The sequence below is a fragment of the Tauraco erythrolophus genome, chromosome Z, assembly GCF_009769465.1.
Source record: "Tauraco erythrolophus isolate bTauEry1 chromosome Z, bTauEry1.pri, whole genome shotgun sequence".
Classification (NCBI taxonomy): domain Eukaryota; kingdom Metazoa; phylum Chordata; class Aves; order Musophagiformes; family Musophagidae; genus Tauraco; species Tauraco erythrolophus.
In genome coordinates, this window is record NC_141496.1 from 62,012,951 (window position 1) to 62,155,028 (window position 142,078).

Below are 142,078 nucleotides of genomic sequence, written 5' to 3' on the forward strand. Positions count from 1 at the left end.
CCCCCAAGCCGCTGCAGAGGGAAAAGGAAAAACAAAGGGAGCGAGGGAAGAGAAAAGGGGAGAGGAAAAAGGGAAGGGGGAAAAAGAAAAGACGAAAAGGAGAGAGCACGCCAGAGGAAAGGGGAAAAGACGGCTCCTGGGCGGCCCCGTCCCGTGGAAGGGGCGGGCACCCCCGCCGCGGGCAGCTCCCCGCCGCCCTATAAGAGGCGCTGCGGGGCGCGGGCGCCCGACGCGGGAGCGGGGCCGGCGCCGGGGCCGGGATCGGGATCGGGGGCGCGATCGCAACGCGGAGCGGAGGTGGCGGAGCAGCGGCGCAACGCGGCTCGGCTCGGCTCGGCTCCCTCCCGTCCCCGCGGGACCGACGGCGGCTGCCGGCCGGGGAGGTAGGCGGTGGCGGCGGCGGTGGTGGGGGGCGCGCCACGGGCAGCTGTCGAGGAGGCTTCCCCGCTTGTTTCTGCTCCGCCCGGAGCAGGCGGCATAAAGCGAGAGGAGAAAAGCAAATAAGTGTGGTTTTTTTTTTTTTTTAATTATTTGTTTGTTTGTTTTGGTTTTGTTTTCCGGCGTGTTGCCGCTCGCAGTGCCCAGGCGTGGCTCGGAGGACGGCTTGCGGGGGATCGGGAAGGGGTTAATAGTGTTTTTTTTTTGTGTGTGTGCTTTTTTTTTTTTTTAATAATTGTTTTATTTAGCTTATCCTGAGCGAGGCGACTCTGACTTGGCAGCGCTCGCGTAGGGTGGCTTACCTACCGCCGCCTCTTCCAGCCCCGGTGGGTGCCAGAAGATAACGGGAGGGTTCTCATCTCCTTCGCTCTTATGAGAATCTTGTAAAGTCCTGGAGGGAAAGGAGAGGGGAGGAGAAGGCCTTGGGATGAGGGGGAGTGTAAAAATAAAGGATCGGTCCGGTCGCTTTTGTGATGGGGAGGAGGTTCAGTTGCATGCAATAAATCTTGATTCTGTGTGCCAGGCTGTTAAGTCTGGACTGCTACATCACAGCCTGTCATCAGCGTGTGAGAAAATACTGCTGCTCAGTTGTGGAGGCTGCACAACTGCCCAGATGCTTAAAATGTATCAGGAAAGATACTCCAATTACAAATTAAAAGTTCGTGTTAAGCAGCGTTTTTGCTTGTTTTAAACATAAACCAGGAGCACCTCAGCTGCTGGGCTTGGAGGCTTTAAGGTGGTACAAATAACTTACTTGGAAGAAAAAAGTTAATCTTCAGTGTGTTGGAATAGACTTTTCTGTAGCCAGAGGAATGTAAACATGGGCTTACATAGAACCATAGGATGGCATAGGCTGGAAGGGACCTTAGAGATCATATAATCCAACCTCCCTTGTAAACGTGTTAAATTGAAGGCTAAAGAGGAGCTGGACTTCTTGGAAGTTATCGATCTTCGTTAACACATTAAAATTCAGTTTGGAGATGATTTGAAAATGAGTTGATGCTTGTACAGCAGAGAGGAGTCTTGTCTTGGGGATGTTCTGTTAACAACAGATGGCCAGACTTGCTGTCGAAACGCTTGTGCAATTGAGCAGTCTCACTCCGTTTTGAAAGAGGGTCATGGTAGTAAACGTTCCGTGCAAATGCTTTTTGTGCTTGGTCCCTGTGGCACAGCTTCCCCCCCTAACGAGTGGGAATGGCGATGTATGCTGAGGCTTTCCCGTAAGGCAGGTCAGTGCGTGATTCTGTGATGCCCCTTGGGCTAAATGGGTGCTACCTGAGGCTCTGTCCCGTGTTACTGATGTAACAGATGTGAATCCTGCCCATGGGTCTTCACAATTCATTGTGCAAATGTGAATTTTACTGTATGTAGGAGTGGCATGGTACAGTCTGTCTGATGCAGTCTGGACAGATAAGGGCAGGAGTCTGATGCCTTTACTCGTGACACCTTGTTTTTTTGTGTAATTATAATTGGGTAGAGCTGATTATGATAAGAATTAGAAGTCAGCTCTTTACAAAATGTGGATTAAAGTTCAGTAGTGTGGAACATGAGAGGTGTACGGTAGAATTTAAGTGGAACTTTTTAAATTGAGAATGCCTAGCTTTAAAAAAAAAAAAAAATTGATGCTTTTATATGCTCACTGTAGATGTTCTGAGGAGATATCTGCTGGCATCTGGGTTGCAAGAGATCACAATTACTGTCATCTGAGATTAGAGAGTAATAATCAAGTAGCTAGCCCCAAGCATTCACGATAACTTTCCCCTGATAAGTTGCTGCTGAAGTACACTTAGCCATATAATAATTATGTGAAACAAACATCTTGGGTGCAGCTATATGGAAGATTCTGGCATTTTCAGGAATCATGGTAATCTTTCGGATATTGATTCCAAATTTCCTCTGAATGCAGCTGCATAGCAGTGCAAGCAGGTATGTTGAAAGTTTCTTAACGGTTTCTTCACCCAGTGAGATTGAGGCATGTTTATAAATCAGTTTGCCACAGGCAGCTGCTGGCAAACAGTTTTTGTAATGCTAAATTTGTTTTCAGAAATGTGCGTAGCAAAATGCTATTGGTGTGAGCAGAGACTTGGTCCGGCACCAGATTTGACATCTACCATCACAGTGTAGATAAGAGTGGCTCCTGGTGAAATGCTAAACTGCAGAAAATGAAATGTCATGAGTTTAAAAAGAGGTCAGTAAAATTATTTTGGCCTTTGTTCCAGGAGTAGCCCTTTTCTCTAGCGTTCCTTGTGCTGAACTTCTACCTGGCTGTGATTCAGGAATAAGCTTCAGTGACTTGAGGAAAGTGACTCTGAACGTTCTATGCAGATTCTGGTCTGGAGCATGCAATGTCTTGTATGTTAATCTAGTGTAATGTACACAATTCCGAAAGCAAATTCTCCCATGCCTTCATCTCTACAAGCCTGTCTTCTCACCAGTGAGTTCGCTCGGCAGAATTAGACCCGTGAAGGCAGAGCAGGAGGAGTATCAGTCCTGAACTCATCCATCTGTGGCCAGATGTGATCGGCTCTGCTAGTGTTTATCACATGTGTTGCACCATGCAGGCACAGTATTTCTTAGGGTGTGGTTTCTTCAGAACTTTAATCCAGAGTAATTGAAGGTTGCTTGTGCGCTAGTAATGGATCTGCTTCATTTTCCCCTGAGTGCCTCTTCTCTTTTTCTCTCCTCATCCATTTCATCGTCCTTGCTGGAGCTGGAGTTCACCAACCCAGGATGAGTAATCGAGAACGAGCTCTCTTCTTTCTGCTTTGTGATTTTTTTTCAACATCCTGTGTTCAGAGTCTTCTCATGGCTTTGAGCGCTGGTGCCAACACAAAGATGATGACAGGAGCAGAGCAGAAAGGGAACCAGACTACCAATTTGTTTAAGTAACCTTGGAGCAAGCACTCTTGGTGTTTATATAGGTCTCCTAGGCTGGGCAACACACCAAATCCTGAAATAAGTCCAGAGGCCATGGCTGACCAAACACCAGCGTGTTTCCATTAGGCTGGTTATTCTTCATGGCTCCTGCTGTGAGAGAGGCTAGAGACAGCACCTACTGTTTAGTAAAACATCTTTTATACATATGGCATATTTGCCTTGTTCATCTGAAGCAACTAGGACTCTACCCACTTTCTCCAGGTCTATCATGGTAGAAATTTGCTCTCTTTGAGATTGTCTCATAGTTACACTGGCTGAGGATTTGAATTCTGAATGCTTGAAAGTTTACTGTGTAGTTAACCAGCAGACGTGTCTGCAGTAACTAAGAATATAGATTAAAAATACCATAGTAAGATTCTACTTGTGGTGTTCAAAAGATGATCACCACGAAAAGTTCAAATATTTCATATTCTGTAGCTACATGTCTTGAATTTATATTGGTCGTAGAAAAGTCTTACAGAGTAACTCGGAAGAATTACCATGATTTGAACTACTCATGGGAATACCTTCTTCTCTATTTTTCAGTCTGTTTCACCAAAATAGGTGGCAGCTAAGCTAGTCCTGTCTTTTTCAGCATTTGTCACTGGGGAAAAAACATGTGAGCTTGCCTCAAGGACTGAAACTGAGACAGAGTAGGACGGAAAACTGTTGATGCAGCTTTCCTGACACAACAGGCTAACACTGTAGGAAAAATGGGAGCATTCAGATCCTTATTCATTAGGTTATTAGTGAAAAAGCTTGATCACAGATTACAAGAATGCACATCAGTTTGAATGGCATAAATATCCAAATACAAGCTGACCTTTTTCCTCTTCTGTTGTTTTCTGGAGGAGTGTTGCTTAGCAGAGCTCTGTCTAATGCAATAGGAGATGGGTTTGCGTTGTGCTAACTTTGTTAGGGAACAATTGGTATTACACAGAAAAAGGAGAGCAAAAGAGCCTTTCCGAGGCTGTTCTGGTTTGAGCTAGATAGCAACGTCATACTCCGGGAAAGAACAAACAATGTTGGAGCCTCTGACCACACAGTTCAGAGATCGTTCTGGAGGTCTGGTTTCCTTTTCAGCAAATGGCAGGCAGGGCTATGTGGAAGATAAGGTGGCATGAACCTGTTTACCACCCCACTTGCTTGGCTCCTGAAACGATCTACAGTTTTTCTAGCCCATTTCCAAGTGAATGATTGTTACCAGGAGCAGGAAAGCAACTGTGCAACTAATATTCATTAATGTTCTTGGTTGTTAGCTTAGTAAAAGCTAAAATTAAGCCACGCAGAGGGTCTCAGAGCAGCAGCAGTGGTGGTGGTGTAGGTGATAAGATCAGGATTAGGGACTGGAAGAACCTGGCTCCCAGCACCTGTGCCCATCTTGCAAGGACTTACCCCTGTTTCCTCTTACCTGCTTTCACCATCAGTGTAACAATGAGATGACAAAGTTTATACTCTTCATGATAGAAGAGAAAGCGTTTTTTTTTCTTACCTGCAGCAGGTAACTCATCTTTTAAATACTGTAGTCTGTGTTGCTAGTTTCAGCAGGTTCCAGGTGGGTTTAAGTCCCAGGATTTCAGATGTTGCTTCTGCTTTTCCAGGTGAATTTTGGTGCCTTCAAAAGAAGCAAACAAAAATTATCATACATGTTCTGTTGTCTGAGAGCTGTGTTTATGGGGAATATACTGATATTCTAGGGATCTATTGATGGCTTTTTTTCTCTTCCTCTTATTGTAATTATGCTCCCACAACAAGAATTTGGCTATATCTGCCAGTAAAAGCAGAGTTAAGACCAAATTTGAGTGGATTAAAAAAACCCCAAACTCTTCTCATCCAAACAAGAAAGCAGCGCCAACCTTTTTTTGAGCGCAGATGCGTGGACATTTCATTCTGGTAGCAGTACTGGAGCCAGAATTCAACATCTGCTCCTCTAAATGAAGCATTCCTTTTTAATAAACCAAATTGATCCTGCATTTGTATTTTTGTTCTACCAATAGGCAATATGCTTTTATCTAATTTCTTTGTTTTAAAGTGTTTTAGATGTTTTAATTATTCTTTATTAAATCAGACTAGCAATTCTTTCAGCTTTGTTTCCTAGCTCTCTCAAACCTATGTTTAAATATTCATCCTGAAGTGAGAAGTATAAGTTTTTCTGCTGTCTTTGGAGAGATCTGGACCCACTTCCTTCTTCTAGCAACTGATACCATCACCTGTACACCATCTGTTTTCAGATTTCTTCAGATCTTATTTTCCCCAGGTTATTTTTTTTTGTTCTTCTGATTGCCCTGTCTTCCATAGCTTCATTCCCAGTTCTTGTGACATGCTTTTCATATTCCATACCACTACATCTATCTTCCCAGTTGTATTTATATATAAAAGCAGACATAATTGCAGTCAACTGGATTGTCTGTGGGAGTATGCTTTGACTCTGGTGAAACTTTCTCAGTGAATACTATTAAGGATATCCTGAGCTCAACAAAAAAAGTATGTTTTCAATCCTATATCCATTAAAATCTTGCAAAACTTTTGTTTACGTTTCTCTCTTGCTTTTCCTTTTGGCGTTTCATGCCACTTCTTCATGTACCTGAAATGTTTTCTTTTCTGCGTCATTTGGTTGAAGTTGAGTAGACCACAGCTCTTCACCTCAGTGCTTGCTCCCTTGAAACTACTGGAGAAAACTAACGGAGCTCTGTCCTGAATCATTCTCCACCATGAGAGGTAGCTTAGGACACGAACATGTCTGTTGACTGTCATACTGACCCTAAGGATTCAAAGCTTCAGCAGTGGGGTTATGGGTTTTACAGCTGGAGCTAAGGAATACACAGTGTGTGGAACAACTGTTTCCTCTGCGGATCAGGCAAACTGGGGAAGGTTGGCACGTGCTTTCTGGCAGCACTCCCGGCTAGCTGCCCTGCGCCACACCTGCCACAGCAGGCACGTGGGCTTCCTTCTTATCATATGTGCCAATTATTTTCATCTTCTCTTACGAATAACTTTAGAGATAAGTGGTTATTGGACTCTGTATCAGTAGCCAGGATTGATCAGAAATTCATTCCTCTTTGTAGCGACACTCTCTGCTTTCAAAAGTGCGTGGACATCTGTTTATCACTTCAGTGAATTACTAGCTTCTAAATCATACAGTTAGATTGTAGCCATGTAGGAGCCAAGGTCATGTTGTGGGCCTGTCTGTTGTAGGCTTTAAAGGATCAAACTCTGCTCAAGCTGACAGTGGCTGCTAAATACTGCCTTTGCCAGCTCGTTGCTTTTTTCGAGAATGTAATTTCCTTTCATTGTGCTAGAGGCTTTTTCTTGGCTGATGATTTTCTGCATAGTTGAGGGATATTTTTTTTGTTTCATCTGCTGTTACTTATACCTGTGCCACAGATACCAGTGGAGTTGTGTAGATATCGAGCTCACCAGTCAGCTTATTCTTTATGCTGGTGAATCCCAAAGACACCACTTGCCTGTTTTCTACAGTATAAGCCATGTTGTGTTCTGCTCTGTTACTAAACACACGCATGGGTTTATGGCATGATGGTCCCAAGTGGCAAAGATCGAGAGGAAAATAACAGTAAAGTTTCTTTGGACATTACAGGGCAGGCATACACCTCAAACTGCGGTTTAATCTTGTACTGCACATAGTTTGTGTCCTTGTCTTCTCTTAAGATGAAGAGCAAGGTACAAAAGATGTAGGAGAAGATAGTCCCTTCCAAAAAAATCCCTACGAATGTAATGGCAAAGCTGCAAGGTTTGATAGCTTTGCCTAACAGAAGATACAGGCATCCCAGTGAAGCCCCAGCTGCTCTGCGGTAGGACTGTGGAACACCTATCATTTCACTCTTTTTTAAACCAGATCTGTGGCTGCTTTGTCCGAAGCATGATTCCATGACTGGGATGTGCTGTGGAAAGGGTGGCGATTGAAAGCATTTCTGGTCTAACGCATTCTGACCTCCTGGATTTCTTTTCCTAAAAGTTGGTGAGGCTGATGACTTCCATGGGGGAGCCCTGCCTTCCTTCTGCCTCTGGAGGTTGCAGCCGAGCAGAAAAGTACCTTTTGCAATGTGGAATGCTTCACCCTTTTTTTTTCAGTTGCGGAGATAACGTCCTTAAACAGGATGTGTCAGCTGAAAAAAGTAACCAAGGCTATGTAACACAGCTTTTTGCAAACTGTGTACTGATGATACGATGAGTGCTCAGAGATCAAAGCCTAATGGCATGAGTTGAGCTCAAATGTCACAATTTTTATTTTAGCAGGTTGTTCTATTATTTCTAGATTCCACTATAGAAGAACTCATTCTTCGAGAGCCAAAAAACCCCCAACTGCTAATATGGACTATGGATTTTTGGACATTGGCCGTGGTAAAGCAAGTCAGCTTTTGTGTTTGCTTTGCCAGAGAATGGACTAGATCTTGGCTTTTTTTGTTGATATGGGGAAAGCAGGGGATGTTCAGTGTAATGTTGAAACTTGAAACGCTCCATGTGTTTCACAACCTTCCAGTGGAGGCTGGATTTTTTAAAAAATAGATGACTGCATATCATCTTGAGTGTTATACTTGACATTTGAGCAATTCCTCTTGCTGAAGTGCATGTCACAGTCTCTTGCACATGCTTTTCTTTGTGTCAGTCCGGCTGCGGTGCGTGCAAGCTCAACTTCTTCCATTGCACTGGAGCTGCACTTGCTTTCACCAACGAGCCTTTTGAGCATGCTAGAAGTAATGAGAACCAATTCTTGTGGTTGTTCTGGTAGGCAAACGTTGCTCCTCTGCGACCTGGGACAGGTTTTCAAAACAGCTTGGCGTGTTGTATCATGAGGGAAGCTTATAAAACACCAGCCATTTCTGAAAATGTGGCTTTGTGTAGATGTCTAAGGAGGCACTGAGGACTTTGGGAAATGTAGTCCAATTTGTATTACGGAGGACTTTGGAAGCTGGTGCTCTACTCTTTGGGAAACTGTCCCAAATAGTTTTATTTCTGATTGTTTGGGGTGGGTCCACCTGTGGCCTGGAAATACGTATTAGGAGTTTGGCTTTGACAGAAGAGGGAAGACAGATACTCTAAAGAGTTCAGGGCCAGAGAATTCAGTGCTCATTATGTTAGTTTTGGGCCAGATCTTTCAAAATGATCTGCTCAGCTGTTCATAGTGGAGCATTCAGAAAGGCTCAGCGTGTAAGATATTGACTTTTGAAAAATCCATTTGCTCAGTCCTAGTGCTGAGGATACAAATCTTCAGAAACCCCTTGCCATTTTGCCTAAATAGTTAGGAAGCCAGATTTCTGCCCCTAACATCCTGTTGTTTCAGTTCCAACCCTTGCCAGAGCAAGGTCCAGGCTGCCTTCTCTGTGGTGTACCTAGTGCCATAGGCAGAACCTGGTATTGGGCTCGGGTTATGTCACTAATTGTTTTAATAGCAGCAGTTAAAGCAGGTTGTGAATAGGTATTTTCTTGTCAACTAGTGCTAAAAGAAGTCCTTTTCCACGGGCTGTGTCCTGTCTTCTGTGAGGTTCAGCCCCTTCGGACAACAAAGGGGAGTAATTTATTCAGTGTTCTGTAGCTGTGTGCATGCTGCCTTAAGGACGCTGTGGGTGAGTGAGATGCTGTGTGTCTCGGTTTTGTTTGGACCAGAGGTGGCAGGTCACTGGAGGGATTCCATGAGAACATTTTGTCAGCTTCCTGATGTTTTGGGATTATCCTTTAAGATTAGTTTTGCAAAACTTGACATGCTCCTTAAGGAGGGAAAATGAGTCAAACTGGTTGGGGATTATCATGAAGCTGGATCTTAAAGTGCTTCTGTCATACAAGTCATAGTTACTCAGAGGCCAGACAGATGGCCATGCTGAAAGCAATGTGCTAGTTGCTTTCAATATTAGTAAGCATCTGGAGAACAAGGCCAGAACCTGTTTACTACCAAATCTAAGGCCAAGTAGTCAGTGTGTGTGTAAAGTGATGTAAACTAGTAGAGTATCTTGCCCAGAATTGCCACCTGAATATTGTTGGCTGTGGTCCTAATTAAATTCTTGCCTGCTGACCCAGCAGCTCTCGAATCCCATTGCTAGTAACAATTAGTTGGTGTAAACCCTGTGATGTGACCTGGGTGATTTTGAAGAGGAAAGCAATTCTCGCTGAATTAATTTTTAGGTGGAATGGGAAACTTGGTGTCCGATACTCATTTGGCAAATGGGAGAGAAATGTCCCAAATGGGGGAGAGAAGTCCTCTGTGGGGAGGTTACGAAAGGTTTGCTTTTAGTGTCTATGTGATTCCACTGGTAACGATCCCATGTCCCACGCAGCAGGCTGTAGGTTCAAAGCTCACACCTCCGCTGCTGATTCTGCATTGCTTGTGGTTGCTGCAGAGTCTAGCGGTGCTTGAACCAGGAGACAGACGTGTGAGATCTGGTGCTTATATTCTCATCTCTGCGCTTGCTTTGCTTGTGGTCTCAGGTGAGTAACTAGAACACTCTCTGCTGCTGACACTTTCCATGGCACTTTTTTGTAACTTAGTTCAGGCTCTTCGGGATAAGAGATTACTTTAAAAGAGCAATACTGTTGTTCCTACAGAAATACCATTGTTTCCGTGGCAGTTTGTCCTCTTTCCTAGAGCTCCGTTAGATATGCTAAATTCTTTGACTTCTTGAAGGTTTTGGAGATGGGAACATCAGACTTGCTCCTGTGGGTTTTGCAGGCTTTGTTAAGTTGTTTTCATCACAGAATGGACATTACTTCTGATTCTTTATGCACTGGCTGTTTCTCCTGTGGATATTATCTCTAATTAGATCTGTAGCAGCAGTATAAAAAATTGATTGCATTTGTCCACGGCTGCTCTTTATCTAGCCTAATCTCAACAGAATTGGGGTTAATGCTGTTTTTTCTTTCCTCCTTTAGTCTCATTTGAAGTTGTGTAGATGCAAAGTGGTTTTCCCTTTCTGGGAATTGTGGAAGTTATGGTGAAGATGTTCTTGTGCTTTGAATGCTTCTTATGGCCTTGTACAGTCATACGTTGTACAAAGTGGATGTAGTTGTGTAAGAGTAAGTCGCTTGGTTGTAGGTACTATGCTGGAAGAAGTGAAATTTGGGGGCTCTGCAGAGAAGTGGCCAAGATGGTAAACCTTGATTTGGGAGATGTGTATTTAATTCTGGACTCTTGGCTTAATCAGCACCTCTGTTACCCAAATACCAATCCAGGCCACTAATTCTCTGATGGTTTGTCTTGTCTGAGTCAAAATGTCATTTAATGAGGCAGACACTTCTGTCCTGTCTTGGTGTTCACAGATCTCACAGGGACCCACTCTCAACTGGTGACATATGGAGCACTGGAGGACTTTGGCCTTGGATATAGGCTTCACAAAGTTAAGGTGGCTCATGATGTTGCTTGCTCCAGAAAATGCAGCCTGATGCTGCCTAAAGGAAATGAAATGTTCAGACATTTCTCAGCATTCCCAAAGAGGACTATGTTTCTGCTGAAATCTGGTGTTTGTGCTTTGGTTGCCTCTTTACTTCCAAAGTGAGTCTTGCTTGACTTGATACCTACATATGCAAAAGCTATTGGAGTAAAGCTGATGTACAACTTTTTGTCTGAGACAGAAAGTGTAGTGTGCTATACTATGTCTGCTTGTGGGAGAGGAACACCACTGGCTCTAGTAGTTCAAACCTGTGCTGTGTCCACCAGATGCGTTTTTTCTCCTCCTAGGGGTGTAATCTCTGGATACTACATTGCTGTACTCTCCGTAGTACATTGGTACTCTCCGTGGCTGCTTGGTCTGTGGAGAGCTGCCAGTGGTGGTGGCTTTTGTGATATGGAAATCTGACCTAGAGAACAGGTCAGAGGCCACTAACTGATTTCATGGAGGAACCTTCATCAACAAGTAAAAGCTTTTAGCTCTGCAGAGAAGAACTGAATTTAAGTCATCGCTGGAGACACAAAGGGTCTATAGCATATTGCCAGAATCATGAAATGTTCCAGTCTCATGTGGTTTTATAAGTTTGCTTTGTTCCTTGTCTAAATAGTGATTTCTTCTCTAGGGGAAAGGTTTTTTTGCCCCCAAAAGAAAGCAAACAGCTGCATTGTTTGCAGAAAGCTGCTTTTGAAGGCTGTTTTATGTTTACTTAGTACAGACAGCAGGCATGGGGGTGGGGAATTGATTCTCTGCCACTTGAGCTTTTTTCCTCTTTAAATCTACAGCTGTAAAAATACTTGTCTTTATATGTAAGATGGATTGGGTCTGGAGACTCTTGGTATACCAGCTAGTGGACTTTTCAACAGCCATCCTACTTCCAAGTAGTGGATGGTACTGATCTAGACAGAAAGGGTTAGTTGAAGTATATGTTTCATTGTCAGTGTTTTCAGAGGTTGCCCTATAGCCTAACTTTCTCTTAAGAGGAATTTTCTGAATTGCACACTGAAATGGAATTGCAGCCCTATAGGTCTGGAGTCCATGCAGGGTTTCTGCAGTGAGGGGACATGTCATGTGCAGAGAGTCTTCTGCAAAGGCAGACCATGGGACAAGAGTGTGGACACTGTGCTTCTGGGTGTTGTGGTTGCTGGTCTGAATGAGTAGAGAAGGTCCTGACCTGGTCTTAGAACTTTGCCAAGAGCAAAGCAGAAATCCCAGGGTGGATCAGAAGGTACGTGCAAATTGCTCTGCACCTCCTGCCTATCCTCTGATGTCTGTTGATTCTGCAGGCTGAAGAAGCTTTCTTGTAATTTTAAGGGTAACTTCTTCAACTTCTCCCTAGGAAGAGAACTCAAACTCTGTCAAAGTCTGGGGAAGTATTAGGACATCGTTATTACTTGATCCCTCTTGTGTGTCTTTTGTATGGAATTGGGAAAACACCTAACAAATAGCATGCTAAGTGTGCGCAAGTCTGAGTGACTTGTTGATAGAGCATGCAGAGACCTCTGTGTACTGGATCCCTGACATAAATGGCTTCTTAATCCTTACGTTTTCTTGGCTGGCTGGTTAACTGAATGCTTATTGATGTATCTATGTGTTGCTTAGGGCATATGCTTGGATTCAGGATGTTGTTCCAAACATGCATTGCTTGTTTCAGTTGTCAGAGAGGCTCTTGTGATGATATGTGTTTATTTGTGGTTAGGTTTCAGTTTGAGCATGTACTGGAGTTTACCAGCCACCTGCCAGGTGTCCCCTGAAGTTGTAGTCAATTTGAGTCTCCCCTGGTGTGCTCTGTGTGGTCAAAGTTGCGCAGTTGTGTTTCGTATGTTGGTGAAAAGGTGGAGAAATGCTGAAGCAGAGCTAGACAAAAGTGTATTTCTGGGTGGTGAAGAGAAGTAAGCCTGATGCCTCTACGCTTAAGATTGCCATGTATTGGTATCTGCCTCTACTGGAAAAGTTGCAGTGCTGACACAAGGAAAAGATTGGATGTCTTGCACAAAGACATCTATCTCCACAACTAAGTTATGCTATTTGTTGCAGATGAGGGAATTCTTCCTATGTTCATGGAGTAAGTGCTTTAAAAAAGCAAGAGTTTGCACTTTGAAAGGACGGTTCCAATATTGGCAGGTATAAATCCCTGTTCTCTTCCGCAGAGTTGCGGTACTTTACATCACAGAACTTATGCTATGGTGATGGATTTGTGCAGCTTTTCTTTTTCTAGACAGCAACAGGATTACTGCTTTAGATGGTTCTGGGTGAGCGTCAGGAGTGATCACTGATACCTGCGGTTGGCTCGTGACGTTTTACTTAGGTGAGACACAAAAGTCTGCAATGGAAACTAGCTGGTATTTGTGTGTTTTGGCACAGCAGTACCAAATGGCAAGCTGGGTTTCCCAGCTGTGTTGAACTTCTCAGACTAGTCTGAAGTGAAAATACAGATGGACTTCAGCTCCAGCTGAGCTGAAAGTGTTGGGTCTGTCAGTTTTCTGCATCTCTGGCTTAAAATTCTTACCTTTTGTCAACTGAAAGAACATCTGAAAGGGTGCTAACCCATTTTCCTTTGAGATTCTTAGTTTCCAGAGCATTTTCTGATGCATTAGTAATTCAAGTGGACCCAGTTAACTTGTATCAGCAGTGAACCAAATACGTCAGCCTCTGTGGATCAAAACAGGAGGCAGCTCTAGGCATCAACAAACAAACCTGTTGCCTGGTCTGTGACAGACACTGGAGCAGAATATATCTTCGAAGCTGTCACCTCAGCATGGCTAGGGGAAGAACTGGACACACTTCAGGTTCGGGTTTTGTGCTTTTGGTGAGTATTCCAGTGTTAGGCTCTGTCTTCTAGTTTAATGTAGGGACTTGACTGGTGTTGTCTACATCTGAGTCAGGTTTTCCAGTCTTCGGATACGGTCCTTACAAATCAGTGGTTTTGCTTCATTTGGAACTTGTATGCAGACAAACTGGCCTTATTTGAAGGCCAGCACATTTGCTTTGTTCCCAGTAAAGTTTAGCTGAACTCCAGAGAGCTTGGAGTCTGAGCAGTTGGCTGCAGCTGAGGAGTCCTGGCTGCATAGCTGAGACATGTTGAACGACCACATATCTGCCCTTACCTCACTACAGTTTGCTAGTGCAATGTGGACCCTACAACCTCTGCAATGCAGTCTTTCTGTGTTCTGGATCCTGCGGACTGCACTTGGGAGGGACCAATGTCTGGATTTTCACTGACATGGGTTAAACCACCTGCCCCATGATTATTAGCTCAAGCATCCCACAGACCGCTTCACATGTTGTACTGCCTCTGTGCAGGGTATTAAGGCACCGGAGTTGGTTGTATTTCCATCTACGAGAATGCCAAAGGTCTCTCTGGCTCTCCCTGGGATCCTTCCTGCACTCCTCCTGTGGAACTCTATACTCGTGGATTTTGGTTTTCAGCTGTAATTGCTGGAAAGCATTGGAAAGTAATTTGTTGCAGAGAGTGGACATTTTGTAGGGGGGAGGAATATGTAGTGGTACTCTGAACACTTCTGAAGAAAAAATCTGTTGCGCAACTACCAGTGATTGTAGAAGCTTGTGCAGTCCCTTCCTGCCCTCTACTTCTGCATGCCAAACTTGGGCCATGGCTGCAGGATTGGACTCAGGCAAAAAGGCTTATGTCATGTGCAGCATTGAAGAGCACAGCAAAGCAAATGGAGGTCTGTGACCCATAGACCAATATCCTTGCAGAAAAATGCTTGAAAAGAGCAATTCTCTTCGTGTTATGTGAAGGATTTTTGCACCACATTGGCCGCGGAGCACCCGTGCACTGTGTGAGTAGCAATCTGGGTTGCTCAGTAGGGTGAGTAAAAACGTTGTTGCCAAATCTCCTGGATCCTGAGCAGAGATGGGGCAATGGAGCAGGTATAAAGGAGGGGTGATAGTATTCCCTACTTAGTTTCTTCGCTGGGTTACATGTTAATTACAGCTTTAAATGTCTACTACAGGCATGCAGGGGAGATGCTGCAAAGTCCCTCTGTAGCAAAGCCTGTAAGCAAAGGTGTGCTTTGGGTCCATGAGCATGGGTGCACAGTCCTCAGCAGCTGGGGCTTGTCCTTTGAGATTGTCCACAAAGGGTGGGATTTTTTCCTGATGCGGATTTGCCTTCAGCTTGTCAAGTGTCTCACTCTGTGTCTGGGAGTTCGCTGTCTACCAGCCAAATGCAGCTGGAATGTGTTAGTGTACAACCAGCAGGGAGAGCTGGGCAGGAAAGGAAGGCTCTCCTGTCAGATCAGTTGAGCATCCTTATGTGAAGACGAGCACCTGCAGAGGTCATGTCAATGAATTACGGCAGTACCTAACAGAAGTTAATGAGCCCATGCTGACTGTACACTCAGCTGGCTGTGTGCTGACAGGAGGTTCAATTTGTACATTTTTATAGGCATCTGTTATTGTTCTTTCCTTCCCTGTACTGGCCTTAAGAAGCGCTGCTGTCCTATTGTGATACTGCGGTGTAATTATCTGTAGAACTTGGCGTAATGAGTTTAATTGGTTTTGTTAGTCATGTGAGGGAATTTTTTTTTTGTAACAGACCTATATTATTAGAGACAAGTTTTTTAATCTTTAAGTCATTGTAATAATGGAATTTATTTTTGAATGAGACTTAAAGGCCGTAAGTGTTCATTAACTCAAAGCTCACGTACAGAATTGCCATTTATCGTCTAGTCTTACCCCAGTACAGGACCCGTCAGAGCATTTCCTGAGGAAGTCTTATGTTCCTAGCACATTTATAGATTTGGAAACCTTTTCAATGCAGTTTGCAATCAGGCATGCAACTCTGAATCATGGGGCTAGAGTACTGGTATGTGGGCCACTAGAATCAAAACCATGTGTGTTCCCATCTTAACAGATGTTGGAGGGAATGCTTCTCTCACTGTGTGTTTGAATAGGCTGCTAGCTGTCCTGTTAACACTGAGCCTGTCAACAGAGTGCATTTGAGTACCTAAATCAGAATTAATTTGATGTCGATTAGCTAAATTCCTGTGTGGACACTTACTCAGAATGAAAGCACTCTTAATGTGAAGCGGCTTAAACTCAAAAGTAAATTAAGCTATGCCAAATTAATTATGGAAAAAAAGGCTTGACGAAGTTTAATGTACTATAAGCTCACCTTTCTATCTGAGTCTTCCTGGAAGTCTGTGTGTATCCAAGTCTATACTATGCTATTATTAATAGCCACCAAAGAGACAAATGGTTTTCTCCAACACTTTGTGCTTTCTCATACTCCTATAAGGTGCGTACTGAATGCATACAATTCCCAACAGTGTTGGAGGCCAGGTGGTTGCAAGACCTGACACTGACTCAACAGCAATTTTCCACTCACTTTATCCAAATATGAATGGCTGCAGGGTCATTCTTAGTCATTTACCTTTTCAAGGAAATGTACATTTCTCACTTGCCTGTTAAGTGCATAGCATTTTCTCTTACAAGTGGTGATGTTGCCTGGACTTCAAAACAACGGCTTTCTTAATTTGGCAGCAGGCTTTTCACCATTATAAAAGTAAATATGGAAACTTTTTTTAAAAAAAGGGTTAAATTGTATGGTTCAGTCTTATTCAGAGAGAGTCTCTAAATCAGCTTTCAAAGCCTACAATTTTTTCGCGTTTCTGGGCTGTTCTTGCTCTTGGAATTTTTGGACAGGAAGGAGGTGTATTGTTGTCCTGCGGGTATTGCATTCTTTTGTGCCTTGCAGCTCTGAGGTGAGAGACAGTGAGTCGCAATCTGAGCTTTCTGAGACCCATGAAACTTGGCTTGAGGGCACAGGATAAGAAGGCAGCGGTAGAGAGCACTTTAGGGGGCTGCAGGGTTATATGGGGTCACAGAGCGCAGCCTCTGCCTTTCTCTGTCTTGTTGCCTTTTCTGTTCTGCCTGACACAGCTTTTCTCAATTATTTTTTGTTTCTTTTTTTTTTTTTTTTTTTTTTCCTCCTAGTTAATGCCTAGCCACAACATCTCTGCTGTGTACTGCCACTGCTGCTGCACAAAGGGAGCTCCTAGGCTTTTCTGAAGGAAGATGGCTTTCTGGACACAGTTGGGACTGCTGCTGTGGAAGAACTTCACCTACAGAAGAAGACAAACTGTAAGTATTAGCCAAAGGGCTTTTTGAGGTCTAAATTGCAGCCTTGTAGCTTACTTTTCAAGCAAAATAGGGAAAAATCCTGTAACTTGATGTTTTATGTCTAGTAGTTCCTGGCAGAGCAACTGGTCTGCCTTTGGAAAGACCTGATTCAAACTGAAGAGTGGTGGACAGAAGACAGAGGGCTTGAAGATGCTGAAGACTCCTGTTCTGAACCCAAGTGTGAAAGAGTGTCGAAATACCAAAACACTCATGTCAGACCAGGCAGGCAGGGTGCCTTGTGCATACAGGATGATGTAAACTGAAAACGTGTGCTATGATCTGCTCTGCTCTGCAGAAGGGGCAAACTGCAGGGGTATGCACTTGGATCTACAAGCTTTTGAATCTGCAAGCTGCAACAGCAGCCACAAATTTCCGCCATTCCTGAATGGCAGAAGTGGTGGAGGCAATAGCAGGTATCTTCAGTCTCCTTAATTGCGGAGAGAGACTCAAGCCTGTCGTGTAACTTTACGACACAAGGTGTAGTTTAAGTGACTGGCATGAGACGTTCTCATGTCAGCATGGAGACAAATCCAGGCAACTGCTGGTTTTCTACCAAGGTGAATTCTGATTAGTTTCAGTGCTAGCCTCACTATCTATTAGCAGTGTAGGAAGATATGTGTTCAGATAGACAGTATCCTAGAAGAATTTCTCCTTGTGGTGACAAAGGCACAGGAGTGTGAATCCAGTATGGAGTTCTAAGGTTCTTCTGTCTCTACATTAACGAGACCTCACAGGGTGCTGTAATTCCTGCAGTCGGCTAAAAGCTGGAGAAAACGTGCTATTTCCCCTTCAGGGATTTAGGGGACAACTGTGTTGGGTAAAGGCACATCCTGTACAACAGGCCTGTGCAGAAGATCTGTCCTGTTAGATCTGACCTTGAGGTGGTATGAATAGAGAATGTGAAGGGAACATGAGTTACGGAGGTGGTGAGTGGAAAGTGGTCTGATAAGCTTTCTGAACCCTGTAAATGTCAGGGTCCTTGCCAGCTGGCTGGGGCTGGGTCGTTTTAGAAACTCGGAGTCACAAGGGAGGAGAGGGTATCATACTCACCACCAGAGATGGAGACAGTCCCTAAAGCCTTTGCTCAGGTGTCTGAGGCTTGTTTTCATAGGACTTGTGTCGAGTGAATTCAGAGCTGGAATTAGTCCATTCTTAAACAACACCAGACCAAGGGGGCTCATGGCATCTCTGACTTTTCCAGTATACCTCTGTGGTTACAGACCTGCCAGTGATGACAGGATTTGCCGTGATTTGCATGTTTTTGTCCTTAACGCAAGTGTCTTGATCTCCCAGGACGGGACTGCTCAGCTGAGAGGCTGTGGGCTGTGTCAGCCACAAGGAGTGAGGATGTTTCTTGGACGTATGGGCCAGCATCCTCACCTTGTGAACAGCCTCATAATTTAGAAGGATGTTGCAATGGAGCTGGGGAACTTCATCTCAAAACTGGCTACAGCTCCTAAAAAGATAGGCTGTTCTCAGCTGTTGCTCATATAAGCTAGGCTCTTAGAGCTGAAAACAGCCTCTTCCTCTCTTACCGCTAGACATCTTGCTCTTGACATCTCTCAAAGTGATTTTAGCAACTAAGTGAACTTTAGGACATTGGTAGATCCTCTGCAGCAATGCTTAAACTGGTTAAACCAGGAGGAGATTTCAGAGGAGTTGAGTTTTACACTAAGGATGACTCTTTTTTTGTCAGGGCCTTCTAAAACTAATGCATCAGGTTTGAAGGTTACTTGAAGAGGTCTAACATGATGTGTCCTGTCAAGGTAGCTGTAGGCTGGCTTGCTGGGCAGCAGAGGTGTGTTGAGATCCTTTGGTGACCCCACAAAAATGCAGTAGGCTAAGCATGTGTCAGTGAAAAAGACCTTCCTGCTTGTACTTCTGTCATGATCTTGGATCTGCTCAGCTATTTCTTGGTACTTTCTGGCAGCTTCTGTATCGGCTTCCCATCAGGTAGCCCAAAGGGCATGAGGTTACTCATAGTCTGTTCCATGCCAATGTTATTGGTCAATTCACAATGACAGCCTGAGACATTGCATGTTTTGTGGGATTTTTATATCTCTGGGTTTTTTCTCATCAATGATTCCCACTTGGGCTTTACCTGAAGATGTCAGGAGGGGAAGGCCACTTAATGGAAAATGGCAGAAAAGTAGCAGAACGTCTCACCATGCTGTTATCATGGCCGCACAGTTATCCATCTGTTTGTTTTACTGTTGGGAGACTGGTGTCTTTGAGCCAGGTGTGCTGGTGATGGCTCTCTCCTGTTTATACTTAGTGAAGATGTAGCCCAGAAATAGTGTGATCCTTACTCTTCTTCCCCCAAGAAGCGTGGGTTAGCCTTTGCCTCACACTGAACCCTCTCCTCAGCTGCTGTGAGTTTGGGCTGCGTTGCGAAAGCTGGGTTCAAAGCTCAGCCTGACGTGTGCAATTCAAGTGTTACTTTGTACTGGATAACTTCCAACAGCACTGGAGCGGGGCGAAGGAGTTTACAGGGGGAGAGAAGGCAGGAAAAATCATGTTCAGGGGTCACTGTGTGAAAAAAAAAAACCCACATTTCTCTCTCCCTGCTGTCTTGCAAATAAGGAGGCACCTCAAACTCGCATGGAGAGGCTGGTCAGCTGTTTCCTGCATTGAAACTGAACCATAAAGGTGGCGAGAGTGGTTGATGGTGCGATGGGTGATAGTTTGATTAGTTCTTGCTTAACAGATTTCCTGTTAACAGAGTGTAGATCTCAATATTTAATGGTATCCTGGATCATCAGCCAACTGGTATAAATTGGGTATGCTTCAGGGACTAGCCCCAGTGAAATTAGGAGCAGTTTGTTCTACGAGAAGTGCTGCTTCTGAATTCACCTGCCATGTGCAAATGGCATGTTCTTCCTTCAACTCCAGATGGAGCAAGGGTGGCACAGGGGGTTGGAGGTTTGAAGCTTCATTTCACTATTTACCAAGCTAGTCTAGTAGTTGCAGCATAAAAATAGATGAGGTAGACTGGCTTTTTCAGTATCTACTTAGTATGAACCTTAGTGAGACATGTCCCCTTTGGCATCTCTGTATCCTCCTCTGCAAAGGCCATAGTGGCTGAAAAGTGCTGTCACAGGAAGGTCAGGAGCAGTAGAGTAAGCAACCTACTGACCTTTAGGAGCAAAAGGAGTAGAATTCAGTTTTGTTCAGTAGCTAAAGAGGCTGGCCAGGGAGTCCAGGCTTGCTGTTGAAATGCCACTTACATGTTGAGCTTGATCCCTGTGAATTTTTCTGTGCTTCAGTTCCCTGTCTAAAAAATGCTCTGCGTTTAATAACAGGCCTTTCCTGTATTCTCGTCTGGTCTCTCTAAATATCTGGGTTCTTTATATCTTTACCTGACACTCACTGCCTATCTGTAAGTACCCTGTACTAGTGTGTGTCTACCTTTCGGAACAAATGCACATTAGAACAAAACAATAACTAGAGATGAGCTTAATCTTAATAGCTCTACTTTCCTGATACCAATATACTTTTGCACCAGTGAAATGGAAAGATTTGGCATAGTTATGCAGCAGCACAATTTCCATGCCTGATGTGTTAGGATAGAAGCTCAGTGGTTTACTGTGAGAATGGGATGCAAGTACTTCCCACTACCTCTAAAATATGAGGCAAAGAACTCAGCTCATTGCTGGGAAGATTTATTGTGAGGTTTCTTTCAGTCAACAGATGAAAAGAACTCTACAAAGAAGCCAAAAATAACCTTAAGCACATCCAGTTTAGTCGCATAACTGGCACATATCAAGGAGAAAAGCCTGTAATTCTTTGCAGATTATCCTCTGAAGCTGGAGGAACAAACTTCTTGGTCCTGGAATGCATAGGCAAAGTGAAACGAGGCAGTGCTTGCAAAACTGTCCTGGCTTGCAAGTGGATTGTACTGGAACCTCTGTTCTGTCCTGTATTTTGAATATGACATCCTAATACTTTGTCTTTATTGTTTCTAGTTCCAGCTGCTGATCGAAGTTGCCTGGCCTCTGTTTATCTTCTTCATCCTGATCTCTGTAAGACTTTCATATCCGCCCTACGAGCAGCATGAATGTAAGTACCAAACACAGCAGCTGCACCCAGAATGGTGGTTGTTTCATGGTTAGAAGGTAATAATGCATACAGCTGGCAAGACGCAAGGAGCAGGGGCAATACTTGCATGCTTCGGTCAGAAATCTTCAGGGAAGTGTTAATGGCTGCTTTCCTTCCATCGTGGGAACTGCAGTATGTTCTGGCACGTTGATGTTGCTCCAAGACTATACATTGCTGTTTTTCTTGCTGTTTCTCTGTTTTTGCGTTTATAATATATTAGCCGAGAATTTGCTATGGAAGTGTGGCAAGTCTGCAAAACCCACACAGAACGCATGTCTTATTTCTCATCCCTGATCTGTATGTGACTTAGCATAAAAAGAAAGCAGCATTCAGCTCTGTAAGAAGGCAGTCTCATTTTCAGTCTGTAATGTGGGTTAATGTATCACATTAAAGACCACAAAAGCATTTCCATTCCGTCTAACCATAGACTGTCAGCCCTGTGTTCAGCAGATTCATCAGTCATGCATTTGTTGGGGAAAACTATTCTGCTTTTCTCTTTACATCCTAAATGGGCACATTTCTGCTTTTCTTTCAAAGGAAGCTTATTCTTTTTCTGAAAATGACAATTTTTAAGCCTCCGTGTTGATTGCCATTTGATTTAGGAAGTTTATTATTTTTACTTGTTTATTAGCAACATGCTTCACCTTACTATGATTGATGACAGCCTCATACTGCAATTAGCTGACTACGGAAGAGCGCTTTGTTTATTTTTCCTTTGCCTGATTACTGCAAGGTAAAGTTAAGGGTCAGCACAACATGATTCTGGATGGCGCTCTAAAATGCTTAATTCTTAAAACAGGTGAAGAACTAGCTCTTACAGCATTTACCCTGTGTCTCTTTGCAGTGTCTGGGGGTTTTTATGCTGCTTTCTAGGCTTTCATGCTAGTGAGGATCCTTTCCAAGCTGAAGTGTTAATGTCTGCTGTTTGCCATTACACTTCAGTCACTGCTGGTCCCATGTATGGCATAACTCACTTTCTACAGTGCTTGACACGATAACTGACGCTTCCTTAAATTAAGTTTCATCCTTTTCTGCGTGTTGTTTGAATGGCCTTTCTGACTGTTACAGTGGCATTAGGAAAGATACCTGTAATATGGACACAAAGCTGAAGAGAGGCAATAATTGGTCTACTCAGCTGGTGTAACTAACTGGCAGCCTCAATGATAAGTTACCCCAGCTGTGACAGTGCTGTATTTAAACTCAAACTTAGCAAGAGCTATTTTTTCTAAAAGCTGTTTAGATTGGCCTCGTTGGTCATTAGCCTCTTTGTAAACACTTTGCTCTGGCACCCTGATGTCACAAGCAGAGTTTTGAGTCTTTCACCTACAGCCCTTTTCCTTTCCATTTATGTTGTCTGATGTTTTGTCTGCCTCCTCCCTGTGTTGTCATCAGGAATTGTAGAGTGTAAAGCATCTAGTAACTTTTAAATTCACCATTTATACTTAATTCCTCTCCATTTTTCTGAAAGCTTCTGAGAATAGGCAACTAAATTATTTAAGTCTGGATTGGTTTCGTTGAACATTCACTTATATGCTGACAGATGCGGATGTGTTGTATAGCGGAACATGTTTTGCTGAACTGTGAACAGAGATAGGGAGAAACAAACCTTGAGTTCCTGGTGAACTCTGTGGCAACCCTGTGGATGCCTTGAGGGAAACAGGATCGTTATCTGTCGCGGCAGTGCTGTATGCTGTGATGAAATGACTTGCAGGTAATGCCTGATGATACCAGTAACAGAGCTGCATGTGAGTCCTTTGTAGCCTCCAGATAGCCTCAGTATTTTAATGGTATGGCTTTTTCAACAAACAGATAAGATTTTCAGTTCTGTCTTCCTGTTTAAAGAGAAGAACCAAGGATTGGGCTGTTTGTGATCAGACTTTCCAGTCAGGATTTTTTTTATAGGAGCTTGGCCTGTTGTGAAGAACTTTTTTTCTGAAAACACAGGGGAAAATTTTGCTTGCTCTTGAGGGATAGTTACGTGGCTTTCACCAGACCAGCCAGAGAAGACATCTTAGATTGCTATTGAGCAAGACTGCTAACTTCAGTCTTGTAGAGCTTGACTTTCTTTTCTGTTCCTGTGACCTTTTAAGTTATTCAAAATGCACTTTGAGGAAAAAAAAAATCTGACAAAAAGGGACTTTAGTCTCTACTGAGAAGCTAGGTGTTTGCAGCAGTGTCACTGAAAATGGTGTGCTGTTGTACTGTTTTCTGTGTAACTCAGCTGACTTAAAACTGGCTGATGCTTGCTTTACTCTTCAAGGAACTATTGTTACATGTATGTAAAATAGTTATCATGAATTCTTGTGCTTTCTTTCTCTTTTCATATTGCTTTTAATAGTTCGAGTTCTTAGCCATGTGAAATAAAAGGCATGGAGGAGAGAGAAGGTAGCTCCTCTGAGAAGTTTTAGGAAAAGAATCTGAAAGTCTTAACATTTTTCCCTCCCCTCCTCACCCTCCAAGCCCCTCTGCCAAGACGAACAAAAAAGCAAAATGAAACAAAAGCCAGACAGCTCAGGTAAATGGCTTTTCTATTTTAAAAAAAGAACTGGGAACAAACAGTCCCCTGGGTACTGGAAACAATGAACCTTCGGTTCCGTCACCTTTCTCCTGAACAGAGTCCTTGTCTTTCTCTGGGGAGGTCTGATAAGCTCCCAGTCGTTCTTCATCCACCTACATTAACCAGCTTTGCTGTAATTCAGTAGCTTTGGCCTCTCTTCCTCCTGGGGGTTTGGTATCTCCATCACAGCTGTGGAGGTAGGGAGCTGGCCCCCTGCGTGACTGCAGGCAGCCTGCGAGGGCAGAGTGGGCATCAGAGAGGGGAGTATGCATCTCATGGTCAAAGCCTTGGGTAGCTGCTTCGAGTAGCTGCAGGAGGTACTGGGGAAGGGGAGTAGCCTTCCTCCCCACTCTCCTCCTTAGTGTGGGGGTGAGGAGGTGAATTCATTTGCAGAAGGCAACCTGATGGTATGTTTAAGTTGCAGGATTATGTGAGGGAAGCTTTTCTTCTGCCATCTTTGGAGGGTAGGTGGTTTGGAAGTGTCAGAGTGGCGCACCAGTGGAGATCTGCCATGGCTGGTTTGTTACTGGTTTAGTGCTTCACCTGAATGCAGAAAATAAACAGGATGTGAACTCCAGGCTACGTCTTAAGTAGATCTTTAATAACAAGAGTTAGACTTCAGCAAAAATGTTTGAAATATGACAGCAGGTGTCTAAATGTTTTAGGAACTCTAAAGTTTTAAGACTCCGGAAATCAAGCCAATATGGGAGAATGATGACAAACTTACCTCAGTGAAAATGCTGTAGGCACCCACCCCACAATTGCTGGCCCTTTGCTTGGTGATTACAGCACATGTAATTGAAGTGAGGCTTTGGAGTTGCCTGCTTTTGGGCATTCTTCAGCAAGAAGTACTGTATCCTCGTCAGTGTGGCCAAAAACAATGGTACAAAGGTAAGAGTAGTGAAGAGCTTCTCCTACAGACTTAACAAGGCATAGTTTTTAAGTGGAGGAGGCCAGAGCCATGTGGAGAACATAAGATGAGCTCACCTCTTCTAAATGTTGGCCATTCAGCTCTCTCGTAAGCAGTTTGGGGCAGTAACTGGCACAGGATTAGCGCTACCCTCCAAATGTAAAGCTGTGTAGCACTAACTTGTATCTCGTGTTGTCTCCTAACTCTTGTGTTTCTCTTCTAGGTCACTTCCCAAACAAAGCTATGCCTTCAGCAGGAACCTTGCCGTGGATACAGGGGATCATCTGCAATGCTAACAACCCTTGTTTCCGCTACCCAACTCCTGGGGAATCCCCCGGTATTGTTGGAAACTTCAATGCCTCCATGTGAGTCTGCCTGCCTGCTTTTTCCTCATCTCTGTTCTTGGGAAAACATATGGAAAAGGGATGTTTGGTAGTTGCCAGCTAGTTGTGTAACTCTACGCTATTGAGAGTTTTGCTGTTCCTGTTGCCACTGAAGTACAAAGCTCTCCAGTTACCAAGTTCAGAGGCACTGGTAGGTGTACAGTATCCCTGAGTCCAAGCAGCTGAAGCTCTCGGTGAATGAAAAGCTCTGCCTGGGCAAGGACTGAGTCCGTTCTCTTATCAGTTGCTGAGAATTTGGCCCATGAAAAGGCAAGGTGTAAGCTCTTTTTTTTTTTTTTTTCCAAGGACCCTTTTTTCCTGGTTAATGAACCTCTTAGATGGACGATGTAGAGTGAGAGGCAGTCGAAGAGCTGGTTTGGGGGATACTGCCTGACATTTGTGTCATTTATTACTGGCTATTGTGTTGCAGAAAGCTCAGTTTGTGGCCAACTTCCTTACACTCTGCCCTGCTTGGGCCATTCATATTGTCAGGCCAGTTAGGCTTAATGCAGAGTAAAATGTGTCTACAACCTAGAGAAGCATTTGAAAGGAGCAAAGATGTACTTAATTTATTGAGCTTCTAAGAGGAAGCAGTTTACAGGCAGCAGGAGGCCCTTTCTATCCCAGTCTTAAATAACCACTTTCAAATGCGTGGAGTTTTCCAATGTAACTTCGTGTGACCTTGCATTAGCAGCCATCTTTTATTAGGCTTCTTGCATTGTCCCAGAGTGGTCACTGAAGAAAGGGCTCATTGTACTGGAGAGGGCAGTGGCATAACTGAAAGTGACTGAACTTTGGAATTGGGATGTAAAACTGTATCTGCGGATGCTGGCTCACAGAGCTGATGACTGCTGGTCATTTTTGTGTTTTCCCGTCACCAGTGTTTCCCGCCTGTTCTCAGATGCCAAGAGGTTACTCTTGTACAGCCAACAGGACACGAGTATAAAGGATGTCCAGAGGGTCCTGGGAAAACTGCGCAAGTTGGGAAACTCCTCTGGCTCAGGTAACAACATGGTAGAAAGAGCCTCCTACGTCTGGTGTTTCTGGTCTGGTTAATTCTGCATGTATGTAAATTTTGGAGATGTACCATAATGGGAAGGTGCATGGTTATAATTTACAGCTTGTCGAGCCCTTTCCAATCCTGCTTAAGTACCTTATGCCTCTCCTGTATCAGAGCTTCTTGTGCTCTGTAGATTCTTTGGTGGAGCAGAAAGGAGATGGTCTGTAATGCCAAGAGTAGCAGCTGTTTTGGATGTGAAATTACAATTCTCAGCTCACCGAAGTCAGTTAAAATGCTGACTTTCTCAAAGGAGTCTAAGTAGTGTGTGTTTTTGGAAAGCACTAGTTATTTTGCTATTTTGTCGGTAGAGCAAGGAAAGCAGTATGGCTACAACTTAGTGCTCTACCCCTGAGCTCCGGAGGTAAGTGTGCTGTGAGGATGTGGATGAGGAAATGCTGATGTTGACATCCAGTTTACAAACTCAAAGCTGGTTTATTATCTGACAATGAAGTCTCAATTTCCCTGGTTTGTGTTGGGTTTTTTGGTTTGTTTTTTTTTTTTTTTTCCGTTTCTGTGTGACTGTTTGGTGTAGGATGTTTCATCTCTATTGTCTGGCAGGATTTTGAAAGGCAGGGTCCAAAAGAAAACGTTTTGTCCTGGGGGCTCACACAGCCCTGTTTGCCGTGAAAATGGAGAATCCTTCCATTTTTGACTTGTGCAGGAGAGTCTGGTGTGCCTTCCTGTCTCGTGCAGATGAGTAAGTGACTAGTGTGAGATCACACAGGAAGCTTGCAGCAGAGCTGGGATATGAAACCCAGTTTCAGAAAATTGGCAGATCTCTCATTGTTGCTAAGTCTCTCACATGGCAACTTGGTAGAGTCTTTTGGGATACTCCTCTCTGAAAGATTATTGCTCTTGGCTGCTGTGTTAGGGCTGCGTGCTTCTGTTGGAAATGATGGCAAGTAATGGTTTAGAAAGAAATACAGCAGGGAAATAGAGCAGGCAACACAGCTGTTGAGTGCCTTCACCTACAGCCTCTATCCAAGCACGTGGAACTCTTTGAACATGAGCGGCATTCTAGTGTTTTGTGAAAGTTGTCTGTGGTTTTACAGTTGTGTTTCTTCCTAGTTCTCCATTTATGTGGCTCAGGCAGGCTCTAAGAAGAAGAGTAACTGATCTGGTTTGATGTGAATAGTTTCATGTGTCCTAAGCACACTTTTTTTAAAGCAGAGATGGTGTTTTTGCATCCTCTCCTGTGTTGCTCTGTACATTGCTGGTCATTTTTAAATAATCTGTATTGTTAATGACAGGCTGGCAGATATGTGCTGGCTGTATGTACAGACATGAACTGTGCAAGGGATTTGTCTTGGATATATGACCCTGCTCTCTTCCCTTCAGGGCTGTGCAGCATCCTGATGTGATCAGATCTGCAGGTGTTACTGTAGTCTACTGACTTTCTTTCAGCATTAGTTGACACTTGTACTTATGTGTAAGGGACACCTTTCCTTGCTGGGCTTGTACCTGTATCACCAGGCTCCCCTCATTTTACTCTGAGAACTGGTAAGTGGCATCATCATGCTTTTACCTGAATCTGCGGCGGTTTTAAGTGGGAGAGGATGCAGAGTGAACCCTTTGTGCAGATGGACACACAATGAACACAGCCAAAATAAGCTAAGATGACTATTTCCCAAGGACAGATTTATACTGTTTTTCACAGAGCTCTTCAAACCCTTGGTTTGACTTGGTGGTCTTGTGGGAGCAAGCCCTCTTGGTCAGAATAATGGATGTTGTTGTTACTGGGTTTTACACCTTGTGTCCACAGTAGTATCTGCAAGGTAACTCTTCCAAAGAGAGTAGATACTGGTGTTTTATATTGAAACATATATTGAACATCAAAGAGGGACATTTATAAGAAAACTATGAAAGCCAGAAGCTGAAGCTCTCATTGCTGGGAAGGTTTGAGGGGGAGGAGTTATTCCAAGAAGCATTTGGCATAGGGCATATTGTACAACTTGAAAGTCAGAAGGCTCATATTTCTCTATACTATAAGGCTAGTGGACTGACTGCAGAAATAGGTTTCAGACTAGTCATCAAAGATCATGTTTCTATAATAAAATATTTCAAATGTGAAACAAGAAATCAAGCCTCTCTGTCATTAGAGTGACAGACTGCCCATTGTTGGTAGGGCTTGTAAGGAACAAAGCCTGTTTGTCCTTCTCATGATATGTTCATTTACAAAGCCTCCAGCTTTTGGGGGTCCATGCTGCCTGCTCCTTGGCTGCCTGATTCATTCTCTGAAAGCATGCATAAAACAGTGTCCTCCAATCTTACAAGTACTCGTGTGTTTATGCTTAGCAGTGCTTACATCCCAGTGCAAAAAAGGGAATGACAGGCCAGCCCTTCAGCTGCTGTTGACAGTGATGTGGTGTGAGATGCTTAAATCCTTTCCTTTCTGGGACATCTTGTCCGTTGACTCTGGGAGACCTAAGAAGACAGTAGAAGTGGATGTCAGAATGTAAGCACACCTCCAAACCTGAAAGCACTGCCTTTATATGTGTACTCCCCCAATTAGCAGGAGAGCTAATTACCTGATGAGCTAATAATTTGAAAACATTTGTAGTACTTCCTCTGTTCCAGCTCTGGCCTGGATCTGAAGCCATATGAATTAGTGGTGCAGACAGATGCAGCTTTGCAGCTCGTGTTTCCCCAGTGGGAGTGACTGTGTGCTCCCCGTTGTGTGGTGTGGGCTCTGCTGGAGTTTCTTTGACTCCTTCACTCTCTCTCACACTGGTATGATGTCCTGATTCCACACATGATTCCCACTGCTGCCCGATGGCTCTGAAACAGGCTTCGGGAGGTGGCCTTTCATTACTTTCACTGGAGCTGTGACATAGGTTTTGTTCTAATGGTCGTCATGCAGAGCATGCATGTCTGTGTTTGGCTTCAGATGTTTGAATCTGATTAGAGAGCTTTTGCCAAAGTCCTTTCGCTTCAAGCTTCTTCAAAACAAACCTCATAAACTAATGTTCAAGGTGTGACTGTTAGTGTTGTCTGATGTGAAATTAGGCATGGGCTGAACCCTGGGGAAGGGAGCCTTGCTTAAGATGGCAAGGTGCTTACACAGGTGCCTGTAAGTCGGTGTCTTGGTTAAAGACAAGGCAGGACACTAAGATTTTGTTCAGGCAGTTCTATGCGCTCATGCCAACAGGCTTTGTATCTTGGTCACTTCCTGATGACATGGGAGGTAATCCCTCATAATGGGGCTGTTTGCCCAGGAGTTTGAGGAGCGGCTCCTGCTCCCTGAGCTCCAGAAAAGCGCTCTGGCAGAGATAGGGGAAGGTGTTATCAGTTGGAAACGGCCCACCCCTGCTTCATGTAGCACCTTTTCTGGCCAGGATTAAGCACTAACTGGTGGTGTGAGGGAGTTAGCATAGGCAGTTGTCATGCTGTATGGGTGCTGCTGTTCTAGGGCTGCTTTCAGGGAGCCCTGAGCGGTGAAATCTACGTGCAGGCACACACATGCCTTAACAGAATCAATTTTGCAGGCAGGTGCCAGGTGCCCTCTCCTTCCCAGCACTTGTTACATCTCTGTCCAGCAATGTCACCAAGGTCTTCAGTGCTCATGATAAGGCAGAGTGCAAATCAGAACAGAGAGTCAAGGACCTTGGTGACAGTACTTCCAAGAGCATGACATGACTGCTGGAATTGCCACCTGCAGTGGGTTTGTCTTAACTGCTTGCATGCACTAGATTTGCAACTGGTCCCAATGGCATTTTAGTAGAGGATAAAGCATTTGCAAGAAATAAGCTTTTCTCCTGTTTTGAAAGGTGGAGATACAACTTGTTGTTGGCCGAGGCACACTTCCTTTGTTTCCTTCTTCTCTCTCCAGAGCTCCCAAATGCTTTGTTCTGCAGTGCCATGGGGTAATAAATCAACAGGTAAAATTAAAGCTACCTTCTTTGGTTGTTGCTAACAGTTACGCATATAAGCCAGTCTAGCTGGTATTTACTTCATTGTTCTTAGTTTTCAGTGATCCCAAAGGGCATGTTTCTATTTTTCTTGAAACCAACCCAACTAAAGAAAAATGGAGCAATGAACTAGGCAGAGGGAAACAAACATCGCCTAAGGAATTGCATCAGATCTCAGGCTATTACTCCACATGTGCCCTGCCTTTTCCAGTTGTATTGCTCGTGGTGTAGGAGAAACATCAGCTGGGTGGCATCCTCTGCTGATGTTGCACCCTGCTGCGCAGGCAGATGTTGAGACTGAAGCACTTTGAAGCCTGTCTGGTCAGTGCTGGTAGTGCTACTTTTATTTTAACAGGTAAAGGATGATGGAGGGCCTGGGCTGAAGAGCAGCCTTGGGAGGAGAGGCTTTCTGGTGGTATGTGTCCTGCTGGATGATTATCAGAGTACTCAGGGAAACAGGATGTTGTGCATTAACTGCTAGATGATGTTAAGGTGATAGCTAACCTCCCTCCTTATGTCTTCTCCTTAACAAAAATGACTCCACTCCCTCAAGCTAAACATTCAAATTGATTCTTACACCTGCCTACCTCTCCCTAATTAAGCTGATTTCCTCCCTGACTTCACTAGGGAAGGATCCTAGCAGAAACCAGCCAGGCTAGAATGAAGACTAACAAACCATAAATCCAGGTGGCCTTCACTCCCGGAAACACCTGCAGACACCAGCTGCGGCAGGGTAGCATTCCTGCCGTTGCATGGTTGCATATAAATAAACTGGGTTCTCTGATACTCTGTTCTATAGGGACATGCAGGTCCATGCCTTTCCTTTAGGTCAGGGAAAATCTTGCCAAAAGGGCTGCCCTGTGGTATCGGCAGAGAGATCTTGACTCATAGGAGTGGGTAGGAAGGCTGCTTACGGGTTATTTTGTGCTAGCCCTTGGCAGAACTCACCAGGGCAAACTTGGCTGCTGCTGCCTCCCAGCCCAAAGCATCCAGCCAGGGAGGGAGCCCAGGACTGCATGGGAACCAGTGTGATTCAGCTTTGGTCAGATGCGGTCTGTCAGAATGGAGTGAGTGGAACAAATTGCTGGTACTGGGTACTTGAATTGCAGAAAGGGTTTTGTAGTGTGCCATGTTGATTGAGCGGTTAGGCACAGACCTGAGTGTCCTTAGATTTTGCTTTTTTTTGGTAAGTGACCAGAAGTTGTGCAGGCAATTGTGGATCTTCTGAAAAATCCTTTCCAAAACATTCTTGGAAGGGCACTTTAAGTCCCTCGTTACAGGTAGTGGACAAAGTCTGTATGAATCAAATAGGTCTGTTATTTTTTGTCCTAAACTGAGACTGAGGGGCTGATAGTCAAGAGAAAGACAAAGATAGAGAAGTCTCTCTATGACAGTGTGGGTCCCAAGTTGTGTGTTGGGCAGTTAGCTGTGCAGCTTTTGTTAGAGAGGTGGCATGATATTTACTGAATTACACATTTGCACTGTTGCAGCTTTCAATAGTTTACTTTCCTTAGCATTTTGAAGCCAAAGATGATATTAAAGTAATAAAATTATGTTTATAGAAGTTTAGGCACAGCAGCATTAAATCTGTTACCAGGAAAATCATACTTGTGTCCCATGAGGCTAAGAACTTTCAGAGGTTTCTTTTTCTGTAACAGCATTGTTATTACATTACTTTGCTTAGAGGTTGAGATAGGTGAACAGATACAGCATAACATGCATTGCTGTCTTCTGGTTCTGCAGAACTGGGCTTTGGTGCCTGGTTTTGGTCTGAACCTCCCTTCTGCTGAGATGCTTTTGAAGTGAGAGGTTTAGAGTTATGTCAGCTTGGATTCAAGGTGAGTATGGATGTGAGAGGGAAAGATTGAAATCTCTTTGAAAGTGGAATTCAAAAAAAGCTCGTGCAGTGTTACGTTGAATCTGGCCTTGCTGTAGTGTCGGCACTGTACTAGGTGACAAGAGCTTGAGAAAATAATTTCTGAGAATCCTATCACAGAAGATCATGAACCCGGTTAACACATGAGGAGAATCACAAGTATGTCAGCGTTGGTCTACATTGGTGAAGGGCCACACTGGCAATTCGATTAAGATCAGCTAACCTGATGGTGCCAGCTAATGGTTTGACAGCATGCGGGGAGGCCAGCACTGCCCATATCTACAATTAGCAACACAGCTATTCCAACAGATAATCAAATCACTGTACCTTAAAGGCACCATCTTTATCTTGCTGTTAACTTGTCTAGATAAAGACACAGTGATAAAGAAAACAAGCATCGCTTACTGTGTGTGTCACAGTATAACTAATATTGGTATGTGCTGCACAAGCAGGACAGTGTGAAAAAGTTCCAGGTGCTTTCTTTAGTCTCTTGACACTCTTCAGCCTGATCTGTCAATACTGACTTTTATTTTGAACCAGAAAATAAAATACAGAGTGTTAAGTAAACAATTACACCTTTCACACTATTGTCTCCTTTTTGTATGCAGCCTTATCAGTACAGGCTAGTACCAGCATTAACTTGCTGAAAACTTACGCTCAGTGTTAACTTCAATTTGCACTTATTTTCTATGTTTTCCACTCTGACACGATTTCTGGATTTGTTCTTGGTGACTTCTAATCTGAGAGTCTCAATAAATTGCCTGATTTGTGGAAGATTGCATTTGGTTTATTTAAGCTACAGTCTGAGATCGTTTGAGAGAGCAAGACAGAGACTTTTCACAGCGTGGTGTTAGTCCTCTAGGAAATTGGCACCACTGTCATCTGGTGAAAAGTTCATCTCTCTTGGGGGATTTCTGTGGGGCTGAGCTCTCATGAGTGGCTGTTGTGAAATTGCCACAGTTGGAGAAAGCCCCTGTCCACTTCTGTGTCCGAATTGGTGCTGAAGCCAGAGTGCCTAAGTTGGATATGACCTCCCATATCTCTCAAGTTAATATTCACCTTTGGAGCCTTCTCTAGTAAGAATACATTTTGTCTTCAGTGTGGATTAGAAACACTTATTACCTAATTTTTACAACATTCCTGGGATCTAAATAAATAAAGAGATGCTAAGGAACTGGAGCCCTCATTCTGAAACACAGTAGGTTGTGGCAGTTTTCAATGTAATCAGGATGCAAAAAAAAGTGATGGCTTTGAAATATTGTTGATGTTGAATCAAAGTTAATTTTTACCCAAGCAAGAGGATAGAACACCACTTGACCAAATTTTTTGAAAATCCATGAGACTTCAGTTTTTGTAGGCAGCCTTTTTCATGGGAAGTAGATACTGTTCTCTTTAAATATTTTTTGTTGTTGTTTAAATCAAACAACATATTCTGTCTCCTGTTGCTAAATTTCTTTGCAGCTTCAACAACCTGAAGAATTCTTCACTTCCAACGTTAGGATTTTTCTTAGCATTGCTGTGTTTTATCAGGTAGCAATTGTCTTGTTTGTGTCTTGATTGTGTCTTGTTTGAGATGTTTTTAGTTCAGGTTACAGGTTTTGTGCTTGTGTCATGCTTTGCATATGTTTTGTTTCCAAATTCTGGAAAAATTATTTTTAAATTTTATTTCTCTTTTTAATTTTTAAATTTTATTTCTCTTCCTTTGGACTTGAGTCTCAAAAGCGAAACCAAACTACTATTCGTAAGGACAGCTTTCCAACGGCCAACTAAATTGAAACACAGGGAGAAACAATGGGAGGTTGAAATAATTTAGATGTAGATATGTTTTCAGCGTAAGTAGAGAGTGTTTCTGCTTAAGCTGATTGGGATATAATGGTTAGCTTATCCCTGTCAATCTTTAGCACTTTTTGCTACTCTTGGATTAGTTTGACCCATTGTTCTGGAGGTGGCTTCTGCTGTTGTGTGCTAGATAAGGAACATTAAAATTTGGCAATAAATCCAGAGGCGTCAGGTCTTCCTGAATGTAGGGGAAGTAAGAGCCACTATGATCTGTGGGCTGCAGACTTGATACTGTGTTAAACTTTAAACGTCGTCTAAGTTAAGTTCCTCACATCTGCAAGAAGTGAGAGGAGGGGAGCTGTGGCAGGGTGAGACTTCACACCCAAGGGAGGGGTGGATTTTTCTCTTCTCAACAGCGTTTTTATGCAAGGCTAAACAAATATAAGTACAAGACAGGGTGCTTTGATCCTGGGCAGCTCTGCCTGTCGTTTTGCTTCAGGTTCATCATCACCCATGCTGTTTTCATAGGGGAAGCCTTTCAAACAGGGTGGCTGGTACTGTCATAAGTTTCAAGCAGTGTGATACCTGATCTAGTTGAGAGGCATCTCTGCCCATGACAGGGAGGTTGGATTAGATGATCTCTAAGGTCTCTTCCAGCCTATGCCATTCTGTGATTCTATGATACTGCTGGAGTGGCTCTGCCTGTTTTGTGGCTTTAAAATGGTTCTGTTATAGGCTTCTTCTGTTTACATTTGAACCGGCAGTCTCCCAGATGCTTATTCATGTGGCCGGCTCATGAAAACTCTTTTGTTGTTAGTAATGGTCATTTGATTAAAATGTCCAGTCCCACTTTTTCCTGTGCCTTGAGTTTCCACTGAATTTAAGGTCACTTGCTCAAGTACAAAGAATTCTGGACGGGGTCCTCCTTGGTCACAGTTCATACTTTCAACTTCTGCTTAGCTCCATTCTTTTTAATAGCATAAGGTCATTCCTTGTGTGCTTACATTAGTGTTTGCCATTGGAATGGTGGTATGTGGCTGGATGTCACCATGGTGTTTGGTTTCTAGTCTGTCTATTGATTTTTTTTTTTAAATGTATTTTACTGTGGCTGAGTTGATGTTTTGAAACGTCTAAAATCTGCCTGCTACTTAGACCAAAATGTTCCTAGTGCAGCCAAAATCCAGTCTTAACAGCAAACCTTTACTTTCTGCCTCAAGCACTTCTCTTTCTCTGAGCTGGATTTGACCTTTAAGACCTTTTCCATAGCCTGTACCAGCCCTAAATGTATTCTATATACCAGTCCTGAAAATAATTTTGTTATAATAATGAAGTATTCTATCTGATCAGATCTGAGGTCCATCATCTCTGTGGCTGACGAGCCAATTCAAAGGCTGAGAAATTTGCACTTTGTCCATATTTTGTGAAAATTAGCAGGAGAATTTTTCAGCCACTTACACCCCATGTGATTTGGAGCTCTATTCAGGATTTGCTTCTTAAAGCAATGCAGTGAAGATACTGTGAATGTTTCCTTTAAGCCTGCTTCATTTTCTTGTATGCTGTTAGAAGCCTGAATAAATTTTATTCTGTTTCTTTTTTTTTTTTTTTTTTTTTTGTCAGCAAGCTATATTTCACAGTTGTCTGTGCTCATGACAGAATTCACCTTGCAGCTGGGGAAGATGCATGAGTATCTCTTCTGTGGTGTTACATAGGGCCTGGGTAGGTGGTTGGATGTGTCCCTTCATAGATGGAAGCTCTGCAGGCTGCATTTTCTGGCAGGACTGCTGATGACCAGCCTGGGGCTTTTGCTTCTGTGCCTTGTATATTTGCTTTCTCATGCAGAGTTGTCATGTGTGTGGTACAGGATGGGGACATGATGGCATTTGGGGCTTTTGAAGTACTACCCAAAGAGAGGTACGAGCCTTGCGTTCTGCTGGTGACTTTCCATGCAGGTTGGAGGTGATCTCTGGTTAAGTGAGTGCTCGCTTAGGTGTTATCTAATGTCTGCAGAGGCAGCAGTGTTACATGTCTGATGGATGCAGAGCAGAGAGCTGTAGCCTGCCATCAAAACAGGTCAAGCCGTGGCTGCTGAAGGAATGGCACTTGGACTTTGAGCAAATTAGGCTTGGATTTTCGCACTAGCCTATCCTGCACAACAAGCCTGCTGAATTGCTTTATTTCTTGTCAGCAAATCAGGGCATGGCTGTCCAACTTGTTCAGAGGACAGTTTTAGCTCCTGCCAGTATCAGAAGGGATACAGGCAGCTCTGAGAGCTATTCACACCACACAGGCGGAAGACTGTCTTATAGGAAAAGGAAAATTAAAACATAGTAATTGCTTTAAAAAAAGGAAAACCTTGAAAAATATTACTTTATCATTCTTTCTGGACGTGTTGTCTGATGTTAGGAATATAATGAGGGCAGATGAAAACTTGCTGCCTTGCCAAGCCCAGCACTGGCGCATCTGAAATGTTTACTTTTCATTTTGTAGATCGGGGTCATTGGCTCAGTGGGGTACAATGCTGTAACAGGTTTCAACATTAGGAGATCACTGTTTTCCCTGGGTGATCATCAGTTCACAAGTCATTCAGTCTTCAGTTCCACTGTTGAACTTGTTTGAAAGCCCGTTTTTATTTTTCTAGGAGCTAGCTTCAGACACCTTTTGTCTATAAATCACAGTGATGGGTTACAAGTGTGGAAAATCTGTTGAGGTGTTCAAGTGCACCCATCATGCATTCCTGAGGAATACTTCCCAGATACTTCATTGAAAAATTAATACGGAATTCCAGTGTACAAGGTGTTTCTGCAGCAGCACTTGGTTTGCCTGCTCTGGTCCTCTCGCCACGTGAGGGTCTGCTGAATGCTAGAGCAGGTTTCTAGCCGGAGTCCTTGTAGTGCTCACCTGCGCTATCAGTAAATGCTTTCAACTGCTGGAGCTCGAGCTTCAGCTCTCACTCTCGGCTTCAGCCCCTTCATGGGCTTATGTCTTGGAAAAACTCCTGTAGCTGGGATATGACCAATGAAGAAGTGATACCCTGGGTGAAGTTGGTCCGTGTGATCAGGGAGCCTTGCGGTCTTGTCCACCGGTTGTGGCCGGGGGCTGTGCTGGCCGGCCAGTCAGCCATGCCGTCTGGCTGGCATGGGTCTCTGCGTAACTGCCCTTGTGTGAGAGCGCTGCGGAGGTGCCACACACACACTTCCCTCGCTGTGGAAGTGTGGTTTTACCTGAGTGGGGGGTGAGGAGCTGTTATATCTGAACCCTTTGTGCAGGGAGAAGAAAATGCCTTATTTGCTCACTTGCCACTCATCCTTGCTCTGCTCCTTCTTTTAACTCGTGGAGACAGGTGCCTCTGCCTGTAACGTGCTTGGAACGCACTTGTCTGTCTTATCTCCTTCAGGCACTTGTGGAAACCAGCTGACTGTAAAGACTAATCTAAAGCTTCTCATGCTCCGTCATGTCTTGCTGTTTCATCTTGCCATGATGCCTTAATACTGCTCTTATGAAGATGATTGGGTTGCCCTATGAGCAGTGTCTGCAATGAGAAATAAAGGGTCATAATTTAACACCAGCTTCTCTGTAGCCTTGGTGCTTCGCTGTGGCAGGCTTAGTCAAAGGCTAGTAAGTCTTCCAACCGCAATGGATATACCGAGAATAACATAATTGTTTTCTGCCTTGCATGTTCCATTGGTAGGGATTGAAATCTCCTGAAGATAAGTAGTCATTTTTGTTGATGGGACACACTGCTCTGCTTTCCTTTTAGCTTCTGAATTAATTTATGGCATGAATCTCCTTCTTCCAGTTCCTTGTAGGGACTTACGGCATGTGAAGCCGGGAAGTAAACAGTAGATCCAACTGTTGTGTTGTTTTCAATGAGCTTGTTAGCTTTAAACTGGCTGAAAATCTGGTTTATTGTAGATTATGGGCATAAACCCTTTGGGCAGAAACCCCACAAACTGATGTCAGACGTGGTGAGCTTTGTACTCTATGGTGGACTGAGATAAAGTGAAATACCGCTTGTGTGCCTTTTATTTTTAGAAGGCAGTGTTCAGGATATGAAAACTCTAGCCACAATTTCCTTGGCTTTTTTTCTACCCTATTGTTTAATTTTAAAAGACTGTGCACCGTTAAGTTTCTGGAGAAAGGTATGAGCCCTCTGTGCTTCCAAGTGAAGCAAGAAAAGTTTGAGGAGAATAGTCTTGCTGTGTAACCTGTCCCCACAGGTTTTTGTCCCACTTGTCTATGGATCTTCTGTCATTGCTGGAAATGGTCACTGCTTACTGTAGGACTTGTCATGGTCATACTTGTAGTAAGATCAGCAAATTACAACTGTTTCCCAGCTGTGGTTTCTCATGCTGTTTCCTGCATGAGCCACCTTTTGAGCTTGTGAAAGTAACTAGGGATGATTTTCTAGATTGAGAACACTAAAAGCATCTGACTGTGGAGAATGTGTGGACTGTGGACACTTTCTTCACCGCACAATCAGCGCTTCAGTTTGAGAGAACCCCTATGGAGACACCACGTAGCACTGACTTGCTATTTTTTTAATAATGAACATTTTTTGTTTACCTGCTTGTTTTAACCAATAATGTAGCGAGTGTGAAGGTTCTGTTTTTCTTTGCTAATTCATGTGGATGTCTTTTGCTCCTTGAGTAGTTTGTTTGTTTTTTTTTTTTTCCTGTTGTCACAATGATTTGGTTATCAAGGAATGAATGACCAGCCTAGCTCTGTGCTCAGGCATGAAGATGCTGGAAAAGGTTGAGCTGTCAGGAGAATGTGAATCTTAAAGATGTAAAACAGTGTGTCAGTCCTGTAGGGGATGCTCTGCAATCTGAAAATCATGAGTTTCTGGTTTCCATGCCCAGAATTCAGAGCCCGACGTCGGTTTGAACTGTGTGGAAACAGGCAGCTGTGCCTTTTGTGAAGTCAGTATCTGTGAAATGCTGCCATGTGTGATTGTCTAATCCTGAACTGTGACTTTAGAGAGGAAAGGTGGTTCTGTGGTTAAGGCACAAGACCTCCAGGTTTGGGAGCTCTTGGTTCCACTGGAGGTTTTCTTATGTGACTGTAGGGAGGACCTTCCTAGCTGCCCCATGTGTGAAATGGATTTCTCTTCTGCTTGTTTCATGCGGATGGGGACCGTCTCCTACTTTGTTGCCATATAGTGCCTGAGCTGAAGGTAGGCAGAACAAAAGCATTTCAGCCCCACTGGGCCTGCTGGAATTGGGCGTTATTTGCATGGTTTATAAGCAAAGCTTCTGTTTATGTTCTCTGCTGTTCTGCTGTTGCTCCCTTGGGGTCAGGACTGAAACCATAAAAGTAGTCTGCCATTGAGAACAAGCTACCTCAGTATTCTTTCTGCAGACGTGCATCCTACCACTAAACAGCGGAAATGGTTCACATCAGATCTGACTGTCTTTGAGCATGGTAGCTCGGTCTGACATCAAGTTCACCTCCACATTTGTGCCTGGAGCCTGTTTCAGTTGCTGGGATCTGAGGTTTCGACCAAGAGGCTGCTCCCTGTGGTGGTGATGAGGGGAGCCTGCAGGACTGTAGCTCTCCTGGTGTTCTGTTGAAAATCAGGGGGAGGGGGAAGGAGAGACTGCATGTCCATGTTGGCAAAGTTCATGGAGAGACTTCTTTCCAATGTGCTGCCTGGATGCTGCAGCTGCATTGCTTTCTGCCAGCCAGCTTGTAGTAGCTGACTGTACCAATGCTCTTGGTCAGTCTGAAGTGCAAGAGAAGATGCATGAGTTAAATCACGTTCGAGCTTGACATATTTTGCCTCGTGTTTTTTGAGCAACTTGATAGCGTGTCTGAGCTTTTATGGCAGGAAAATATTGCAGCAGTAGGCCTCTGGTTGTAAAATGTGTTCTTCTACTCCAAATGTTTGCATTATTAGGTAAGCTTGGTATTAGCCTTCAAAAGACTCGCCTGTTTCTTTTGTTTTCTATTTTTGGAGGAGATCTTTTAACTAAGGCTCTTGTGTTTCCTTAGGTCCTAGTGGGCAAGCACTCTTGGAAGAGAATGGCTGTTTTCAAGAGGAAACCTCTGTTAGCTCTTGTCCTTTTCAAGTATCCAGGGCAGGAACTTAGACTGGTTTCAGTCTTCAGTGCTTTTCTGTGGTTTCATGTGCCAAGTCATTATGCATGCCTCTGTGATTGAGGGGGATTGTGTAAGACACTGTGCCACAAGTGGTGGAAGTAGGACCAGATGGGATGGGAGAGAAAATACATTCTAAGAAAGGCTGGCCATTTGCTTTAGGCACTGCAGTGGGATCGTGGTGTTGGGATTCAGTCCCTTGGCCTTGCAGAGCTTCCATGTGTGGTCTTGGGCAGACAAAGATTATGACCAGTGAGCGTGGGTTCACGGCCAGCCAGCTGGAAGCCAAGCATTGTCCCACAAGCAGTTTTGATAACTTTACGTTCTGTTCCCTTCATGTTTTCCTCCAAATGATGATGAAAACTCCTTCAGACGTTTGTAGGAGTTGCTTTGGAAGGCAGCTTCAATTTTCAGCAAATCCTAGTGCTGAGCAAGTCTGAATATGGTCATCATGACAAAAAGGGAGGGGAGAAATGCCCTGTTAACTCTGGGCTGGTTAATTACAGCTGTGGAAGATGACAGGCTCTTTCTTACTCTCCATCATGATTATGGACAGGCCAGCAGGAATCTCAATGTAGTTCAGGTTGCTTTCCTGCAATTATCTGTAGAGTATGTCCCCGACCAAGAAAATCCTGCTTCCGTATGGCAAAAAAGTCCCAAACCAAACCCAAGAACAAAAAAGTCTAAGAAACCCAAAAGCAAAACAACAATGAGGAAACAGAAAAGTAGGAGAATTACTACTTGGCTACGTTTTTTTTTTAAAGATGTGTGGCCCTTTAAGAGGAACTTGAAAAATATTTTAAACAAGGATAGATTGAGTGAAAAAGCTTGCAAACATCTTATCTCTGTATGCCAGTGTGCCTTCTGCCAGCTACCCCTTTGTCCATCTGAGTTTCTGAACTATTGATGATCTCACCAAAGAATAAACACGCTGCAGAAGTGTTTAGGGAGTTCAGCACATTTAGGAAGTAACCAAGGAATCAGGGTGGGGGCAATTTTTCCTCCAGTTGCGGTGAAGCAGGGAGCTTAGCCTCTGCTGGAAAGAGAAGGACATTTTTATGTTACTGCAGGAGCCAGCTCTTTCCCCAGTCTTTTCCCAGGCTGGGAGAGGGGAAAGTGGTTGATTTTGGTGATAGGGTGCAGTGGGGTGTTTGCATGGCGTGGTCAAAACCAACATATTGCTGAGTGGTTCTGCTTTAGGGGAGGGAGGAGAGTGAGGGAGGAACTTTCGTCCCAGAGTAACCTCTGCGTCGCCTCAGCAGAGGGGGATGATTTACTTTTTCGCGTGGAACAAAAAGGCAACAGGGAATTTGTAACTGGATATGTAGACGAGAGAGCAATGACCGTCAGTAACCCCCACGTGCTTCGTGCTGCAAGAGCAGAGCGCGTGGCTTCCTCCATCGCCAGCTGCTCTGCCAGGCTCCAGCCTTGGGAAGCAGAAGTGGCACCCGGACCGCCAGCCTCCCTGTTTCCGCTGGTGGCACCCTGAGTGCCCAGCATGCTTTTTCCTGAGGGTTGGGGTTCCTTGAGGGTGTCACCTGCTGAGCTAAGCAAAAAATGTGAAAGAGGAGGAAAAAAATGTTCTGTTGAAGCTGTTCCCTATAGAAGCGGGAAAGTATGAACTCTTGGGGCTCCCTTGCATTTCTTTCCTATTAGAGCTCATTGTTTTCCACTGTTTGCCATGGGCTGCGACATCCTCTCTTCCTAGAGTAGAAAAAGCAGTGTGACACCTAGCTGATTGAGTTGGCTTAGCCTGGAAGTCTTCACATTGGTAAATCCCATGAAACTTGCTGTATCTGCTGTTCCTAATACAGCTACTTTCCTCATTGCTGCTTATTTAAGCATATTACAGATAGAATTGTCCCCTCTTTTAAAAAAACAAACAAACAATCAACAAAACAACCACAAACACAAAACCAAACCAACCCCAAACAGTGTGAGGGTCAGTTGCTTAAGTTCTAGGTTTGTGAGGTTTAACAATGTACATAGATTGTAATTGCCAGATGGTTCCCCTCTGCTGTGATGGAGACACACGTTTGTTTTAAAGCCAAGAACTGAAACACCAGTGGTTTCAGAAGGTGAAGAAAATGGAACTAAAAAGAATTTGCTGAAATTTGGCCGCGTGGTTGAGATCGCTTCCTAGATCTGCGTGTGATTCTGTATCATATCAGTGTGTTTGCATGTGTCAGACTTTGAAATTTATGGTAGAATATATCTGCTATTAACGTAATTAAATACAGGCTAGTAAATCAGCAGTCCACACACCAGCTCAGTCTCGTGTTCAGTAACAACACGGGGATTAAGTAAAGCTGCACCTTTGTACAAGGCTAATGCTGGAGGAGATTTCACCCCAGATGAGGGGAGCATCTTCATGTGCCTTGCTTCTTCCATGTGTGTATATGCAGATTGAGCTGAAGTAGCGATGTTAAAGGGAGTGGTTTTTAAAGGTTATTTTTTTTTTGAGATTAAGACATCATGGATTGACATCTCTGAAAGCTGCCAAGTTTCAGAGCACTTTGCCAGCAGCTCCTCTTTTCCCTTTGTCCTATGGTTTGTGTAATTCCCTTTCCCCCATTTGCAGGCTTTACTTTTCCTGTTCAGAGCTCTCACATGGGTTTCCTTTTGGCTTTGCCCTGATCACAATGTTGCTTGTTTTGTCACTTTCCAGACTTGAAACTTCGGGATTTCCTGGTTGACAACGAGACACTCTCAGGCTTCCTCCTTCATAATGTGTCCATGCCATCATCTGCAGTAGAGCAGCTACTGGATGCAGGGGTCAACCTCCAGCAGGTAAAGAGCACTTTCAACCACTAGCATAATGCTTGTCTATTGTTTGTTTAACCATAGTGCCAAGATCTACAGTGCAGGAGCCCTCTGTGCTAGGTGTTGTACAAACCCAGAGGAAAATGTAATTCCTGCTTCTCTCTTCCCCCTTGCCCTCAATTTACTGTTTTATTTGGTTGTAAGCTGTGAAAGGACTCTGAGACCCACATGCAAATGGTTTGATCTGTGTAATAAAATAGCCTACTGTCCTTCAGGTTAAATTGATTTTCTTTCCTGTGAGGTGTTTTTGTTTTTTTTTACACAAGTAAAACATTAATTAGGTTGCTAGTGCTGTTTGAACTGCTTTACTTTGATTAGAAATAAAAATGGGGTGGTGGTTTGGTCACTCAGCATGGAGTGGAGCATGGTTTCTGTGTGCTGCTCTGCCTTAGATTCCCATGCAGCCGAAGGAGACATGCTTTTCTATCTGTGGCCAGTTCTTCAAGACAGACAGGAAACTTGTACATTATGTAGTACAATAGAGTCCTGATCTCAGATGAAACTCCTGAGTGCTCCTGTGATTGCCTTCATGACATAGGCAGCGATGACAGTGAGCTGGAGCCTCTGTCTTGGCATGGCTGACTACCGTTGTTAAGCTCAGAAGGTTTTTCTGGCTAGACGGCATGAATTGGTCCACCAGCATCCTTTCTAATGCAGAAGACAGAACTGGTTGCTTCAGACTTTGAATGAAGATCTGTGGTTCTCTTAAGGCAGTGCAAAAGGAGGACTTCCATTCTGCTTCCCAACTCCAGATCGGATCTTTTCTTTGAAGTAGGGTTGATTAATAGACCTTTCTGACTTTGTTTTCCTGTACTTACACATGCTGTCTCCCTTCGCACGCATTGTCTCGTTCTTCAGCGAATTCTATCAAGCCATCTGTTCTAGTGCATTTTCATATTTAATCCTACAAGTTAATGGTAAATCCTACCAAAAAAAGTAAAGTGAAAATAACCTCTTACCCTTTTTAGGCTGCAAGTTTTGTTTTACTCAAAACTAATTTGCCTGAAATTCGTGCCAGTTTAAAACAGAATTGTGCTATGGATGGTTCTGCAAGGATAACTAGAAGGCTTCAGAAACAACAATACAGTCATTCTCCCTAAGCTGATGGAAAGTAGAAAGATTTTTCAGAGGCAAAAAAGCTAGCTCTGACCTTATGTTGTCTGACTGCCATATTATGTTGGTTATATACAGCAAAGCCAGTGGAAGGAGAAGAAAAACTTAGCTTTTATCTATGTAATGTATCTGAAGGATAGTGAAGAGGTAATCAGTCAGCTAGGTTTTGCTTTTGAATGCTTTAAGCCTTGTTCTTGTTTTTGAAATTCTTGTGCTGATTCTGCCAGGACACTGAGGGTGATGTTGTTTAATCTTAATGGAGGCTTGTACTCTGGAATGGCAGGAAGAGCTAATCTAAGCAACAGGGAAGTAAGCTGCAGAGGAGAGCAGTTGCCCACCTAATCTTTCTTTGAGCACTTCTCTAATACAGATGATAACTGTGAGTCATGTAGTCATCCTGCAGGAGGGGAGAGCTCTGCTTCTCAGAGTGGACCCCTTTGATTTTGGTGGAGATCTGACCTTGCTACTGAGCTGCACAGTGACTGCAGTATTAATAGTGGTCTCTGACTGTGTGAGTGGGTCACAGCTTCATTTACAAGGTCATACAGAAGGGCCTATTCAGAGTATGCAAACCTCTCACAGAAAATACAGCCTTCTTCTGCAGACTGTTAGTGTCCTGTGGTCGTTCAACAAGCTTAGAAGTTGGGATTTGCAAGCAGAAGTGAGGAACTGAGATCACCATTGTTCATTGGTGTTACTGTAGTGACACTGCTCCAACATGCCAAGCAGGGTCTTGCATCTGGCATACTGAATACACTGCAAATACATAAAAATGGCCACAGCCATGTCTTCATGGGCGTGTTGCTTCCTGGGGCAGAGTGGCTCCAGGTTGTGTTTCTCTCATAGTGCCTGGTGTTCTCAGAACAGTGTGGGTTTTGGAAGGAGCCTGGATCAGCAGTGGGCAGGCAGCTATCTAATCGAGTCTAGTATGCTGCCATTGTCCAGGCACGGCCAGACAGCTGTTATGTGGCTTGAGTGGCTGGAGTAGATCCTATCCCTGTAAAAAACTGCAGGGGCATGGTGAGGTCCTGGGTCAGGGCTGCAGCATGATAGCGTTGAATGGCAGCAAGGAGTAAATAGTAATGGCCAGGATATACGCTGTCTGCAACAAATCTCCCTGTTTCATACAGCAGGGACAGTCCCAGGAGAGAACAATGTGATCCGTGAGCTCAAAACAGTCACCTATGACTATGAGCCTGACATTTTGAGAGTCCTTAGGGGACTTAACCTGTCACTTAGAATATATTTACCAGTTGAAGACACCATGACTTCAGATGGCTTGACATGGTTGCAAAGAATTGGCTTGGCATGACTGGGTGTTTTAGTTTGGGGGCTAGGCAGGGCTTTTGTTCTAAGGTCACATGCTATGGACCTCACTGTGTTTGGAAAGAGCACCTTTTCTCCAAAAGAGCTTAAAATCTGAGTGAAAAGGTAGACAGAACACAGAAGGTGGTGGAAGGATTGTTCACGTTCTCTTTTTTGAGTGAGCACTGGGAGACACTGTTTTGCTCTATGCCCACCCAGGGAAGCTGCTTTAGACTGATCCCAGGTCTTCTGAGTGTCATTGCAGTGCCACAGGAATATACCCTTTTCAGCATGGCTATGATGGTGGTAGTATCTCTGGCAAAAAAAAAAAACACCCAAACTTTTTCAAAAAGCCAGCCTTCTTGATGTGAGAGCTATCCCATTTATTCAGCTGAGTGTGCAGCATGGAAATGTCCTATTTTTGACATGTAGATGCAGACTAAAGTTAAAGGTTTGCACAAGTGTGGCATTGTAAATCTCTGCCCTCTCCTATTAGTTCCATCTGCTTGTTTTCTGAACATAGTGTGCTTTTTTCCTCACAGATTGTTGATGCTGTTTGGTTTTGAAAGATCAGGAAGTTTACAAACTCACCAGCATGATTCAGGAACTGTTAAGTCTTCTGGGATGTAGATGAATTCTCTTTAGTTGTTGCTGGCAGTTGGGCAGTGCATGCTGGGTATTACAAAAGAGCAGAAAGATGAGACAAAGTGTAAAGCTGCTGTTCACTGTGCATTTACAATAAAGTTGTTCCCTCTGTCTAGCCCCAAGTCAAACAAAATATTCTTTCCCACGGAAGACTCCAGATTTTCCTTGTGTTTATCAGCTTTACGAAGTATACACCTGTTTGACACGTACCTGTTTGTTCAGCAAACCTAAATCCTGTGACTGACCTTATTGAAAGAAACTAGGCCATCAGGTCTGAAAGGGACTGGTGATAATTCGGAGATATTTTATGCATTTCTTTCATGAATAAGGTGGTTGCTTATGGATTGGGAAACATTAGCGACAAGCAAACCATCACCTTACGTAAAATGTGCCTGCGAAAGAAGACTCTAGGATCTTATCTTGTTTGTTGCAGCCAGTAAGATAATTTTTTTTTTCGCTGATACATTAACTGCCCCAAAACACTGCAAAATGTTTTTGTAGCAGTTAGTAAAGAGATACTTCAGAGCTAAGGGAGAAGGTGATCCTGGTCCAGAACAGCACAGAAAGTGTCTGGCAGATACATCTAAGGATTTGGGGACATAAGTCTTTTGCCTTTCACATACATTTGCCAGACTTGCGTCTGGTCACAAGCCTTGTTTTGTCTCTGTGGCTCAGTCCCCAGAAGGCTGAAGATTGGGCAATGGATGTACCCTTAGTTGGAGGAAATGGCTGTTGTGGAGGACAGGATCACTGCTGCTTTGTGCACGTGTGTGGAGAAGTGGAGAGAGATGTGCCTCACCCAAGCCTTCTCCCTCATGTACTCAGCAAGGAAACATGTTTTTCTTGCAGTTGTTGCGCATGGGTCAGGGCTGTTCAACTGGTAGACAAAAATGCGCTCTTAACTCTATCTGGAAGTGTTATGAATGGTTAGTTTTGTCTAGGTAGTGACTAATTGTGTGCTATGAATCTTAAATGAAGGGAGACTTACCTGCTTTCCCCACTTTTCCAGGTCATTGTGTCTGGTTACCGAATGCGACTGCAAGATCTCTGCAATAGCTCAACACTATCTGAGTTTCTTACCGTCCAAAATCAGACAGTGGCCATAGAGTCTGAAGACTTCCTTTGCACCTTGCCAAAGGAACAACTCCATGCAGCTGAGCAAGCCTTCCGTGCTAACCTGAATCCTTTGAAGCCCCTTCAGGTGAGTCCACTGGTCCCACCTATGAGAGGCTATTGTTGATGTGGTGATGTTTTCTAGGGCTTTCAGTCCAGGAACTCATCTCTGCATTTCTGGAATGAACTGTTCATTGGCAGTAAGAAAGAAAGATGGTCTTTATCACTAGACCATGAACTACATTGTGTCTTCCTGTCATTCTTACCCTTCCTGTTGCAGTGCGGTACTTGCAGAGCATAAATGTGTGTGGGCCACAGTTCTGTTTGTCAACAGGAAAATATTTATGTTCTGTGGTAAAACAGGCTCTTGGTTGCCCTTGTGTTTTTTGGTCAGGTAGTGTGTCTTGGCTGGAATAAGTCCACATGTTAGACTGGCCCATGCTGAGAGCTAAAACCATCACCCGCTGCCCTTACTGTGGGGCCACTGAGTGCAGAAGTTTCTAGTCAGTGGCAATCCAGAGTCTTTGAACAGGTTTAATTCATACAAAGAAGAGTCAAGTTTCAAAATTCCTGTTTCAAAGATTGACTAACTGAATGGGTTTTGGAGCAAGTATTCAATGAACTTCAGGAAAATACATTATTTAAGGGGCCACTGGAGACTGGAGCAAACTTAGCTGTTTGGCTGGGAAACCCCAGTGATGCTTTGTTATAGGTCTGCAATATCTGGTAAAATACAAAAGTTTGGAAGTTAGTGCTGGAAATGTTAGTAGAGGGAAGAAGGCACCACAGAACCCACTCTGTTACCCACTAAAACAAACACTCTGTTGTCTGCTGTGGAAGAAAAAAACACTTTGGCTGTGTGAGTTTCCAGATTGGAGCCTTTCAGGACTGAAAGTCATGTACCACTTACTTGGCTTTGTCCCCAGTCAAAGAGGCTCATTATCAAGTGCTGGAATCGTATTACTCTTCTGCACAGCACATAGTGGTCAGTTACTTCTCTCCACAGCTCATCTTCTGTTTTCCATGTGTCCTCCATCTGCATTTTTTCTTTCCTGCTGGAAGAGCAAGATAATAATAAGTGTTAAGAGATGAGGTAACAGCACTAAAATTGTCCCCATAACAAAGATCGGCTGTTTGAAAAGGAATGGCTATAAGCAGTTTCTTGTGTTCAGTAGATGTATATGCATGCATTTACTTTAAGTCATTCAGAAATACTAGAACGTTTGGGACTGAAGGGGATGAAAGTAGCTGGCTGTAGTACAACTCAGTATTGGTCTTCTGGGCCCTCTGGAGACCCAGTCTTGATTTTCTCATTTATGGAAGTCTCTGCAACTTAGCTGACAGAAGCGGGTACTGAATGTATCTCTGTTACATTTATATTGTTTGTTGGTGAAAGAAGGCAGTCATAAGCCACTCTGTGCCACTTGGCAACAGCAAAGTAGATTAAGACATTATGTGCAATTTTGGGGGACTTCTGAGAAGCTGGCTCATGATCTTGGCTTCAGAGGAAAAAAAGTTCGAGTCCAGAAGCCAAGCAGTTCTAAACCTGATGTGTATTGTGCACTGTCTTGCAAAGGTCCACAGTTTTCCTCAGATAAATGTCACAGGTTACCCTCTAGTTAAGCTGCTGTGATGCATCAGTGAGTGAAATAAAAACCAACTGGCTTCAATGTGGCCAAACAAAATGAATAAATTAACTCTAGGATCACTACCAACATGTTTGAAACTTAGTGTCTTTAAAGGCTAAAAAGTCCCTTGACCTGCAGTAACATCTTTGAACAAAGAGGGAACTTTCTGTTTATGAACAAAGAAGGCTTTTAGCATAGCTTATCATTAAAGGCACTGTGGATCAAATATTGGACGTGCACTGTGAAGCTAGCATGCACCGTGCCTGCTACAAAGCCTGGTAAACCAATGCTGACAATTTGCTCAGAGATTTTTTTTTTTTTTTTTTTTTTTGCTTAATCCCATTGATGTACTTTACAGCATAGCATTTCAGTAAGTAAAAGCAAGGGCCAAATCAAGTGCAGGTACAACAGCAATTCAGAGCCAGGGTTTTGGTTCATGTAATGGGACCTGGGCTCCACTGGTTTCAGCATTCTTTGATTTATGGAGAGGCAGCATCTTAATATGATTGGGTCAATGCAATTGAGGTGAAATTGGGTCCATGCGATTGGGCAGTAGAGTGGCTATAGTTTCTTGAACTATCTTAATCCAGAAGACTCAGGCCAGCACCCACCTGCCTGTTCCTGCTCCTGTGCATATCCCATTTGTTGTCCCCTCTGCAAGACAATGCAGTAAATTACATCATGGAATTGATCTGGATTAAAAGTGACTGACCTGGTTGTGTGCTTACAAAAACATTTCTGCTGAAACATGAAGGGGAGGGTGCAAGATTGAGAACCCGCTGGTCAGGGCGTGTGTGTGTGGGTTGAGACCCTGACTGCAACACCTGCATCTACCAGCTTAAAGTTTGTGTGCATTTGCAGCCTTAAGGAAACTATAAGTGTTCTGTGTAACTCACAGCATAACAGTAATCATTAGCAAATTACAGACAGAGAAAAGTTTTAAAAAGAAGATTAAAGTGCATGCATGGTGAAATGCATAAGCTCCAAATGTCACAGCAATGTTAAGGAAGGTTTTTTTTTAAAAAAGAAAGGCAGAAAATAAAGACTTTTCTTTACATACCTGTTCATCAGTTCTGTCCAGACCATCTCGAGTGTTGCCTAAAGTGTAATAGTACGGTTAAGACAAAGAAGGACTTGTAAAATTTTCCACTAGGATTTCTAGCTCTACCACTGGTTCTTTGTATGACTTCAATTTAGCCTGCTCTGTAGGATGAGAAAATAGAGCCAAGCACATAGAAGTGTGATAAGGAGGTTAAAGTGTGTCTCCTTATTCTTTCTTATGTTAAGAACCCGTTTGGGATGAGCTGTTTAGATCAAAACCCAGCAGAATATCTGGGAGTGATGACAGAGCACCAAGGCAGAGAATCAAGTTTCCTTCTTGGCTTAGTATTCACTCCACTAGAAGCAACAAGTGTTTCAGAAAGTCAAATTCCCTTTTCCAGGACCCACATCTTAGTCTTCAAGCATTCTCCAAAGCCTTTTGGCCAACAGTTAAGTACTGCGGGACATTGTACAACACGTCCTAGCTCCTTGTGGACACATCTTCTCTTCTTGAGGTTTGCCGTGCACTGGGTGTAGTCAATGAGACTGAGGCAGGAGAAGCTGGACTTGGAACAACAGTGAAACAATATCTCTAATTGCATGCACACAAGTTTCCTTTTCAGCTTTCTCTGTGTGCTAGGCCACCAGTTGTCCCATGGAAGAGCTACACAGTTTAAGAAAGGTTACAGGCACTCCTGGTTAGCAAGAGCAATGGCAGTAAGTCAGAAGTGTCCCACTGGACTGGTGGTGTGATGGATGGGGACTGTCTTATATCATAAAAATACCCATCTGTGGGACAGCTTTCTCTCTGCAAATCTCCCCCATTTTGAAAAGGGTTTTGGGGGAAGGTTAAATGACAAAGTCTATTCAAATTGATCTTGTGGGATTTCATCTCTGCGTCACTGCCTGAGAAGGACTTTGCCACACTCGTTTCCAGTGGTGTTGGTCTGTAATAAGCCATGAATGTATTGTGGCTTGTGTACTATTGTGGTCCTTGAAGAACTATGGATGAGCACATGAAAATACGATTGTTTTTTCTCCCTTCATAATATGGATGGTGTTTTGTCATGTGGTTAGCATGAACTAAGCATTGAATAATAAATGCTTTCCAGTTGAAAATTTGATTTAGAAAAGGTCTTTTAATGTAAATACATGCTCCAACTGAACTTGTGGCTTTCCTTGCTCTTTTGAGTGTTTTCGGTCAAGCATGATGATATCATGCTTTTAAGCAGCTATACTTTGGGATTTCCAGTCCCCGGAAGCCTTCCACTCCCAGGAAACAAAAGCAGAAGCTTAAAGCACATGATTTTCTGCAAAGTTCAGTGTAAAGTTTCTGCTAAGATCAGTATAAAGTTGTAATAACTATTTCAAAGCAAACATGGCAGAATGGTCTCATTAAGCAGAAACAGCTGTATGATACAGACAGTGGCTGAATTTTTTTATGACCTCCCAGCACTTCAAACACATGCATTCTCCCGCTTGTTAAAGAAACAGAGTTATCCATCCCTTCTAGCAGGAGGTGACAGGTGGATTTATCCAAGGCTTGTCTTGACCGTACAGTCAACTCTTGTCATCTCAAGTAGTAGTCTGTGTTTCAAGTCTTGTAGCATGCATGTACAAGCACACAGAGTCCGCTGAGTGCAGTCTGTACCTCAAGAGTATTATGACATTGGCTGCCCAAAAAGACAAGTCTAGATGAAAGCATGACTGACCAGTCACTAGCGCACTAATTGTGCCCGGCAGTTCTGTTCAAAACCTGCTAGAACTTTGTCTTTCCACATTGTGCCTAGAAAGGGCAGGTGATGTTTTTTCTGCATTTCACTGGAGAATGAGTCATTGCCCCCCTGCAAGATGTAGTCCAGACACCTACTAAAGACACTCTCATAGTGGGACCAATCTATTTGGAGCTGCACTGAATCTAGAGGGCTCTTATGAATGTAATTAACTACTTTACTTAATGAGCCAGTGCAAAGAATTACTTTCCAGGGAGGTTCATTACACGCTCATCTGAACAAAGAGGACTGGCCGCTTGTGACTGATATTTGTCATTGTCTCTGGAGATATGACTTAAGAGGCTCCCTGAGTGGACTTTAGGGTGCAAAGGGTGGTGGTAAAGAAAGCAAAAATCCATCCATAGCAATGGCATTGTTGCAAGTTTTGGTGAGACATTAATTTGGAGTGCTGTGAATCTGTTAGGGAAGAAGGGTCAGGGTGGTTGGGTTATCCTCGCACTTCAGGGTAAGGTTTGCAAGCTCCTTGGATCACCTAAGACTTGCCTACATGGTCAGACTGAAGTTCTGTTGAGCTCAGTGTCTCCTGAGTGCTAGTCCAGCAATGGCCCATAACAGAGGCATGTGAAAGAATGCAGGGATGGGGCAAGTATATAGTAACATTTCCTCAGTGTAATGTCCTGTTGTTCAGTAGCTTGCAACTCAGACTTTCTCAGCTGCTACCAGGATCTTGGTGTTTAATAGCACTTGGTATGCTTTTTTAAATTCAATAAATTCTCCTAAGCTTTTCTCAAACCCATATTAATTTTTAGTACCTTCAGCATTGCATAATATCTACAGAATTTCTGCATTTTGATTAAGGTGCATGTGCAGTAGCTCCTTTCATTTGTTTCAAACTGATCTTTTCACTAGAAACCCTCTAGTCCTGTACGATAAGGTGCAGTGAGCATCCTGTGTTCCTATTCTCCATCCCACTTGTAATTCTACAGCCCTCTGTCATAACCTGTATTTGTCATTTACAGGTCCCGTTGGAAGAACTGTGGTCTGTTTTTCTTCCTTTGAAGCCATTCTTACATTGACTCATACTTGTGGCCTCTTTCTGTACTTGCGTTCCTTCAGAGACGGAGGACGCAAAATTGCACATAGTACTTGAGAACTGGGATTGCGGATTTATATTAATGTTGATCTGTTTTCCACTGTAATTCTAAGATCTCCCTTTCTGAGTGGCAGTAGCTAGTTCAGAGCCATCAAAGGGTATCTTGAGGTAGAACTGTCTTCTCCCTATGTCGTTTACTTCGCAGCACTGAATTTTATCTGGCACTTGATAACAGTGTGTCAGCATGAGGCCGTTCACTAATCCTTTGCAATTGGCTTTTGGCTTTTCACTGTTCTGAACCAATTAATATCATCAGAAAACTCTTCCTCATCCACCCTGTCCCTGAATAACCTCTGAATATAGTGATCACCACAAGTCTGTGTAGAGCTTGATGAGGTATATGGAGCCGAACAAGCACGTCTGCTGTTATGCATAAACTGAGGACTTTCTGCCTTGTCTCGTTGCTGAAGTGGTAGTGCAGCTGTGTAGCTTTGATATTTGCTGACTGTATTTCTTTAAATAGCCCTTGAAGGTCTTAGCCTACGAGGAGTTAATTGCTTTTATTTTAGCCCTAATGATGTGTTTTGAATTATCCAGTCCTTAAGGACTGTGTTTAATAGAAATCTATAGAGGTTATAGAGACTTACCCTGAATTTGCAACTGGCTTTGGAGCACGCACTAGCTGCGCACTCAGAACTAAGTTAGCTGGGTCTTAAATGCACTGGCAGATCAGTGGAACAGTGCCCATTTACACAAGCTGGCACTGACCAGGTCTTATCACCCTCCAGCAAATCAACTAGAACATGTGAAAGCCTCCAGACTTTGCTTCCAGAAATCACCACAGGCAAGATGTGAAAATGAAAAGCTTTGGCCCAAAAGATGTGTAATAAAATCTAGGGGCTTGGCTGTTTCTCTGTGTCACAATGCTGTAACTTTAGCATACTTCAAGTGCTGCAACGTGTAGCTGCTAACATGAAATCTTAGGAAATTATTTTAATCTTCATTCCCTTGAAACAAGGATTGTGTCCAAATGTTTCCCATGCAAGGTAACCCAGATATGTGAACAGAAGGGACAAAGAGCCCCACAAACCAAAACCCAGGCCCACAAGTTACATGTAGAGCGACTGGAAAAAAGGAGTTGTCTTCAGTGTGACTCCCTGCCTAAAGCAAATAGTTTCTTAAAAGCTGTGCCTTCTACTTCTGGAAACCTGTCAGTCCTTCTTTTGTGATGATGGCAAGTGTCAGCTGTTTCAGGGAAGCTGGTTGTTTTAAAATATACCCTTGGTTTAGACAAAAAACATCAAGGTCTGATAGGAGGAGGACTTGAGTGGTGAAGATGATGTACGCTGCAGTAGTTCTCCATATCTGACCAGGTATCTGTGGAGTCCCACTCAAAGCTTGTGTCTACCCACTGTTTTTTTTCTCCCCTGTGTAGACTTTGCATCCCCTTCTTAGCACTGGCTGGCAGGATTTCAGGTCTGTCCACATGCTGTCCTGCAGGCTGTGCTTGCTTCATGATCTGGAGTGCAAGCCATCCTTTGCACTCTAAGTGTATGTGCATGCATTTAGCGTTTTATTGGAATGATTCTGATTATGGCATCTGCATACTGAACCTGTGAGGAAGGAAAGGGGTGTCCCCATTGCATTGTGAGGTTCTGAAGCCCAGGGTAATTTAAGCTCAAGGTTGCACAGAAAGCCAGCTCTGTCTTCCCCATCAAGCACTTTGCCATGTAAACAGTCCTTACTACTCTTCTTTACAAGAATGTTTACGAGAGTTTGATTTCTTTGTTTATGCCTTGCAGTGACTTCTAGTTTCCTTTTCACTCTTCCCGCAGAGACGAATTTCTTTCAATTCCTCCTTGAGTGATCTGTCAGAAACCGTGGAAGCTTTGCGAGAGAGCCTTGGGAAGCTTGTTAAAGAGGTAAGGATTGCCTTCATGTCAAGAGAACATACCACCGTGGTTGCTGTCCTAGCCTGCAATCGAGTACAAGAAGCACGAGTCTCCTTGGTGCAACTCAAAGTCAAATCCCTGGGTTATTTTGAAGCTTACGCCCATCATGTAGCTGTTCTCCCTGTGTCAGTAGAGGCAGCACAGACTTTGCAACCCCTTGGCACTTCAGGTTACAAGCACCATAGGAGTTTATCAGGTGTGTGGCTAAAGATTGGGTCCTCATGGGAGGTGCAGGAATTAAAATGTTTTCTGTGAGGTTTGCTTTCTCAGCAGTGGCACAGCTGTTGGGCTTGCAATATGTCTGCTGCCTAGCAGTGCCTTGCAAACTACATGTGGAAATTTATCCCCTTTCTAGTCTTTTCACTTGGTTACCAACCGTATCAGGGTTGTTACTTGGTTGTATCTACTAGTCTCTGGCTGTGGTGAGGGTATGGCACATGGAAGAGATGTTATGGCTGTTCTAATCTAAATTAGCTGTATACAGTAGCTATAGGCTACTGTTCACTCTTTGTCTAAGTAGCTTTTGGGGGCAGAGATTGTTTTCTGCTCTTTGTGGGGCGCTCAGTGCGATGGCATCACAACTCTGATTGAGAAAGGCTCTGGCAAAACACAAATAGCGATTTGCAGAGGCAAAGTGACATTATAGAGACTGTAAGTTATTTGTTTTTGCAGGTGAAATGATGGATTAAGAAAAAAGCCATGCACGCCCAGCATGAGTCAGAAGTACAAAACTGGGGGGCGGGGGGGGGGGGGGGGGGGTGGGGAGGGGGTTGAGGCAGAAAGTTATCTTAGTTGCTTTTTTTGGCTGGCTCTGACTTTGAAGTGCTGCTACTAGGCAAAAAACATTCTCTCCTTGAAGCAGAAATCACAATGATCTAAACTAAACAATTTGCTGCCTCCTCCTCTTCCCTTTCGCAAGTCTTCGTCTTTGCATCAGAGCAAGAGAGCCGTGAACGGCAGTAACCTCTGAGAGCACGCACCAGAGCGGGTCACTTCAGGTTAGCGTGAGCTCCACTCCCACGGAGGGGTGGCTGCCGGGAGCCAGCACCATGCCAGCCAACAATTCCTGGCACGTGTCCCTCCCCGAATCCCACAACCTGCCGCCGGGTCCCATTTACAGTGAAATTAAGATAATTCCAAGATCAGCTTCATTTAAGACTGCAACAGAGCTCTTGCTGCTAGCGGGGAGGCTGCCCTTCAGAGTTTGATTACAGCTGTTTCCCGTTACGTCACTTAAGCTTGCTTTTTTTTTCCTTGTCTGGGATAAAAATAATTGAAACCATGTGATACTCAGTTTGCTGATGTGGCTGAAAAGGTCCCAGGGTAACGTGCCTTTTGCTTGGCAGCTGTTTTGGGTAGGACTACCTTTTATTCTGCCCTGTTGCCGTGCAAACAAAGGCAGCTTTCTCCTCTGCCTACAGCGCGTGAGCTGCTCCAGATGGCTTGACCGAAAGTTACTTCTTATTGTCTGGCAGGCTGATTTCTGTGCGAAAAGGAGGGACTTGCTCCCTTGTTTCAAAGGGCAGCAGCTTGAGGGGGTGGAGAGAACTATTGTTTGTGCCACGTCTAGGAGCCTTTCTAGCAAGGAATCTTAATTAGAGAATGGTCTGAACAAAATACTTGTCTCTGAGTATGGGTATTGATTTGATCTGTGTCCCTGGGCTCTTTAAATCAACCTAGGAGGGCAGATTAAACACTGAGAGCATAGGCGACTATTAAGAAACAGTTAGAGAGGCAGGTCTGATGTCTGGGAGAAGAAATAGCTCAGCAACCCTTCACACATAAGATGCTGGCTTCCAGTGGTGTGAACAGAGCAGCTCTGCATGTCAGTTGTGAAGTTGCTGGTGCCAAAGATGAAGAAAAGCTCCCTGCTCAAACTGTTTTAAAATTATGTGTAAAAATGTATTTACTAACGCAACCGCTCTGCAGGATGCTGAACACCTCATACATTCAAGGGAATTGGCTCCAATTCCTGTTTGTGTACCTTTGCTCATGTTAGGTAGTTTATGGTACTTCAGCTAAAGCAGTTGACTTTTGGCTGAGGAAGATTCAGCTATTTTACCTAAGCTCCCAAAAACTCGCCAAGGTGTCCATTTGAATTGGACACTCAAACTGTTACACCTGAAACGCAGACCTCGGCCTTTTGGGTGAAAAATCATCGTATCCAAATATCCACGTGAGCATGCGTAACCAACAAAAGCTGTTGTGTGACATGTTTTTCACTTGTGTCCCATGATGGCTAGCGTCCTGTCAGTCACCCTGAACCCGTGGAGCCAGATTGAAGGGCACCAGCGCGCAGACAAAGGCAGCAGTGACTAGTGAGGAAATGAAAGAACACTTGAAGCAGTTGCTCTGGACACATGTACTGAATCCCCAGACTTTAGCTATTGTCACAGCTGTCTTCCATCATACCAATGTGTTGTGTGTTTTCAGGCAGCTAAAAATAGAGGCTCCTTGTGTACGTGACACACAGTAGCTGTTGTTTAGCATCAAGAATTTTTGTCCAGATGTTGGCATGTCCAAAGCATGCATGGTGCTACAGATGAACGCGAAGAGTCAGGTTTGCCTCCCAGTGTCAGGCCAGAGACCCTGGATGTTCTTTCCTTGGGTGAATTTGGATTGAATTGTTCCAGCACACTGCCGTGTTCTGCGTTGTTGCTGGCTGGCTTTGCCAGCTGTCCTGGACCTTGATTATATGTGTTTTATTTAAACAAGGGTGACAAAACCAATACACAGCGAGCAAAACTGGCAAATGGTCTTAGACTGACTGTTTTTGCCTCTGAAAACAGGGCAGTTGGGCCACGGCATCTAAAGTTGTTTCTGAGATGCAGCTGATGAGCAGTTACAAATAGGTGTCTCAGAAGCTCTGCTCTTTGCATTTTGCTCTTCTGGGCAGCGCAGCCAGAACATCCAAGTTTAACGGCACCTGATATTTCAGTAGCAGTCAAGAAATCAGATAAAATGCTAGAAAAGATTTAAAAATGGGATAGAGAACCAGCTGTAAGGTGTTACCACAACACTATAAAATCATGGATTGCCCTCCTGTTCTAGACGGAATATAGATCTAAGCCTTTCCTGCCCAAAAAGGGGTAGCAGAACTGGAAAAAGTTTAGAGAAAGGCAATTAGGACATTCAGAAGTGGAATGACTTTCACATAAGGATCAAGGAGTAGGCTGGGATTTGTCAGCTTGGAAAAGAATTCAGTTGGGCATACAAGAGGTCTATAGAGTTGAGTGGCCCAGAAAAGAGATAGGGATTGGATGTTCACTGTCTCTTCCAGTGTAAAGAACGTGGAGCCACATGAAGCTAACCCCAGCTAAGTTAAGGAGAGGGGAGAGGAGCGTCTTTCCAGTGATATTTTGGATGTTAAAACTCTAGAAGTTTACCGTGGAAGAAATTCATTGAGGGTTAGGAAATAGAAGTTCCCTGAGCTGAAAATAAATGGAAGCTGGAAGGTTCCTTGGGGGAAGTAGCCTACATTCTTGCACTTGCCTTATTTTTTCCTAACATCCACTTATTGTCACCAACACAGAGGTTACTGAGATAAACAGACTTCTGGTCTGTATGGTCATGCCTCTGCTGATGTCCTTACATCTCCAAATAGGGAGTCCGAGAGCAGAACTCGAGTGTAGCGTGAAACCAGTGCTCGTGGAGGGGCATTGCTTTTTCCGTTGTGGTGAGCTTGGCCCTGCCTCTGAAGTGCTTTTGTTAATGACATGTTGCGGATAGATACTTATGCCAGACAAATGAATCTGGAGGTACCCGTCGTCCAAGCCAGTTGTGTGCTGTCACCTCAAGCCTGGTGTCAGGCCGGCTGGGCAGGAGAAGACTGCTTGTTGTGGCTAGCTGCATGCACAGCTCATCCTGTGATCAGACTCCAGGCTGCAGCTGGGCTTATTTTCAAGGGTTTTCTGGGAATGCTCTTGACAGTGGGGCAGGGAGGTGCTGGGGCAGGGACAAGTGATACCGATCTAGGAGGTCAAACTGGCTGCCTGGTGTAAATCAGTGAAGGCTTACTGACCTTGGTGGAGTTGTGCCAGGTGACACTGCTGGGGCCTGCAGCTCATGCAGCTTGTGCCCCATGAGCTGCACTCTATGTTGTTCCTTACTCCCTCTTCTGAGCCAATGCACCCCACCCCACTTGGCATGAGCGGTCTCCACTGGAATGTGAGTGGTTGTGCAAGCAGGAGGAGAAGAGGCAGGGAGTGCAGGAACCACCTACAGCACTGGAGGAGAAAACTTAAGAGTAAAGAGCTTGGCAAGGGCATGTTCCTTGTGCATGCATAGAAGAGACTTCCCTCTACGTTCTCCCACTCCTCTGTGGCGGGGGGAAAGTGTGCTTTCCCTGGTCTTTCCTCTTGAATGCAACATTAACAGTATTCTCATCTCTCTAAAAACTGTATATGATTTGAAGGAGAGTGGCAAGATCTTATCCTTTTGCTAATCTTGTTCCTATCTCTGCTTCCACTCTCTTCTCCTACCTCCCCCCCTAGTTGCTAAGCATGAAGAGCTGGAGCGACATGAGGCAAGAGGTGATGTTCCTGACCAACGTGAATGCTTCAGACTCCTCTACGCAGATCTACCAGGCTGTGTCGCGCATTGTGTGCGGCCATCCTGAAGGTGGAGGGCTCAAAATTAAATCTCTCAACTGGTATGAGGATAACAATTACAAAGCGCTGTTTGGAGGCAACAGCACTGAAGACGATGTAATTAACTTCTATGATAACTCCACAAGTAAGTGTAACCCTAGCGTGGCCTAAGATCCCATCTACTTCATGCTTGTCATTGCTGGTGTTTCCCAGACTTCCACAGGTGGAAGCAGGTGATCCTGAGGGACAGCATACCTTCTGCTGTTTCAGAAAGGCATGTGTGTGCTGCTTCTGCTTGTGCCCTTAAGGCCAGCGAGAATATCAGCACGCAAGGGATTCCCAAGGGCCTCGTGTAGAGTCCACAGAAGGCTGTGCAGTGGACCTCCTTCGGGGGGAGAGGGAACAGAGTCATGTGCAGCCTTTGGAAATCTGGCCTTTTCAGGACAAATTTTGCTCATGCCATGCAGCGGGGTTGGGAGAGTAGTGCAGAACTAAAAGTGTGGCTCTTAATGCTGGAGACTACCTGGGTGCTCCATGTTTGCTGGGCAGACTATGGATGCTTGGCCTGAAAGGGTCTTTTTGTGGAGCTCTGCAGTAGAGGAGGGTTTTTGTTGTCTTGAGAAATGCTGTGCTTTCAGCTGCGGCTCCTTGAAGCTCACAAATGTGGGGCATGTGCCTTCTGCAGTTGTCACTGTGCTGTTCAGCCACTCACCCTTGCCCTCTCCTCCTCAGCACCCTACTGCAATGAGCTGATGAAGAACCTGGAATCCAGCCCGCTTTCCAGGATTATCTGGAGGGCTTTGAAACCCTTGCTGATTGGGAAGATCTTGTACACTCCAGACACACCAGCCATAAGGAGGGTCATGACTGAGGTAACTCTAGCCCTATCGTTTGATATGTGGAATGAGGTATGTCCTCTGGCCATGCAGCTTAGCTGCTTTGTGTTGAATTGGGCCAAACACAAGCCTAGAAAAAAGCACAGCCTCCCTAATCTCTTACCTCCCATGCAGTTAGTGTCGAAGGCTCAAGGAGAAAAGGCCAGGCTGAACTCTTTTTCTGGATTTGGCTGGAAGCTTTCCTGGTTGTGCCTTTTGATTATCCACAGGCTTTGTGTCTCTGATGTGGGATATGGGAGTTGGGAAGATCTTGATAAGCTTTCAGGTGTCCTCCCTCTTCTCCACTGCAGGCTTGTCCACAGATCTTTAATCATTTCCGATTGTGGTTTACCTAATGCGCTGCCTAATTCCCCAAGCTCCCTCAGCAACTCTTCTAGCACATGGGGAGAAGCTGTCTGTGTGTGCCGTTCATCTCCAAGGCAGAGTCATTCTCCACCAAGCCTTGAAAGGCAGTGCTCAGCCACAGGCATCTGTGGTCCCTGTTGTTATTTTCTTTCCAGGTGCACTTGATTTTCCCTACTCTGGTCCTTGCAGAAGCTGAGCTGCTGTATGAATATAAGTAACACTCAGTACTTTGCTTGACAGGTCAAGGCACCCTCTCAGCCTGCAGTGAATCTCTGCCAGCTTTTGGAAATAACCTTCCTCTCCTCTGCCGACAGGTGAACAGGACATTCCAGGAGCTGGGTGTGTTTCGTGACCTTGGAGGGATGTGGGAAGAGATAAGCCCGAAGATTTGGACGTTTATGGAAAGTAGTCAGGAAATGGATCTCATTCGGGTCAGTATACTGCCCTTGCCAGAACCACCACTGTCATCTTCTCCAATAAGTGATGAAATACTTATTTTAGCTGGTGCTTCAGTTCTGAGCTGGGCAGATAAATAGTATGGATGAGACTCCTTCTTGAAACGTGTTGTGATTGTACCGATCTTGCATTATGCTTGGCATTCCTTTCTTCATGTAACAACCTGCTGCAAACAGGAGCAGTGTGTGTTTGACACTGATTTCTGATCTGACTCTGTGGGATAATGGGCTATTTCTTCCACAGTGTTGCCCTAATGCAGTATGAATATCTGGTTTGGGGTATTTTTGTAAACTGGGGACCTGTGGGGTTGGTGACATGTTCAGCTCCCTGTGCTGTGCGCTTCTCCACAACAGTGCTCTCATGATAAGCAGCAAAGCGAGCAGTCATATGCCTAGATCGAAGCCTGGAAGGTGCCAGGTGGCCTTGGACCCCGTTGGGTACAGTAGGAATTGAATGGTTATCATGCTAGAGCTGAACCTAGATGCCTGGCAGTAATCTGGCACAAATCTCATAAAAACTTAATTTGCAGTTGCATGGTACGCTTAATTTAGTAATACTTAGGTGCTCATGGGAGAAGAGCAAACATCACCCTACGGCTGATCACTTCATAACGTGCCATGCATACTGGACCATGAAGAAGGAGCTGGGAGTCTTGTTCAGATTTGACATGCTTTCTGCTAAGCTGTTGGCTCCCTGAAGTGTTCTGCCAGGTGTTAGACCTGCATTACTGGGGCATTATCTGCTTAAGCAGCTCAGTTCACTGTTGCTTCTGGTGGATCTTTGTACCCCGTGCCTATGTTTTTGGAAGCATAACGATGTAAAACCGGGATCCTGCAACAGAAGCAGTTGTAGAGTAGCTTTTCCTGCTGTCTATGCAAGGCAACTGATTGGGTGTCATAATGCAGCTGTTATACAGAGACTTCCCCAGGTCTATTAAGCCTTGAAGTTCATTCCTTGTTTACCCCAATGTAATGCTGTGTTGACCTGCCCTGTTGCACTTCCCCATCAATGTGACATACTAGAGGGTCAGAGACATCATTTTCATCACTCCTGTGCCTCTGTTGGCTTTATGAAAGTTAATTCTGTAGATGTTGGCATCAGTGAGGTAAGAATCAAGGCCACCAACTGTAAATTGAACCATTTACAGGAGAGAGTGCAGACAGAAAGTCAAGATTTGGATATTGGTTTGCAGTTGTGTCCCTTGAAAAATGAATGTTACTGCATTTTTTTTTTTCAAATGAGCCCCGGGCTTTTCTGGTTTTTGTGTTTTATGCTTCTTGTTAACCCTGCTGACCCTGGTAGCTAATTCTTAATCTTCCCAGCAGTCTGGTTTCCTCCTCTGTGTTGGCACAGTAGCAGGGGTTTGTTTGTTGTCACCTGTTGCAGTACACATGAGCAGGAGTACTTCACTGTCTATGCATGGGCAGCTCCCGGGCAGCATCCCATTCAGTTTAGAGATGCAGAGTGTATCACTTGTACGGGAATAGGCTGAAACACCAAGTTGCCTGTTTGTGTCTCCTTTCAAGGGGGAGGTCAGTCCTTTGCTGTTTGTTAGCCACTGAGTCTGCCACACAGCTGGGTGACCGGTCATCGTGTCCCAACTTTCTGGGTTGTGCAATCTGTTTGGCTTATTGCTTCCTGCTGAAGGATAGGAAAGCGCTTTGCTTGGCTATCTCTGGTGCTTCCAGTTTGATGCTAATGCAGCTTGCTAGCTTCAGGGAGGACAACACGTGCCCCTGGAGTTAAAGAGCATTAAGTGTTGCCACTGAACATGATGAGGATAGGTCCCTTCCCTGCAGGCATGGTGCTTTTCCTGCCAGAGATCCTGGTGCGAACTAACCTGGGGAGACCAAATGTGAAGAGAGCGCAGCTCAGCTGAACCCTGCGTGCTTGGATTTCCCTTTCTCATGTTTTCCTTTGCCAGCTTGGCCCATTCTGTTTTCCCAGTTTGCGGTGCTGTTTTTGTAACAGTGTGACCCATTACTTTCTGGTTTGCTGGTAACAGCAAAGCATGGGGAGGATCCTCACCTCTCTGCTTCATTCTTTATTCTGACAGAAAAACCATTTCCTGTTTTTATTGGTGAGGATTTTTTACAGTTTTCTCTCTTGTGCAGGCTTTTTTTTCTCTCCCTTACTTTAGGAGTTGTAAAGGACACTTCACCTGTGTCCTTTACAACTAATTAATGCTCCCCTTCTGCCTGCCCTCGTGTTGTCGGCCCAAACGACTGGTTTCTGCTTCACTGCCAGGTGCTTCTACCTGAACTGCGCCTGGTGTTGTGCATACACATAGAGGGGCAATAACCTGTCCTCAGAAAGCAAACAGTTAAACCAAGTGGAAAAAAAAAAGCACTCTCCCAGATGGGAGAACAGAGAGGTAGGACACCATGGCTGTACAGGGCAGCTTCAGATAGCCCTGATGGCGCAATCGTAAAATACATAAGAAAAGCCACCCAGCTTCTGGTGCTGGTGTTTCTGCTCAGCACTGTGACAGCTCAGCCTTCAGCCATGCCACAGCCGCTCTCCATCCCAGCCGGGAGCAGAGGTTTGTTCCGGAGAGGTGAGCAGAGCTTGGCGACCACCATCAGCCGAATGCCTTTCTCCTGAACACACATCTCCCTCTTCCCTGTTTTCCTGGTGCAAGAGCTGGTTTGCATGTGCGGGGTGTGGAGCTGTGCATGGCTCTCTGCTGCCCTCTCCTTGGGAGAGGAGCAGCAGGACGCTGAGGAAGGCAGCCAGCCTGCAAAGCACACCCGATGGTGTATCTATACTGAGGGAGGCACATCCTGTGCAATGGAAGGGTAAGAGCAAGGACCCCACCATGCTGATCTTCTAAGTGTGGCAGAGGACCTCTCCCTGCACCTTTTTAAAAGGTGTTTTCCCTGCTGGTGCTCATTTTCATTGAATCATAGAATTGTTTAGGTTGGAAGATCTAGTCAAACCATTAACCTAACACTGTCAAGTCCACCACTAAGGCATATCCCTAAGTGCCACATCTACACATCTTTTAAATACCTCCAGGGGTGGTGACTCAACCACTTCTCCAGGCAGCCTGTTCCAATGCTTGATAACCCTTTTGGTGAAGAAACTTTTCCTAATATCCAATCTAAACCTCCCTGGTGCAGCTTGAGGCCATTTCCCCTTATCCTATCACTTGTTAGCTGAGAGAAGAGACCGACACTCACCTTGAACAATCCATATGATGGATTAAATTATCATTAGGTCACATAACTTGATGAGAGAGGAGATCTAACATTAATTCTCAACAACTGTTTCTCGTCTGAAAACAAAATATCCACAGACACTGCTGAAAGGCAAAGCTCTCTGGGACCTGAACTTGCCGGCTTCCAACTGGACAGTGGAGGACGTTGCCTATTTCCTGTCAAACCATCCGGAAGACTTTGAGACAGCAAATGACTCAAGGTATACCTGGGTGGATGCCTTCAATGAGACAGACCGGGCTATCCAGACCATCTCCCGCTTCATGGAGGTGAGATCCTGCTAGTGTGGGAAAAGAGCTGGGGGAGGGCAACAGCTTGGTCTCCAGTCCTGTGATGGGGTGTTCCTGGAAAGGGAAGATAGATGTTCCTCAGTCTATGTTCAGTAAACGACTAGGCTTTAGTAGGTCTGAGTGCGGAGCATGTTAGAAAATCATTTATTCAGGTGCCTAAATACAGATATTGGAACCTAACTGTAGGCCTTGTTCTTGAAGCTCTCACTTCAGCCATTACATGTGGTTTCCCACCCTGCTGTTACCGGATGACTGAGAGCTGCTGCTTGCTTTGGCAGCGTAGCAGCTCATGTTTCGATCTAGGGTTTTAGCTGGGGGCTGTGGTGAAGCTAGCAGCTGCTTTAAGCTGAGGAAGGCATAGTGGGTAAGGAAACTTGGTCTATTTGTTGCTTGATCATCTTGGCAGATGAGTGCAAACAGAAACAGGCGTTGGCCTGTCAGAGACCTGGTCCAAAGCCTTCAGGTCTCTCCACTGATTTTTAGAGTTTTGAATCAGACCTGGTTCATTGGTAACAGAGGAAATATGGAAACCAATGCTTGGATGGGATCCTGTAGCTTGTACTGCAATGCTACCTAACTTCTTGTCCAGAAAATATCTTTGCTGAGGTATTTCTCAGTGGTACAGGTTTGACTGACAGGTGACCACCAAGCAGGAAAAAATGACATGTCTGGAAACTTGTTGGGCTACGCTGAGCCATTGCAAAGTAGTCCAGCACTGCAGCATTTTCTTGGGCATGGCATTACCATTGCAGAGTTCTCCTCTTTTCTCCCTCCCAAACATAAACAAAGTACATCCTGGTTTGGCAACTTACCTCAGAAATGCTTTCAAATCTGTCCCTGTCTAGTGTGTCAACTTGGACAAACTGGAGCCTGTGGCCACAGAAGTCCGGCTTATAAACAAGTCCTTGGAGCTTCTGGATGAAAGGAGGTTCTGGGCTGGCATAGTCTTCACTGAAGTAGCTCCTAACAGCGTAGAGCTCCCTCAACACGTAAAATACAAGATACGCATGGACATTGATAATGTGGAGAGGACCAACAAGATCAAGGATGGGTGAGTCCTGACATCCTGCCTGATGAACAATTTCTTATGGATGATGTGGTGGTGAGGTCTAATGGAAAGGCCTTGTTCCCTTGGTTGCAGGTACTGGGATCCTGGTCCCCGTGCTGACCCCTTTGAGGACATGCGCTATGTTTGGGGAGGCTTTGCCTACCTGCAGGATGTGGTGGAACAGGCCATCATCAGGGTGCAGACAGGCACGGAGAAGAAGACAGGAGTTTATGTGCAGCAGATGCCCTATCCATGTTATGTGGATGACGTGTATGTATGCAGGCTGCTTTGAAAGCTTCTGGAAGGATTGTGGCTCAGGAGGCATGGGCTTTTGTCAGGGCATGGTTTATGTTCCTACTATCAGTGGAGGAGCAATCTCCTTAGTGTTCCTAATTCCTGAAATTAAGGCACCTGCGTGAAGGATTTAGAATATGTAATGACTTACACAGTCTTTCCCAGGAGAAGGACCGTCTGTACAGGACTTTCACATGCAGAGTACATTCCTGAGATGTGACAATATCCACAAACTTGATACAGGCAAAAATAGCACTGGGGAAAAAGTAGAGATCTGGTTGCAGGAGAGAGGAAAAAGGACAGCTGAGCGCAGTTGCCAGGAAAGGCAGGTCTTTGCACCCACTTTTCCACTGAGCAGCAGTTGCAATTCCAGCTCCCACTCTGTGCTGGTGTGCTCTAGACCCATCAGCCCCACCTCATGGTGAGACGCTGATCCTGTGTCTCTGTACATGAGCTGCGATGTGCAGTGAAGCCTTAGCCATCACCATGCTCTGCTAGCCCTTGAGCAGTACCTGAAGTTGCAGTGATGTTTCTCACCCTGTTCTCCTGGCCTGTTTCCTTTATTCTCTCAGATTTCTGCGTGTCATGAGCCGCTCCATGCCTCTTTTCATGACTCTAGCCTGGATCTACTCAGTGGCTGTGATAATTAAGGGCATTGTGTATGAGAAGGAAGCCCGACTGAAGGAGACTATGAGGATTATGGGACTTGACAATGGCATCCTTTGGCTAAGCTGGTTCATAAGCAGCCTCATCCCTCTTCTGATGAGTGCAGGCCTGCTGGTGCTTATCCTTAAGGTGAGTTGACTGATTTGGTCTATGGCAGCAGAATCTAGAGCCTTCAGAGCCTACTAAGCAGTAGTCTGCACTGGCACACAGGGGAGGAGTTAGTGAGTGCGAGTTGATGAGCAACTTTTTGCGAACAGGGTTTTGGAATAAAACAGGGCTGAATGGCTGACAACAGCAGGAGGGGCTGTAATAGATTTAGTGCTCTTGAAAAGGTGCCTCTGATCTTGCCTCACTCTGGGAAGGCTGTTGTGCAAATTGCAGCAAGCCTAGCCTCCCATGAGCCGCAGCTCTGCCGACTTGCTTGTACTAGAGTCACCTTGGAGAGTCCTTTCAAAGCCTGATGCACCTGTTGTTCTCCTTTCCAGATGGGGAACCTGCTGCCTTACAGCGACCCTAGTGTGGTGTTTGTTTTCCTCTCCATCTTCGCTGTTGTGACCATCCTGCAGTGCTTCCTCATCAGCACCGTGTTCTCCAGGGCCAACCTGGCGGCTGCCTGTGGGGGCATTGTCTATTTCACACTGTACCTGCCTTATGTGCTGTGCGTTGCCTGGCAGGACTATGTCAGCTTCTCACTGAAGATCTTTGCGGTGAGTCTTGAGGAGACTGTCCTGGGTACTGGGGCTCCACCAGTATGGCACTCAGCAGCTCTCTAGCTGGACACTGATAACAGGGTGAGAAGTGGCAATAGGAGGATAATATTCGAGCATGAGAGGCTATCAGGGCTGAGCTTGGTGAAGAGATTGACTGAACCTGCTAGGATCTGCTGGGAGGGCTTTGTTGGCTTTGGTAGTAGAAGTAATTCAGGCAGACTAAGCTGCCTGGACCTCTGTATGCTCTGATGCTGTACCACCAGATATGCAGGCTGAAGGAACCAGCTGCCTTTCCTCTATACAGCACTTCTTACCTGTCTGGAACAGGTGGCTGTTAGTGGTCTCTGCTGTCATGTAAATTGCCAAGAGCAAGGGAAAGAAAATAGGGAAACAAAGGATCTTGGTGATGGTCCAGCAGAGACTTAGACACTTAGACCTTGCTTCCTTGCCAGAGCAAAGGCTCAGTTTGCCACTCCCTCTCTGAAAATAGTCTTGCTCCGTAGACCCTTGGCTTTTCTTGTAAGGCTTCTGGACCATGTTCCTTACGGACGCGAGCTGCCCAGTTGGAGAGTAGTTGTGAAAAACTGAATGCATGTTCATGCCTCTCATTTGCAGAGCCTGCTGTCTCCAGTAGCCTTTGGCTTCGGTTGTGAGTATTTTGCACTCTTTGAGGAGCAAGGAGTTGGTGTTCAGTGGGACAACTTCTTTGAGAGCCCGTTGGAAGAAGATGGCTTTAGCATCACCACATCTGCTGTCATGATGTTGTTCGACACCTTCCTATACGGGGTCATGACCTGGTACATTGAGTCTGTCTTCCCAGGTGAGGTCTGCTTCTGAGGGAGAATCATGTCTTCACACTTTTAAATAGATCCTTTCACCCTGCTCATTTGCCAAGGTGCGAATTTGGCCTGTTTTTAAGCAGAGCTGCAGAAAGGTCATGGAGGAAAACCACAGACCAGCACCACACTGAGGTTGTTGCTGCTAATAGTGGTGACTGTTGCCCAGCACAGAGGCTGTGCTCCGTTGTGGTGATGGTGGAGCTAGTCCCAGAAGCTTTGCTGCACTTCAGCTGTTCCCTCCTCTGAAGTGCTGTAGGGGAAGAGTTTAGAGTATCAGCACCGCATGTGGATGCTTAGCACCTAGCACAGGGCTTTTAACCCTAAAGTGAAGTCTGGGAAAAGAGATGTCTCTTACCCGCAAAGTCTGGCAGCGTCTTCATCAAGTAAGATCTCTTCTTAGTCCTGTCTAACCTAGGGGCTTGCTGCGGGTGGAGTACTTCCCTTCTAGTCTTGAAAGCTGATATAAGAAAAGAGACAGATGCAGTCCGGCTCATGTAATGCTTTTCTCTTTAGGCCAGTATGGGATTCCCAGGCCCTGGTACTTTCCTTTCACAAAATCCTATTGGTTTGGCGAGAAACCACAGGACAGGCAGCACCTTCATCCTGACCAGAAGGGGTCTTCGGAAGGTAAGTGCTGAACACAGTCTTTCTTTCTGCAGTGAAGTCTTGTGGTCTGCCTTTTTGAAAGTAAAGTCCAAGGACAGCAGGACTGGCATGGCTAAGGTGAAATTGGTCATCCATTTGTTATCACAGTTAGGGTATGCTGATCAGGTGAGTGTATCCAGATGAATCCAAGGTACTTTGCCCACTTGAATGCAGTGGATACTGCAGCCTCATGTAGTTGAGAATTCCTCCCGTTTTTGCCAACCCTGGTGACACTGGAGATCTCAAAATCCCAGATGAGCCCAGTAGAGAGAAAATAGCTAAAGGACAACTTCTGTGAGAGGTTCCTGCCCCTGAGGAAGAGATGTGGTCAGTTCTTCATATAACTCATTCATCCTTGGATCTCCACAGATCTGGGGGAATGTGATGTTTGTTAGAATTCTCGCATGGTTGCTGTTAAAACCTATCGTATGTTTCTCTACTTTGCTCTGTTTTATTCTAGTCTGCAAGGAGGAGGAGCCTATGCATCTGAGCCTTGGTGTTTCCATCCAGAACCTGGTCAAGGTTTATCGTGATGGCAAGAAAGTTGCTGTAGATGGTCTCACACTGAACTTCTATGAAGGACAAATCACCTCCTTTCTAGGACATAATGGAGCAGGGAAAACCACTACTATGTAAGAAAAAAATAATGCTTTAAGACAGTGGGGGAAGCGACTGAATACTGCGGGTCCTCTCAATATGGTAGAGGTAGCTGTACAACTGCGATGTGCTAACTGGTGCAGACAAGGGTGCCCCACTGATCTCAGTGGAGCTCTGCTGATTTTACCCTGCTTGTGCAGCTGCCTCAGAAGATGCACAGATACAGGAGATTGAAACTGGAGGTAGTTGAGGTTGAAGCTGTGCTGGATGAATCTACTGGCAGCATTTTTTTAGTAATACCATTTGTGATTCTGCCTTCCCAGTGCAAGGAAACGAGTTGGGGCTGAAAGGATGAGAAGCTTTTAGAGGAAAAAATATTTCCTTCCAGCAGACTTATGTTGGTGTGCTTTGATCACTGTTAAAACCATTGGAGCTGATTTTTTTTTAATCCATTAGTGAGATGTTTCTTAGACTACTCCTGGTGTCGAAGTTCCCTAAGGCTTTCACCCGCTCTTCATACATCCATCCCAGCATGTGCAGCAGCCATTTACTAGTGGTGCAACCTGTTTATCTGTTGTGTTTGTCCTTCAGGTCCATCTTGACTGGCTTGTTCCCCCCAACCTCGGGTACAGCTTTCATCCTGGGCAAAGATATCCGCTCTGAGCTCAGCATCATCAGGCAGAATCTGGGTGTCTGCCCACAACACAATGTGCTGTTTGACTTGTGAGTAGCACCTGTGAGACACAGGGCTGGTGTTATTCAGCAGACGTTTGGGTTCTTTAGGAGACAGTAGTGTGCTTTCAGCTAGAACAGTCCTGTCTTTGTTTGTGTGCAGGTGGTGTGAGTGGTGCAAGGATGTTCTGTTTATTAACATGTTTGTACGTGCCTGTGAATTACCAGTGAGAGCCTACACTTTCATGTATTGTGTCTCTTTAAAGAAATCTACTCCATTAAACTTAACTAGGCCAAATGTTTCCCCAGTGCCAACTAATTTGGGATGTTTAGAGTACTCTGCCAAGCACCCTTAAAGGAGGATTGTTCACATTGGTGCTGAATAGCCGCACCCTGAAATCAGGCCCAGGCTAAGCACATCTAGTCTGTAGCTCCTTCCTGAAGCCTTACCCTTAGATGTTTTCCTGAGCGGACAAACATGCCTGTTGTAATGCTAATGCAAGGGATGAATCCTAGCATGGTGTTATCACCTGTGCCCTGAGCCTGCTCCTGTTCCCTAGGCTGACTGTGGAGGAGCACATCTGGTTCTACGCTCGGCTCAAAGGGCTGCCAGAAAAGAAGGTGAAAGAGGAGATGGAGCAGATGGCAATGGATGTCGGTTTGCCACACAAACTGAAAGCTAGGACAAGCAAACTCTCTGGTAGGTTCAGCTGCTTTTACGTTTCTCAGCTGCTTCCTCAGCTCCAGAAAAACTCTCTCCGTTTTCACAGAGTCTGCATCATGGACCTTGGTTAGATCCTCCAATTAAATATAGACTATCACAAAGTGAAGCACTTCAGGAGATGAGTTATTTATCAAGTACCTAATCAATGTGTCTTAGTAAAAATCTTATACTATCTTTTGCTATCTAATGGCCATAACAAGTCACTCACTTTCTCAGAGAATTTTGTAATTGTTTCCATCATGACATAGTCCAGCTGCATGTGATATGTGTTCTCCAAACACTTACTAATATGTTTGGGTTTTATGGATTTAGCTGAGAGTGGCTCAGACCATAATGTCCAAGTCTCTTGCTGTTTGTGAACCATACGTGCATTTCTTGCGTTAACTTCTGCTTCTTCAGTTGACATCCTGGAGTGTCCCTCCCCTTTGTTCAGGAGCAGCAGAATTCCCAGTATCAGTCTGTACCAGACAGTTGAGCAACTGAGGCTCCTTTGTCTCTGACTTAACTGTCACCACAGACTGCATGTTTGGCCTTGGCAAAGGAGAGCAGATGGCCACAGGTTGGCTTTAGTACTGGAGAGTGTAATATAATTCCTTGCTGCTGCCTCTGGCACACTTCCACAGGAGGGGTGTCTCTTGGGCACCTATTTCTACAGCTCAAGCTCTGGAGACCTATGCTCCAGATCCTCAAACACAGTTAGGCTTCCAGGCTGGTGACTAGCTACTTCTGATGTTGAGATAGTACGAGTCACTTAAGGAAGAAATTGCAAAGTGTGGTTTCTTGCAGTAGGAGGACAGTCAAAAGACTCCACTGAAAGAAGACCATCCAGATGAATTATCACCTGTCCTGAAGGTGATGGGACCCTGAAGACCTGAAATAGTAGCAGTGCTTGGTCTTCTCAGTATGCAATTCTGCTTTCTCTTGGAGAGCTCATTGTCCCCTGTGCTGCAGCTATTGCTGTTCCCCTCATCTCTGCATTAGCCTGATCACCTCTTTCTTCTTGTGCCTGTCAGGTGGCATGCAGAGAAAGCTCTCAGTCGCCTTAGCCTTTGTTGGTGGCTCCAAGGTTGTCATTCTGGATGAGCCCACAGCTGGGGTGGATCCTTATTCTCGCAGAGGAATATGGGAATTGCTTCTGAAGTATCGGCAAGGTATGTGGTCTTTTTCTCTACTCCTAATGAATGTGTCATGGAAAGCAAAAGAAAATAGTCTGATTCATGACTGTTCTCAAAATGGCAATGTGTTTTTGCAAATCTATTGTTGCCTGTGCTGAGGAAGGAACAAAGAGCATGCAGGACAAGGATGTTGTAATCTCTCATCTGTCCTCCTTTCTCATCCTGTTCATGTCAGAACTCATGAACAAAGTTTCTCGCTGGGTTGTGATGGCAGTTAAAGTCAGGAATTCACCCTTGGTATTCAGCAGTGTCCGGTTCTGCTTTATGCAACCAGCCTTGCTGACATGAAATTAACTGGCCTTTGGATATGACGAAGGCCTGCAGATAGTGGGGAGAATAAACCCATGACAGCAGTTGTGAACCTTCTCCGTACTGCTAAGCTCATCTAAAGGAGCCTGGTCTTGTGGCATCAACTTCCCATCCAACTTCATGGCAAGATCCAGATGATTGTGGCTTTGGCTTGGGAACACAAGTATGGTTGACTTACCAGCAATGGCTTCCCTTGCTTTTTTTCCAGGTCGTACTATCATTCTCTCCACGCACCACATGGATGAGGCAGACATTCTGGGGGACCGCATTGCCATCATTTCTCACGGCAAGCTCTGCTGTGTTGGCTCTTCTCTCTTCCTGAAGAACCAGCTGGGGACAGGCTATTATTTGACCCTGGTCAAGAAGGATGTGGATTCCTCTCTGAGCTCCTGCCGAAACAGTAGCAGCACAGTGTCCTATCTGAAAAAGGTACAGCTGACCCTTCCAGCTCATATTCATTCTTCCTTCATGAAATCTTAGGCTTATGGGAAGCAGCAGCTAAGATTTTACATGGTACAATGTCTCAAAGAGACATACCTTATTCTTTAAAAGAAGCATTATTTGCCTTTATGGGCAGCTATGCCAGATGTCTGGTTAAACTGTTTCATGGTACGTATATCTCCGTAATAGTTTATTTCAGTGCCGCTGGTCCAAAGCTGATTGGCGAGATACAGAATAGATGAAGTGCACACTTTTGTAACACTCACTTCTATAACTGTGACTTCTTGTATTTTAGCCCTTTGCAGTGGTATGTCACCATTACTTTCTGACTTTTCTCTGGAGAATCCAGCATGTTGCAGCATCTGGTTGGAGATACCTAGAGCGTAGCATCTGGTGGGCCCTTTTTTGAGTAAACAGCAGAAAACAATGATTGTCTTCTCTTTTGTGACCAGGATGACAGTGTTTCCCAGAGCAGCTCTGACGCTGGCCTTGGCAGTGACCATGAAAGTGACACACTGACAATAGGTGAGGCTTGGAAAAGAATGACATTCAGTGACAATGAGATTCAGTGTCAGTGCTGGCACTGCTCCATCTTTGACCCTCAACAACTACCTTAACCTTGTGCCCCTGTGTAGCTACATTCTTGGGACAATTATTAAATTCACAGAAGTGGTGTTTTTAAATCCGTAAATATTGGAACATTTTTCTTTAGTGAGTCATTTTGGGTTTAAGCTGTCCTGAGATTTAATAACCAAAGATTATATAGTTGCGGCCTCTTAGCAATACGTAATGTTTGCTGGTGAACTGTGCATCAATGACTTGCTGGGCTGCCAGTAGCATGTAAAAGCTCTCACAGATTCTGCAAATAAGAATAGGCAGACCTGGGTCTAAGCTTTCGTCCAATTTTGTGTTAAGTGTAAAAAGAAACCAGATTTTCAATGGAAATGAGCTGCTTTCCAGAGATGTCTGATTTTTCCCTCCTTTCCTTCTGGCACGGTTTTTCAGACTGAGCTCTTCTTTTTACATAATAAGCAGTAACAAGATGAACACCATCTTCTCCTTTCGGTTCTTCTAGATGTCTCTGCAATTTCAACTCTCATTACAAAACACGTTCCTGAGTCCAGGCTGGTGGAGGACATCGGCCATGAGTTGACCTATGTCTTGCCGTACAAGGCTGCTAAAGAGGGAGCTTTTGTGGAGCTGTTCCATGAAATTGATGACCGTCTCTCTGATCTTGGCATTTCCAGCTATGGCATCTCTGAAACCACCCTGGAGGAGGTGAGTGAGCCGAAGATTCTCTTTTGACTTAAACTGGGCAAAATGAATCATAGCAGAAATAAGAACAAGACAGAGTCTTGTCTCTTCCTGTAAACATTTATTGTGGAACAGGCAGCTTTGATTTCTCTCCAAAATGGATTGTCTTCTGCTCTGTTCAAGAGTGTGCTCATGAAAGTGTGCATTAAAAACTGAAACGTAGTACAGGCAAGTATTGACAGGTCCTTTGTACTCAGTTGCACTTTGCTGAGATATCATGTGAAAAATTGGCCTCCAGTTCGGCTTCTAATGACTGTGTAAACACCTCTGAGGTATTTTGAAAGATGCCTTGTGCTGCACTCAACTGGAAACATACATTTCAGCTCTGGAGACTGGACTTTACAGAAAAAACTTAGACGTATGCCTTTATTAGGGGTGTTTTTAGGGTTTGTTTCTTGTGGCTGTGTTCCAACTGAGAAGTCTCCCTTTCTTTTGTCACAGCAGGGTCATGTACTTTATCCCCTGTTCATGTGAAATATTTTTTTTTTTTTATATATATAATGACAAGGGAAACTGAAACAGTGGTGGTGTCACTTATTGAGGTTTCCCTCTAGGTCCTCCCACAGTTGTGAAGGCCTGGGCTGCTATCTGCAATTGGAAAATGTTTTTTTTTCTGGCTTGGGAGAGCCCATGGGACAAGCTCCACAAAGGTGCCTATTCAAGTGTGAACAGGAATGTGAGCACTGTCAAACTGAGAGGAAGATGAGATTCCCCAAATTTAGTAATTAGGTCTTTAACTTTGACAGGGGAAAGAGTTTGTGTTTGAGATGAACTGAGAACTGACATTGGAAAGGGGGAATGACTTGTGTGTGGTTACAGGCTGACTGCTGGAAGCTGGAGTAAAGCTCCAAAGTCCATGTCTTCATCACGCCAGGATTAAAACCTGTATCCTCTGTTCCTGTGCTGCATCTATCAGTCTTGTGCTCTCTCATGGCATCTCCTGAAGCAGTCTCCACAATATCACTCCTCTTCTAATTTTCACTAATGCTTACTGTTGCTTTTCAGATCTTCCTGAAGGTGGCTGATGATAGTGGTGTGGATGCAGAAACCTCAGGTGAGTGTAGTTGTCTCCTACAGTGTTGGAGGGAACGTCAAGGGGAGGTACCCTTTTGTATGGTATTTATGCTGTTTAAGCACAAGGCTGACCAAGTCTAGATATTTCAGGAGTAAAAATCTCAGTGCAGGGCTTAGCACCAGGGGAATAAAGAGTTTAGTAGATATCTCAAATGAGGAGCATTCCTGTTGTCACCAGCCTTGGGCAGGTGGATGACCTTTGTGTATGGCAGCAAATCCAGCTACACAGCAATACATGCTAAGCTGTGACAGGTTCCTGTTTCAGACTGAACTGGAACTCTGCTGTGCTAATATTTTTAATGACCTAAAATAGCTGTTCATGGCATACTTAATGCATGCTTTTATATACTGTTAACTTCTGTTGACTTAATAGTAACGTTTATTTTTTAATAGTGGAGAGTTTCTAGTGTTTGAGTGTATTGTGAATTACTTGACTGATGCTATTTTCTACTCTGAGGAATAGAAAAACTCCTGACAGGGTCAGACTGCAGTAGAGACTTTCTCTTTCTGAGAGCAGCTCACTGCACTAAATGCTTGTGCCAGCATTTCCTGATAAACTAGTGCTAGCAAATTGCACTTGGAGTCATATGCATATTAAGTGAGAATTTTCTTACAGTGAGAACAGCCTGCCATTTCCATGGCTAAACGAAAAAAAAAAAAAAAAAAAGGTGTCCAGTGCACTGGAAGAAGCTTCTAGGACAGCACACAAAATGACCCTTGCAGAATGATAGTCTTAGTTTTACTTTCTTAGTTTTACTTTTACCTGCACTGAAGTTACTCCAGATCAGCTCCTCAATTTGCAAGTAGAAGACATGTAAAATGAAAATGATATTGCTTTGTTTTTTCTGGGGCTAATTTGAGATTAACTGAAGCAGTTCAGCTAATTGTAATTACATTATTTTCAGACGGGACATTGCCAGCAAGAAGGAACAGGCGCGTGTTTGGAGACAGACAGAGCTGCCTTCGTCCGTTTACAGAAGATGATGCATTTGATCCTAATGATTCAGATGTAGATCCAGGTATTGCTGGGGCTCAATCCTGTTTTCTTCTTGTGAATACTCTTTAGTATTATAAATACTGCAGATCATAAGGCTGAGACTGTCCAAGGAGTGGTGCTTTAATTGCCTTCAGGAGTAGGGGGCAGCGCAGTATCCATAGCCTGCTCGGTCCTCCTGTCAAGGCTCAGGATGATAAGGGTGAAAGTGCATTCGTGTGAATTTCCGTTGCTGTCTCTGCTCACTGCTTGCCTTTTTTTTTTTGATGAGTGAGAGTAGCTGCTCCAGCTGTCACCCTGCGTCTCCAGCACAGAAGTGCCTGGAGAACATCTCGGTGAGCTTTTGAATGAGGGTCATTTCTTCTTGCTAGCAGAATCCAGAGAGACAGACCTTCTCAGTGGCGTGGATGGGAAAGGCTCCTATCAGATGAAGGGCTGGAAGCTCACCCAGCAGCAGTTCATGGCTCTGTTGTGGAAGAGGCTGCTTATTGCCAAAAGAAGCCGGAAGGGCTTCTTTGCACAGGTGAGAGCACCTAATGTGCAGGGTTCAGAGTTGAAGGTGGGCAGAAAACCTCAAAGGAATACAGATAACCAAAACTGTTGCTTACTGCACATCTGAGCAAAAAGGGGCTCTGCAAGTGAAAGAAGTTACGTGATAACCAAGTGATGACAGTGTCCTTGCACAGCAAGGATGCAGCTGAGGTTCAAATCCAAATTTGGCCTTGAGAGCAGGATTTGCAGGCTGGATTCTCTGCATCCCAAGTGAGTGCCCCGATGGAATGCCAGGATAGGTCTTGCATTGGTGTCTAGCAGTGCCTTAGTGTAAATAGCAAAGACTTTCCTGAGAAACTTTGAAAAAGTTTTGATCCATTAAGTGACTCGCAGGTAGCTCCTGATGCCTGTGGGAGCATTCGCTTTAAAAAGGGCTTTCTCCTTCTGTGCAATTTCAGATTGTGCTGCCAGCGGTCTTTGTGTGTATTGCTCTCATGTTCAGCCTGATTGTTCCTCCCTTTGGGAAGTATCCTAGCCTGGAATTACAGCCCTGGATGTATGATGAACAGTACACTTTTATTAGGTATGTTTCTTGTCACCTAGAAATGGTGCTAAATCCTACAATTCTGTTCTTCTCTGCAAATGTCAGTTACTGAGTTCCTTTCCAAGTTGTTTAGATGAGTTTTCTGTGCTTAGCTCAGAAACACATCTTAATAAACTCCTAGTATTTTCTTTTTGGACCTTTAAATGCCAACTGTAACTACTGGTAAGGTCATACCTATTTCTGAATGGTGCTATGACTCTAGTAATACTGGACAAAGACCAGGATTGTGTGTGTGCTCCTAGGCCAAGCATTCTTCAAAGGGAAATCACCCATATCCTTTTCCTGAGCTCTTTCACTGAGCTCTCACCCATGCTGTGATGCTGCTTTTGCTGTGTGCGTGTTATCCCACTGACCTGATAGTGTATCTACTGTACTCATAGCAACGATGCTGCAGAAGATGCAGGCACTCAGAGACTTTTGGACGCCCTTCTCAATAAGCCTGGTTTTGGGACACGCTGCATGCTGGGACACTCCATCCCGTAAGTGGAACTTCAGGCTGGGAAGAAGCCCAGCCTCAGCTTCTGGTCACCCAGTAGATTTAGCTGGCTTTAGAGAATGATAGTCATGCATGGCCAGAGCAGGATTTAGGCCAAAGAGTTGCAATTACATTCAATTTTTCTGCTCGGGACCTTTTAGAAAGTTACTAGCCCTCAGCATGGTGAGGGAGTGAGATTTGAGTGCAAGTCCTTACTGACAGAAATGGTAAAGAGACAGTAGTCCCTCTCTCAAATTACTATTTGGTCCTGAACGTGGAAAAGGACCTAGCTGTGTTGCTGTGTGTTGTTGACTGTAGCTATTCCCATTCTACAATCCTGTGTTTCTAGCTGCACTAGAAACCTAGGTTAGCACCTCCACAAACACCCGCAGAAAGAGTGGAAAGCCAGATAGCACTGATGGTGTTACCTAGCTCTGCCACTGACTTGCTGCATGGCCTTGGGTAAATCACTGAAGATCCAGGCTGTGAGTGCAGAAGGGATATACAGTCTGGGATAATGTGTCTCTAGCCTGGAGGAACTGCAGCTCATGTTCACAGGATGATGAGGAGGAGTGCAAGGGGCCCTATGTGCTGGCCAGTGGTGGAAAATAAGCTGTATCCTGCAAAACAGACAAAGGACCTCGGTTACTCCATCCACAGGGCATAGGGAGGAGGCTGCCTTAGGGAGGAATAGTATTCTGGTGCCTCAAGGGCAGAAATGTCATCCACAAAATGACTGTCTGCTATGATCTTGGAGTCATAGAATATCTCTAGTTAGAAGACACCCATAAGGATCATTGAGTCCAACTCAAGGCTCCTCTCAGGACTGCTTCAAACTAAACTGTGACTAAGAGCATTGTCCAAATGCTCCTTAAACTCTGGACACTGTCTGCTGGGAATGACTCAAATAAAGCACTCGTGCTGCAGAGAGAGTGAAAAGAGAGGAGTGTCCAGCACTACTCAGTTTGGGCTAACCTCAGTCTCTGGCACTGGAACCTGTTGCCAGAAGCTGCAGAGCCTGGTCTGTTACTCTGAGCTGTTTTTCCAGTGAGGTCAGGCTCCTTTGAAAAACAGCCTGCCTCTTCTGGGGACTGTGGTGTCTGTTATTTAAATGGCTTGTAAGCAAAGGTCATCATAGTTGGTTTAATAACTACGTTTGCCTTGCCTCTTTCCTGACACAGAGACACTCCTTGTACTGTGGGGCAGAGGGAATGGACCACCGCTTCAGTCCCAGACTCAGTCCTGGACATCTTCTCAAAAGGCAATTGGAGCATGGAGAACCCTTCCCCATCTTGTGAGTGCAGCAATGAGAAGATCAAGAAGATGCTGCCTGTGTGCCCCCCTGGTGCAGGCGGGCTGCCACCCCCACAGGTAGGAAGGAGGGAGCGCTCCGGGAGAGCGGAGCAGCTGGATGTGATTCTTGCGTGCAGCACTGCACGCAGCTTGTTTGACTCGGCATCTGCACTTTCTGATGGACGTTTGTCTGTGTTTTCCCTGGCGACGCCAGCGCGAGCAAGACACTGCTGACATCCTCCAGAATCTGACAGGCCGCAATATATCAGACTACCTAGTGAAGACCTACGTGCAGATCATTGGGAAAAGGTAGCTGTTGAACACATCCTCTCCCTTCCCTCCCCACCCAATGCTGCTTGCTGTGTGGGTAACGCTGCACAGATAGGCGAATAGGCCTGGGCAACCCAAACTCTTCGGCAGTGGGCCAATACCCACTCAGCTCCTCACACTGTCCTGATCCACAGCTCAGGTGGTGTTTCTGCTTTATTAGTGATGCTGTGGCAGCTCTGAGGGGACTGTCCTGAGCCTTGTAGGCAGAGTACGGGGAAAGTCTGGGCACCAACCCTAGGGATTACACCAAAGAGGAGTGTTGGGACGTAGGACAGATGTGAGAGGCTACAACACTCTTTTCCCTGGCCCTGTGCCTGCAGCACTTGTAGGTCTGTCTCTCCTCTTGCTCCCCGTATTATACATTGGCTTTCTTTTCTGTCTCTACAGCTTAAAGAATAAGATCTGGGTGAATGAGTTCAGGTGAGTTACTGCCTTTTCTCTAGCTTGTATGTGGTCCATTAACCCTTGAGCACTGTATTAAGCAGGACAGACCCAGCCTGCTTTGCAGTTTGTTTTATGTGACTCTTCAATGCCAAATGTTGGGGGAGCATACTTAAGGATAAAATGGAACAACCCCAGAGCACATCACTGGAGAGCATGCCTGCTTTATGCAGAGAGCAGTATTGGCTTGAAAAGATTTGCAAGACCAGCCTATTGATACTCCATCCTGGGAGATGCTCTTCTTCCAAGCAAGGGAAACAGGGAGGTGTCCTGCTTCGCCTGCACTGGCAGCAGCAGATAACTGCATTCATTAAATGGAACAGCACATTGAGCAGACATAGGACGGATATTTAACCCCAGAAACAAGGAGCAGGAGACATACGGCTAAGCAGCAGTGTAGGAAGATCAAAGTCATCCCTTCATTTAAGAGTGGAGACACTTGTCTTGGATATACTGCAGGAAGAGGAGACATCTGGGAAGGGAGGAGGAGTGGTGTTTTCTGGAGGTCAGTGAGTAGGCCTTAGCATCACATTCTATCTGAACTTTCAGGTATGGTGGCTTTTCCCTGGGAGCCAGCAGTTCCCTCATGCTTCCTCCAAGCCATGAAGTCACTGATGCCATTAAACAGGTGAAGAAAATCTTGGAGCTAGCACAGGTGAGCAGCTGTCCCCCATAAACCTAAGATGCACTAATGTCAAAATCTTGTTACTTGGGAAATGATTTGGAAGCCATAAAATGAGGAGCATGTGATTGTTCACTGCGTCCAGTGGCTTCTCCCCATTGCCTCAGAGCTGGGAGCTCCCAGGCTGGTGTCTGGAAGCAGCAGAAGACTTACGAACATGCTCAGCTGAGGCTTACACAGCCCATGTTGCTGATGCGGATTCTGCCCAACACCAGTTGAAAGCCATTGGGGATTACAGATGCCTCTGAGTGTTTTGTGGCAGGACAGGGTGGGCTGTCTCAGGAAATTAACAAGTGGTTGTCATCTCCTTCAAAACCTCAGTTGAGCCCTCCTATGCTTAATCTGCCTTGGTTCAGAAGAGAATTTGGGCCACTGCTTTCTTCTGAGACTGCCTGTGGGCTGCAGTGTCTCTGAAGGTTGCCTGTGACCTTAGTTAATACTTATTGCTGGGGAAAAAGGAGGCGTAAGGCTGACCTCTCTTACCAGTAGGACTGCAGAAAGGAAAAGAGGGAAGAAAGCTGCAGTTTCTCAGACTTCCTAGCACCTCTGGCTTGGTGCTGTAGAATGGAAAGAGAGCTGTCAGACTTGTGAAAAACATGGTGTGACCTCCACTAGACCTCCAGGACATGAATAAAGGTACTCTCAGATGGGAAGTAACTGTCTCTTTGCTGTTTACAGGGGAGTTCTGGGGATCGATTTCTCAACAGCTTGTCAAGTTTCATGAAAGGCCTGGATACCAAAAACAATGTGAAGGTAAATTAAGCAATCGTCATTGCTATGCTTGCTGTTTGAAGCTCTGGTAACTTGGAGTTGGTTTCAGTTAGCAAAGTCGCAGTAGTTTGCCTTAGACAACTGTGCAGACCAGAGCTCTCCGTGTTTGCTAGTGGAGCAAATATATTCTTGCACGGCTTTCCCCAAAATCTTTCTCTCTTGCAGTCTAGGCCTCAGGCCCAGAAGGAGTTCAGTGTGGGATCAGTGCTAGCTTCCAGCAGCCTCTTGTGGTTATTGAGCAAACTGTATGTTCTGTTCCTGAGCAAACTAGCTGGAAGGATGTGGAAAGAAACTATATGCCCTCAATAGAGGAAGAGACGTGCTGCAGGGCTCAGGAGCCTGTTGGGTAGCTGATGTACGTGGTGCCTTTCTGATGCCGGTGTGCTCTTTTGCAGGTGTGGTTCAACAACAAGGGCTGGCATGCCATTGCCTCCTTCCTGAATGTGATCAACAATGCCATCCTTCGGGCCAACCTGCAGCAGGACAAAAACCCTAGTGCTTATGGGATCACCGCCTTCAATCACCCACTCAACCTCACCAAGCAACAGCTCTCTGAAGTGGCTCTGTAAGTCCTGATGTGAACGCAGATGAGTTTTTGCTCATCAGCTGCTGATTACTGGAAACAGGCAACATGGGAGGTTTTAGCCTCTCCGGTGTACACTCAGTGACCTGTGGCATTTAGGCTCTAGTATACTGGCCTTATATTCTATGGTCTAGGCAAGTGGCAACATGTGCTGTTGAGCACTTACTGTTGAACAGCACTGCTGTGCAAGCTTTCTGTATCTTGAGTCCTTGGAAGCTGCAGGTTCTAAGAACCAGTGTAATCTTCAGACCTTCTGCCACACAGGAAATTCCTCTTAGCCATATCCAAAAAGGTGGCTTGCCATGAATATGGTCATTCTTTTGTCCCGAGGTGCTACCTTTTGACTAGGAACTATTGATAGATCCTGTTCAGTTTTGACCACTGTCTCAACCTGGGGGACACACAGTAGTGCACAGGACTTGCTGCACAGAGGCATTGGCTAGTCCACTACTACCACAACCAGAATCAGGACTTACAAACTGTCTGCAGATTCATCCTTCAAATCTTAGAGCAGTGGCAGACAACAGTCAGGTACCTCTGAACTTTAAAACAACACAAAAAAAAAAAACCAAACCCCCAGCAACCTCAAGAAATGCATTAAGTGGGAAACAAAGCGGTGGTGATAAAGAAGGCAGAAAGGAGGCTATTATGCTGAAGTTACCAACCAGTCTCCAGGTTGCACTGCTGTCCTTGACATGCCAACAGGCTGTGTATGTTCCCTTTGTTAGATGGCTGGAGAAAAACCGTGCAGTTAAGTCAGCCTGGTGTGGTCATCCTTTACTCTGCAAAACAAGGGCAGCAGAAGGAGAAACGTTTCTGCACTGCCTTGCATGAGCTGCCTTGTGTCATCTCGAAGGAGCCAGCTCTAGTCTACAAACACTTCACTTTCTTCTTTTTTTTTTTTTTTTCGCCAGGATGACCACCTCTGTGGATGTCCTAGTCTCCATCTGTGTGATCTTTGCCATGTCCTTTGTTCCTGCCAGCTTTGTGGTCTTCCTTATCCAGGAACGTGTCAGTAAGGCTAAACACATGCAGTTCATCAGTGGTGTGAAGCCTGTGATCTACTGGCTGGCCAACTTTGTCTGGGATATGGTAAGGGCTTTGTGACTGCTAACCTGTCCTTCATTCTGTGTTTGCAGGGTGTCTGTTGCACTGAAGTGCAAAGTGCAGTTGAGGGCCAGTGGGCACCACATTAGTTCAGTGAATAACAAATGTGCCTGTGACTCTTGTGTTTACTCTCTTGAGGCAGTGGCTCACCTCTGTGGGACATGGAACACTGAACAGAGGATGGGAGGGCAGTCATAAACTCAATCATCATTTATTACGTAACTTTAAAATACCTGCCCCAAAATGTTTGCTTGTGTAGCCCCTTGTTCTGCTCTGTTAAAAGGAGGTTTTTTCAACCTGTGGTATCCAGGACCTCTGAGAGCTTACTGACTACTTCTAGAGGGACCAAGAAATGTAAATTCATATGTGCTACGTTGTAGTTCACACGTGATTCTCCTAAGAGTCTGCCATTTGGAAACGGCTTTGGGAACACTGAAGAATGTTGAAAACCATTGGTTTGGAGCAGAAAGACACCTTTCACTTTTTTTGTCATCTGGAAACAAATCTAAAGCCATATTTTTCACCTTCTAGTGCAACTACATTGTTCCAGCCACACTAGTCATCATCATCTTCATCTGCTTCCAGCAGAAGTCCTATGTATCCTCCTCCAACTTGCCTGTGCTGGCTCTCCTTCTGTTTCTCTATGGGTAAGGAATTTCTCATCAGAAGGATGACTGGGAAGACTCTTAGACTTTGAAGATGCTTACTGGATGTTGCTGCCTTTCCTCTTGCCAGGTGGTCCATCACTCCTCTCATGTATCCAGCCTCCTTCGTGTTCAAAATCCCCAGTACAGCATATGTTGTGCTGACCAGTGTGAACCTCTTCATTGGCATCAATGGTAGCGTGGCCACCTTTGTCCTGGAGCTCTTCACCAACAATGTATGTTTCCCCAGAAGCTTCTCACTGTCTTAATGCTGCTGCAATCTAGTTCCATGTTGGTCCCATGTTTAGCTTTAGCATCCCGTTGTCCAGAAAGGCTAGCCCCTGGCCTGTACCCATTAGCTACTGGAGTGATTTAAACACAGGTTCTGATAGAAATGGGTTAAAGCCCACTTCAGCAATGTTTGCAGAATAAAGTGAGAAGGGACCTCCTGAGATTGTCTAGTCCAACCTCTGAGCAAGGCCAGCTAGAGCAGGTTGCTCAGGGCCATCAGGTTTTGAACACTTCCAGGGATGGAGACTCCACAGTCTCTCTGGGCAACCTCTTCTGCTCCTCAGTCACCCTTAGGGTGAGAAAAAAAACCCCAACAATTACATTGAAATAGAATTTACTCTATGTTCTTCATGAGGGGCAGTTTCTCAAACTTTTAGCTGCCATCAGTTTTGCCTCCTGTGGTAGATACCTTCTGTATTGGGAACTTAGGCACCTCGCTTCAGTTTTTCTAAAGCCAGATGCCTACTGGGGAAGGTGCAAGGTCCTCTCATGCCTGCATGCAACACAAGATGTCTTAGCAGGCCCTGTTTGACCAGCACTGGTGTGAAGACTTCCTTGTGGGAAGAGGTTGAGGAGACTGTGGGAGTTACCTGTAGATTGTACCACTGCCTGTGGGCAGAAGGGGGCAGTCCTTGATGATGGTCCCTTTTGTTACAAGGCCTGTTTTAGTTCAGTAAAAACATACACATGCTTGAAGTTTAGTGCCTGGCAGAACAGGAGCCTCTCCTCAGGCTGCTGTCTGTCCAACCTGTGGGCTAAGCCAACTGGAAGACAACAAAGGAAAAGGATTAGAGCCTCCAATATGGGATAGGGAGAGGCTACCCAGAGCCACTGAGATAACCAGTTGATGCAAGCACAACTTTCCTGTCTCTTCAACCTGTGACCTTTCTGCATATTTTCATTTGCAGACATTGCCTTTTATACTGTGAGTGTTTGGAGGAATCTCTCCTTTCGTGCAGTTTGCTTGTGTTAATAGCATCTTGAGCAACGCAACAGCACTGACTGTCCAGAGGAGCCATGGCACTGGCTCTTGGAGAGCGTATCTAATCCTTGAATTTTTGTGTAGTTGAAGTGTTGGGGTAGGGAGGGGTCAATCACAACATGAGTCACACTTAACAGGTGGTGGCTGTTTTCTGCTCAGATGGCTCACTGACACTGGATTTTCTTTTAGCAGAAGCTGAACAACATCAATGACATCCTAAAGTCTGTCTTCCTCATCTTCCCCCACTTCTGCCTGGGGAGGGGACTCATTGACATGGTGAAAAACCAGGCCATGGCTGATGCTCTGGAGAGGTTTGGTAAGTGAAATTGTGTATCACAGGGACAGTGGTGTGAACTGAACAGGGGAAAATCAAGCCTGCTCCAGAGGAGCACCCTTTGCTTCTCTGACTTTTCTGGAACGGAAAGTGCACAATTTGCAGCATAGATGTGATCAAAGCTGGCGAGTCTCCACAGCTGTAGTGGTTTTATAATAAAAGGACTGAGGTTCGAGACAAGAACAGAGGGAGCACCCACCAACCATGGTCCTGGGCAAAACAGACTCAGCTTTCTTAAAACCGAACAATTTATTAACAGTTGCTTAAAAAAAAACAAAGGGAAACAAAACTTGAGAGGATAAAGAGAAAACAAGGCCAGATCTTAAAAACGCCTCCCCACCCCTCTTTCCTTTTGTTCCCAGCTCTACCTCCCCACCCCCGGCGGCGCAGGGGGACAGGGAATGGGGGAGTGCAGGTCAGTTCATCCATGTTGTTACTGCCACTCCTTTCTTAAAGGAGGAGGAGTCCTTACACCATTTTCCCTTGCTCCAGTGGATCCCCTACTCACGAGGAAAAAATCCACAAACTTCTCCAGCATGAGTCCTACCCGCAGGACACAATCCTTCCCCATCGGATTGCTCCAGCACAGGCTTTACCACAGTCTCGGATTCCCAGGGAGTTGTGGCCACTCGCTTCAGCGTGGGTCGTCCCACGGACTCTAGATGCCTCACGACCTCATTGTGCATCCCAGGCTCCATTATTAACAGTTACTTGTCGTGCATCCCATGCTCCACGACCTCTCTAAGGCTCAGACATCTCTCCCCTGACGTGGGCTTCTCCACGGGCCGCGAGTGGGTCTCTGCTCCGCCGAGCCCATCTTGGCTGCAGGGGGGCCCCCTGCCATCTCGCCACCAGTTGCAGGGGAAACTCAGCTCTGCACAGCTCCTCCAGCTCCATCTTCACTGACCTGGTGTCTGTGTGGCCGTTTCTGTCAGATCTCAGTTCTCTCTGGGTGAACTTGGCCCCATGGGCACCCCGGGAGCGGGGCGCTCCCCGAGTTCCCCAAGCGGCTCTGCTGCTGCCATCTTGAGCGCGTGGTGCCTGCCCGACCCAGGCAGCCGCCCAGCGGGGGGCCAGGGAGCAGGGGCAGCGCCCCCTCCCCTCTCCTCGCTTCTGGGCAAAAGCACCTTTTCCTGTTCCTTTGTCCCAACGTAAATAGGGCAATTCGCAGAGGCGCCGATGATTGGCTCAACCCCGAGGGGGATGGGAGTCTGATCTGATAGCACAGGGAGCAAATCGCCTCTCCTGCCAGCAGAACCCCCTCGCCCACATTGAACTATCACAACAGCTGTCCCCTTTAGTTTGTTACAAGGACTGAAGAGACCCTGGCAGATAGGTCCCCAGAGTTTTGAGTTAAGGCCATTAAATAAAAATGCATAAAGCCAACTGTATGGAGAGGATCATTAGGCCAAATGTAAGGAATGGTTGAGATTCTAGAAAGCTGGGTAATCTTTTTCTGGTATGCAGATGCCAGGCTTGAGTCACAATCTTTCTGTGCTTCATCAACCTTTTGGGAAGGCGAGCCAGCTCTTCTTTGGCAGACTAAATTCTCTCGGCCCAAGTCTCAGCTTCGCTATAGTAAGAAATGTGCACATGGTCACAATTGGCCCCTTATTGGCCTGTCCCTTCCCTCCTCCCAATGGCTGCTCTCCACTTACACTGGTGCCCAACTTCATGAGTTCTGCAGGAAGAAATACTAGCTCACTCCCATTGCTCTGGAAAGATGACTGTGCTCTTCGTCTCATTTTGGCAGGAGAAAATCGTTTCGTGTCCCCTCTGTCATGGGACCTGGTGGGAAGGAACCTCTTTGCCATGGCAGTAGAGGGTGTTGTCTTCTTCCTCATCACAGTGCTCATCCAGTACAGGTTCTTCATCAAACCCAGGTAGGTTGTCTGCTCCAATCCACTGCTGCAGGAAGGTGAAGTTTTCATTGGTGTACCCAATGAAGTGGGGAGAATATTAACTGTGGAGGCTCTGTCATCTTCTGTTAAGACTTTATCATGTTGCTCTCTCCAGGCCTGTCTATGCCAAGCTGCCTCCTGTGAATGATGAAGACGAGGATGTAACCAGAGAGAGACAGAGGATAATTAGCGGAGGAGGACAGAGTGACATCTTGGAAATCAAGGAGCTAACCAAGGTGACAGAAAAGTTCTGCACTCCTAAGACTTGTTGGCACAAACCCATGCAGTTCACCAGAAGAATCATTCAAAGGAATTTAGTGGGATCAAAACAGGAGCATGTTTGGAGTGTTAAATATGTATGGCTCTAATTGCAGTTGTCTTTGATATTGTCCTTCTCATTCGTTTTCTTCTGGTTTCAGATTTACAGAATGAAGCGAAAGCCAGCAGTTGATAGGATCTGTGTTGGAATCCCCCCTGGAGAGGTAAGCTTATCTGTCAAATTTGTTGCTTTGCTATTACTGCAGTATTTAAGAGCAACAGACAGCAAAGGGTAGGGTAAGATCAGAAACAGATGATGCTCAAATTACATCAGAGGAGAATGCCTGAAAGTTGAAGCAGTTTCTGATTCTGTATCTCTCTGCTTTTGAAGAAGATACTGAACTTTCACTGTCTGGGACCAGAGACCAAACTCTAATACTGTCCAATGTTTGGCACAAATACACTGTGGTGGCACTGCACCAAGGTGACACCACAGCTCATTCGTTTTCCCAGCCTGAAGATTTATACTTAAAATGAAAGTTCAGAAGGTGGTTTTTTTTTTTTTCTGAAAATGCGCTGAAGACTCCCTCCAGTTGTCCTGGGTGTCAACTTTGCTCCTTTACATCTCGTCAGTGCTGAAAATGATGCAGCTGAATCCTGTTCTCAAGCACACTGTGCTCATCTGCTTTTTTGTATCCCCAGTGCTTTGGGCTCCTGGGAGTAAATGGTGCTGGCAAGTCATCCACTTTTAAGATGCTAACTGGTGATACAGATGTGACAGGAGGAGAAGCTTTCCTCAAAGGAAACAGGTGAAAGACCATGCACATTTCCTCTGCTTTGTGTCAAAGCAAGTCCTTTGCTGCCTTCTCCTCCAGCTTTCACAGCCTTTGTTCTACTTCCAGCAAGTCTAAACTCTGCCCTGCTTATCTGTTTTTCAACTCCTGGCATCTGTTTCAGCCCTTTGCTCAGTCTGGTAAAGTACTTCAGCAGCTTAGGAAAATTAATTTAGTCTGGTAGTCACTTCTGAATACCTGCCCTCTCATGTTTAAATGTCATATTTAAAAAAAGAAGGGAGAGGTGGGGGGAACAGGGAGAGAGAAAAAAGAATTTGGCCAAGACAGACTTACAAGACTGTGGATTTTTGTTAGTTCAGAGATTCCAAAACCACTGTTTTGCGTTCCTCCTCTTAACACCTAAAATAGCAGTGTGCAGTGGTGAAATCCTAACAAAGGGTTTTTTTTCTTTTACAGCATCTTGTCCAACATCCAAGAAGTTCATCAGAACATGGGCTACTGCCCACAGTTTGATGCTGTTAATGAACTGCTGACAGGGCGAGAGCACTTGGAGTTCTTCGCCCTCCTGAGAGGTGTGCCAGAGAAAGAAGTCTGCAAGGTAAATGAAACACCATAGGACCCACTCCTGTGACCAACTGTTCCTGCTTACATGCACCCTCCCTGCAAGACATGTGATGCCGTGATGTGAAGCTGCTGAAGATACTGTATGGTGAAATCTGCCTCCCTTTCCTTTCAGGGAAAACCAGCTGTGGTTTTTCAGTGCTGCCTAGAAAAGTGTACTGAATGAAAGGGCAGATACTTGGGGTCCTGTATTCTCATAGTGGATGCACTTCTCCACTGAATGACTTCTTTCCTTTAAGAGTTTAAGGGCTGTGGAGTTGCAGGTCATGCAGAACCTCACCTGCTGTCGAGAGTTAATGCTTCAAAGTCCCAGGGAGCAAGCACTCTATAGCTTAACAGAAGCCTCATGCTGGCTGTTACATCTTTCCAGTTGATCACGCTGCATCATTACAGTGCTGCTGTTTCAGCATTCAGGAACGGGGTTACACTAACAGTGTTTAGACAATTAGTGACAGCTGTCAGTACCATACAGCAGCCTTCTCAGTGCTGTTTCCTGGAGTTAAACAGCAGTTTTCACTGTGTCCTGGGTGCTGCAGAACAGGAACTGTTGTAGGTAGGAAGATGACGTCGGTACCCAGTGCTTTGGATGGGGCCAGATCTGGTGCCTAGGGTGCGTCCAGGTAGCTTGAATCCCTCTTTGAGAGTAGTGATGAAGGGTGTAAACTGCAAGCTTCTTTGAAGGCTGCTGATGAGTCCTTCTGTGTGATGTTCCCACCAGCCCCACATAAAAAGAGACCTGGTTCTGGGTATGATCCAAGTAGTAGCTGAATCTTTTCTGCCCAATGCTTTTTAGTCTCCAGGGCAACAATTCCTGCCTATTGACACCAGCAGTAATACTCTCAAATGACAACCAGGTTCTCCCCATCTGTCTGAAAGGCTAAGATGCACCACAGTGGGATTGCTGAGTGTCATTAGTGACCGTGTCCCTGCTGCAAGCCCACAGCAACTGGAAAGCTAGCTAAAGCCAGTGCTGCTAAAATCACTACTCTGATGGTTAACATGGCTCAGCTGATGTTGGACTCAGACTCACTGGCCAATAAGCTGCAGCCATTTGATCTTCCGGTCTCTCATGAGCAGGACTGCATATATCCTGATCTAGAGGTGAACAGAGCATTTCAAAGCCCGTGTCCATGCGACCTTAGGTCCTCGAGACGAGTGGCTTTTCTGAAAAATGTTTTTAAAGCCCAAGCTCATAAGGAACATCTCATTGTGTAGATGTTGCTGTGCTTGATTCAAGATGGTGTTGTGCTGTCTCTTGTAGGTTGGTGAGTGGGCAATTCGGAAACTAGGCCTTGTGAAATATGGAGAAAAATATGCTGGGAATTACAGTGGAGGGAACAGACGCAAGCTCTCCACAGCCATTGCCCTCATTGGAGGGCCACCTGTGGTATTCCTGGTGAGTCTGCAACCTTTGCTTATTAACATTTTCCTTGGAAAACAGAAAAATCAGGTTCAAATTAAGCTGTAGTATGCCTCCAGGCTTCTATTTCTTAAGAATCACTGGGGAAGTGGGAGTCTAGAACATGATGCCCAACTGCCAGCTGTGTAGCATCTTCACTACCTTAGTACTGCTGCAAAGATTTCTATACCTACAAAAAAATAACAGCCTTCCTGCTGAACACAAGTTAATCTTACTGTGCAGGAGAATCAGTCCTGTCTTTTTAAGAATTCAATGAAAATTGGAAATAAATATTTTAGAATTCTTTAGATTAAAACAGAGGACAAACTTTAGGATTACTAAAGTTCATAGTGCAGGAGAAAGTAGTCTAGTGCTCTAAACAAGCTAATTGACTTTAACTTGGTTTAGAACTGGGTATTTCAACATGTTATAATTGCAGAATAAGCAGTACTTCTCAGTTCTGAAAAAGATGTTTGCTAATTTAAAGTTTGGAGCATAAATTATTTTCCCCATTTTGGAAAATGAGTCAAACTTTTTTATTTTCAATGTTTCCAGTATGCATAATCAGAATGGGCAGGTCATTTCAGAGATTAGGTATTTGTCAGTAGAATGTAACAGCATAACCTGTGTCTTGTTTACACTTTGCAGGACGAGCCAACAACAGGGATGGATCCCAAAGCACGTCGTTTCTTGTGGAACTGTGCTCTGAGTGTCATCAAAGAGGGGAGATCGGTGGTGCTCACATCTCACAGGCAAGTAGAAGCTCAACTGTATCACACCCTGGCTTTTGCATCGACCAGGGCTGGATGCTAAACTCTGCTTGGCTGCTCTGCCCTTCACTGCTCCTTGTAGTACTAATGAAGTTACTTCTGCCTACAGCATGGAAGAGTGTGAAGCCTTGTGCACTCGAATGGCGATCATGGTCAATGGGCGATTCAGGTGTCTGGGCAGCGTCCAGCATCTAAAGAACAGGTAGCTATTTCCTTTTCACTTAGACCACAGAGTTGTCTGTGTTTTCAGGGAGACAGTCAGACTTAATAGCATTCCCATTGCTATTCTGACTATGGAAAGTGCTGCTGGATTTTAAGCTGCTCCTCTATTCCAAAGGCACTTAACTCCTCTGCTGGCCCTCTTGTTTACAGATTTGGAGATGGTTACACTATAGTGGTGAGAATTGCAGGGGCAAACCCAGACCTGAAGCCTGTTGAGGAGTTCTTTGGCCATGCCTTCCCTGGAAGTGTCCTGAAGGAAAAGCATCGGAATATGCTGCAGTACCAGCTTCCCTCTTCACCATCCTCCCTGGCCAAAATATTCAGTATTCTCTCCCAGAACAAAAAGAGACTCCACATAGAAGACTACTCCGTTTCTCAGACCACACTTGACCAAGTAAGTTTTTTAGTAGCCTGTCTACCAAAAGCTATTGGCACAGAGGTAGGAATAAATCTACCAATTTACTGGACCTATCTTTTAAGTGCATTTCAGCAAGGTAGAGTACTGAATCCCAGGACTAGTTCAGGAAGCCCAGAGCATAAAATGTCCTGAATTAATGAAAAGTCAGGGTGATGTGTGACATGGCCTTTTTTCTTGTAGGTATTTGTAAATTTTGCTAAGGACCAAAGCGATGACGACCACACTAAGGACCTGTCATTGCACAAAAACCAGACTGTGGTAGACATTGCAATCCTTAATTCCTTCCTGCAAGATGAGAAGGTAAAAGAAAGTTGTGTGTGAGCCAATTTCAGCAAAGAAATGAGCAGAATGCGGACTTCCTTTGCATGGGATAGGATACTCCCAAAGAAGCTAGAGGAAGAGAAACTGGACACTCTACTGATAACCATTCAATGCAATGCAATTCAATGCAATGAAAACAAAATTCCTTTACAGGGGCAGTGCCTCATGGAGTCGTCTTGTACTGTTCTCAAGTGAAAAACTTGAACTTAGCTCCTTACAGTATAACTCTGAAGCTGTGGTAAAGCACCCGCCAGATGTTGTGGGCTTTCAACCATACTGTATCTTGTCCTGCACAGTATGCTTTTACTAGGGTTTCAAAAATAGTTCATTGAGGAATCATGGCCAGTGGTTATGTATAGATATTTTAGACATGCATGTTTTGGTCTTTGAAACGTTCATGTCAGGAGTGGGAACTTCCTGGTGTTACATCCATTGCTGGCAATGAATGCACCGAGATAGTGGCAGGCAACGTCACCACTGGCATTGTCACCTTAGGTTGTGAAAACTTATCTGAACAGCTGCTTTTCCTGGACTGGTGTAGGTCAGTCGGTTACAAGTGTGAGGCCATAAAGCAGTATTGTGCAGATGGGATGGCAAGAGACAGGCCATCATATCCGTACATCTCCATCAGTAAGTGGTGATATGCAGAACTGTGAACCCTGCAAATGCACAGGATTGTCCCACCAGCATCACAACCAATAACCTACTCTAACTAGGTTTTCGTGTGGTTAAGTACCCTCCTTCTCCTTTGAGGTACTCAGCACCTGCATGAACACCTAGGAAGAGGAAGTGGGTGAGAAGCAGACCTAGGGTTTGTACCACAGCAGCAAACTCAGTAGTTGTACAAGCTGCTAATGCCAAGAGCAAATTCTAAATTGTGAGATGTCACTCAGATGTATAATATCTGCTCTTTAACCCCTGCTTTGCACCAGAAAGGTACCCATCATCTGAAGTTATTGCTTAGCACAAGCATGTTGCCATTTTTGGCTCTGCCAGATAAAACTAGAAACGAGATGTAGATTTTTTTTTTTTTTAACAGTGTTATTTATGACTTTAAATAGGTAGGTAGCATAATTAGGGATTGAAAGTGCTTTCAGTTGATCTTTGTAGCCACAGTATTTCTTTACGTTACGCCTGCAATGCTATGCTCTCATTCTATCCATTCAGCAATAGCTACATTGATGATCTGACCAAGTTCCAGACTCTAGCAATCAGCCGCTATCTGCAATTAGTGCAAGTTTTTCACCTAAAATTTTCCTGTTTGGAAACTGGTAGAGCATTAGATTAATGTGTAAGTTTCTCTTCTGTTGTGCAGTGTAGTTTCAGTGATTAGGTGATCCCTAACTGGAGAATACACCCTGATTATACATGTGACAAACTGTTTCAGTAAAAATCCCCTTGAAGAACAAGATGGTTCAAAATAGTAGTGCTACAGTTATATGTTTTTAAAGTTTTACAAAGCCAGAATATTATTAGAGGGGATACTATATAGTACGAACAGCCAAATCTGGTTCACATTGTACAACAGCCATGGGAGAGTATGCTTTCATTAATACACTTACAGGCCCCTCTGTCTTGCTTTTACATTCAGAAATAGGTTCTGTAATCGGACCCAAGTGCTGTTCCTCGGCTATTCCTGTATGTTGTGCCTCCGCCTTAAATACCCATACAGGTTCTGCACTAGTTCTTGACGCTACTCGTCCATGAATCAGTCATGGACCATTTTCTTCTGTGAATGCCCATAGCAGCCCAACAAACAGTGAGGCATGAGCCTGAAGAAGGTTGATTATGTATTCCCAGGTATACTTGGTAACACTGACCAATTCATCATTTTTAAAACACACACAGTTAAATATTTAGCACAAGTTCCCAGTCCCTGCTGTGTCCTGCCTTGGAATAAAGTAAGAGCTGACTACACGCTCTGCTGAAGTGCCTTTTTCATACTCTTTTTTTTTTTTTTTCATCTGTATGATACATTGCTAAGGGGATTAAGAAAGGAGTGTAATGGGGATTGGTATACCTCACTTAAAACATGCTTTGTTATTACCTTAATGGCATTGTCACCCTACGGGGATGAGTTCAGGGTGATGAACACACCAGACTTCCAGGTGCAGAAAAATTACTCAACAGCTGCGCTACAGCCATCGATTCTCTATAACAGGCTGCAGGTATGTTTCAGTATCATTGAAATAAGTAGCATGCATTGAAGGCTTACCACTGCTAAAAACCACTATTACAAATCAACATTAAGTCACCAAAGTGTGAAGGGCTGAAGTTTCACACTGCACCAAACTAGTGCATGTAGAACTAGAACGAGTTCTAGGAGGATTCAGATGTGGTCCTGAAAGGGCTGTGGTTTGCTCTTTGTAACTGCTTGTGTAAATGATTCATTTAGCAGGAAACAACAGTTTACATCATCATCCTCTTTCCTTAGCCCACCAAAAAGAGATTCTTGATTCCTGTTGCCCTGGGACTGTCATGTTCATACAGAGTCTGCTATCTATCTGTGACAAAATATTACAGTAAACATGCATATTAACCAAACCGTTTCACAGCTCTGGTCTGTCTTGTTTGTACCGAACAGACAGCGTAATGCAACTCTCACATGAAGATTTGTCATGGAATAAGTTCAGACAGCCACTAATTTATTCTTTTAAGTATGTGTTGGGGAAAAATCACTCTAGAGTCACATACAATATATGAACCACTCTTGATAATGAAACTGCACTGAGGTGTTAACTTATTTTCAACTTTATTACTATTAACATGTTGCATCCCTCTTTGTAGTACATTTGTATTTCAGTAAGGAGTTGTTATATTTTCCCCATGGTTAACCACCACTTTGTGCTTCTCCTTCCCTCCTGAATTCTAGTTGGTCCTTCATTCCAAGCACTTTATGCTGTCTGTAATGGGATCTATTTTTGCACTGGAATATCTGTTAACTTTGCAAAAATCTAGAGAGATTTCACAACTGAAATTTCTAAGTTAAATCCTTAAATGGACTTTTTCATTAAAAGCAAAAAAAAAAGTATATATATTTGTATTTGCTAATGACTGTTATGTGAAGTATTAAAAGGCACTCTAATTGCCTTGTATTAAGGAAAAATAAAGCTGTTATGGCACCATTCATCTTCAAAGTGTCATTTTTGCCTATGTTCTCTTGAGGAGTGCTGTTAAAAGCTTTTGTTTTGCCCAGTTTTGTTTTGTTGTGAATTTTGATGCATGATGTACACGCAAGTTCCAGTATCTGTACAAATTAGCATGGGCTGCGTGCTATTTTCAGATAAGTGAGGTGGTGCAAGATTTGGTTGGTAAATCAAAAGGTCTCCAACAAGTCCTGAAAAGTGATCAGCCTAATGGTCAAATCCAGCTGCATAGCATAACAAACTAACCTGGATGTTTAAATCCAGAGTCAGGTCCCTGCCTCAATATTTCTATTGCAGAGACGTGGCAAGTTACAACTGTTGATAACTGCTCTTCCCCTTTGCCAAGAATACCCTATACATATTTTCACTGACAGAGCAAAATGTTATGTTTGAGTAGAAAGACTCTGAAATATCCTAATCATAGGATCATTGTAGGGTCCTTGATGTTGGAAAAGACCTTGAACACCATCCAGTCTAGCATAAACCTAACACTGCCAACTCTGCCACTAAACCATGTGGCACCCCAAGTGCCGCATCTACATGTCTTTTAAATACCTTCAGGGTTGATGACTCTACCGCTTCCCCAGGCAGCCTGTTCCAATGCTCGGCACCAATTCTGAAGAAGACATTTGTCCTAATATCCAATCTAAACCTCCCCTGGCACAACTGGAGACCATTTTCTCTTGTCCTGTCACTTGTTAGTTGGGAGAAGAGACCCACACGCACCTCGCTACAACCACCTTTCAGTTAGTTGTAGAGAGTGAGGAGGTCTCCCCTAAGCCTCCTTTTCTCCAGGCTAAACAACCCCAGCTCCTTCAGCTGCTACTCATAAGACTTGTGCTCCAGATCCTTCACTAGCTTCATTGCCCTTCTTTGGATATGCTCCAGCACCCCAATGGCTTTCTTGTAGTGAGGGACTTGAAACGAAACACAGTATTTGAGGTGTGGCCACAGAGGGACGATCACTTCCTCAGTCCTCGCTTCCTGGGCCACTGCTGCAGCACTGGCGTGAGGGAGCCTCTCCACACCACCAGCTCTCCCCAGCCCACGGCAGCATGTGGAGAGCATGGCCATGGAGCTGGACAACCGCTGTCCAATATGCCTGGACAGCTGGGAGCACGCCAGCTACGTGGTGCCGTGCCTCCACCAATTCTGCTACACCTGCATCGCGCGGTGGGCTGACAGCAAGGCCGAGTGCCCCCTCTGCAAGAGGAGGGTGGACTCCATCGTGCACTCGGTGTAGACGGATGATGACCTTGAGGAGGATGTCATCACGCCACCTGCTGCTCCATCAATTGCTCCTCCTCCGATAGGAGGAGCTCCTGAACACCCAGCCAACCCCAGTCTCCATCAACCTGCAGCATTCCACCCATCAGCTGTCAGTCCACCATCTGCTGCTGCATCAATTGCCGACCACACGATACAAGGAGCTCCTGGACACTCACCCTACCACAGTCTCTGTCACACTGCAGCGTATCAGCCATCAGCTGTAATACCACCACCACGGGCTGCTGCATCAGTCACCATCCACGCGACAGGAGGAGCTCCTCGATGCCCACCCTACCCCACTCTCTGTCGCCCCAGTCTCCATCGCCCTGCAGCATACCAGCCATCAGGTGCAGGGCTGGTGCCCAGGGCTCCCGTGGCACCATTAACGTAGCAATATCAATTCCACCATTAAATCGTGTGCTTAAGTGCCATGTCTGTGTGTCTTTTAAATACCTCCAGGATGATGACTCAGCCGCTTCCCCAGGCAGCCTTTTCCAATGCTTGGCAACACTTTTGGTGAAGATATTTGTCCTAATACCCTATCTAAACCTCCGCTGATGCAACCGGAGACCATTTCCTCTTGAGCTGTCGCTTGTTAGTTAGGAGAAAAGACCCACACGCACCTCGCTACAACCACCTTTCAGGTAGTTGTAGAGAGTGAGGAGGTCTCCCCTGAGCCTTTTTTTCTCCAGGCTAAACAACCCCAGTTCCCTCTGCTGCTACTTGTAAGACTTGTACTCAAGACCCTTCAACAGCTTGGTTGCCCTTCTTTGGATACGCTTCAGCACCCCAATGGCTTTCTTGTAGTGAGTGGCCCAAAACTGAACACAGTATTTGAGGTGTGGCCTCACCAGTGCTGAGTACAGAGAGACAATCACTTCCTCAGTCCTACTGGCCACACTCTTTCAGATACAAGCCAGGATGCTATTGGCCTCCTTGGCCACCTGGGCACACTGTTGGCTCATATTCAGCCTGTTGTCGACCAACACCCCCAGGTCCTTTTCCACTGGGCAGCTTTCCAGCCACTCTTCTCTAAGCCTTGAGCGTTGCATGGGATTATTGTGACCCAAATGCAGGATCCAGCACTTAGCCTTGTCGAACCTCATACAGCTGGCCTCAGCCCATTGATCCAGCCTGTCCAGATCTCTCCGTAGAGCCTTCCTATCATCAAGCAGATCAACACTCCCATCCAACTTGGTGTTGTCTGCAAACTCACTGAGGGTATACTCAACCCCCTCAGTTCAGATTATTGATACAGAACTGGGCCCAATACTGATCCCTGAGGAATATCACTTTTGACCAGCTGCCAACTGGATTTAACTCTGTTCACCACAGATCTTTGGACCTGGTCATCCAGCCAGTTTTTTTTTACTCAGCAAAGTGTACACCCACCCAAGCCATGAGCAGCCAGTTTCTCCAGGAGAATGCTGTGGGAAATGATGTCAAAGGCTTAACTAAAGTCTAGGTAGACAACATGCACAGCCTTAGCCTCATTCACTAAGTGGGTGTCGTGGTTTAGCCCAGCCAGCAGGTAAGCCACCACAAGGTCACTCAGCCACTTCACCCCCTCAGTGAGGTGGAAAGGAGAAAAATGTAACAGAAGGCCTGAGGGTCGAGATGAGAACAAGGAGACATCACCCACCAAACATGGCCCCGGGCAAAATGTACTCAGCTTGAGGATAAAACAATTCTAATTCGTTAACAGTTCATTCAGAGAGGATAACAAGAGAAAAATCCAGATCTTAAAAACCATTCTGCCTACCCCCTCTTTTTCCCGGCTCTACCTCCTCCTCCAGTGGTGTGGGGGGACGGGGAGTGAGGGATTGCAGATCAGTTCATCACGCATTGTTTCTGCCACTCCTTTCTTAAAGGAAGAGGAAGGACTCCTTACACTCTTTTCCCCTGCTCCAATGGATCCCCTCCTCACCGGACAGTTCACAGACTTCTCCAACATGAGTCCTTCCCGCAGGATGCAATCCTTACTCATCGGATAGCTCCAGCACGGGCTTTTCCCACAGAGTCATGGCTTCTTGGGGAGCTGCCACCCACTCCGGCATGGGGTTCTTCACGGGCTTCGGATGCCTCTCTGCCTCGTTGTCAGACTCCAGCAGCTCACGGAGACCATTCTCTACAACTTCTTTCAGGCACAGGCGTCTCTGCTCCAGCGTGGGGTTCTCCAGGAACTGCAGGTGGATCTCCACCGTTAATCTCCATGGGCAGCAGGGGGGCCACCTGCCATCTCTCCACGGGCTGCAGGGCAATCTCAGCTCATGCACACTTCTTCGCGTTCCATCTTCACTGTCCTTGGTGTGTGCATAGACGTTTCTCTAAGATCTCAGCCCTCTTGATGAACCTCAGCAGTCCCGGCAAAAGGAACTTCTCCGAGTGGGTACCCCAGGAGCTCACTGTGGAGCTCTCCAAGCTGTGTCACTGCAGCCATCTCCAGTTGGGTAGAGGCAGCCCAGCGCGGGCAGCCGCCCGCCTGGGAGACCGGTGCCAGCCCCTGCCTCCCCCCACTCTTCAGTGTAGGTCCAGCCCCGGTTCTGGCTTCTTTGTCCCTGTCGTAAATAGGGCATTCGCTGAGGTGCTGATCGGCTCGGCCCGGGGCTGAGGGGGGCGGTCCTGATTGCGCCAAAGGCTGGTCTGACTGGTTTTGGAGCCAAGAAAGCTTTTTGCAGGTGCTGACAGGGGCTATTTTCACCGGCCCTCCTGTGTTGCGATAACCCATCACGTAAACCCTGCACAGCGGGTCGCCCTGTCACAGAAGGAGATCAGGCTGGTCAAGCACAATCTGCCTTTCACAAAGCCATGCTGACTGGGCCTCATCACCTGGTCGTCCTATACGTGCTGTGTGATGGCACTCAAGATGAGCTGCTACATAACCTTCCCCAGCACTGATCTCAGACTGTAGTTCCCTGGATGCTCCTTGTAGATGGGCGTCACATTTGCGAACCTCCAGTGAAATGGGACCACCCTGGTTAGCCAGGACTGCTGATAGCTGATGGGAAGTGGCTTGGTGAGCACTTCCACCAGCTTCCTCTGTACCCTTGGGTGGATATCATCTGGCCCTAGAGACTTACATATGTCTAAGTGGTGTAGCAGGTCACTAATCATTTCCCCTTGGATTATGGGGGCCTCATTCTCCCCATCTGTATCTTCCAGCTCAGGAGGCTGAGCACCCAGAGAACAACTAGTCTTCCGATTAGAGACTGAGGCAAAGAAGGTATTAAATACCTCAGCCTTTCCCTCACCCTTTGTCACTATGTTGCCCTGTCCTCGCCCGCCCCCCGCCCCCTCCTCCCCCTTCCCAATAAATGATGGAGATTGTCCTTAGCCCTGATTTTGTTGTTAATGTATTTATAGAAACATTTTTTATTGACTTTTAGAGCAGTAGCAAAATTAAGTTGGGCTTTGACCCTTCTCATTTTCTCCCTGCACAACGTCACAACATCCTTGTAGTCCTCATGAGTGGCCTGCCCCTTCTTCCAGAGATCAAACTCTTCTTTTTTTCCTGAGTTCCAGGCAAAGCTCTCTGATCAGGCAGACTGGTCTTCTTCCCTGCCAGCTCATCTTTTGGCACATGGGGACGGCCTGCTCCTGCACCTTTAGGATTTCCTTCTGGAAGAACGTCCAGCCTTCCTGGACTCTTTTGCCTTTCAGGACTGCTTCCAAAGGGACTCTGTCAACCAGGCTCCTAAACAGGCCCAAGTCTGCCCTCTGGAAGTCCAAGGTAGCAGTTCTAATAACCTACTCCTTACTTCTCCAAGAATCAAAAATTCTTATCATATCATGATTGCTGTGCCCAAAACGGCTTCTAACCATCACATCACCCACAAGTCCCTCTCTGTTCGCAAGCAAGAGGTCCAGCAGGTGCCTTCTCTTTTTGGATCCCTTACCAGCTGTGTCAGGAAGTCATCTCTCTCACCTTGCACATGCTCAAGGAACCTCCTAGACTGTTTCTTCTCTGCAACAGGCATCCGGTAAGATGAAGTCCCCTACGAGAACAAGGGCTAGCAATAGTGAGACTTATCCCAGCTTCTTATAGTTCATTTGCCTCTTCGTCCTGGTTGGGCAGTCTATAATGGACTCCCACCATGACATCTGCCTTGTTGGCCTTCCCCGATTCTTGCCCACAAAGACTCCCTAACATATAGGGTTACCCCACCACCTCTGCTTCCTTGCCTATCCCTTCTGAAGAGTTTACAGCCATCCACTGCAGCCCTCCAGTTGTGCAAGCCATTCCAACATGTTTCTGTAATGGCAACTGTTATCATAGTTTTCCTGCTCCACAACGGCTTCCAGCTTCTCCTGTTTGTTGCCCATGCTGTGCGCACTGGTGTAGATGCACTTCAGTTGAGCTATTGGTCCTGACACTTTTCTGGGGGTAGAAGCCCTAATTCCTATGTGACCATTCTCAGGCACTACCGTGGTTTCTAAGACATCAATATAACCCTTGCATCTTTACAGCCACATGCATATCCATCCCCTCCCTCCACTGAGACGGTAGACCGAAGGACCTCACTAGCACATCATCCCTCAAGCATTGGCATGCAACCCCCAGGTTTATCTCTAGCTAATATAAAATTAAAGGAAGATCACTCAAGTTAATACTATGTTGATTTTGAACAGCACTTTACAAATGAAAGCAGAATAACAGTCCAACTGCTCAAAGGAAACCTGATGTCAAAATTTTGCCTGCTACTGCCCATACTCCCACTATCAACCAATTAAGCTTCAGCCAAATTCTTGAATTTACACTCAACCAATTCTTGAAATTACACTCATCAGGAAAATTCACCTCAAGATAAGAAAGCAATTAAAATTTCCTGAGTTTTCTGGTTTGATCTAATGCCAAGCTGGTGCTCTGGGTTAAGTGCTTGGTTTATCAATCTCTTCTCAGAAAACAACAAACTTTGGAATAAAGCACACCTCTAACATCCAGAGTATTTTTTACTATAAATGCTGGTGACAAGGAAAATAGTTTTACTAAAAAAAAATACAGTTTTTAGTACACCTCTCTATTTTTTATTCCAGTAAACAATAAAACAATTTTTGCATTTCTGTGGGAAAAGTACTCTTAATTCCATCCTATTTTTCAGCTCATTTTTGTTGCTAAAAAGTTCTCCTTTGAGCTAATTGCCATAAGGCAACATTCTGAATCAACTTAGTAGTGAGAGCTTATCAGTCATTTATACCTTAAAAAGTTGATTTATAAAATATAAGACAGTGGTCTCTGAAGTAGTGCATGTTCCACCCTGAGAATCATAGGATGGTTTGGCCTAAAGACAGCTCTGTCAGAGGGAGGAGAGTACAAAGACTTTTGCATAGGAGCTGGGACCTGTTACGTACTCCTGTAACTGCAGCAGCTGGATCCCATCTACCCACCTCGGACACAAGTATAATTGTCTACAGCTGTTTTTTTAATGTTTTCCACGAGATCTTAATGCACTTTACAGAACCAATAATCATCATTAGGCAGACTGCACAAAGATACTTCAGTAGAGAAATCAATTGCTCGTTGCAGGTCAGTGATTAACCTGTGGAAAAGCCTTCTGGGTGCTCTGCCAGTTAGTGACCTTTAAATAGCAGAAGAGGGTGCTCCCTACCACTGTACACAAAAACAAGTTTGACTTCTCAGCCCACGTGCCCTCTGCGCTGCTGCTATTCACTCTAGCTTACTGGCTCTAACTGTTATCAAGACTTTTGTTGACCAAAATGCAAGACCTGAAAATGCCACACTTGGAGAATGCAGTACATCATTTCACAGTTTAAAAAGAGTAAGAGCTTGACCATAAACACTAAAAATTCATGCTTCATATAGATTTATTTGGCTTTCAACAATCTGGCAGAAAGTATTTCAAAGAACATAAGCACGTGTAGATCAGCTGAGTTTGACTACACAGTTGAACAAGAAAGGCTAATCAACTTCAGCACCTTAAACAAACATTCAAATACCTAAGGCAAAGCCTTATGTGTCTAAGGCAGAGTTTTGAGGAAGTGTTTACTCAACAAAAAAGGAAAGGGCTGAAGTGAACTATAACAAGATAGTGAATAAATGCTCGTCTTGTGGCCAAGTTCATCGGGACACACTACCTGACCAGCTTCACTGCAGAACCTCCTAGCGGCAATTCCATCCACATGGATGTTTTACATCATTACTCAGAATCAATACAAAGCATCCCAATGAGAAAGCTGATTAAAACGTAACTAGGTAACAGGTATGTAGGTGCATTACTTCTTAAACTAGTACACAACAGCCATAATGTGATAATTAGAAGAGTCACAAAAGTATTTTATGAAAATGGTACCAGCCTTGAGCTGTACCGTGGGAAAAGAGCCCTTAACTTACTAGGTTCGATAAGTGATCTAGCCATGCGGAAAGGTATTACAAACTGAGGGGTTAACATAAAAGACAGGTGAAGTGTACTTCATGCCATAAGTGATATGGCTCAAGATCTTTTTTCCTGGGGATGTTGCAAAATTACCATAAACAACTGTTTAGCAATTGCTATCAGGGTGCAAAATTTTACTGATTTACATTGCTAGTGATCAGCATTTTACATCTATTTATTGTAAACTGAAGAGCAGCTCAGTTCATGAGGGTATGACAATCCATGTGACAGCACTTGCTGATGGCACTTCCATCTTGTCTTTTCTGCCATCAGTTACATCCTTTAGAAGAAGGTCACTTCAGCGGTGAGCATTGCAGAGGAATCAGGAGCACATTTTGCTGGGACTCCAAGAATCTGGCACTCTCCCGTACTGAAATTAAATGCATATTTAATTAAGACAGTAATCCAATGAGAAATAATACTTTTCTCAGCATGCATGCGAGTTTTCTGGATCTATCATCTCTTACCAGCTGCTACCACTCTGGCGTCTTCATGGGCACGGTGCCTTCCTGCTGCCCGCTGATCTGGGCTCTCATTCCACCACAACACGTGGACTGAGAAAGTACAAATAAAGTCAGCTGAATACTGTCAAGCTGCAGCACAACATGTACTGCAAGACCTAGCTGTCTGTCTTCACCTGCTACATGCCCTGCAGTTAGCAGAAACAATTCTCCAGGCAAGTAAGTGGTGGGATGATCCTTTGCTGGGCTGCTAAAAGGTTTGACTCTTTAACATCAGACCTGAGAGTCTTTCTAAGATAGGAGCGCTTGGCTTAAGCCTATAACCCAATACAAAAAGCTGCGTTCAAGGACTGTTTACAGGACTTTGGTGATCTACACAAACATTTTCATCAAGCTGGCCAATCTTGATCCAGGACAGGGGCTTACCCCTCTCCCTCTGCCCCTTCCCATGCCAAAGTCTGTATTAGAAATTGAGTAGCACCTCTGTTAAGTAATCCATACTCTGTGTGGAAAACACCGATCAGCTTGGTGTAGCCTGTGTTGATGTGAGCATTGGTTGCAGCTTGAAATGCTTCACCCCACAATGCTGGCCCACCAGGCTTCATCTGGAAAGTAACCCATTCGTATATTCCTGGAAGAAAAGGTATAGATGACCTCAAGGAAGCAAATACAAATTAATATGCCGGTACTCAAACAGTGTGTCATGGCTAGAATGTATTTATTGCGAAACCAGCACTGCAATTCCCTCCTGTTTGGGGTCAGCAGGACATGAAACTGCCCGTTCATCCCAGCACACACAACATCCAACAGCTTCCAGGGGCTCACAGGCAAGCGGCTCGCTAAATGGAGTTACTTCAAGTGTAAACGTAAGTACCAGGACCCTGAGGAACAGGCAGCTTTACACAAGGCCCAACTTAGCAATTGTCAGTGTTGCCTGGAAATTTGGAGAGATTCAGACTACTTCACAGAAATCATACATACTCATACATGTTTGTGGGATTTGGATGGTTAATTGAACAACGGAAGGTGGCCTTTTCTAAGACTGGCAATGTTTCCTGGAATTGAAGTGGTTTATGACATTATAAACCCCTTTGACTCCTGGCAATTGGTCACAGCAAGATCTAAAGGTACAGCCAACAGACCAGAACTAGTTTAGGATCCCTGCTCTGCCACACAATCTCCCTTGTTTGTAGACAAATGGCACGATTTGCCAAAAAACTCCAGCCCTGCTACAAGACACGCTATCAGTCTCCTTTCCATTCAGGTAGTTAGTCTAGATCACAATTGCTGACACTTTAATAGAAAGCTAGATACTTGCCACACGGCAATGTATGTCTGGTCTCATTCTCCAGCAACGGGCTAGAGATAAACTAGAAGGGCAACAAAGTGTTTTAAAAGTCAGCTCTCCAGTTTTAAGAGAAAACTGGACTGCGTTCAAATTCAATGGTAACAGTATAAAATTCAGAATCACATGGAAATAAAGAACAAAGGTTACTGTGTATTTGCACAGGCTAAAGCAAGGGCTGTGTGATGTCACTCCATGCAACAAAGTCTGCAAACATTCATAAACTGGGGAATGGTCAATACTATTAATACCGCATTGGCTACAGAGAGAATTAAGATACACAAGGACAGGACGCCTACACCTAATCTGTGATTGTTACAAAGTATGCTTGACTTGCAGTATCTTTAAAAGTAGGGATTTTTCTGTTTTCTTAAAACTATTATGTGAAAGAAGCAGTGACATCAAAGCAGACTAATAACAGAGAAAAACCTCTATGAAAGAGAACCATCACTGTCTTCAGTGTCTCCAGGAAATGCCGTCTCTCTGATGGACAGACAAAGCAAGTCCAGGATGACTGCTCTGACCACTACCACAGCGTTGCCATTTTGTGTGTTCATTTAGGTGATTCACACATCTCTTTAGAACCTTAACGATCAGGGATCTAGTCAGTTATTTATGTAAGTTAATGTAAAATCCTTCTTAAAAACTTTGTCTCTCATCTGTGTTATGCCATCTTTTTTACACGGGTGTATGTACATGTACGTGTTACACAAAGGGTTATAAAACCACGTAATACCTGGTTTAAACTTTAAGCCATTTTCTGTCGTCTGCCAGCATCAGTAACTTTAACCAGCAAAAGAGAAGATAAGCTCACCCCCTTCTTTTGGAGGCTTCCCAAGCTGACACCAGGGTACCAGATAAGCAACCTCATTGTGCTGCTTTTCTACGAAGGGGAGAATCGAGTCAATGAGTTTTCCCTGCCACTCTTTGTCATTGGCCAACGCATGCCGGACTGCTGCTCTGTGGCCAAAATTATCTGTAAGAAAGGAAAAAAAAGATAAAAACTATGAAAAAATGCACTTAATGTCACATCAGACCCAATCAAACTGTGTAATTACAAGGAGGCAAGCTGCACTTACATAAGTTTGAAACTGGTATTTTTAAAAAGCGTTATTAGCTCAAAGCAGATGTGGTAAGTTTCCTTCAAATTGTGCAAAAATCTTTTGCTTTAGCTCTCAGACTTAAATGGTGTCAAGTCAAGCCACATTTTCCAAGAAAGTTTATAAAAAAGCTAAAATATGTCAAGCAATGTTGCTGTAAAGAAAGATTCGTACGCAGCATCTGCAGGGCCTACTGGATGTGGCAACAGTTAACAAGGATAAGGAGACTCAGAGAAAGCACAGTCAATAAGGATGTGAAGTGGAAAAGAAAAATCAGAAGGAATATTAGCCTACCAAGAGAAAACGAAGAAAAATATGACTTTTGGCTTATATAAAATTATATTAAAATTACAAGTGTAGAAATAATGCATGTTTGTTCAGCTACATAGAAGTTATTAAATTCCCTAGACCTAAACCTTTTCTTCTCTCTTTTTATTTTCCTTAATTAAAATCAAATCCTGATTTACTGAATTAAAGAGTGTCTGAATTTCAACTGGTTAGGCTGCAGTGGCATCTTAAGCAGTTTGTTTATGCAGACTGCTTTCAATATTGTGACAGAAAAATCCAGCATCTGAGAATGGGAAGAACCTTGAGAAATTTCAGTATCTTGGGACTAAGAGAAAAATATACTAATTATTTATAACTACTAAAAAGATATAAGCAGAGGTCTGATGAATCAAGGAGAAAGAATGTTTGGTTTCTCCTTAGTTTTGCATTTTAGAAGTTTCTCATACGTTATCAAAACCAGGGTTATTTTTTATTTTAGAGAAAGAAACAACAGACAAGGCTAAAAACTTCTGAGAAGCAAGACAATTTATTAACCATAGGTGCATGTAAACTCGTTCCTATCAACAGAAGGCTGGTCTCTTCCCTCCTCCAGGACAGAAGGGATGACTTTACTTTACTGTAAATAGGTACTGTGAACATGCTGGATTTCAACAAGCAGAGTGAGGACTTCAGAAACAAAATTCTGTCTCAGCAAACAGATATACCCTGGACTGCAGCAGATACACAAAGAAATGATACCGGCGCACCTTCTCACCTCTCCATAACCCAAGAATCAAGTTCCCTTGGGCCCCACAAAGAGCACAGCAGCACACCTAGTTTTGCACATAACTGTAGCTTTTCTTGGCTCACCAGTACCTTCCAGGTCAGCACCGACTCCAACAACATAGAAAGTTGACTATACTGCAAGAAGCCTGCCGCTACCAAGGCTGAAGCAGTAACGAAATACTTTGTGCGCTTGGGAAGTCGGAGCTGGTGGAGTGGCTTCCTACCTCAGCACAGTCCAGCTGCAGAAGGAGTTTAAGCATGCAAACTGCGTGCGCATAGTTTTAGTGGAGTGCCTGTTCCAATGAACTAAAATTTGAGAACAATTATACATAGATATAAACATACACAGGCTGCATACAGATTGTCTGCACTTACATCTCTTATCTTATTAAAGAGGTCTCAACCTTTTTTTAATTTGTTTTGAAATTTTGAAGACATTTGCAGTTGACAAACTGGCCCTAAGTGAAAAGTACTTACCACAAACAAAGCACTCGGCTGTAGTTCCCCCATTATATCTGTTTTGAGCAGAGCTCACTGTTTAAGAACAGTTGGCACTCTCTCATCCCAACATGTCAAAATTGTCCTGACAGGCTCTGCAGTATTCTTTTCAGTAATCAGTACAGGAACACTTTTTTTTTGGACACTTTCTTACAGTAAGAGCAACAAAAAAAAGCCGGGTAAGCATTCTCCTTGCCTTCTTGCCTAGGAGACAGGGAGCACAGAGAGAGCAGAGCAGGTGAAAGGGATGCTGAGCATACCGTACTTCCAAATGTGGACCACCTTATTCATTGCTCCCAGCTCCGCAGACCAGAAACCCACCAGCTCAGAGTGAGCTGTGCGAAGGTGAATATACTTGTTGATGATTTCCACAAACTCCTTCATCTTCCACGGCTTAACATCGTATGTGCGAATTTCATAGAAAATGCCATTGTTTTGTCTGGGCCCTGTAGCAAGGGATGCAAGCACCTGAGAGAAAATATTAAGAAAAAACAACTAAAACTAATTCTGAAGCCAGAAAACCTTCTTCTGTCTCATTTCTAGACTTTTTTTTTTTAAAACAGTGAGATGCTATATATGGATTTTTTTACTGAGAGCTGGGAGAGAAGGTACTTGTGACTTTTTTCTTTGGAAATAGTTCCCATGTGCATTATTTGCAGCAACTCCTTTTGGCAGTGCAACAGACTGTGACATGTCTTTTATTTGTCACACTCAGTTGTTTAATTATTAGCTCGTAACAAAGCAGGATTTTCCTTTTCTCATACTCTTTTCTCAGGAAGCCAGCAGCAGATTGCAAAAAGCCAAGGAACAAAAAGAGTCGGCTAAACACCCTAATCAAACATGAGGCTGCCGATGCCACCAAAGCAGAGGCAACATCAATATCTGCCCGTGTTACCCTTACCTGAGCAACTCACACTACTACAATCTGTTTTCTAATTACAATCTTACATCAGTATTAGAAAATTACATCTTGTTGGCAAAAGAAAGAAACATCATACAATCATAGAATGGTTAGAGTTGGAAGGGACCTCAAAGATCATCTAGTTCCAACCTCCCTGCCATGGGCAGGGACACCCTCCGCTACACCAGGTTGCCCAAAGCCTCATCCCACCTGGCCTTGAACACTTCCAGGGATGGAACAGCCACAGCTTCTCTGGGCAACCTGTTCCAGTGCCTCACCACTCTCAGAGTGAAAAATTTCTTCCTTATATCTAATCGAAATCTACTGTCTTCCAGTTTAAAGCCATTGGCCCTTCTCCTATCACTACATGTCCTAAAAAAAAGGATACTAATGCTTTGGAAAAGACTGATTCCTTCCAGCACAAGGTTGCTAAAAGTCAGCATCCTTGTTCTTCACTGTCTGCTTCCCAAAGGCTGGTCAAGAAATGTTTTTCTATTCATACAACGTGAAACCCTTCAGAAGTCCCAGAATATGCTGACTTTTGCAACTGCCTCAATAACACAGAACATGCTACTCACCTCTCAAATAAAACTACAAAAACTAAGGCCATATCAAATTTTTGGCCTTAGTTTTTGTAGTTTTATTTGAGAGGTGAGTCAATAACACAGAACATGCTACTCACCTCTCAAATAAAACTACAAAAACTAAGGCCAAATCAAATTTTTGGCCTTAGCCCATATTTGCACAGAGGTAGCTGCAGGATGGATTTTGGACATGTCTCATTGCATGAGCACCGGCAGGCGTGCGCACTGTACAGACCAAGCCACCAAATACAGATGGCCAAGACCAAAGGTCTTGTTTCCCAACGACCCTCCGGGGCATTGCACATCTAGTTTTGGTTGCCATGCGTCACAGCCTCTTTTAGCATTCACAGCTTCTAAATCCCCGCAGGACCCTGAACGAACAGCAGTCCTGCACCAGTGACCCATACGACACCGAATCCGTGCAGGAAAAGGAAAGCCTAGGCGTCTTTTGCCACCCAAGCAAATACCGGACTGCTGCTGGGCCACTTCTCCCATGCAAAGAATACGTCACCCGATGCCGAGAAGAGCCGGGGCTGACGCTTCGCACGACGCGTGCCCGTGCTTGCCAACAGGCCCGTTAACACAGACGTTGCGACAACGCCGGCGGGCAGCGCCCGCCCACCCCGGGGGCAAGAGCCACGGGCGGGGCTGCCGGGCACCGCCCGCCCCCCACCCGGCCCAAACCCCGCCCCTGCCGGCCCAAACCCCGCCCCTGCCGCACCAAACTCCGCTCCCGCCAGCTCAAACTCCGCCTCTGCCCCGGCTCAGACCCCGCCCAGCCGCACTAAACCCCGCCCCGCCGGCTCAAACCCCGCCCTGCCGCTCCAAGCCCCGCCCCCGCCCGCGCACCGAACCCCTCTCACCCCACCCACCCACCCCCCCGCCCTCCGGCCGCCCCGCGGTTCGCACCACCGGCCCCGCTCCCTGCCGCCGCCGCCCTCGGCTCCGTCCGCAGCGTCTCGGCCGTTACCTGAGGGCGGGCTCGGGCCAGGGCCAGGCGGGCGGCGGCGGCGAGAGGCCGGCGGAGGGCCCCCGGCGGCAACATGGCGCGCGACAGGCCGAGCGCAACGCCCACCGCCGCCGGCCCGCGGTTGGTCGCGCGAGAGGGCGGGCGGGCGCACGGGACGGCCGTCGGGCGGGCGGGGTGAGGCGGCGGCGGCGGCGGCGGGCCCGCCCTCCCGCGGGGCGGCCGCCGGGTGACCAGTGTGGGGCCGAGACATCGCGGTGGGCGGCGGGTGGGAGAGCCGCTGCGGGCCGCCCCGCGGCGGGGGTCAGCGGCGAGTTGGGTCGTGGCGGAGGGTGGTCGGTACCTGCTTTGCGCTCTACTGGAGTGAGGTGGATGGATAGATGGATGGGCACGCGGCTGAGGGGAAACGCTCGTTCGGCTTAACCAGGGTTCAGCGCCTGAAAGGTGGTCTCTCTGTCTCCGCCCGAGTGCCTGAATTCAGTAAAAAAGTATCGTGGTTGTTCGGGGAGGGGTGAGCCTCTTTGTACCCCGCAGGCTGCCCTGGGGCACGTCACTCGGTAAATCCCCTGCCCTACAGCATTTGCAGGATCAAACTGAAAACTGTACGGATACAAATCCTCCTCTGGTAGGGAGGCCCGTGGCTTCTTTTCAGTAGCGTTCAGTTGGGTAAATTCAAGGTTTGTGCCAAACACTGTCACCCCATTACCGCTGGATGCCTGACTGCGTATGAAGTCTTAACTACCACGCGGTTACCTAGGGATGGGATTTTGCGATGGCTGAGACTGTGTACCTTTGCAGAATTAAATATTGGCCAAAACAAATGTCAAGATAAATTTTTCACTGATGTCCGTGCATTCACTATTTTACCTGTGGGAGACAAATCAGCTCCTAGCAAAGCGTGGATTATGGAAGACAAATTAACAAGGCAATATTTTTCATGATTCCTCTTAACAGGGGCAATAGATTCCTTCCTCCGCTCTAACTAATTTGATTTCGAGGCCCTCCACATGGAATCAAGCTGAAGAGAGAAATTATGGATTCGTGCCTATGGAGGTTTCATGCTTTTTCTCACAACTATGAAGAGTTGTTCTTTTTGTTAAAAGATAAGCCCAGGAAGAAAGATTGTCTAAATTAAAATGAGATAGAAAAAGTAGTTCTAACAACCACATTAAAAAAGTGGCGCGGAAAGAATGAAGCATCTGCACTGTGTACATGTTACATGTTCATTCGCAAGTGGTATTCTGGGTTGCGTTTTTTTTGTATCAGAAGAACCAAGCATGATACCTGGTAAAGTGTTTTTTCAATAGGGCATGAATAATTCTCATAGTTTCTACAGCAGAAGCACGCATGAAGTGTGATTACTGATGCAGTTATTGCAGGTTTAAAATTGGTTTAACATGGGTCTTTTTTCACTTGTGAACAAATTGTATTTCAGCTGAAATGAGGGAATGAGAAGGCAAACTCCGAAATATTTAAGGTTCCCCTTTGTTTGTCTTATTATATGGATGAAGCAATGTTGTTCACAGCCATGTTCCACTGGAATATTCCTTCACATTTTTAAAAGCTTTTATTGTTTCAACTTTTCCTGTGTTTGCTTTCTCATCAGGAATGACCACACAAGCCAGGATTTGAATTGAGTAGTCATAAAAAGCAGGTTTTGTTCTTGCTAACCTGAATAGTCAAGACGAGGCTTTGATTTTATATTTCTTTTGTGCAGTCAGGGAATAGAAAGGATGTGATTTTCATATTTCAGCAAAACAGTTTAACACAGAGCTGAAATCTGCAACAATCAGCACTGAACAATCTGCATGGGAACTCAGTGAAGGCCTGAAGTGATTCCCTGAAACAATCCGGCACATGATTTTATACAGAAGTAAATTTGAGAAAAACTGCTTATGAGTGCAGCTAAGGAAGTGGCTAACACAAAATTAGTGAGAGGATTGTACCTCCCAACTCTTGCCTGCCATTCGCAGGTTTACCAGTACACGGACTGGTAAACAGGAGCTGTGCTTCATCATAGACATAAATTTCACAACTCACAGACGGCATTGGACATCTGGAAACAGCAATGTTGTTCTTGTAGAAGAAATAATAGCGGATAGTATCTGTTACAAATGCATTTTGATGGGAAGTTTTAATTTTGGTACTGAATTAATGAACCAGATGAAATTTTCAACTTATGTAGCTGTGACTGCCAGAGCTGCTTGAGTTGAAATGGTTTATTAAAAAATTTTGTTACTGATGGAAGCCAAAGCTCCATGGAGGCAAAATGCAAAGGGAATTTGTGTGAGTTAGTGCATTTATGTGTTGTACTCCCTGCATGCAACATTTTCACCCATTTTCATTTTCCCATGGAACCGGAAACACTTTTTATCTGATCTGTATGTGACTTGTGAATGTGGGCAAGCCCTGGATAGGATTTTTTTATTTCCTTTGTATTCTAAGTGGAGATGGTGTTAATGAAAGAAAGGTAACCATCTGTACCAAAAGACTTAATGCTTACAAGAGCAGCTTAACTTCATTTGTGATGTTTGCTTAAACCCAAAGACAGTGACTCGGAGTTTTGGAAAATGAGAAAGCACGGTACCTGCTTCTTTGCCAGCGCAGATATTCCCATTCATGAATCACAGCTCTTGGTGTCCTATTGCACGAAGGGTAAACAGGGGAATTTCCTTGTATATCTCCACAAATGCTTCAGCTTAAGTTCCCTCCACAGAAAGAAAATTTTCAAAAGCACAAGAGGGTGTAACTCAGCACCCATTTTCAGTGGCAGCAGGGTTTCTGTTACCTAGTGCAGTGCTACGGGTAGGCTTGAGAAAGGTGTGCGATCAGCTCGTTTAGTTTAAATGTAACACACAGGGTTCCCGCTGCTGCGTTTCCACAGATCTCTCATGCTGAGTGCCGTCCTTCCCCTCTCTACTTCTGCTGCTGGATGAGCAAGCAAGAAGTGGTTTCCCGGTTTGCACACAGGGCAACGTTCCTGAATGTAATGCAGCCTCTTGGTATGTTCCCAGTAGGCCAGAACATGTAAATAGTCTCTGGTTTCCATTCTCCCAGCTGTTCCATGTGGAAATCTGAATAACAGCTTATGAAACTCAGTATTTTCTTCCCTGTTTTTCCTAGCCAGTTTACATTCCTCATCTCATGAAAACAATCTGCATTGTATATAAATATTTGTCGTGCGGCACCGATGAGAATATCTACAAGAACTAGTGTCATCCCTGTGGATGGTTTGCCAGTGGTGAGAGTCACATTAGTGTTCTTTGTACCCAGGGCCTGAGGACATGCTGGAACCAGAGTCATGTTCAGGTGCCCTGCCAGGCAGTGAATGAGCATCGAGAAAGTTGGTTTCATGTTTTCACTTCGCTGGAGAAGGCTGTGGGAGAGCAACATAGTGCTTTATCTCTCTGGGAAGCAGGTCTGTGCTGTCCACTCCGGATTTATCCACTCCGCACCCGAATATACGCTGATGTTTGACATAGCCCCTGACCACACCAGGGTAGAGTCCATCAGCTGTCTTGGCCTGGCTGAGAGAATGCAGCCTTTCAGAGCTGCACAGCAAGAAGATAAAGGGCAGAGCAGGTGCTTCTGGCTATCTGGAAGAGAATTAGAGAGCTGCTTCATACTGCTCGATTTTTAAAAACATTTAGGTCTGGTGTTTGATGTCATGATGCCTTGTGTCATTGTTTATATCAGCGCTAGGACAACATAAATTTCACTGAATCAAAACATTCTCCACTTATCGTGCAAGTTGCTATAGCACAAACTGGGTAACAGGCCACTATGTCTGTTTGAATTAAATTTAAAAGAAAACATTGAGATGTGTTCCTTGGTTTTTTTTTAGAAGACAGGTTTCTTGGAAGCTTGGTGAATGGATTTTTTCTTTCTTTTTTTTTTTTTTTTCCCCTGGGAAATCTGTAATGGCGTAATGATTCCAGAAAAAGGGACATGTTGAAAGATAACATACACACTAGAATCCTCCAATCACTTTTGTATAGTAAAATGGTTTTATTCCAAATCTCTGATATAAAAAAAAAAATCTTTCCTATCAACAGGCCATAAATACTATATTTAAAGTGTCTGAAGACTGTATTAATCGCTTGTGCTTATTACTTGGCCACTGTAATTACAATTGTTCCTCTCAGAATATCTATTTGGGCTTTGTGAATTATATTTTTTAAAATTGAGAGTGAAATATTCCTTTTAGTCAATCTCTTTTAGTTAATTAAGCAAAAAACAAACGCTCTGCTTGCATGTTTTCACAGACGGAGTGACATAAGGTAGCTTCTACCACTGTGGGTATTTCAAGCATGATGCAGCTGAGAACTGAGATGTCTGTGCTACAAAGAGTATGGTAAGGAGATAACATGAGTATGGAGATGAAGGTTTACACGAGGAAGACCTAGCTGGTTTGACTTTTCACTTCACAGGTGCTAACTAGCTCAATTAACATTTCCCCTGATAAAATTAAGACCTTAAAAGATGCTGATAAGATACCGAGATCTTCTTTCCTGAGTTAAATTTTTCTACAGCTTTCTCTTATTTGCTTCTCTTTTCTGTACGCAATAAGCTCTCTTCTGGAGGTGCAGAGTGAGATTTTCTCTAGGATTTAGCCAAGGTTGCACTTGTGTTCTGAACCCAGGTTTGCTTGCAGAGAAGTGAGTGTAAGATGGGAGCTAAGTACTGCTTCAAGGCAGACTCTAACTTCTCCAGGATGAAAGCAGGTAAAGCCAAGTGGCAGAGATCAATCTTTTAGGGCTACTCCACCATTCCTTGGGCAAGTATTTTCTGGGTCTTCTACTTGATCTTCTACACACAGAGCTGGACATGTTTAACTTGGAGAAATCCAGGATTATTTCAACTGAGAAGGGAACAATACTGTGCCTCCTAAGCTGTCTGAGGCCTTATGTGATGGAGGAGATGAGCAAAATTACCCATTGCATCAGATTTGTGTGAAGGGAGATGGAGCCCAACACAGAGCGGCCGCCTGGGGAAAGCACCTTCTTACCTTGCAGTCCCATGCCAGGCCAAGCCTGGAGAAAAGACATGGTCCTGGGCACGCATAAGAGAGAGGGGAATGCTAATAGGGTGATTTACACCGTACATTTCTTCGGTGATTTCTTTTACCTTCTCCCACCTTGGATCCAAGGTGAATGCAAGCAGGCGGCTCTCAGACGAGTGCATCCCCTCATGTTGTCTTGTTGCTGTGCTTGTGCCAGTGGGAAGCCCTAACTGACCAGCTAGCCCCTTTTTCCCTGCTGAGCCTGACCCCTGCAATGCCTGGTGTGGAAGGAGAGAATTGCTGATTTACTGCAGGCCTCATTAACCTGGGTGGAGAACCATCAATGCTGGCACGTAGGAAGCATGCAATTTCTAGGTATTTTGTTTTTTATCTCTTTATCTGTGACCCACAGTAATACCAGTAATACTACTTATGACGTTGACCCACACAGCCTGCAGCTAAAGTCCCAATGGCTGAGCTAATGAAAGGAACTCCTTGATGGCTCCAACCTCCTTAGGGTTAGAGGCAGCAAGTCTTGTTGCTCTTTTGTTGTGATCAAGCTCCTCTGCCCTAATTCAGGTCTTGAGTTTGAGACTAAGTCCTGGAGGATTTTTCGTCAACAAAAAGCCCAAAATAATGAGTGCGATTTCTAAGCCAGGCTGAGTTATCAACTCCAGTAACACCTCTCCTCATTATTGATGCATTGCTTTAGATAAACCTCTCTTTCCTGTAGAAAAACAGTCTTGTCCCACTTGCCTGAAAAAGTTGTTCCTTCTTCCAGTCTCCGTAAATAACTTCTTTCAAGGCTTCCTTTGCCCGGAGTTGCATTGAAATGGGTACTGATAATAGGCCTCTGTTTCTGCCTTAATTGCTCTTCCCTCCAGCCCTAGAAAACTTGCTTTTCTCGGTATTGCAAGATGAGATGTTCCCCTGTTACACAGTGTCTCTTGCCAAAATTCAGGAGGCACTGTTGCTCTATAGGTTAATGAGTTGCAGGTCTGTGCTAATCACACAAGGGAAATTCACAGCAGTACTTGTTACCTACCTCTGCATCTGTCCAGCGTGGTGTCATCATCACCATCTCTGTCCTTCCAATCTGAATCCTGGTGCAATGAGCCCGGCTAAAGGCTGGATTACTTCATTTACCTGTGAGTGAGCTATGGTTAACATAGGTTGAACGTGCTGAGCAGGGTATAGCTCAGTTAAATAAACTGATGGGCTAAGAAGATGGAGGCTGGGAGCAGAACAGACGAGTTCTGCCACCGTGCTCCTCAAAGCAATCCCTAGAGTGGTACTAGGTGGCAAGAGCTGTGAGATACACCTCAGTTCTCCTCCTACCACACAGGAGCGACTGTAGTGCCTGAATAAAGTGCAGGTAGACAGATGGGAACTGAGTGGACGTGCAATGTGAAGAATGTTTGCAAGTGGGCTTGGCTTACTTGGAGATTGTAACTTACATCAATGCCCACTCCCTTTTACAAAAAAATACAGGCTGCTTTTTGCTTGCTCACATCTACCCATGTGGGACTCATTCTTTCAATAAAGAGTAAAAACAAGCAACATGGGTGTCTTTTGATATGCCCACACTATTTCAGAAAATGCTCTGAAACAGTGCTCCCTGTGATTGTTATGGCAGAGAGATCTCTCTTATAATTTAATGTATTAAAACCAGAACAAACCAAATCCTTCTCTTTTTAAGTTAGGAAGCCTATAAAACTCCATACAAAGCTTTGATACAGTGTCTCTTGTCCAGTATAACTAAAGCAAGGTGATTGTGTAGAAAGTTCCAGTCTGCAGGAAAACACTTATCAGTAAACATTTGAGTGATTCCATGTGGATTTCTCCTGCAGTGATACAAAAATAAAAAGACCGCACTGAACCAGAAAGCATTCTGATACTCACAGTCATCTTCTAGGAGGAGGAATATACCTACCGTAGAAAGAATTCTCCCAGTAGGCTCAGACAGCTTGATACTAGGAAATCTGCGAGTCACAGCAATGTTAGGCAAATTGGTTTAGTCATTCACTTGGGGGGCTTCAAATATCAATACTTATGCATGGGATTCCTGGTATTCTGAAGTCCTGCACTTCCCCACATTTACCTGGAAGCTACTGATATCCCAGCAGTTTGATGTAGTCACTCTCAAAGAACTCTGATTTTTAAAGAAGACACCCGTAGTATTTCAGAACAAAATTTTTAAAATAACTTCTAAGAGAGAACACCTATCCACATGGAAGTCTGTCATTGCAGTGACCTCTTCCACCAGACCTTACAACGTCTACACAATCTCCAACTTCATGCTACCTTGCTCATGCTATGCTAAGTTAAGCAAATTGTTATTTCTAGACCTGTCTGTCAAGTGAAGGAGCTGTGAACTGGGATTCAATTTGCCTGGGACCAGACAGACTGGCAGTGGCAGAACTTGGGTTTGAATCTAGATATTTCTAGCTTCACGTCCCAAAAATGTATGGTCTATAAGCCCAGAACATTTTCTTCATACTTGGTGACAGGTAGCCACAGTAATCACTGCTTAGCTCTAATCAGAAGGTAGACTGTGGCATTTTTGCTTTATCCAGCAGTTAGTCCTGTCTTAATACAAACAAGTTACACAGGCAGCAGGACTTACACGGACGGCTGAACAAAAGCCAGGGTTGTTTTAATTTAGACAAGAGGCGACTCAGGGGTCATATGATCCTTTTTCATGTAATTACAAGAGTGCTTCAGGAGAGAAAGGCGTAAACTGTTCTCTCTGTCCATGGAGGATAAAATAAAAGCAGCAGGCTGAAATTACAAGAAGGGATATATAGATTAGATGTTTTCCACTTGTTAAGATAGCGAAATATTTGAAAAGATTGCCTGGGAGAAAGTAGGATATCCAGGCCTGGAAATAATAGGGATGGTTAAAAGGGTGTTCATGCATTCACATGGCTGGTATGGGCTAGATTAGCATTTTTAACCTGTGGAATATGGACCACTGAATAACAGTCCATGAGGCATGCAGGGTCTATGCAGTGTGCAAGGGCAATGGGAAAACAATCTAAAGAAACTTCTCAGTCTGCAGCCAGCAGGAATGTGGCAGATCTCTGCCCTTTGCTCTGAGGAATTATTTGACATGCTGGGGGCAGAACCAATAAAAATACCATTTTGCAAAATGGTAACACTTTGACCAAATGCTGCGTAATGTCTCATGCATGACCATCCCTCCTAATGGCCATCAAGTTCTGAAATGCTAGATAACTTGTAGCCTTTGCTTTCCTTATTAAAGAAGGTTGAGACATTTTTGACTACCTGACTTTCTGGGTTCCCTCCAGACATCTTGTCTAAGATAATGTCAATTTCTAAGAGAAAGTAACTCGTATTTATACCTGGAGATTTTTACAGATAACAAGCAGCTACTGCCAAAAGCTGGTCCGTTGTCACTGAAAGCCCATAAGAGCCTTCTACATTTTGAGTGACTACCAAAGCAACCAGGGATGCCTCAGGATTAAACATTGCAATACAGCTGTGCTCCCTATATGCCACAAAGAAGTTCTTGCTGGGATCAACACAGACTCAGGAAAGGGTGGACAATGGTGAATATCATGCCATAACTTGGTTCAGCTGGTTTCTTCGCAATTCCTTCTCTGTGATGTTGAGGCAGCAACCTGGGTGTTTACTAAAGAGTTGCCCTTTGGTAACCTGGAGTTCTTCCCTTTGCCAGCAAAGAAAATGAAGGAGGCCTCTAGTTAGTGCTGGCAGAATTTCAAAGAGATCAGCTGTGGTGTTGGTGTTGAATCACCAAGAAAACTATGGCCTTGTTTGCCAGCCACTAGTGCACATCAGTCACAATGAACTTCTACCAGTGGTAACAAAAAGTACAATGTTTTCTCAAGTCTTCATTCCTACGGATTCACTCTTTTGGCCCTACCTCATGCGCCCCTATCAGTACTTCCCATCTCCCATTTGTGTCCTGGTGGATACTTCTGGCAGGCAAAAAAAAGTGCCTAGATGAGTGGAGCACTTGCCAATGCTGACTGCTGCTCAAAGGGATGTGCTTCTCCCTGTCTTTCCTTTGGAATAAACATTAATAAAGTGCTGATTTCCATTAACCTATTTTTCCCTGAGACCTCTGTCCTACTTTTCTTTGAAATTAGCTAACCGGTTCAAAAGATATTACGGGAAGCAGTCAGAGAACAAACAGATAACAGGTAGCATAACCCTGTAAGCTCTTGTTTTCTTAGAAAACTATGCCAAAATGAGCAATGTTAATCAAAATGTTTAATCAAATTGTTGCTGCCTGTGAGTTGTTGGTCAAGTCGGGCACTCCAGAGAAACCCTTCACCTCAAAAACCAGGAAGCCAAATCCAGCAGACTCTTTGAGGGGACGGACACACAGTATAAAATCTCTGGCCAGGCTGGTCCAATTGAATCCTCCTTGATCCAATGTTCAGCACTGCTCTCAATAATGCTTCAGCAGGCTGTGGGCACAGGAGGTGAAGACAGTTTTGCGGCTGAAAGACAAGATTGAGTTCAGAAGGACTGGGGTTGGTCCCTTCTTTTGGAACTAGAGGGAGAAGCTAAGGCGATGGGTTGAAGGATATGGCAAGAGGGGAACCACAGAATCTCAGTACAAAGTACTGCCTTCCAGGACACTTTTATTAGCCTCCTTGTCATGTAATTCCTAGCAAAACATTGGCTTTTAAAAGCACATCGCTTGGATTGAACTGGGAACTTTTTGGATAAGGAGCAATGCGTAGAAAGTATTCCACACATTCTGGTCTCTCCCACAGGCTAAACAGTAGTTATATTAACAGTTTTGAGTGGTCTGTGGTGTACCTTATTTACTGTAATATGCTCTGATCTTTGAAAGCATTCCACTGTGTTAATCTCCAGGATGGCTTTCGTTCTCCAGTCCACTCCAAGGATACAAGTTTTCCCCATAGTTGTCCAGTCCATCACTGCAATATGTTTTAAATTACATAGTGCCATCCCCTAAGGATGATTCCAGTCCATGTGAGGAGTTTTTGACTAGTGGCTTGTCTTGCCATCTTTAGAGAAGCTCTCAGTGACTTGAGATCCATCAGTCGTAGACAACAGGTTGTGTGGTGTGCGTACTACCATCTCCCAGACTTTCTGTGGGCTCTGATCTATAGCAAAACCCATGCTTGTGGTGACCATTAAGACAGATGATGTTGATCTGTTCAATTCCATTGGCTTCCTCTACTAGATCTCCACCTACACACATTGGCCAAAGTAAATTTCTGGAGTCCATGCCCAACCTCTGCCAATTCTTGTAAAGTATCCCTTGAATCCTGAAAATCTTCTGGCTTTATTAAATTCAAACATGGCTCTCTAAAGAGAAAAAAATAAATGATCTTTGAAAATCTCTTTTTGCCAGGTTACTTCAGTGCAAATAGCACAATGCTTCTTTCCGTATGTTTGAATGTTTTATATCCAGAAGAGACCTTTGGTGAGGTACCTGCAAATCCTCATGCTGCATCAAGTGCAGCTGTATGGCTTGAGGCCCATAGCCTTGACACAAAGATTACCTTTTCAATGTTCACATTGCATTCCAAAAATGCATTCCCTTCAGGAAATGCAAAAAGGATTCCTGTCATGCCACCAGATGATGTAGTTTTGTGTCATCATAAGCCTGCAGTATTTGTTTTCTTTGGAGATCAAAGCCATTATTTAAGCAAGTCCATTATTTAAGCAAGTTATTTTAGCAATAATCGCATTCCCATTATGGGAAGTAGAAGAGTTTTCCATTGTTCTCGTGGCTGTTGCTAACCTCCAGTGCAAATCTGTCTGCCTCCCATAGGTGTGTCTAAAGAACTGACGCATGAGGAGTTCTTTGGAAAAGCCGAACATTTATATTTTACCTACAGAAAACAGTGATCTTCCATTGGTGTCAAGGGAGCTGCTAACACATTGACAAATACTGACTTGCAAAAAGAGGCAAAAATCTCCCATCCAACTCAGATCATCCCCTCAAACTCAGATCCAAGATGTGAGTTAGGTTTATTAATCTGAGGTCACTGATTGAAAGGTGTTCCCCATTCAAACAGGAGGAAGGATGGATAATCCCGAGTGCCTCAGAATATTGTTCTCTTCTTTTTCCACGCAATTCCAACAGCTTAAGCTTAGGCAGCCTGGGGAAATTTGGGCCCTCCTAGAAGGCTCAGTTCAGCAGAGCTCACTCCCGAGGCAGCTGGGCTGGCTGGCTATTTCGTGGCCGCTTTGGATGTGGTAAATGCACTGGAACTCATGCTTCTGCACTGTTCTTGACCAGCATCTAAAAATGTGAGTGTGAATCTCAGATATGTGGGTCCCAGTTTTATAAAGCAGTTGTGTGCGTGCCTAATTTCATGTATGTGACTGTCTTTAGCAGGACTGAAACATGTGTTTAGTAGGGACAGAGAGGCGCCAAGCTGGAAGACATTTGATTTATTGCCATGCAAAGAGCAGCCTTTTCATATTGACTGTAGCACTCACTTGCATCTGTGGTTTGATCATGTCATTTAATTTCTCTACCTTGGTCGTTTCATCTGAGAAGTCAGATTGCTAGGGTTTGCCTTTTTGACAGGAGGATTAATTCATGAGTGTGCACCCTGGACTTCAGAGAAGTCTGTCAGTATGAAAAACTATAATTAAGAATTGTTTGTCCTGCACTTGAAAACACTTGCACATCAGCCTTATCCTGAGCACAGCTGACTGTTCGCCACTACTGCTCAAAGCAGTAAGAGCTGAAAGTCCTCAGCAGGGTCACAGTCAGACTAAAAATTTACTTTTAAGACAGCCATTGGAAATCCAAAGTTTGGGAAGTACCTAAAGCTTTTCGAACCAAGGGAGACTCCGAAGGCCAAAGCAGTCAGTGATAGCTTTCCACCAACTCCAGCAGGATTTGAGCCAAGCTTGTGTCTCCCACAACTGTCACAGATAGTTATCACTTCATCATCATACATACCTCTTCATCTTCTGCTTCTCTCAGAAAACAGGAATCCAGCGAGCTCTTCAAGCCAGGAGACAAGTCTTTCTGACATCAAGGAAAGGGAAGAAAAGAGCATGTTGCTTCTGCACTAGCTATCAAAAGCTAGCATCCTAATTTAAAAATATAAATGGAAAAGAATTGTGAAGGATCAGAACACATACTTGTGGGAGTGAGTGGCTTTTTCCCTTGGGCTGAACTTGGACTTGGATTTGATCTTGAGATAGCTATGGTGTTGTAAAGCTGGTTTGATGGAGTTGTAAAAAGTCAGTATGACACTGAAGAAAAAAAAATCAAGCTTTCAGAAATAGAATAAAGAAGGATTTTTGGATTTGAGGGAGTCAGGAGCGGCACATCTGTTTCACCTGTAGACGCTGGATCCACATGGAGATGGTAAGTGATAGGGAGTGGGAAATGACAGGTAATGCCCACCAACGCCCTCGGTTGTTCTGATAAAACCCACTTTGCAAGAGATTAGATCTCCATGCTAGAGTATTGTATTGTCCATTTCATGCCTTCTGCATTTCTGGTGAGGATTTCCTGGAAGTAAGGCGGAAAAAAAAAGAGACAGGTGCCGTATAGCCTGCTAGCCTGGCTTTCAGTACAGTTACCTACAGTGCGGAGGAAGATGTGGGGAACTGGTGAAAACTAATGCTGAAGGCTATAGCACAGAGGCAGGCAGAAGCTGTTTTATCCAGTTGCTGATGGAAAAGTAAGGCTGAGGTAAAGGGTCGGTTAGAGCATTCTGTCTGCGCAGGGTGGGTTTGTCTGGCTGGAAGTGGCATTTGGCACAACTTCCAGATGGTGGGCAGGAATGAGAGTGGGGTGGGTGGGAACTTCCTATAGCTTTCCTGCTGCTTCAAGTAATGTTGAATGTCAAGCCTGTGTGCCCATCTTACTGACAGAGGGTTGGTCCCTGGCCAGCGGCAGGGTGAGAATGAACAATTAGCTGGGGAAAAAGCAGTGATGATAAGTGATTGCTGGGGATGTAGGGAGCACGAGACTGGGAATGTACGGCAATGGGACTGGGACCTTTCCCTGAGGGGCAGCAGCAGTATATAGCAGGAGGGCAGGGAGATTGAGAGCTGCTGTGTTGGGGTCTGGGTTTTAGTGCTGTAGAAGGCCAGGGCTGTGAGGAGCCAGAGGTGGGGCTGGGTACGAGGAAGCAGGGTGGTACATGAGGGTGGAAATTTAGAGGGTGCATGCTGAGGTTGACATGCGGGGAGGGAAGAGAGAAAGAGGAAGAGTTTGAAAGGTCTGGGGGTCTGCTTTGCAGGAGATGTACATGAGAAGAGAGGACAAGAGCCTTCCCCTGGTAGCCTGTTTTCTACCCACCGCTTTGAGAGTAACGCCAGGCATATCACCTGATGTAAAGCTATGACTCTCTTCTTGCTCTCTTGCCCCAAGCACCTAGAGGCTCTTGCTCCCCTAGGGCTTTCCATCTCTTCAGATGACCCTTCAAGACTGACGTTAGCCCAGGAGGCTATGCAGCCACCCTGTGTGGCAGGCTGCCCCGGGAAACCAGCTACAGAAAGACAAAGCGCGGTAACCCCCCATGCCTGGCGATACAGCCCTCTGCACCGCAAACCGTGGCTGTTACCATGGTGCTGCACCGGGAGAGTGGCTGTCTCTGGTGTCATGGTCCGTCCGGACACACGATACCTCTGGCTGGAGTCTTTTTCAGCTTTGGCTCCCATTCTCTGCTGTGGGAAAGAACTGTGTCTTCCTTTGTTTAGCAAATCTGCCGAGAGACCTGCCTGCAGAGACCTTCCGCTTCCAATCAAAGTCAGTATTGATCTGTTCACTTTGGCTGGGCTTGCTCTGTCCCAGTGAAATGTGCTTAATTGCCATCATTTAACCTTCCACCCGTCACTTGTGACCAACACGTGCTCATCGCCTGGGGAGCGCTGGGGAGGGCTATGGATGTGCCTGCCCGCTTCCAGCTGTTTGCTGTCGACACCCGTCGTGGCTTTGTTTAAGCAGAGGAAGCAGATCATGTTAGTACTTTTCTTCTCAGTGGCGTTGATTCTCTTTTTGGCTGCAGCATTTCAGACAGCGGCTGCTGTACCCATGAGCCAGAGTTGCAGGCCACAGTGATCTTGTTTTGGGGAGGACAGTGGGGCGGTGTGCCTTACATTTGCCTGACTCTGAAGGCTGCTTGTTCATGTCAGTGCAGCCATAGTTGTAGCTGCCACAGTCCTCCTCTGACTCGGGTTAGGACCGTAAAAAGCTGCTGTTTACCCTACTGAAAAAAAAGGCCATTGAACAAATGTTCCCTTCCCCTCACCTCTAGCTGGCTTGATATATGGTGTGCGGTCTCAGTCCAGTCTGAACCATCTGTAGCAAGAGAAAGAAGACACACATGAAAAGGGGAAAACCACGCAGGGGGACTTTACAGGAAGATGCCAGTGTCTAAGGAAGCCAAAAACACAAAGCCACAGTATCTTGGCTTGAAATGTAAGTTTCCCTTGATCATAGCATACCATACAGTTGTAATATTTGGCATCTCCTTTTGGACGTCAAGACCAGACTGACTTATGTGAGACTGGCTAAGGTTTCCCTAGAAAGAATACCATTCTGTAAAATCACATATGGTGTTCAGAAGGGGAAAAGACCACCTGGAGCATTTCTGTTCTGCTCAAATACAGTGTGCTTCTCTCACCTGTGTGTTTGATTGAGTGCACTTTTTCGAACCTCTGCTGATGTTCACGCAAAACACTCTTTCTTCTTGTGGCTGTTAGTCTAGGCAGGCTACTTTGCTAGTGAATCCGTCTGGTTTCCATACCGAGGCACAAGGCAGGGACAGCAGAGAAATCACTGAGTCTAGGGCAGATGGGGTTCTGAAAGGAAGATCCCTAAGAGTAACCACGCTTAGGCAGATGTTTTGCAGACTTATTTTAAGATGGCCTCTGATTGATGATCCAATTCAAGAAAGCACTGTTGACTTGATGAACATATGTCTGGATGCTTCTGTCTGAGAGAGGAAGGTCCCTCTTGCCTTATATTCTTGCTTTACTTTTCTGTTAGGTGCTGTGTCCTCTGGGGCAGAGCGGAGGAAATGTGTGTGTCGAAATGTGTGTGTCAGATTGACTTGTGTGGCTGATGATGTTGGTGTGACGCATGCTCTGTACTAGAAGGTGCAGTGAAAAAGCCCCTTCTCTCATATCCTTCCAAAGGCCAAATTTCCCCTTGCCATATGGGTGACATTGCAAATAAACCAACCTGTTATTCTGTCCTTTACTCTTTCTGTGGCAAGTAGCAGGAAGGGAAGGAGTCTGGATGATTTGATCCCCAGAAACCTCTCTCATTAACACTGTTCCAGCCACAGAAACAGCACTGAGCTCCTAGGAACTGGCTAAAATTTGCTTTCCCTTCCTCCACTGTTGGCATTGCCATTTTTGGAGCATCCTGTACTCCTAGACCTGGCCTCTTGCTTCTGTGTCAGAAACAGGATGGAGGGCTTTCCAACACCCAGAGAGATGGCTGGGTTGCACTTAGTGCTGAGGAGCAGGAGCAGAACGCAGTAGGACTTGGCAGCCCAGAAGTAACCAGCTATTTCTCCATCACTTTTGGAGGTGCTTGGGAAGAACATGGCCAACCTCAACCTGGCTGGAATGCTTCCTTGGCATCTTCACTCTGGAGAACTTTTAGTCGGGCCCCTAGGTGACACCATGAATGCTGCATGGGGCTGCCACTTTTGGAGGGAGTTGGCAAGGAAAAAATTTAATGACCTTTCCCTGCTGTGGGCTCATCAGTCCCGCACAAACTCTCAGGAGCTGTGGCTGTTTGCTGGGGAGAGTCTGATGCTCTTGGCTGTCACTGGTGGCCTGCATAGAAGGTACAGACCCACTGCGGACGGGCTGATTTCAGGACCCTGCAGCCCTTTGCTAAAGAGAAGGCCAAAAAGAAAGATGTGCAAGAGATGGAGAAGGGCAAAGGTTAAGATTAAGAGAGGAGGTGACAGCAGAGACTCAGGATGTAACCATGAACCTGCCAAAGCAGGGACATTCATTAGGGTTTTCTGTGTCCTTCCATTTTGCTTGGGCTAATGAGAATTCTAAGGACTTGCTCAGCAGGGGAGGTCCCTGTGCAGTGAAGTCCCTGTGTTTTGGAGATAAATGTCAAGTCAGAGATCCCCAAAGTCTGAAGGGTGGAATAACAAACCTCTGTGATTTCCCATCAAATGCTCTAATTTTGGCAGGTTACAGGGCTCCTCAGGCAGGGAATGTTGGTCATTTCCTTTCCTCCCAAGGAACACATCAGATGGAGGAGGGAGTGAAGTGAAATCTCTGGAGACAAGAGCTGGAGGGTCTGCAAAAACTGTGTTTCCTGGAGTCTGGGGCATGGTAAGACTCTAGAGAATTGTCAATGGGGGAAGGCGCAAGACAAGAGTCAGTTAACCCCTAAAAGGGAAGCTTCTAGGAGCTTTGGGTGTGAAGCCAACCCAGCCCCACGACCTGCAAGGAAGAAGCCAAGCGGAAAACAATGGTACTGGCATGGCTTCCAGCATACTTCTGCTCACAGCAATACTAGTTAACTAGCCTGTGCCTGCACTAACCCATTCCCTGCCATGGCTGTCCCCCTGGGCATTATTATAATGATTTATTAGTGCTATCTGACTCTTCTTAAGAAGTAATAGAAAGGCTACCCTCTTTACACGTGCCCAGTTTCTTCCTAGTCCGCACCTTACCTCCAAATCTGCTGTTCCCCTTGTGCTGTTGCAGCTACTTTTCCACTTTTAGCTTAGAAAGAAAGGGTTGTGACGGTGACTCTGTTTTTCTGAGTAAAACAAGGAAAAAAAAAAAAGTTTTCCCAGCTGTGTCCAAAAAAATCCAGATACACAGAGGAAAATCCAATAAATGATTAACTCAGTCTTTCCGTCTGCGGATAATAGTGTTTCTGGCTGTTTTTTTTTTTTTTACTGTCGTAATATTTTATTTTTTTATTGCCAGCTGCCTTCTCCCTCATGGAAAGAGAGGATTTCTATTTGATTTGAAATCCAATGTCCTGAGCCATTTACTGGCGAGTACCTGGATGATGGCCTACATGTGGTTTTCTGCCTTTTGAATGAGGAGAAATAAATTGAAAGTGCACTCCTCTCATCTCCCTGTGAGAGAAGAATAATGAGTGAGAGAGCACCTTTATAGGTAGAATATTACAGAGCTCATGCATTGGTTATTCTTTATAGACCACAGATTGCAATATGCTCCTTTTTTTTTCTTCTGAGGGGGCATGGTGGTGAGAGAAGCTATTATCAGCCTTGAATTTTTGACCTAGGCCATTAATGCTGTTCTTCGGAAGTGGTGGGAAGAGGCTGGTGCCAGCTGCCTTGGAACAGGCACTGGCACAGCAATGCTGTGATGCTCAATCCATGCATCCATGCAGGTGCTGTCCTGCTGATGAAGGAAAGCACCCTGTGGCCCCATGTTGTGACCAGAGGCAGGTTTGATCCATGTGGTATGGTCAGAAAAATGGGTTTGCTGCCCTGTTGATCTGCCATCTGCTCTGGTGATCAAGTGTCGGGCTGCTTGGCCGGCACACCTTGGCAGCCCCTTGATGCTGCATAACTTACACATTTTTCATTTTTTTGATATAACTAACTGAAAACTTAAATCAAGCCTTTGGACAAAAAATATGTGTTTCCTTCATAAGTCCGCTAAACCCACTCCATTTCTTTGCTGATTGCCTGTTCACAGTAACGTTTTGGGATTTAGTATGTCCCTCGTGCAGAACACGATAATCAATGGTGTAAGAAATACTTTCTTCGCTTGTGCAAATCTCAGGACAGGTGGTGCCAAAACCCATCACTCTCCTTTGCGGTGAGGCAAACCAGCAGCTAGATGCCAGCACGGCAGAGGCTTGCAGGATCATCCTCCCCCAGGCTAGCAAATGTTCTCCTCTTCCAATCCTACTGCACAGAGCATATTCCCGGCAGCCTAAATGTCTGGGTGACTCAGGCCAGATGCCTGGATGAGAGAGAAAAGGTCAAATTCTTCTCAACTCAACACAAATACGGGAAAAAAACCCCACAAATTGGAGTGCAGCGGCACAGCTGCCACCTGGGTGCCCAGAGCCGGGTGATGGGCAGCTGCCTTGCAAGGGGGGGCAGCTGCCTTGCAAGGGGCAGCACCAGCCCTCCCCTCAAACCCGGCTTTTGCTCCCAGCTGCCTCCTGGCTGGCAGCAGCATTACCTCAGCCCTGCCAGGGAGGAGTGAGGCAGAGCACATCACCTCCTTAGAGACCCAGGCGCTGGGGTGGTTTCTTTTTTCCGCTGCGTTAGCCAGCTCAGATGTGGCACAGATGGGGAATCTGCAGCCTGTGCCCCTGCACTGGCTCCTGGGGCCTCGGAGGCGCCTGAAACAGATGGGACAAAACCCTGCTGGGGCCAAAACGTGCTTGGCTGGGGGAGCGAGTTGAAGCACTCCAGCATATCATCCTGCCCCACCAAGGGCACTGCGGTCCCTGGTGCATGTCAGGCATGGATGGATGGGCACAGGGCTGCATCACAGGGACATGCTGCTCCTGTGGGTGCCAGGCTCAGCTCTGGCACATGGCGCAGAGATGGACGAGGCGGTGCCTGCGGGCCCATGCAGGGACCTCTTTGGGACCCATGCCAGCCATTTCAGGGGATGGAAAGCTAGGTTTTCATCCGTCTGTTCCCAGAAGACAGAAATGACTGGACTGGGGAGGGATGGTGAGCAGGGCAGGAGGCAGATCCTGGGATGTGTGGGTAAGCACAGCTTGCAGTGCTGGGGAGCTAGTGGGAGGCTTGGGATGGGGAGAAGGGAAGCTGTAGGGAAAGAGTGAGATGCCTTCTGAGATACAGGGTATATCAGGGCTGAGGCACTCAGATGATAGAGGCAGTGCAGCAGTCTTCTGCAGGGTGGCATGAGTAGAAAGCAGGAGCAGCACTGCTTGGGTTAAGTATGGAGCTGGAGGCGGTGCGAGAGAGGGGTTCAGGGTAGAAGAAGCAGTGTGAGCTCTGCATGCCGCAGCTGTGTTGAGAGGAGCACGGGGAGATGCTGCTGGATAGAGCCTCCAGAGAAGTTGGAAGAACCCAGGGATGGCAGCACCCCTGTCTTACTGACAAACAGGGAAAGCTCCAGGCCAGGGTGCATCATGCTTTGTGCCTGGACTTACCTTTATCTTGCCAGAAATTGATTTTTTTTTTTTTGTTGGGTGCTCAAGAACTGCAAGGCCGCGGTCATCCTATGATGGCAGGGAGCGTGGCTCTGGCAGTAGCCGGGAAGCTGATGGGGAACAAGGCAGGACTACACTTTCTCCTTGACCGCAGAGTTGCTGCTGTGTCCGGGTGTGGTACACTTATGTCAGTGACTTCATGGTGATGCACTTCTACCACCAGGACTGTCCGAAGCCTTGCATAACAGCAAAGCATCAGGAACAACCTTGCTTTCCACCCAAGATGCAGCTTTGTTCTCCTGTGCAAGGAAGGAGCAAAAGTGTTTAATGAGTCCTGGTCTTTGCTCTGGATTGCTCCAGAAAGCCTATTCTCAATTTTAGTGGGTTAAAAAAAGTAAAGGTTTCAACTGCCACTGAACAAAACGTAAATATGCTGAAACTACAGAAACTAACATCCTTCTTTCTCCAGTCTGTCAGCCACTTGCGTAGCTAACTCTTAACTGAGATCATGAGATTTGGGGATATTTTCTAATGCGCAGCTTCCAACAGGGAAACCCCACTTTTATTAAAAAGGACAATTTGCAGAGTTCCTGGTTAGAAAAATCCTAACAATGTGACTGTGTGCTCAGAAACCAGAGCATGCAAGAGAACTTCCAGTGAACTATGAAAAAAATAAAAATGGAAAATTAGTTTTGAATGTTCAGATGGGCTTACTGCGAAGACATCTGCGCTCTTTTGCTTTTTGAAGTCAGACTACGAAGTAAAGCCCCAGGGCTGGAAAAGCCGCCTGAGCTTTTTTTTTTTTTTTTTTTTTCCTTCCCCCTCTCAGCGATTGCGAGCCGCGCTGAAGGGATTTAGGAGCGCAGCGGAGTACGGCATGTCCTGACCCCCGAGGGCTTTGGACGCGTCCCTCCCCAGCGCCGTTGCTGTGGGCACGCAGTCTGCGTTGTGTTTTTCACTCTGTTGCTTTGCTAATCCTGAACTAATTCCTCTTTTTTTTTTTTTTTTTTTTTAATCTTTTTGAGGAGCACGTGGTGTACTCCGTTCCCCTCCCCTCCATCGCGCCCCCCCGCCACCCCAGGCCGGTGTTCCCTCCCCGCCAACCCTAGCAGCACCCCCGGCCCCCGGTCCGAGCCCCGCCCCGCCCCGCCCCGCCGGGCCCGGCCCGGCCCCGCCGCCCGGCCCGCGCCACTCCCGCGCCCGCGCCCGCCGCGCCCACCGTGCTGGGGCCGCCCGCCGCCGCGCTGCCCGGCTCCGCTGCCGGCGCTGCGGGCCGGCAGGGCGCCACGGCCCGGCCCGGCCCGGCCCGGTGCAGCACGGCCCGGCACGGCCCGGCACAGCCCGGCTCGGCCTCGCGGGAGGGCGGCTGCGATCCGCCGCGGCCGGCGATGGGAGATGGAAGGAGCCGGCGGTGCGGTAAGGGGCGGCGTGAGCCCGTGCGGGTGCGGGGGTGCGCTCAGACGGGGGCACTTTTTCCTTTCGTTTACTTTTACCTTCCCCCCCCCCCCCTTTTCTTTCTTCTTGTCCTTTTTTCTTTTTCCCTTTATTTTTCTTTTTCCTTTCTTATTCACGTTTCCTTTTTGTTTTCCTTCTTTTTTCCCCTTTCCTTTTTTTCTTTTCCCTTTTCCTCTTTTATTTCTTCCTTTTTCCTTTTTCCCTTTTCTTTTCTTTTTCCTTCTCTTTTTCTTCCTCCTTCCTTTTTTTTTTCCTCTTTTTCACCGTTCCCTAAGGGGAAAAAGCTCAGAGCCTGCTTGCGCACTCATTACTGCTAGATCCCCCAAAGACACCAACTGCACCAGGGAGGCTGCACTGAGACCCCCACGCCAGGGCTAGGACCCCCTAACTGCATCCTGTACGGTTGGTTTTCCTTCTGTTTCCATGTAACTTGTCTGTTTAACAAATCAGCACTGCTGCTGCACTGACAAGCTCTCTTAATCGTACCAAATTCTCGTATTAAATGAGGTGGTGTGAAGAAGCCAGCATCTTTGGCCAAGTAGTAGCATTGTGCTTTCTGGGGAGGAGCAGGGTTGAGATGAATTCATCAAAAGTGTAAAGTTTTTGAACACTAATCATACACAGGGACGCTCCTGTGCGATTCTGGTGTTACCTTCATTCTTGCTACCGGGGACTGGAGCTATGGTTCTCAATGGAAACATAGAGTTGTAATGAGCTTGAACTTCACACAAACTCACCGAAGATGCTAACTTCCTATATAGACGCAGTATTTCCGCACCATAAACAACAATTACCTGGGTCCCACAGGGTGCCAGTTAGGACATTGTCAGGCAGCGCACATCTATGTGTTATTGAAGCGATTTGGATGTGTAACAGGCAACTGCAATTACTACTGCTTTTGCAGCTTCAGTCACGCTTTAATTCTGTCTGCGCATAGGGCCATTAAAACAGAGAGAAAGTCAAATGTAGTATTTCTAATGAAGCTGGTGGTTGCACACCCAGTGTTTGAAGCAATTGTAATAGGCTGCTGAGAGTCATCCAAGCCTTTCTGGTTTAGCTAGTAGAAAGAAAATCTTTCTACTCCAAATGCTTTTTCATCAGTCATATCCGTAGTTGATGTGTTTCAGCAGATGTTACCAGTTTAACGCTAGCCGTGAGTCTGACCTACCTCTGTTGATTTACGCAGACTGAGAGTTTGGCTATAGAGACGTTGGTTTTGGGGTATGCCTCTGCTGGGAGAGAAGGTGAGGTTAAACCATGTAGGAGTCCCTGTGCAAATGCTCCCCTTCAATTACAGCTTTGGTTCATTGCAGAAAAGAGTATAAGAAAATCCTTCATGGTAGTGGTGATGGTGATGTTAAAAACAATTCCAAGAAACTCAGGTGCTGCTCTTTTCAAAACTCGATACAACAAAAAATTTAGGTCTTCTCAATACATAAAGAAAATTCCTGCAAAACTTGCCTGTATGAAAGGGATTCTCTTGTGCTATTGGTACTTGAGCAGATTATCTGATTTACTGTTGCCATTTCTAAGCCATCAAATTGAGAAGGAAAGGAGCAGTGAGGATCCTAATGAACACGCTAGTGGTTTTTTTTTTCAGCAAGAATTTCTTTGCTGTTGGCAGGCTGCACAGCTGAAAGACCTGGATGTCTTTCAGAGTATTTACTCTCCCCAGCTGCCCCCCCACCCTTCTCCCCCAATGGTCCTTTCTGTTCTTGTCTATCTTACCAGGGAAGTTTGGCATTTGTTTTTGCAGCTTTGATTTAAGAGATGGTTTGGAGTTTGATTCCTGTGGGATGAAGAGGCAGTCTGTCTGCTGGACTACCGTGGACCAGTGCCACAGAGCAATCTCTGCAGACAAGTGGTGGTGTCCATGGGTGTGCTCTAAGCCCAGTGCTGGGAGCTTCAGCGCTGGGGCTGGCGATCGAGGCAGCACAAGTCACACCCCGTAAGTGGCTGTTGGTGCAGAGGAAGGGTGCTTTGGCCGTGGCTGATAAACTATCCTTGCACACGCAGCAGAGTTGATTGCTTGAAGCAATTGCTGTTCCATGGACAGATGGACGGCAGACCTGGAGCTGAGGTGATTTTTTCTGAGGCGTTGCATGTGTTTCTTTTTGGAGTTCCTCTGTTTAGTTGCCAGGGTCCTGAGAGAGCGAGCCTGGGATACTGCTGGGTGCTGGTTTAAAGATAATTTAGAGGTAGCACGGTGTAGTGGCTTAGAAAAGGGAGCCCAAGGAAGGGAGGGAGGGGACGTCTGGAGAGTAAGATTAGGCGGGTCCCCAGGGTACCAGAGAGCCATCTGCCAAGCTGCTGTGCTCCAGCTGAGGCTGGGAAAACCTGTGAACTGCTGCCAAAACTCAAAGGTTGGGGCAGTCAGCCACCAGCCAGAGTATCCTGCTCCATGTCAGCTCTGTGACACAGGTGCTGGGGACTCCCGGGGTGCAGCAGCTGGCAGAGCTGATTGGTGCGAGGTTTCTGGCCTCGGCCAGAAATGGTGGGAGCAGCGTCCCTGGGCTCAGCGACACGTGCCATGCCTTCTCCTTGAAGGGATGTTTCCTCGCGGTTGGTTCCTGATGGAAAACTGTTTTCTGGCAGAGCAGGGATTTCATGGTGGGGCCCTCCCACCCAGACTGGCTCTGTGGCCTCGGGGCTTTGTCACATCCCGATGAGTTGTGAAACTGTGCAGGGGTCCTTCCTTTTGGGAGTTTGCCGGAGAGGGTATATGGGTGATAGAGAGCTCCTCAGGATCATCGCCATGTGGAGAAGTGAAGCTGCAGATGGACAAATTTAGGTCTTATGCAATTTGTGTCTTAAAACATCTGAATCTTTCTGAAGGGATTCCTGTCCTCCGGCACCCATGGTAACAGAGGCTGTTTCCAGTCCTTTTTTCGTGTTTGCACTAAGATGAGGTTTGCGGGGAGTAGAAATTGTATGCTTCCGTGGGATGAAAAAGCTATTTGAGGCCAGCTCTGAGTGTCTGCCTGACACTTTCACTTGGGCCGTAGGTGTCCTGTTCCTCCCAGGAAAGGCACTCTTTGAAATACACACTTCTGCAGTATCTTTCCGGGTGCTCCTTCTGAGCACAGCCCCTCCTTGTTCTGAGACGCGTTTTGCAGATCTGCCAGCTCTTGTCCGAGACCGCAGGCTCCTGGGATGCTAATGCATCCGAGCATTTATTCTCTGCGTTACAGAGATGAGCAAGGCGGGTTGTGGATGGGGCTTAAAAGCAGGGTAAGGTGAGGGCCAGCCCCCTGGGTACGGGTAGGTGGCTACAGGGTTGAATCAGGATTCAGAGGAGCTCAGGTATTACCTAGCCCTTGAAGCCTAAATTGCTCCTGAACTGACTGTACTTTCTGGATGCTGTAGGCAGATGAACCTGCCAGGGCACTGGATCAAGCTGTCTGTCAGCAATTGAACTGTCGGTCAGAGCGGGAGCCCTGCATTTCCACCTCTACCGAGCGCCTCAGCCACCAGCTCTGGTTGCGGGAAGTGTGTGGCGTTTTGCTGTGGCACAGCGTGTCTGACTGTACGAAAAGATTTTTCCAAGCCTAAGGAGAACAGGCTGGAGCTGGCTTTTGAGGATAGGCTGCTAAGGCAGAAGCACACTGGTCACTGTTGTACTTGCTGAGGGCTTCACGTCGCAGCCACGGCAATTTTTTTGACACCTGGCAAAAGGACTGAACAAGAGGGCATCGTCTTGAGTCCATGGTACAGTAGTTTGGGAGCAATAAAAAACCAATGCAAACAGTACAGATTACGCAGTGCAAGCCTCCCTTTTTGCAGAAGCGATGAATGGGGCTTGCTTTCTCTTCTTAGCCTGAAACAGCGGAGTGGAAGAGGTGGCTTATCTCCAAAGCGTACGCATTATTTTTTTACAACAGTTTTCAAACAGGAAGCGTCATTGGGGTAATAACCACATCTCCCAGGTTGAACAGATGCCAAGTGTGATGGCAAGATGCACTTAAGCCTGGGATATGGCTGCATTTCAGCGTTAATGGAAGAATCCTTACCAGGAAAGCCCTTTTCTCAAAAGTAAACAAATTCTAGTACCAGCAAGTTCTGGTTTTCATCAGCTTTCTCGTCTGTGGACTCGCTGTGGCCTGATGAGGAAAAAAGAAGAAGTAGTAACTTCTTCACCGATGGGATGCTAGTGCCAGCTGGCCTACGTTGTGCTGCTTATGGGAGATGTAACACCTTTCGTGTCTTCTGCCTTCCTGCCATGGCTGAAACTGCCTAGTGGCTCCTGACCGTTTGCGGGGCCACCGCTGTCCGAGGATGCTGGTGCGGACACTCCTTAACTCGCACTTTCTTAGCAAGCAAACAGTTCGCTCTTGCAACAAACTCTTTTCAGTCCCCCGGCTCTTGTGCTGCAAGAGGCTTATGTGAAATTTGTTGGTGACTCTTGGCTTCTGCCTCAGTTTTGCTGGGGAGAAGTTGGCCCAGATCAAACTTCAGTGAATTTTCTGATCTAAAAAACTTCTGCTAAATCTAGTTAAGACTCAGAAGGAACAATTTAGGTGAAAGCTGTAAAATTAATTTAAATACATGATATGAAATAATCATGCAGGGTCAATGAGCTATGTCCAATTTAGAGGGAGATACACACCCGTTTTCACATGCTCTGTTGCTGTGTTGTAGCTTTACAGTTTGCCCTTGCCACAGAGAAAATGCGGGTTTTTACACCTTTGCAAATATAAGTTCTTCCATTTGCTCCTGTGTAGAGTGGTTTGGGTTTTGGGTGTGGTGGAGTTTTTTCGGTTTTTTTCACTGTTCACTGAAATTGAGGTGCAAAGAATATTTTAATCGCTTTGGGATACTATCTTAAACCATGTTTGTAATACTGACTTGAAAAAGGAAGATGAGCTCTGTCGATATCCCGTCCTTCTTTACTTCCATCTGTAAAAACAGCACTTATTTAGCTGGACATAGAGAATGTACAGCCCATGGGAAAGGTTGTACCCTGCTCGTTCTCAAAGCTCAGTCGATGTTGGCTTGGGTTTTGGAAAGAATTTAGTTGCTTAAAGACACAGAGGTAACTTCTGGTAGGCTCATGAGGCACTTAGGCATTCAAATTTTAGCTTCCATGGAGTTGAAATCCATGTGGGGCAGACCTGTAGCCTGTCTAAGCACTGTCCTGCCATCGGAGATACCTAAAGATGATGGAGGAACACTACCTGCTGAAAAGCAGCAGTCTTGTCAATTTGCTAAATATACTTGGAACAAACTGAACAAAAAAAGTAAATGCAAAATGCCTAGTGCATGTGCCACTGAATTCTCTGAATAAAAGATGCTGTCTTTGTGCAGTTAGATCAGGTCCCCATCCCAATGCTGTTTGACAAAGCTCAGGAAAAAGACTTACACTGTGGCTTTATTAAAAGTTTTGGATCTCTTTTACTACCTTTATGTTTTATATCTGAGAACATGGTGGTTCATGCGGTGAGCTGAAGCCTATCTCTCAATGGTCTTGCTTTGATTCTTGCACATATCTTAAAAATAATGCATAGGCATCCAGAGGTCTATAAAGCACACATCAAAAATCACTGACTTGGCAAATAGAAAATGCTGAGTGACCTTTAATATTAAAGTGTAATCATACAGACTTGGAATTAATATGCTGTTCACATTCATGCAGTTACAGCTCAGACAGTGTCAGCCTGTGCATAATAAAAAGCACTGAATTCAGTGTAACAGCTGACTGCTTCCTAACAACTTCAACCAAACAAGGAAGCAAACATTTCTTTAAGGGGAGAAAAACTTGTGTGCAGGTATAAAACAAGACGACCAGACTGAAAACAAATTTTACCTGCGACTGCTTGATACTGCTGCGAAGGCAGCCTTATCTTGCCACTGTTCCCATGCCTTTTTCTAAGCAGCCACTCTTTTGCTTCTTTTCTGAATTGCGCCTCTCATCAGACACTGAACTTTTATGAAGTCTGCCTTTGAGTGAGGAGACCAGCTCCGATGGTATCTGTGCCCTTTCAGTTTTGCTCTCTCTACGTCCTGGGAGGCTGCTCCTGGTAAATGCATCCCGTGGCTCTGGGAGTGGCATGGGAAGCCTGCAGTGCCCCTGTGCCTTTTGGTGAATCCCTGGGGTGAAGGTGTGGGGTGCTTTGCGGTGAGGACTGAGGAGTGGAGCTGGCTGGATGGTACCGAGCCTGAGGTCTGCCCCAGTCCAGGGCCATGCCGAAGCCCGGTGAGCAGGTAAGAGTGGCCGGCTGCACTGGTTTGGACCCAAGGTCAGTTTAGTCTGGGAGCATATACGTGGTCATGGATGTCAGCAGATACCTGGGAAGGGTTCAACTTGCAGTGTCATGAGAAGGATGCGCTTTCTACGTGTGTTGTGGATTTGTATCCCTTGAGCTTGTTCACCCTCCTTTTCAGCTCCCATAGGATTTTGGTTTCCATGACATTGCTTTGCAGGGAGGTCTGTGGTTTTGTCTACAAACTGTGCGAGGAACCATCTCCTGTTTGGTGTGACGTGGACTCCTAATAGCTTCTTTTGATGTCTTCTGGCTGTTGCATTAAAAGAGGTGATGAATCACCGATTGCTCTTGGCTGTTTTCAGACCCCTTATGACTGCATGCATCTCTGCCATGTGACTCTCAGCTGCCTCATTCCTTTAGCTAAAATAGTCCTTGCTATCTTGGTTATCCCTTTCTATAATCCCAGCTTCTCTGCTGGACAACGGCTATAGGCAACACCCTCACACAAGCCCTTTCCTTCCTCCCCACATTCTGGCTGGCTACACATCTCTGCAACTCCTAGTAGTCAGGAATTAGGTTAAAACCCAAGCTGAGATTTCTTCTCTTCCAAAACCTTTGCTAGCATTAACTTTTGGTAGCTCCAGCTGAGATTTTAGCCATGCAAAACTCCTGTTCTTATTGAGTCTTAGTCTATTTTACGAACGCTTTAATTTAAGAATTGCAGACATGTATATTAGCATGTGGGGGGGGGGTGTGTGAGGAAAATGCAAACATGATATATGAGGTCACGTGAAACTGAAACCTACAAACCTTGCTAGTGGTCTTTTTTCTGAGCACCAGCACTCTCTTTGCCCTCTCTGTACCATCAGTGCGCTAGCTTTCAGCAGCTAGCGAGTTTATTTTAACTCCAGCTTTCTGCATTTCATGCTGTTACTTAGGGAAGTTACTCAAGAAAAGCTCAACAGAAATAGTCTTTTCAGAACGATTAGTACGACCTGTCAAAAGCAGTGAGGCTTGCTAAGCTCACGCCCACACAGGAATGGTGACAGTGCTTAAAAACAAGGGCTGGCCACTATTTGTGCCAGGCTGTTGGGGAGTTTGTCCGTCTGTGACAGCAGAGGCAGAGCTCTCAAGGTGTGACCCCGTGGAAACTTGACCGTGGTGTTGCAGCTTGACTCAAGTGGTGCTTTTACTCTGCTGGGAACTTGCTGGAGAAGGTTGCAAATCTGTGGAAACCTTCTGTCCATCATGCCTGCCTTTCTTTTATTTATTTATTTTTTTGAAGCTAGCTCCACCACCAGTTACTGTATTTCTGTCAGTCTCTGGGGGAACTCCTGGGGTGCAGAAGTCAAGATGAAGGTAGATGTTTGAACTCCTCCTGAGCGCATAAGCTCTCTGTATCGGGATATACGATAGGCTGCTGAGAGGCATTTGGCCTTTTTGCTGCTAGAGATGTTGGTGAAGCAATGAGAATGGAACAAGCGCAAGTTGGGCTTAGAAACGGTCCAGGTGTGGCTGTGACGTCCTCCATAGACGGCTGTGCTTTACAAGCATCCTGCAGAGGCTTTTTCCTGCTTCCTTGCAGCAGCGCCGACAGCTCTGTTGCAGCTGCTGTGACATGTCTCCACCAGCCCCGGTGAAACTGCCAGAAAGCAGTGTGCTGCTGGTGCCGGGGCTGCTGGCCGCCGGCAGGGAGCCGGCACCCATCAGCCTTGTGGCCGAGGGAGAAGGTGAAAACAGCTCTGGGAAAAGGAGCTGTGCACGTGCAAAAGCATGCAAAGCTGGAGCTCCCCTGAGGCTGCCTCGTGGTATGGCTTTGCTGTGGAGACCCCTGCCCCAACTAGCCAGTTCCCTCCAGGTTTTCCAGTAAGCTTAGAAGAACAGGAGTAACATTTCTTTCTTGGGATAGAGTGGCTAGGTTTTATTAAGAAAGCTTGCAGGGGTCCCCCTGAGGACACTTTGACCTTTCTGTCCTGGCTCACAGCCCTTCATGAGAGGTCCTCAGACCCCTTCCTGCTGATGTTTTCCTTTAGCATGACTGTTCTCCTGCTGTCCAGCATTTCGGCTGACTCTTGTTCCCTGAGGGCTTGAGCTTGGGCACCTATCCCATTCTACTTTTTCCCAAGTACCATTTTCCCAGGTCTCCTGCGAGGAGTCAGTCTGTCTAACAGCATCTGTCCTCTCAGGGGGTCTGAGAAACTCCAGACTGACATTTGCCAGTTAATTATCTGCTCCTTTGAACACCTCCTCCTTGTTAGTTGTTTTCAAAGAAAACACATGACCCTAAGTGCAAATGCTTCAGGAGGTATGGGTTCATGCTGGCTCTTTATGCTCAGATTGACCCATGCCTTGTCCCAGCAGCCGCGGTCAATGACATCTTCTTCCACTGAGACCCACAGAGATGGACCCCAGCTCTCCTGTTGCCTCAGCTGCAAATAGTGGTGAGAGAAAAAGGCTTTGGTATTCCTCCATTAATGCTCTCTGGGATGTAGATTTAAAAAACAACAACAAAAAAAGCCCTGAGAAGAAAACAGTCTGTCCCAAGAAAGGCCTCAGCCAGCACCTCAGCCAAGTTCAAAAGTGGATGCTTTGGTGCTTTCCTTCCATGCAGAAAGGAGAAGTGTGTTCTTCAGGCTTGGATGACTCACTCTGCCTATCTAAAAATCACTGGGATTTTTAGGGGGCAGTTTGAAGGGAGCTCATGACTGGAATGGAAATCAAATTCACCCAGAGAGAGAACGTCGCGCTTCAGGAAAGACAGCAGCGGGCTCTCGCCTGAAGCCTCCTCTCGGGGCTGCACTCCGGCAGTGGTTTCTCCTCGCAGCTGCTGACCCTCTGCTCCGGTTTGTGCGTTGGGGCTGCAGAGCCGAGCCGAGCCGATGACGTGGTCCCTGCTGGGCTGACCCGCCCGTCCTTGGCAGCTCTGGTGGCAGGAACAGGGCACCTGAGGTCTGGGCATCCTACTGCTGTTCAGTTCAGCGCCAAGGCACGGACGCAGCAGCTTCGCTTCCCATGCTAGCCTTGAAACACCACGAGCGCCGTGGGCGCGTCCTAAACGGTCTCTGCTCCCTCAGTGAGGGACGAAAGCCCGGCAAGGTGGGACCTCCATTGACTGACGCCAATGCCTTGTGCGAGGTCAACAGAAACCGGCCTGGTGTGTTGGCAGGAGGTCTGAGAGGTGAGGACTGCCATGTCTGAGCTAACGCAGCCTCATGGATGTCAGACAGAATTCACTTGAGAGGCAAATGCAGCCTCCCCGGCTCCCGACCAAGAACCATGACCCCGAGAAGTAGGCTTCATCAAACACGTTCCAATGGGCAGAAAGCGCTGCAAGACTGGTGAATGAATGGGCAGGAACTGCTCTGCCCAGAGTGTAATCGGGCTGAAAACCAGGGTGCATGTGGCTCATCAGAAATGTATGTACAGCTGGGCTGATTTAAGGGGATTGATGCTCTGATGGAGTGTCACCCTCTCCAGCGGTGACAAACACCAGATGCATCGAAGGTGGTGGTTAAACCCCTCTGAGAGGAGCAATTATGAAATGAGCTGACCCGGATGCAGATTTCTTTGCCCTTGAGCTGAGGGAGAAGGCTTAAGCAGGAGTTTTATATCCCTTCCAGTCTTGCTTGTATTTAATCCTTGCTAATGCAGCTTGGAAGGCACCATCAACGCTTGTCCAGCCCTTCTCTGGGCTCCTGGTTTCGGGGCATGATGACTTCTGCAAGGTTTGGGTGAGTGGCAGATTGAAAGAAGAAAAGGAGAGCATATGTCCTCTTTTGATTTTCCCTTATTTTTTTTTGGTTGTTTTTCTGTTTTTTTCTTCCTCTTTTCTGTCTCTGAGGAAACACAACAGTAAAGTAATAGTCTTATAAGCCAGCTCTGACCTCATAGCATCCTCATTCTCTCCCCCTCTTGCTTTCTTTTTTAAAAATATCTCGTTTGGATGAAATATCATAAACTTATCCTTAAGCCTGGATCCGGTGGCTCTGAACTGCTTTACCTTTACACATCCTTATAGTGCTCTGACAGCCTAAATAGATGTTAGGTTCAGCTGTTCCCATGCACAAGCCGGTATCTGTAATTCTCATCAGTGGCGGTGAGCACTTCTGAAAATCAAGTTATCCCTTTCAGACGCCAAGACAAAGGTCTTGCAGTCTCTGCTTAGGCACCTAACTCTGATAAATACTGGCCAATACACTGAAAACCCATTAATTTAACCATTAATTTCTCCCTGTTACTGGACGATGCAGAGGGTGCTATGAACTGGACTCGTCTTCATTGCTTTATAGAAAGGCACAGGCAAATACAGACCCTTGGAAAACGTGTTTGCTGGCAGGGAAGCTCACTGCAGCAGATGTCTGTGAAGCCTCGAAGAGCAGGGCTGAGGGATGGAGATGCTGTGTCCCAGAGGTGTGTAGATCAGAAATTCCAGACTGTTCAGGAACTGGACTGCTCGGTCCATTTTATTTTCCATTTCATTCATCTGTGAGTGGGATTTGGCACCAGCTAGTTGTTTAGCCATCCCATCCCTTTGCATCCATCTGGGTAGGCTGAATTTTTGTCTGGCTCTGTAAGCTACTCCTGTCCAGGCTATTGCAGACTGAGAGCCTCCTCCTGTGTGCTCGGGGTCCAGCTGTTCCTTTTCTAGCCCTTCCTGCCCCCCTTCCTGCGAGTGAATGCAGCCCTGTAAAAGCAGGAGAGATGTGGAGGCTTCTTCTGGGCTTGTTTCATCATGCTTGTGATAATCATCTTTGTGCGAGAAAGCCCTTCATCTGTTTCATCGCATTTTTCCCAAAGTATTTGGTACACTAGTGTTAGCAGGTCCATCGAAGTACCTGTTGGAGCCCTAGTGATGAATAGTTGGACCAGTGAATTATAAATGAATATATCTTAGACCGCTGCAAAAGATCTACTGCCCACTTATTACAGACGTGTTGGACTAAATCCTGCAGAACTGGCGCAATGCAGAAAAGTGGGAGAATAAATTAGAGTAAAAGGCCAGGAAAACCTGAAGCAAAACAGTTCTAGGGCATGGGGCAAGATAGTTATTTGTCAATATGCTCTTGGAAGAAAATGCAATTGTTGGAGAGCTGGCCTTGGAGGAACGTATGGATTTGTGATCCATCCATCTATGATTAAAGAGCCTTGACCGTGTGTTCCTGTGAATTATGTGTCTCCTGTACTTTGAAATTCTGTTTGTAGCTGATGCTTACCCTGAGGTATTTGGTGGAAGTGCGTAAAAGTTATTATTGTCCTGGGGGGGCAGAATGTTCCATCTGGCTTCTTTTTTTGAAGAATATTTTTGTAAGCCTTTGCCAATGTGAACCATGCAATGAATTGCTATGCCGTAACAATTGGCTGCCTCAAACATAGGGTATGAATATAAAGGTCACTGAAGAATTTATAGAGTTAATGATTTATTTCATCTGTCACTTCAGACAGGAGAATTACGGGCTCCGTCTTGCCCAGCTGGGAAGAAACTTAATGCCGACTGTAGACAGTTTTTGCACTACAGTTTATTGCTGGTGTGTGCTTTTATCTTGGAGATTTGATTTGTCCCACCTATTCAGAAAGCTAATTTTAGTCTTTGTCCTGCAGCGTTTCTCTCCTCTGGGAAACTGGACCTTTACTGTGTTAAACTGCTTCTTACGAGTAGGAAGCAGTAGAAGGTGCTGGTGGCACCAGCCCTGGGTGGCACCCGGATGCTTGATCCGTCTGTCCATCCGTCCCCTCAGGTGCTTCCTTGCTAGCTGAGGAGAACAGCCCGTGCCCCCTCCCTGCCTCCTGGCCACAGGAGCCGGTTTGACTTGTGGTCATAGAAACGTGTTGGGCTATTGCCCTGATGTAGACAGCGGTGGTCAGGCATGGGCTGCCCAACAGGGACCCTCAGACAGCACTTGCCATGCATTTGCACACCTCATTATCCTTTTTCCCATTTTCGATCATCCCTCGTAACGCTTGCTCCTCCCTTTCTCCACCCTAGTCTACTTCCAAAGAAACAGCCTGCCCCATTTATGATTTTCCCATGGGTCGTGGTTTTGTGACATCCATACTCAAACTTGCTATTTCTGATACTATTCCCTAGGCATTTTTAACCCTGACTGGTATTACTGAGATGGTTGCCCAGCGCTGCTGGCCTTGCAGCGGGTAAGCTGGCTAAAGATGTGAGGGGTTGGGAGCTCTAACGTCACCGCTTTATACTGAAATGTTTGGGTTCGAAGACAGAGGAGTGAGCTCTTCAAAAGCACCCTGCGTTGGCCCATGTCTGCTCTGGTTGATCTTGGTGGTGGTAGAGTTAAATGAACGCTTTGAAAATCCTACCTGACAGCCCACCTGAAGGGATTTCATGTTCCTGCTGCTGTTTTTTCACTAAAAGGTAGATAAGCTTTGTTTATTTTGACTCTGCAGGCAGAAGCACTTGTGTGGGATAATGATGTATCGGCTCATGCCCAGACTGTTGCCAAGGCCAAATATGAATTTTTATTTGGCTTGGAAGAAGAAAAGTCTTCAGAAATGGGTAAGTGCTTTTTACTACTATTGTGGTTAAAAAAAATAAATTAA

General features: G+C 45.4%; 2 protein-coding genes across 5 annotated transcripts; one reads left to right on the forward strand and one right to left on the reverse strand.

The window, feature by feature from the left end:
* The first annotated feature begins 333 nt into the window (after positions 1–333).
* Positions 334–94,159, forward strand: ABCA1 (ATP binding cassette subfamily A member 1). 4 transcript variants are annotated; one of them, XM_086629940.1, is made up of 50 exons: positions 334–383; positions 16,707–16,853; positions 20,858–20,951; positions 24,681–24,822; positions 25,722–25,843; positions 42,228–42,349; positions 46,455–46,646; positions 53,889–53,975; positions 58,499–58,739; positions 59,327–59,466; positions 60,150–60,266; positions 63,590–63,778; positions 64,645–64,850; positions 64,941–65,117; positions 65,714–65,936; positions 66,293–66,514; positions 67,133–67,337; positions 67,870–67,983; positions 68,462–68,633; positions 69,190–69,321; positions 69,831–69,970; positions 71,008–71,145; positions 71,687–71,907; positions 72,372–72,444; positions 72,995–73,197; positions 74,239–74,287; positions 75,213–75,326; positions 75,673–75,824; positions 76,252–76,376; positions 76,778–76,876; positions 78,054–78,243; positions 78,380–78,474; positions 78,883–78,915; positions 79,486–79,591; positions 80,297–80,371; positions 80,785–80,954; positions 81,887–82,064; positions 82,611–82,726; positions 82,815–82,959; positions 84,186–84,312; positions 86,084–86,213; positions 86,347–86,467; positions 86,651–86,713; positions 87,192–87,298; positions 87,740–87,881; positions 89,166–89,300; positions 89,952–90,055; positions 90,183–90,275; positions 90,446–90,689; positions 90,894–94,159. In XM_086629940.1, the coding sequence occupies exons 2-50, from the start codon at positions 16,788–16,790 to the stop codon at positions 91,032–91,034; spliced, it is 6,792 nt and encodes a 2,263-aa protein (XP_086486066.1). In that variant the 5' UTR covers positions 334–383; positions 16,707–16,787; the 3' UTR covers positions 91,035–94,159. The 4 variants fall into 4 exon arrangements, with proteins under 4 accessions (XP_086486066.1, XP_086486067.1, XP_086486069.1 ...); XM_086629941.1 differs by having other exon boundaries at positions 84,189–84,312; XM_086629943.1 differs by having other exon boundaries at positions 75,676–75,824.
* Positions 94,160–101,203: 7,044 nt separating this feature from the next.
* NIPSNAP3A (nipsnap homolog 3A) lies at positions 101,204–108,828 on the reverse strand. Its single transcript, XM_086629426.1, has 6 exons — positions 108,754–108,828; positions 106,559–106,766; positions 104,462–104,623; positions 102,784–102,933; positions 102,309–102,395; positions 101,204–102,211 (listed from the first exon to the last, which is right to left on the reverse strand). The coding sequence occupies exons 1-6, from the start codon at positions 108,826–108,828 to the stop codon at positions 102,135–102,137; spliced, it is 759 nt and encodes a 252-aa protein (XP_086485552.1). The 3' UTR covers positions 101,204–102,134.
* Positions 108,829–142,078: the final 33,250 nt, after the last annotated feature.

Excerpts from the sequence above, each read along its gene's own strand:
- NIPSNAP3A (XM_086629426.1), bottom strand. The coding sequence starts at position 108,828 with ATGTTGCCGCCGGGGGCCCTCCGCCGGCCTCTCGCCGCCGCCGCCCGC. Across the intron at positions 106,767-108,753 it reads TGGCCCGAGCCCGCCCTCAG|GTGCTTGCATCCCTTGCTAC; the intron begins GTAACGGCCGAG and ends ATTTTCTCTCAG. Across the intron at positions 102,212-102,308 it reads CGCCAGAGTGGTAGCAGCTG|TACGGGAGAGTGCCAGATTC; the intron begins GTAAGAGATGAT and ends ATTTAATTTCAG.
- ABCA1 (XM_086629940.1), top strand. The coding sequence starts at position 16,788 with ATGGCTTTCTGGACACAGTTGGGACTGCTGCTGTGGAAGAACTTCACC. Across the intron at positions 82,065-82,610 it reads CCAACTTTGTCTGGGATATG|TGCAACTACATTGTTCCAGC; the intron begins GTAAGGGCTTTG and ends TTCACCTTCTAG. Across the intron at positions 86,214-86,346 it reads AGGTTCTTCATCAAACCCAG|GCCTGTCTATGCCAAGCTGC; the intron begins GTAGGTTGTCTG and ends TGCTCTCTCCAG.